We start from the raw sequence: 121,896 nt of genomic DNA on the forward strand, positions 1-121,896 counted from the left end.
ATGACAAGCTGTGTTTTCTTGTCGTATTAACTATAAGAAAGAGAATGACTGTTTATAGCTGCTATAATGTAAGTGGTAATAGGAAATGACTTGTCTTAATGATAATGAGTCTTTATTGATCACATATACATTACAGCACAGTGAAATTCTTTTCTTCGCATACCCCAGCATGTTGGGAAGCTGGGGTCAGAGCACAGGGTCAGACATGATACGGCACCCCTGGAGCAGAGAGGGTTAAGGGCCTTGCTCAAGGGCCCAACAGTGACAGCTTGGCAGTGCCGGGGCTTGAACCCCCGACCTTCTGACCAGTAACCCAGAGCCTGGCATGCTGGGGCTTGAACCCCCGGCCTTCCGACCAGTAACCCAGAGCCTCAACCGCCAAGCCACCAATGCTCCACCACTGCCCCACTGTCTTGTTAATGTTGCATAACATTAACTACAACTATAAACTGTATGGGTAATTGCAGTCCCAAGGTCATAGTAGAAACCATAGTCCAGCCGCCACAGCGAGAATGCCCAAGTGGAATTGAGGTATAAAACTTTTTCATGGTACTTCAAGGTAGGGCATCTGGATGGATCAGGCAGGTCTGGAGTCCAGAAAGGGTCAGGATCACTGGCATCTCCATAAAATTATGTGTAGCTCGACAGAAGGAGAGGGAGGTAAAGTGAGGGAGAGATTGGTATTTAGTTATGCTTACTATCCCATGATGGATAAGACTGTGTACTTTGCATAAAAGAAAGTCTACTCATGGTAAGCTTGAGCAAACAAATACATTTTCAGCCTAGACTGAAACACTGAGACTGTGTCTGAATCCCAAATACTAAGAGAAAGCTCTTCCCCCTTCTGTAGCCTTCACAATTCAAGGTACCAACAAATAGCCTGCACCTTTTGATCTAAATTGGCATGGCGGATCAGAGAATATGAGCATCAGAATTATTTCTGAATTTATTATAGTTTTAACTTGAAGTCTATTTTGTGGAATTTATCAGCTGTTCAAAGATACTTCATGAAAATTACAGCATAACTGCCAAAACCTTATATATTATGATTCCAACCATATTTGAGATTTATAATCAAAGGTTTTTATTTATTTATTTATTTATTTTAAAAACCAAAAAAACAAACCAAACATATTTACTTCTAATGAATCTGGTTATAATTATGCTAAATTAGCCAGCTGACTGACTAGCAACTTAACTAATTATTGACCTGGTTCAGGTTTTTTCCACTGTGTTAGTATATTTATATGGAGCTCCTAAGGGGACATGGTGATTGAAAAAAATGTTTTATGGGAGGAAATTTTACATTTAAATGCTTTTGTGTTCGCTCGCAAAACTGTTTTGAAGTAATTTCCAGAGCAATTTAATGACAATTTGAAATTCACAGTACATTAAAACTGGATTTTAAATAATCTAATAAAAGTTACAGCTGCGTTTCTTGAAGTGCGTAGAGTACGTGTACGATGTTCTTAAGTGTCTAAAGGCTTAAGAGATTTTTTTTTAATTATTTGTAACCACTATCTCCATTATATAAACTCATTATGCCTCTTCAAATATTTAAAACATGATTTATGGAGTGCAAAAGAAGACTGTGAAAGACAACACATAAACTCATAAGTTCTGCAACTCATCTCATAAGTTGTAATCATTTGCTTTTAGCAGTTTGAAAACTGAACACAGCATAAACAGATAGGACATTTAGAAAGTGCATAAGCTGCTCTACATTAAATGTATGATTGTGCCATTAGTCATCAAGGAGATATTCTGCTGTTCTGCGTTAGAAGGCAAGAGGGTTATTATCTAAATCAGCTGCTCCCGTCTTATCCACAATGAGCTTTTGTTTCAGATACACAACTGATTTCAATAATGCACTGTTTCCTAAACGCCCAAACTGTTAACACTTTTTCTGTATCAAGTTTGAAGTCTGATTGGTTTAGGCTGGAAGCTGTGAGAACAATTATGGTCTGCTTGGGGGGTCTCTGAGGTCTAGTTTGTAAACACCGCACAAATTTAAGGGTTTAAGGGATAGAGAATAGCTGCTAATCATTTCAGATAAAGCTGATGAGCCACAGGGACACTAAAGAAGTCAAATCTATATGTGGCAGATAACAGATACAAACTTACTGTAATGGCTACAGGGAAAACCATATGCAGTTCCTAACTAAATGATTACAAGGGTCTTTGGGGGTGATTATGGTGATCCAGTGGGTAACGCTCCAGGGTCCCTGGATCTATCCTGAGCTGGGGTTACTGTCTGTGTCATGTTTGTGTGGCATTCCTCTTGGTTCTCTGGTTTCCTTCCACCTCCCAAAAACATGCAGGTATAGTTGCAAGCAAAATTATTCAACCCCCATTGCAAATCAGGTTTATTCTCAAAATGTGCAGACTTTCAGCTGTTTGCAATGAACAAATCAAACAAAATCAACACAACGAATGCTTCACGTGCTTTCCCCAAATTCAACAGCCACCCAGGCTGTATGACCCTGCAGGATCATTAAGATCTAAATATCCCAGAATTAATTTAGAGCCATTAAACCAGCATTAAATCACAATTTATTACCACAAGGTTGCCATCAGAGCCACTACTCCTGTACTAAGCACATCTAGCATATCTGAACCCCATTAAATTAGTCACAGTTCACTTTTTTTTAATTATCTCCATTTTCCTCCATTCACACCAATAACTAGTAGAGGCTTCCCATGTGCATGAAGTCACCACCTCATGACTGTGACCCCATGTGGGTGGCCGATAATAGGTCCCTGCTATGTCATCTTCGTAATCTTTCCCATTTATATCTTGCAACAGAGTTGAGGAAGTAGATTCAGAGATGCTGAAATATAGTGGCCTAATCCTTTGTTTGTTTGTTTTCTTTTTGCTATAAGCTTAGTTTTGTTAGCATTAAATTGGCACTAATGGTAAAGGTAATTCTAGTGTTTGATGCACTACATTTCTCTCCATGGTTGAGTGTCATGACAACTGATACATGGCCTAACGTTTACCTTGGTGTGTAGCAGTGTGGATGTACCAGATGCCATAATTTTATCATTTTAGACCTTTTTTGAGTTGCTGAACTTTTTTCATCTTTCAGAAGCACTTGGACTTGGATGACAAGCTGTTTATCCTGCCAAGCCCCAATGGAGTTGGATAATGGATATGATCAATTTCCAAGCTGTTTGTTACAGTAATATCTTCAAGTATCTTACAAAGCCTTAACTGCAGCATTTCTGATTCTGATAGTGAAGTGTTAAGCTCAAAGGATATGGGAATACTGCTGACTGTTAATTATCCTTCCTGAGAGTAATATGAAGAGCAGACATCGCTGCTGAGCCTCTGAAGAAAAAGGTAAGCTCCTTTGCTGCATGGTTGCGTGCACGGATCCCTGAGTGCATGAAAGAGTTGCAATATAACAACATTTTGACAGCTCTGTGGTTGACCATGTCCACCATTTCACCTTAACATTTAAATCACACTTAAATCAATTTGTGCTTAATACAGGCACTTTGAGTTGGCTGTCACAGCCTCAGTTTGCATGTTGACTTACACCTTTAGTAATTGGAACATTGTTTTCCGGCATATTGCACCTATTTTTTTTAGTCAATCATGTTATGTTTTGTGCCGTACCTTAAGAAGTACAAAGTACATAGTTCATAGTATCACCAGCCAGACTTCAGAGTCCGGTACTTTATGCGGCCCACTTTCACAAGAAAAGGCAATTTGATTGACATGGAACTCATCTGCAAACATGTGAGACTATCAAATTTACTTGCAATTACTTCTTCAAACAAAACCCTGGAGTAGCTTTTATAGATGGAATGCTGTTAACATTTTTAAAATGCAGTGACTATATCTTACTACTAAACAGTCCCTCCAGAATTTAGCTATTTTGCAATTGCAGAAATTAATGTAAAATCAAGCAAACTCAATAGGACTTTGCAATTTAAAAAAATTTCCACGGATTTTCCACAGATTTGGGCCGAAACGCGTCCTGTGACGTCATCACAACACACATTCAGCCAAAGCCCTCTTCGATTCACGTGCATCGAACATTATTACAGATAAAAAAAAAGGTCTCATTTACCAACAAACATCACTGCAAAAAAAATTGTGCAATTGCATTTTCATAAATTTATAAATAGTTTTCTGCAAAAAAAAAAGCACAAAAAACTGCAAATTGCGCACAAGCGCACTGCAAATTTTGAAAAACGCCGCAGCAAAATCAAGCATTTTTGGCTGCAACAATCACAAAAAAAGTCCTGTATGGACTGACTAAAAGCTCATTGCGTCACAGAGCTCAAAAGTATTTTTTCTCTTGTTGGATGCTGCTGTGTGGATAACTAGAGATCCTGAAGTCTCTGTCCAGAAAAGTGCACAAAAGACATGAGGCATCTAAAGAGGCGACTATCTGACACATGACTTATTGTCTGTCAAAATAATACAATATATGTATATATATATATAATCACTTATCAAGCAGGAGGAAAGCACATTAGACCATTTCAACACATGTGCAGATACGCAAGATAATAAATAAGAGAGAGCACATGTGCAAATAATAAACTCTGACCACACACACACACACACACACACACACACAAAGAAATCTGACATAGCCTGACTGAGCTTTTGACACACATGATTCTGTTTGGTGTGCGGTGTGAGTAATGGTCTGATCTCAGTTCCACATTCATCGCCTCTCCAAATGATGATAAGGACACAAACTTGTGAGCTCTGGTCCTCCACTGGTTTTGACAGATGACCACAGGTTGATTGTTGACAGACAGGCTGCTGGGTTTCACACACAGCTATGTGTCCTGGCCCTATTTGGTTCTGAACTTTGCAAACTTTATTTGCAGGCCAGAATCCCATCATTCCCGATCTCGTCTCTGCCGGGGTCATGACCATGGCAGGAATGAAAAACCTTCCGGTTTTCTGGGTAATAACTTCCGGACATTTTGAAAACTTTAATTTTGTGTCATTTCAGTCATGGAAAAATATTCCAAATGAACTCCAGATATAAAGAGGGTGTCTGAGTGCATGTGTATAAAGTCTGTAGTGAAGTGATGGTCATTTATTAAGTGGATTAAAGGCTAAACTAAATAAAGGTGAAAACGGTAAAGAGCAGAAACACATTCAGTGTTCTCTAAACAGATCTGTTGAATGATTTATTATGACAGGCATTTGGTGTGGAAAACAATCCTTGCAACATACATACACACACACACAAGATAAAAGTACTTCTGAAATATTGACGTTTACAGGGGGGGAAAAAAATCACCTTAGGCTGTAACACTTGCAACATAGTCCAGCTCCATCATGTCTCAAGAATCTCTTAAACAAGCAAATGTTCTACCTCTTTTAAAAAAAAAATTCAAAATAAATTCAGACAAAATGAAGAAGACAAGAATTTAACTTTGTCCTCACAGCTGTTCCTTATTATGACATTCTATTAATAAGAAGATTTCCCCGTTTCTGCATGTGATATAAATTTAAACATTCTATAATATCTTGTCTTTTAATCCTCTGAAGTGCTTTTGGATTCTCACAGTAATATTGAATTATTGCAATTTCCACAACCACCAACAATATCGCAAAACACACCCACAATGATTTTTTTTTTTAACTTCCTGGAATTCTATTGGGTGACACAGTGCTCTAAATTGTCCTTAGGGATGAATGTGTGTGAATTTATATATGTTTGGAGCCTGTGATGGTCCAATCCGTGGTGTATTCCTGCCTCGCTCCCAAATTACTGAGCACAGACTCTGGGTCCACCAGTACCCTGACCAGGACAGAGTGCTTACTGAAGATGAATGAATGAATGAATGAATGAATGAATAAATGGAGTTCTGTTTGTCACAGTTAAATTGTAAAATAGAGGTACGTTGTAAATTGTTTCACCTGGAAAACACATTTTGGGGATTCACACGCCAACTTGCACACAAAGACAAGCATACTACATTTATTCATTTATTCATTTAGCAGATGCTTTTATCCAAAGTGACTTACAAATGAGAAAATACAAGCGAAATACTACAGGATCATTCAATTCAATTCAATTTTATTTGTATAGCGCTTTTAACAATGGACGTTGTCTCAAAGCAGCTTTACAGAAACATATAAACACAGGATACAGATTTTAAGTGTGTGAATTTATCCCTATTGAGCAAGCCGGTGGCGACGGTGGACAGGAAAAACGCCCACAAATAAACAAATAAAAAGTACAAAGTGATGTGCAAAAATAATTTCTTTCTTAAGACATGCAGACTTTCTTTCATTATCTGGAGCATAAATAAGGACTCTCTGATTCAATCTGGTCTGCTCTAAATCAAATAATACTGTACCACAAACTTTGGCATATATTTTTATATTTCTGGACTTGCTCACAGAACATAAGACAACAAAACCTTGATCAGCAGACTGGAAAACCAATTACACAAAGTGTATATACAATCATATTTTCCCACACTATTTATTGCCCTTGTTATGAAAGACTGCCACTTATGCCAAACATTAGCTTTGGCGGCATAGCTTGTGATTTGACTTAGATATGAGTGAGGCATTCTTTGCTCAGTCTCTCATTCTCTCACACTCAGGCATGATGATAATTCTCTGTGCAGAACCTCTCAGCGATATACTAGCCTGTAGATAGCCACAAAAAGCACACTTATCTTTAGCCTCACTTCACAAAAACAGTCAATACACACCTCATGACAATGTCCACAACATAATCCACAGTTACTGAAAGCCCATTAATATGTTAGAGGTTTTCCTAAATGAATCTGCTCCTGATAGTGGAATATCGATAGTGTTTAATTGTTTTAAATGCAGTACAGGATCACTGCATGCACATACTAAGGGCAAAATGGTAACTGAAATAAAGGAACTGCATAGCCAATCATAGCCAAAGGCATCCTATAGTGAAATGTACAATATTTCAACACATGGCTTTAATGTCAACACACTCAACTTTCTTCTCTCCATCCTCCTTCTCTCTGTCATGTTGCACCTCCTCTTGCCATTTGGAGTTTGTGTTTTTCTTTTACCAGCCAGATATTTCAGAAAGCCTCAGGCTTGAATAAAATGTTCATGGCCCTTTAGAGATTTACAAACTCTCCATTAACATCGGTCTATTTCAAAGGAACTGAGACCTAATGGAGAAATGATGTCAGCCAGGAAAAAGGTCACCTGAAGCTTTTTGGCTGAGAGAGAGAGAGAGAGAGATTGATAGGAGACAGAAGGAGAAGCATGGATATAACATTTCAGATGGCTCATGATCAAATATACATTGTGATGTATACATTTTTAAACTTTATTAAAACCATTCAGTGCCCATGTGTGCCAAACCTCTCTACTCTGATATATGACTTGGTTGTATATGTACGTACAGTAACTAACGTTATTTCATGGATACATGCAATAAAAAATACAAAATTGTAATTGTTGGCAAATTCCTGTGGTTTAAGATGGAAAAAAACCATTTCAATGTTTGCCAAAATGTTGATCTTTCTTTTAAAACTGCAGGCTCATTAGGTGCTTTTGTACGCTTTTCTTGCCACAAGCTTCAGAATCGTGAAGCTTCAGAATCTGATTGGCTCTCTGCACTTTCATGTACTGTTTTCCAAAAGGAAAACAAACTTTTAAACACTCTTACACAAATAGACTTTCGAATCAAGATGCAGTCACCGAACTGGAAAAAAGATCATGTCATTAAAAGAGTCCTGTATACCAGTGTGATATTGAAAAAGGACGGTCATCTACTGTACCGTGTCAGTCAAATGGCCTCCCCCTGTGAATATAGGAAGTTCTCGGCCTCATTTAGTGACAACATGTACCAGGCTATCTCGCAGGTCAATCTTGAATATGAATTGTGCAGTGATGGAAAAATGCGAAACAAATCAAAACCGGTTTATACTTTAGATTCTTCAACTTAGTCGTGATGACAATTTTGCCCACATTTGACATTCCTTCAGTTCAGCCTCACAAGGGACAGACTGCTAACCATATTTTTGTTTTGGAAATAAATTCATGTCAGTTTTCCTACTTATCTTTGTCATGGAAATAAATTTTAAGCACAAGTCATTGGATTCAATTGTCTTAAGAATTCCTCTGTAAACTATTAACAGTCATTTATGTAGGATAATAAACTGATGCCATGAATCCACTTGCACATTTTGTCTCAACATGTTCCTGAGCAGCCACTCTCTGATCAACAGTGCTGGGCATTTTAATGAAATCACTCTGGATTTGTTTATGTGAATTATATACCTTCCATTTTTTAATAAAGTAGCTTGTACACAAATACCACAGTATTATCAGATGTTTAGCGTTATTGACTTTGGCTTAGTAGCTGCTAATGAGTCCATTCTGACTGACACTGACCTGAGTAGGTATTAGGTACTTGGTTACGTAGTATTTGAACATTCTAGGAAATTAATGCAAATCTGTAATGAGCCCATTGTTTAATGAGAAAAGTGAAATGTGTTTTTCTCATTAAGCAGTGGGCTCATTAAGTTTAGGGATGTACCCAAATATAAAAACATTACTCAGAATGAACTGATAATGTGTTCTAAACAGTTACAAATACAGATGCAAATAGGATGTGCACTATTCATTTGAATTTTTTTACTTATTTCTTTTTTTTTTTTTAGAAAACCAGAGGTCGGTGTGTGTGTGTGTGTGTGTGTGTGTGTGTGTGTGTGTGTGTGTATATATATATATATATATATATATATATATATATATATATATATATATAAAACAGTTTTATTGAGCATCTTGCAGAACCAGTCACGGTTCTTCTGGAGACTTCTTCTGGCACTTGCTTCTTATTTTCGCAGCACAACCCAGCAGCTGTCATTATGTTTTTTGTCTGAAACATGGTCTCTTACATAATATGCTGCTTTCTTTAATGACACACAAACATTTTTCTGTAACATTTAATCTTGTGCTAGAAAACTAGAGTTTGGGAATCTAAAATGTTTTTTGTACTGACTCAATAATGTAGAAGTCATAAAATAAAAAATCTTTCTCTCTCTCTCTCTCTCTCTCTCTCTATATATATATATATATATGTACATAGAGAGAGAGAGAGAGAAGCTTAAAATGGGCCATGGTTGGATCTTCCAGCAGGACAATGATACATACATCAAAATCAACTCAAAAATGGTTTACTGACCACAAAATCAAGATCCCAGTCCCCTGACTCGAAACCCATAGAAAACCTGTGGGGTGAACTGAAAAGGAGAGTCCACCAGCATGGACCTCGAAATGTGAAGGATCTGGAGAGATTCTGTATGGAGGAATGGTCTCAGATCCCTTGCCATGTATTCCAACCCTAACCCTAACCTCATCAGGCATTATAGGAGAAGACTCAGAGCTGTTATCTTGGCAAAAGGAGGTAGCACAATATACAGCTGCTATATCACTGCATGATGCATTTACTTAGTAACTACCTGGTCAGGGTCTTAGAGCTTTAAATTAGACTAACAGTTTGTTTATATTTTGGAAAATAGTACCAAATTAATTTGGAAATTGCCAATCAAGTAACTCTGCCATTTGAGGAGTGTTTGAAGGAGGAACAGATAAGAAGTACAAGAGATTACAATTGAAGGTACTGTCAAAGGGATTGTCTGTGAACACAAGGACCCTGATGAATCAGAAATAAATACCAGCCATCTGCTTTGAGAAGTCGCATTCTGAAGTGTTAAACACACACACACACACACACACACACACACACACATTTGTGAAAGTAGAATTTATCATGTCAATATCATGTACAAATGGACTGCAAAATTTTTCACCGAATCCCCTTCCATAGCATAGTTACAGTTTATCTACAAATCAAAATTCCATGTGTGTTAAAAACAATTAGCAAATAGCCTTAATGATACAGCAAGTGAGCATGATTTATCTTTATAAGCAGAGATCTTTATCAGCGAGCACAAAAGTTAGCATTCCCTCTAGTCAGTGTGTCTCAATGTGCCTCAATGTGTCTAAAGACATAAAACAGTTGGCACAGTACTTTATTAATTCATATTTAATGCACAAAAAGTTAAACAGGCTCATACTCTCAAGGAGCCGGTAACAAAAGGCAGAGAAACAAATATGACAAACCTAAACCAGAAAATATTGGCCTTTTCTTAGTGCTGCAAAAAGCTATCAGTGCGCTTCAAGAGACTGTTTCCAACAGTGCAAACTAGAAGAAAATTGAGAATAAATAAAACTGAGAGAGAGATTCGCAAAAAACAACAACAAAGTAAACGGTAGGACACATGAAAAGGGACAAGTGGAATGATAGTCTACATTTATAATAACATTCAAAAAAATGTATATTTTTATATTGTACTAAATTTTTTGTTACTTGCGTGACTTGTTTTTATGTCTGTGAAACCAAACACATTAAATAGTTATTATTTATTATTGTTTCGCATTAAGGGCTTAGCTCTAAATTCCCGTACATAAAAATCATATACATTTCACTTGTGATCATATGTTTTTCGTATGTGGTTAGGTGATAATGTGAAAAATTTGAAAGTTCATTTCAACCTGTTATGCCTTGATACATTGAGAACTTAAGCATGTGACATTATAAGTCGGTGAGTTAAGTAATTGATTAAATCCACAATTTAAGTCAATATTTACTCAGGGAAAATGATATCTGTTTAAAGTCAGATTACACAGCTTTAAATACACATTACTTCCTGTGTAAGTATTGATTTAAATTGTGGATTTAAGTCAGATTACTCAGCCTCATAATTTGATCTCCTGGGCTCCTGTTCAGATTATTTTCATGTATTGCATGTCTGTATTTCATGCATGTGAGGTTGCCAGATTTTTCTTGAGTACACTGTAAAACCGGATAGTTCATTTAACTCAAAAAATTTGCTGAAACTAATTACCTCAAAATTGATAAAAGTTGATAAATCAATTTCTTTAAGCCAAATACACTTAAATATAACAAAAATGTATTTTAAATTACAAAGTTTGAGTTAATTTTTTGTTATATTTAAGTGTATTTGGCTTAAAGAAATTGATTTATCAACTTAAAAATTTTGAGGTAATTAGTTTCCTCAAATGTTTTAAGTTAAATGAACTTATCCGGTTTTACAGTGTAGAAGCCTCTGAGATTGAGGTTTTCAGTAGCGTCTAGACTACCACCCTTAAAACACACACTTTCACATAAAAATAAAAACGCTTAAAAAAATGGAATAGAAAATGCTTACTGAAGACTGAAATGGGGATTTGTTCTGTTTTGATATCAAGGATAACATGAAAACACATGACGATTTTAAAATGAGAAATAAAAAATACTAATATGATGCTTTATAAATGAGAAGATGGCAAGCACTGAAGTAAACATCTAATAGGAGTCTTATATACTGTATGGTCAGTATACTGCTGCATGAATAGTCCTAACTGTAATAACTCACATTAAGTTTATAGGTTCTTCCCTCATTATTTGGCAGCTTATAAAATAGCACCTGATCCAGCGCATCTTATTATTTTGTATTTTATTTTTTATATCGTGTTTCAATAGCTTCTCATACACAACTTAACGAAGCTATTACACACTAAGGTCATAAATATGTACATGGATTATAAGCTATTTTATCACACTTTTAATTCACTATTTTGAGTTGTCAAATTAATAAAACGGCGTCAATACTTTTATTAATTCACTGTGCTCTTCTGGAAAGAAAACATGCCCACGCTTTGACGAATACATTGATTGAGCACTCATTTGCTATGCTTACAGCTCACTTTAAGTTCATTCATGAGTTCATAAATTCATAAGTTTAGCCGTAAAAAGAAGCTTAAGATTCTCATCATTAAGATGAGATTCATTTTGGTATTAAATCCTCACTAAACACGCTTAACTCAACTCTGAATATGGCCCAGTGTGAGAAATATGTGATCATTTTAAAACAGCTGCATACAAAAAACTAACATGTGAAAAGAAACAAATCATGTGGGGGAAAAATCTCTACATGTGAAAAATATGTTAAAAATATGAAGTGTCTGAAAACCACGTTTAAGTGTATCATGTGATTACTCATGTGTATTTATGTATGTTTTCTGTAAAGGAATGACAAAAACCACAAAACCTGAGGTTGTCATTTCATTTTATCATTCCTACAGAAATGTATTTCAAAAAGAAAACTATGATGATGAGCATTAATTAACTCTGATGTTCTGCATAAAGTCAAAAAATGAACTCATTAATCTTACAGGCTTTTAACTGCCATGTGTACAGCACTTTCATTAAAGCATTCAGTGTAAACGTTAAATAAAGCTATTTGTATATGATTTATTTTTCCTTCCCTTGATGCTTTTGATAGGAAAGACACTTTCTGAATGATTAAATTATTCATCCTGCAGCCTGATGCATATATATTGGATATTAAATGTGCAGATGTTTGGATACAGGACAATGTTTTTTGCTTGGTCTGAAATGTAACTACAAAGTGTTCCACTTCAAATTAGGAGCTCGGGGCACAAACTTACACATCCGCTAATAATGTTTAGTACAGTATATGGAGAGAGAAGGACAGCAAGAGAGAGAGAGAGAGGGCATAACCCACAATAACTCAATTATTAGATATAAGGGATGGAGAGGCGGATGAGATAAGGGAGCCTTATTGCCTCTCCTCTCATTCTCTCTCTCTCTCTCTCTCTCTCTCTCTCTCTGTCTCTGATCATCTCCCATTAAAGACATATTTTCTCAAATTTTTTTCTTGAGGTCTTGGCACAGCCTATGCTTCTCTAACCACACTTCTCTGCTGCTATGCTTCTGTTCATTTAGGTCATATCTTACTTCGAGGCGAGGCTTCAGTGTGTGTATGCGTGTGAGTGTACTTTCCGTAGTTATGATGTAATTACATTTTCCCTTAACGAGCATGCCAGGTTAAAGTATGATTTATATGCACACACGCTGAAACAAATGTAAGTGTGATTGCACACACATGCGCACACACACACACACACACACACTGTACTGCAACCTCTAGGCAGTGTTACACTCATATTAAATTTTAAGCCAAACTTTTGATAGATTTTTTTCTAAAATCCAAAACTATCCCATACTGAACTGCACCAAACTTTGAGAACCATGAAACAGGAACACACACTGGATGAGATGCCAGTCCTTCACAGGGCACCATGCACATGCATATTTTAAACCTAGGAGCCAAAATATCATAGATAGTCCATCTACAGGCATGTTTTTTTTGGAAGGCAGGTTGAAACCAGAGAATCTGGAGGAAACCCACACAGACACTCAGAGAATATGGGTGCATCTCATTCAGCTCTCTAGTTCAGTAGATCAGACAGTCGGCCATTTTAAGGGCTGTCTCAATCACAAAATCCTTCCAGTGCACTGGAACGTTTGCTCCCACAATGTGCCGCAAAAACCACGGAGCATCGATGCTCACTGTGTTCCCTTACTGGAAATCACGTTATATTTTCTGAAGCCTCTCGGTTCGAAACAAAATGGTGGACGAACTCTCAGCTAACTTCGTCTACAAATGTAAGCAGCTTGTTATCGTTGTTGTGGCTCTCAAATGAAATGAGTTTTTACAACGCTAGAACGTAGTCATGTCCCTGGAAATTGAGTCATCAGTGTCGCAACGAGTAGCGAGCCAGGGTCCTTACCACTGCCCGAATTCGTATACATTATACTGTTGTACGAACTAGGGAGCTGATTGAGACGCACCCTAAGTCTGAGAAACTCCAGATAGACAGTAAACTGAGCTCAGGATCCCTCAGGAACCCTGGTGCTGTGATGTGACAAGACTACACCAGCTTATAGTAGGATAGTTCTCTGCACCTCCTTTTAGTAAATTACAGCACCTTAAAGTACCCCCAGGGATATGTACGTGCCCATCTGAGAACCGCTGAACTAACACAGAACTGTAGCAATTAAAACATCACTGTACAAATTCATTAACAAGAGCTCAGGACTTAACCCCAGATGTGGAGCTGTGATGCATCAACGCTATCTGTCACACATCTTGTGTATAAATCAAAACAATTGCTTAACAGTTCAATATGGCTGCCACTACAACAGACTTTCACTTGAATTTTTACAGATAGCAGCACCGTCTCTGAAACAGTATCAAATCACACAACAAATCACATAGTCTCCGGTTGTGGGAAGTGTGTAATGATTTCTAGCTAGAACTAATTGGTTGTTTATTACGTGTTAGCTATATATAGTTAAATAAAGCCAGTGCAAAACTCAACATGCAAAATTTGGACACCAAATATGTCACATTGGCGGATCATGTGAAGTAATGCAAAACTTGTGTTAACTTCTTTTTTTTCCCCCTAAACTATTTCTAATGAAATACTGAGAATCGTGCTATGATCAAGCGGTTCTAATCAGTTGTGGCAAAAAAGAATTCATGCCCTCAGAAGAACTTTGGTTGGTTTGTCACTTGTTATTATTCAAGCAGCTCGTTTATGGACGCACCCGTTTATGGATTTGATTTAAGCCTAACAACGTTTTTCCAGATGACTTATAACAAGATCAGAAATGCTTAAAAGACTAAAGAAGAGTTACTGAAAGAGTTAGGAAAGAATCTGCGAAAGAATTTTATAGCAGCATGTTGACATTTTTACATTCTGGATACATTTGTGTAACGCAGTACAATGCTATGACTTTACTCTCTTGTTACGTTCATAAAGAGCCATGGTGAGTCGCAGATCGCATCGATTGCATGTAAATAAGCTCAAAATGTGATAGCCACTTGAGCATAATAAGCAGACAAAGAGGAACAGACGTCAGACGCTGCTGAAAGGTCTCTCGTTTTAAGTCTGCGTAGCGTCAACTGACGCATTTGATTAAAACGAGTTACAAACAGGCTCTTGTTTAAAGTAAATGGGCTGTTCCTTCACCTGATTTTTTTAAGTATAGACTCCTTTTTTTGTTTAGGGATGGCATGAGAAAAGACGTTCAGGTTCTGGAGTTGCATTAGAATGACACTAGATTGAGTGAAAATTGAGAAGTCTATTGGCAAGCAATATTTACTGGCTGAAGTTGACAGACATTAGTCATTTCTTAGGTGTCTTTTGAATTTAGGGAATTTGGGGGAAAACTTGACACTTGACTTTGAACAGTGTTTGTTTCAAAACTAAAAGCTCTACCCATTTCAAGGCATTTCCTAAAAATAGACAACAACTAAGAAAAACAAGCTTTTATTCAACTCCTGATGACGTTCCCACACTTTTAAGGAAATGGTGTTCTAGGATTTTTTTCAGAACTTTTCCCACGAGTTAGATACATATACATCCTATACACAGCTGGGGTTCATCAAAGCACTCATAACCCCTAAAGGCCCCTTAATGGCAGTTACACACACGCACACACACACATCAGCATTTTATCAACCAATTGTTATGAGTTCACAGCACCGATACTAAATTTCTCAGCCGATACCGATAACCGATTATTCAGAGTGATATCAGCCAATACCGATAAGCGATAACCAATAGTTCTGCCTTTTATGCCTTATTGTAAATTAATAATGATTAATTTAAAAGAATTCTGTAAGAAATGCAAATGGGGGGATTTAGACTTGACACCAAAACTTCCGCTTCACTGCTGCTCACTTCCGGTGTAAAATTTTTAGCGGTGCAGAGATTACAGAGATTACACACTGCAGTTTTGTCATCATTTGACACAAGAGACATCATCTTTACACACAGCACCAAATCAATGTGTTGTCCCGCCCTCTTTTGATTGACAGGATATAATCGGCCCAATCATCGGATGTTTTTAAACTATCAGCCGATAGCCCATAGCGTGAAAAATTGCCTTTATTTGCCGATACCGATTATCTCTAATAAGAACTGTTTCAAACTTTAAAAAACACACACAAACACACACACACAAAACTGATGTTGCCAGCTAACTATGCTCCCTGTATGTCAGGACTCGTCGATGGGATTTTCCTGCTGTAAAATTATATATATCACACTTTTGACAATAGACATTATCACAAAGCAACGTTACAGAGGTAGATTTAGATCCCAAATGAACAAGCCGAGGTGACAGAAAGGAGGCAGTAGCAAGGCTCATATTGACAAATTCTTGTAGTTTAAGCCATTTCTACAAAGCCTATATTCATAAATCATCATAACTGTGCTTATAATTCTTTGTAAGTTGGTTAGTAACATATAATCATGTTGTAACACAACTGTGACTATTCATTATAATGCTGGGTACGTTACTGAACAAACTTCTATACTTTATAACTTCTATATCTAATAATTACCTAATTATAAAGTAAATGTAATATTTATTAACAATTATAAATACATATTTAAAATAGCATCCTCATTATAGGTGAGTTGTAAAACTGTTACGTAAATTTTGTAACAACATGATGTTGTTATAAAGGAATTACTTTAGGGTGCATTATTACAGCTTTATGATGCATTATTAGAGTTTATAAAATTGGTACAAAATTTGCACAGGATTATAAGCACAGTTATGATGATTTTCGAATAGGCGGCTTTATAGAAAGTGTTACGGAAGAGTCTTAATGATTAAAGCGGCAGGAATTAAGGTACAGATCACAGAATCTTTAGCTTGTCTGTGTGAGATGATCCAAAATAAAATTCCAAGCAGTAGTAGAGCATCGGGATAAATCAGGCAGGTCAGAAGGGTGAGACGAGCCACAGCAGTAGAAGTGTCAGGATCTAGCGCTGACTATTAGAATTAGAAATTAAATACATTTCATTTAAATAAGGTACTGGATCTATATCTGGACTGATATTTTCCAGTTCATTTGATCCATTTTCTTAGTTTCCAGGTGTTTTCTATCTATGGCTGGACAAAAGGATTTCCTGGACCCTGACTGTGTGCTACTTCTCTCTCTCTCTCTCTCTCTCTCTCTCTCTCTCCCTCTCTCTCTCTTTTTACATCGGTCATCCTCAAGAAGATCAAAAAAGATCAGTCAACACATTGATCATACACGGATACACACAGACACGTGCAAACAAGTTACAGTTTCCTAGTCCTCACTTTCATGCTGAGTGACCAAAAATAAATAGATAAGTCTATCAAACTTCATTATTTATTAAGCAAATAAATCTACAAATCTAGATGAAATTGCTTAGCAATATTTGCAATATCTGAGTTGCAAGTCGAAACTTTTATTTATCTAGAACTTTTAAAAACACCAAATGTCAGTCAGTGTGCTGCAGAACAAAATCAAGTAGTTCCAAACAGCAATGAAATAAAATACAAATAATAAATGAATAATAATAATAATAATAATAAAGATTCAAAGACAAAACCACAGAGGATAAAAATGAAGATATAAATGTTTAAGGGATGTCCTGTTAAAAGCAGCTTATTATTCCAAGCTTAATATTTACAGTAAATCCAGTGAAACTAAACATAAAGTGTTATAAGGGCATGGAATGTAAGCCTGAGAGATTCAGGATTAAACTTTTGTTTTGCTGCTCACTTGCTCGGGATGATTTATGAAACGTTCCGGCTGTGAGATTGTACAACATTATATAACAGTATATTGGAGAGAGGGAGCTGATGTTCATTGTGAGGTAGTAGAACACACACACACACACACACACACACAAACAGAGCTGTACGTCTGTACAACTGAACAGAAAAGATCCACTGATTCCACCGTTCAGCTCTAGGGAATTCCTATAGACAGTCCAGGTTGTATTTTGTCCAGCATCATGTCAAAAGTCGTCAGTTCACTTACTCTGTCCTCTTACAACGTCTCTCACACAGGCAGATTATGATCCTTATTTATTTGGATACATGCTGCCACTCTGATCACAGCAAAATCCACAGGGTCGAATGACCTACTGCAGAGTATACAACATAAATAAACACTGCAGGAGTCGAATCAACACACCTTGCATACACGAGTTTTCACTTTCCTCCCCAGTGAAATACAACTCACTAGAGCTTTATGTTTACATTACAGAACAAATCCTAGTTTGTACTGGAAAATCAGCCTCTGTGGATTACTTTGTGTAAATGTGTCCTTTAAAATCTATTTTATGTTTTTTATTGCTATGTTTCTATTTGTTGTTTTATTATTGTTATTGCAATTCATCTCATCTCATCAGTTATGCTTTGGTGCATTTTGTTAGATAAAAAAAAATCTACATAGTTTATTTTAATCCATTTATTTATTTGTTTGTTCATTTGTTTGGTTTGCATTTATTTATTATTTATATAAATATCTATTTATGAATCATTTGTTTGATTAGGCATCATTGATTAATTTATTTACTATTTGTTTGTTCCATTGTTTGTTTGTTTTGCTTGATCATACATCATTTTAAATAGTTTTTTAAAAAGATTCTTCATGAATCTATTTGTTTGTTTGTTTGTTGTTTGATCTATCTATCTATGTATCTATTAATTTACCCATTTGTTTATTTATCTAATTATTTACTTACCAACACTTTTTTAAAAAGGTTCCTTCTTTTAAGGCTTCTCTTCTAGGGCTCTGCATGAAACCCAGAGGGACAGAGAAGAGTGCAGAGTGAAATGTACCTTATTCATTTATTAATTTATATATTTATTCTTCTGAAGTTACATTGGGCCATTTCACCTGCTTGACCTGTGAAGAGTTGGTGTGCTCTCTTCTAACACACACACACACACACACACACACACACACACACTATCCTATCCATTGTCTTACTATCCTTGTGAGGATCTTTTGGCTCATGTGTTTATTTATTTATTTTAAATTATGCAAAAAACCCCAAAACATTTTCCTAAAGGGGACTCATGTCCCCACAAGGTCAAAAGCATCAGAAATTCCTGTCCTTATGCGGACATGTGGTCCGGCACACAGACAAATACACAGGCACACACACACATACACACATATACACACACACACACACACACACACACACACACACTGGTTTCACATAACTGTAACATGAATTTTATATCTTATAGCTGTTTTTGTTTAGACATGCAAACAAAACATTTTATTGCAATCTCTCTCTCGCTCTCTCTCTCTCTCTCTCTCTCTCTCTCACACACACACACACAAACACACCACACACCACACCTGTTGCTTGTGTCCTTCAGCCAGCATTTCAGAACAAACTTTTCCATTGAACAAATATAAGTATGAAAATTCATAAAGGTTAGTCCGTACTCATCCGAGAATATTCCATAGCAAAAAAAAAACAACCTGAAAGATATTCACACTATGATATACACATGCCCCAGTTCCCGATGTTAAACCTGAAACATTTTCAGCTTTCTAAGTTGTTTAAAACGCTTTTAAACGGATGTTTCCCCCCTTGTGTTCAGTGACGATTAGCGCTTGGATATCTGGGTAGGGGAGGAAGGGCGGAACTGAAACTCTTCCCCTTTTTAAACAGAGACTCGCAGGGGGTTGGATTTAGAGACTGCGATATGAGTCCGGTAGCACTGAGAAAATGACAGCGAATGTGATCTGTGTGTGCGCGCCTGTGCCTTGACTGTGCCTTTTGCGCGCGTCCAAAGCGCAGGAGACTTTAGCAGAATTCCTTCTATTCACTATTAGTCATTACGCACGAGTAACCGTATGGCGCACGCAGGACCAGGGCTCTGTGCTCCACCACCGGAATTCAGTCCACACGGAAACAGCACGCACACCAACCGGACACTGTGCTTGAACGCCTCGGATGCGCACGCAGCTGGAAACGGGAGCCTGGCGGCGAACAGCAGCGGCGATCCGTTTGGCCGTAATGAGGAAGTAGCCAGGCTGGAGATCACAGTACTGAGCTTGACCTTCCTGGCGGCGGTGGTGGGGAACATGAGCGTGCTGCTGGCCGTGCGCAACGCAGCCAAGAAGAGCTCGCGTGTGCACCTGTTCATCAAGCACCTGAGCCTCGCCGACCTGGTGGTGGCCTTCTTCCAGGTTCTGCCGCAGCTCTGCTGGGAGATCACTTTCCGCTTCTACGGACCCGACTTCCTGTGCCGCGTGGTGAAGCACCTCCAGGTGCTCGGCATGTTCGCCTCCACCTACATGCTGGTGATGCTCACGGTGGACCGCTACATCGCCATCTGCCACCCGTTACGGAGTTTGCAGGGGGCCACGCGCCGCGCGCGCCTCATGATAGCATGCACGTGGCTGTGCAGTGTGGTGCTCAGCACCCCGCAGTATTTCATCTTCTCTCTCAGCGAGATTGAAAGAGGCTCGGACGTGTACGACTGCTGGGCTCACTTCATCCAGCCGTGGGGCGTGCGCGCCTACATCACCTGGATCACCGTAGGCATCTTTCTCATCCCGGTCGCCGTGCTCGTCTTGTGTTACGGATTTATTTGCCGGAGCATCTGGAAGAACGTCAAGTGCAAGACAAAGAGCGGCGCGGCGCACGGCACGAGCGCGCTGATCGGCAAGGCGTCGGTGAGCAGCGTGAGCACCATCTCCCGTGCCAAACTCCGCACCGTCAAAATGACCTTCGTCATCGTGCTCGCCTACATCGTGTGCTGGGCTCCGTTCTTCATCGTGCAGATGTGGTCCGTGTGGGACGAGAATTTCTCCTGGGACGGTGAGTGTTCAAGTGCGCAACGAAATTACGGCGCACACCACGTAAATGGCACGCATTTGGCATTTACATTGTGTCAATTGGTATGTTTTTCAATAAACTTCAATGTAAAGTTATTGTATATGAAAACGACAATTAAATTCTAAAGATAAATTATTTAGTGGCATCAGTCTTTAAAAATGATACCTATGCTTCAGCAAATGTATCATTAAATGGTTTTCAAAACAGAAAAATAAATAGACATCAATATAGTGTATTAATTGTACTTGAATTGTTTTAAGCATTTCCTGTTTGAGTGACAATTTAGCAAAATAATTTAGGGTTGTTTTTTTGTTGTTGTTGTTGTTGTTGTTGTTTTACATTTAGGCACATTATATAAGTTTTCCCCTGTAAAAGACCTTTAAGAGACAACAGAGAATGAATTGTGTGTGCCATGGAGGACTGCTCAGTGATCACTGAGATAAAATAATTTTTGTTTTTCCTTTTTTCATCACTTTTTTCAAGACACATCCACATCTGGATTTTCACTTAACAAAAGCTGGCATTAAAAAAAAAACTATTGTGTTCAATAAAACCATTAGTTAATTTAACAGATTTTTAAAATGAAGAGTTTTTTTTTTTGTAACGCCTCCCGTAAAATAATCTTCTGTAATGGAACAGATGCTTTTCTAATAGTGTGATATTAAACCTCATAAGCCTTATGATTGACTTTCAGAGTGATCAGAATTGCTTGATGTTTAAAGGCTGACATTGGATTTAGGTTTATGTAGTAAAGTTGGCATCATCCTGAAAAAATCACTCATATACACTGTGGTGTGTTTACACACGAAACCTATTTAAAAAAAGGTATGATTGAAGTTTTTTGGTCAAAGTAGCAAATTTCCCCATTTTTGTATTACTTTCATGTATACAACACCACTGATTTGGCATTGACATTGGTGTATCATGTTATAAAATATATTGGCTTTATATTGGTATATCATGTTATATGATATATTGGCTTTATATTGGTGTATCATGTTATATAATATATTGGCTTTATATTGGTGTATCATGTTATGTAATATATTGGCTTTATATTGGTGTATCATGTTATATAATACATTGGCTTTATATTGGTGTATCATGTTATATGATGTGGTTTACAAGTAATAAACCTGTCTCCTCATTAGACACTGTCTTCTACGACATAGCATCTTAAATCAATGTGTCTTGAGGACATGCTGTACTATTAACAATACTGTTAGCGTTGTTCACAAATAGAGATGATATGTTTTAAATAAACATTTTAAATGTTTTCCTTGTAAATATGTTACAACATTTTAATCTGGCAATATGGAGATAATGAGCAGATCATATACACTTCAAGCAAATGTGCCTTTAGGCGACATGTGTAACAAAGATTCTTATTTATCTCATGTGCGTATCCTTCCTTGTATTTCATCCACATGTTCTCATTCTTCTCCTTTCTCAGATTCGGAGAATACAGCGGTGACCCTGTCGGCACTGCTTGCCAGCCTGAACAGCTGCTGCAACCCGTGGATCTACATGCTGTTCGGTGGTCACCTCCTGTACGACTTCCTGCGCTGCTTCCCATGTTGTCGGAAGCTTGGTTACGGCATCCGTAACGACTCAGACAGCAGCCTGAGGAGGAATACGCTGTTGAGCAAACTACCTGCTGCCTGCACACCCCCAAACGCCTCGGATTCATGGAAGGACTCGCAAAAAAACAGCCAGTCTGTCTCACAGGATTGTTCCGATAAAGTCAACCGTGTGGACTCTTCACACAAGAGTAATCAGACCGTAGACAATCTGAACAAACACAGTCACACCAACCAGGCTCAAGTTCTAGATACAGACAGCTGAAGACTGTTTTATGTGCCACTTTTGTCCACTGTGGTTCCATTCATTTAAATGTTTACATTCGCTTGCTGCTCATTCATGGAATTTTCCAATGAGGCAGTCACGTGACAGCAGTGCAGTGCATAAAATCATACAGATACAGGTCAAGAGCTTCAGTTAATGTTCACATCAAACATCAGAATAGGGAAAATATGTGATCTTAGTGACCGTGACTGTGGCACAGGTTCTCCTAAGCTGTATAGTTGAAGACATTGCCTGGTCTTTATTCAGTTTTCTCCAGTTTCAATGAGTCTGTGCCCAGTGTAGTCTCAGATTCCTGTTTTTGTCTCACAAGAGTGGAACACAATGTGGTCTTCTGCTGTTGTAGGCCATCCGAGTAAAAATTCAGCATGTTTTTTTAAAATATATTTTTGAGATGCTTTTCTTCTCACCACGGTTATTTGCATTACCATAGCTTTTCTGCCAGCTTTAACCAGTCAAGCCATTCTCCTCTGACCTTTCTCAACTAGTCATTTCCAGATGTTTTTTTTTGTGTGTGTGTAAACTCTAGAGACTGCTGTGCATGAAAAAACCCAGGAGATCAGCAGTTTCTGAAATACTCAATACCGCCTGGCACCATCAACCGTGCCACTGTCAAAGTCACTGAAATCACATTTCCCCCCCATTTTGAAGTTTAATGTGAGCATTAACTGAAGTTCTTGACTTGGATCTGTATGATTTTATGAATCACACTGCTACCACATGTTTGGCTTATCTGCGAACGAGCAGGGGTGCAGTTGTTCATAATAAAGTGGTTAGTGAATGTATTTTACACATAGAATTGCAGTAAGTGGTGACAGATACATTGAAACATTTGCTGAATAAATAATGTAACTACCTGAAATTACAGGAATGCCTGTCACAAATATTGTAATGCCTAACTAAACTGTTTTTTTTTTAAATGACAATGAATGTATGTTCCAGTCTATCCATATTTATCTGTCTTTTAATTGTGTTTTTAGTCGCTCCACATTTGAATATTGACATAACGGTAGCTGAAAATACAAAAAGATTCACATTGTCTTTTGAGTTCATGGAAATTCACATAATGAACACATGAAAAGCATTTGGATGTAATGTAACGCTGCCTATGACCGGCCAGTGCATTTTGCCTAATTGGGCCGAAAGAGAAATATGAGCTTTATTGTTATTGTTCACTTGTTCTTATATCTTTCCAGATGTCTTGTATTGTAAATGTTTGCACGGGTTGTTTTTAAATTTGCCTATAATTTAGGTAACTGTGACAAAGTGTAGTGTGACCCCCATATAAAGCTTATAAACACTTCTTAATATTCGACACTTTTTGCCTTGATTTTCTGTGTTGCGTATTTGCAAGCCCATTTCATGCTATAAGCAGTATAAACAGTTGCTTAAATCACTCGTTCCACAAAAGGCCTTTTAGTGAGTATTTAGTACCGGGTATTCAACTAAAAAATGTAAAGGTCCAGTTACATAAAATTCCTTGTTTACAAAGGTCCAGATAAGCAGTTAACATGACTACATGGTGACTACATGGTGACAACAGACATATAAGTTATGTTTTGTTTTATGTTTTCTTTGGCGCTTCACATTACCACTTTCGATTATTTCCGCAGACAAAGCAGTAGAGACGAGAACAAACGAGTGTTATGAATTTGATACAGGGGAGAAATTAAGCACAATAATACGTCATTCATTCTGTTCATTCTGTTTACAATGTGACTTTTTGAATCAGACAAATGAGGATAAATAAAATGCATAAAAAAATGTATGAAAGTCTGTGAAAACTCTCCTGTTTCTGACCTAATGTCTCTAGCCCTGTAGCTAGTTTCTGGTTTGATGCGCTGCCTTCAGCTAAAAACTTTACATAAATTTGTGTCATTTGGACTGCAAACAGTGAAGAAGTCTGCTACAGAAGAAGCTGTGCTGGTTCATGTTTAGAAGATTAGAGTTGCTGAACTGCAGACAATTTTTCATACATTTTTTGTCTTTGCTACACTGTTTTTTTCCAGCGATGAAATACATGATATGGCACAAGTATGTGGACACCTGACCTTCATACCTGTATGTACTTGTTGAACTATTATAACAGCCTCAGCTCTTTTGGGAAGGTTTTTCACTAGATTTTGGAGTGTGGCTGTGAGGATTTGCCCATTCAGCCACAAGAGCATTAGTGAGGTCAGGTACTGATGTTGGACAAGGAGGCCTAAGGGGCAGTCTGTGGTCCAGTTCATCCCAAATATGTTCAGTGAGGATAAGGTTATGGCTCTGTTTATGACACAAGTTCTTCCACTCCAACCTTGGCAAACCATGTCTTCACGGACCCCAGGGGCATTGTCATCCTGGAACAGGTTCCAGTGAATGGAAAGCTTAAGGCTACAGCATACAAAGACATTCTAGATCAGGGGTGGCCAATCTTATCAGGAAAGGGCCGGTGTGGATGTAGGTTCTCATTCCAACCAAGCAGAAGCCACACCTAAATCTATTGAAAGGAAAGCTCAACTAATAAAACAGGTGGAATCAGGTGTGGCTCCTGCTTGATTGCAATGAAAACCTGCACTCACACTGGCCCTTTGTGGATAAATTCGGCCACCCCTGTTCTAGACAATTGTGTGCTTTCAACTTTGTGGCAACAGTTTGGGGCAGAACCACATATGGGTGTGATGATCGGGTGTCCACATAATATGGGTCCACATCCAGACCACAATCCTCCAGTTGATGCTAATAGTAGATTTTATTTTACCTCATAAAAAAAGCACAGGTCCCTGGTTCTTGCAGTTTTAGGTTTCCACTTGTGCACCTCAAAGTACAAAGAACGTGACTTAGATGCTAACTAAGTTCAAGATTTGCTATGACAAGATCATGATGAACTGTCCAGTGCTGATAAATGGAAGGATAAATCATACAGAAGAAGAGAAATGAGCCCAAGCATGCTGGTGAGAAATTATCTTACTAGTTAGAATTAGTCTTTTTGTGGACTTCTTGACACCATTATGAAGCTGAAATTTCAATTAAATAAATGACAGTGATAATGAGTTAGTTTAACTCACATTAAGTCACTTGCCAGCTAATTAGAAGAAATCAAGTTTCTTTTAAAGTTGGTTCATATCGTAAATGACTTCATGGCTTAGGACTGAACCATCGCCAGTACACTCCGATGTGCTACAAGAGACTTCACTGCTTAGCTATTACAGTGTGTTTGACCAAATTTACAAATGTCCACATGTCTAAAATCTCATGTTATCTGACCTGTGTTTAATGAATGTGCCAAACATTTAGCAAATCAGATTGACTGCTGAACTCAGGCGAGCGACGACCTTCTGATACATATGGCTTATGTTGGTATATTGTTGTAAATATGACTGATTTAAATAGATTAATAAATAAATTGTGTATATTGAATAATAGTGATTTTTAAGTTGTGTTCAAATGGGAAATTCTTTTTTAAATACCAAGAATGTCGAAAAGATTAACAATATTTCACAATAATAAGGCCAACAGGATGGCTCTCTCTTCAGGAAGGAGGAAGTTATGTCCAAAGCATCTTTTTTATTAATAATACATGCTCACCTTAATATGCACATTTCCCAACAGTGATCATCCATGAGCAGGGGGTGCACTGTGCCTGTGGTGACAAGTGATGTAATGAAGCGCACAAACACCGAGCTCATGTGCTCGACAGATCCACCCTGGAGCTATGGGTATTGAATAAAGTGGCTCTTTGCTGCTTGGTGAAATAGCATAGCTCTTGCCCAGAGCACACAGAGATGGGAACAAGCCGAGCACATGTAAGCATTATAGTCCATGTTTGGGCCTGAGCTGGATGGAGTTTTGACCTTGTGTACCTTGGTGTAAAAATGCAGTCTTGGTTTGTGTATGAGCAAATTATCCTAATGTTCATGCTAGCACAAGAAGAAGTCTCTCATGTCACTTGGAGTTTGTCTCTTGTGGGCATGTACCGTCCGGTCGATTACAAGATTAGTAAAGCAAGCTAACTGTAATAGCTACCCACACTCGCCAGACACACCATTTGTAATGTTTCAATGAACGACACATCCTGCTTTTTAACTTTTCATAATTGCATTTAATGTTATAATAGTTCTGTACTGTTATAACTGCCTTAAACTGTCTTTCCTTCACCAGTTACTCTTTTTCTCTCTCTAAAGTTAAGAAAAAACAAAGAAATGCAGGTTGTCATATTACTGAGAAACACAAAAGCATTAACTCATCTGCCCTGAAGACTTTCCCATGGTATAAAAATGTATTCACTCTTACAAAGTGCTAACACCGAAGACTCCTTTCATAAATTTGAAATAACCATTTCATAACAGAAACCTTCAGAACATCAATGAATATACATTTTAATTTAATAATAAAAAAGTACATTTTAATTTGTGATAAAACAATGCATTCTTTTTGCAGGTCCATGTGAATGAGTTGTTACTATAGAAACGTACAGTAAATGTATTCAAATGAGTACATTAATATAAAACTATTATTTTCAAAGCTGCTGTTATAGAAAATTAATCCAAATCTTCTGACCAAAGAGACGTTGGACCGCAGGTGCTGTAAGATTGGTTCAAGGAATCATTCAAGCCAGTTGTATGGATTATAGCTAATTTGCATAGAATTGAGAAATTCTGAAATGGCAACTCTGTGTTGTACATGAATGATTGCCCGTTGTTGCTTGCTGGTGTGAACACAGGGTTGTATTCCGGTTCTTGGGCTCCAGTGCAATGATCCTGGAAATACTATACAAACTAGTACTTAGAGTAATCAAAGCAACAATACTGAACATGTACATGTGTGAGTGTGTGATCTCATTATGTTCTCCACGCTTGTACGGTCTTCATTTGAACCCTCTGATCTTTCATAAGAATTTAAACTTCACTATGCCTTTTCTTTATCTAATTATAATTAGAACAGGCTTTCCTCCCTTTTCTTTCCCAATCCTAATCTTATCACAGACTAATGTCTAACCTCACTGGGATCTAAATGTTGTTGCCATGTTTTCAGACATCTACAGATCTAAACACCTGAAAATGGGCTGTCTGTAAGTGTAACCAAACTGGTAGATAACGTCCAGCTCATCTGTTGATCTGTGTGCTCTGGACAGGTAGGCCCAAGAGTCCATTGAGAAATGTTTGCTGCCTTTATAATAGGAGAGCAGATCTAATAATGGTGAGGCCATGTGGCATATAAAAGAGATATACAGTAAGTATAAGAACCAATGTGCCAGCAGGTCTAAACACAGGTACAACAATAAGTTCTACAAATATATATGAGATAATAACCAACAAAGTCTCATAATAAAAGATCATTTAAAAAAAAAAGAACAGACAAAGCAGAGTTGAAGAAGTTGTGATTTCCATGCACTGGTTTTCTTCTGCCTAATATATATACTATTATTTTCATGCTCGTTATCAAGGCTACAGTCCAGCTTGGTTATATCAGTTCCATATATTTAAAAATTGTGATTACACTTCTGCCTCTACATTAGCGGCATTATGATCTTTGTCAAAAATATACACTATATTTTACTAAAATTTTTATAGTTTGTGTATATCATTTTACTTTGCACTTAACTTTTTTCCTTTTTTTGCCACATCACTGCTGTATCTTATTTTGGTGTTGATTTAAAAAATGGTGCTGATTAATTAATTTTCTATAATAGAGGCTCAGACAGTGGCAGCTGAAATCAAAATGATTTTTTTTATAGGTTTATATTAAAATTCGCACTCATTCTTATGTATTTGTACACACTTTATTGTTTCTATAGCAACAAGTCCTTCACCATGTATGGCTCACAATAAACAGATTAAAAATGTTATTTCATTTTTTTTTAAAAAAATCTAATAAACATTGATATAGTGAAACTGGGTGGATCAAATCTCCAGTGTCACTGCTTTGTAACAGTCCATCCATCCATCCATCAATTTTCTGTACCACTTAACCTTCACAGGGAGCCTGGAGCCTATCCCAGGGAAGGCGCACAAGGCGGGGGACACCCTGGACATTGTACTAAGCTTTGTAACAGTCACATTTTGAAGCATGGGAAAGTCTTCTTTGTGGCCGTTTCACTATATTAAATGTAACTGTAAATGAATAAAAAGTATATATTGTTCATTAATGAATCAGTTTCTAATCATTGGCATGTTACTGTAGTATAAGAGGAATAAAACACTTCAGGAAGTCCTGTTATAGGAAAATAACTACTCCAGGGTGGTAAGAGTACTCCGCTTTGTGTCAGGACGCATCACACCACCGCTCCTGGATTAGCCTATTTTTCAATAACAGCACGTCACCGAGTGCATTATTATTTTATTACTTAAGGCTGAGACTTAATCAACGGGAATTTGACAATCCAGTAATAGACTACTGAGTGGTGATAAACAGTGAATTGGTTCGACAAAAATGAGTGAGATGTCCCATAAATCAAGCAAAAGAGAAAACAGGAAGGACGGAAAGTAGAAAGGAAGGAAGCAGACGGCTAATTAGAGACAGAATAAACAGAATGTACAGATCAAGAACTACAATGCTTTCTACACCACACAACAATCATTTATTTACCTCTACATCCCGCCTACATCTCTTTTTCTCCCACTGTACATTACTCTACTATGAAAGGTTTTGGAAGATTTATTGATATTCAAACCACTTTCATTGTGCATATAACTACCAGATGTTGTGGTTTTTTTTGCTATATAGACAGATTCAAATAAGTCACACACAGCTGCACAAAACCTGCACAATTGACATCTACAGTACATGAAAACTGGGAATTTCCTGCTCCGTTCTCGTTAACAACAGGCTGCCACATGCTAACTCTCCTTTCGACAATTTCCTGATTACTTTAATGACATCTACCACACTTTGTTCCTGTTCCTCGTTCGTTTTTCCTTGAAGCCCTCTCGGATTAGTTCTGTAACTTATTTTGTTTAGACGGCATCCAACGTCTTGGTGGAATTCAGAAAAGGACAAAATACATTTAACACATTCATTCTTCAATGACATCTGGAGCTACTATAAATTCATATGTGAGCCGAGTAGGCCGCGTGCAATGTTTGTGATTTTGGAAAATATCAAGTGCTTTGAATTTAAACCAGACTTCCACTTCCTCACATTACATTGCTGTTCATCCAATATAGATTGTCTTCCTATATAAAGGAACGTCTAGAACATTATGTTTTTCTTGGAAAAACTAACAGCATGTTGTTGTTTTTTCCAATCGTTTATTCCTAGCCTTCAATTATGTGAGGTCCACCATACAAGTCCCTGTATAAGTTATTACTATAGAAACGGAAACGTATTAGAATAAGCGCATTAATCTAAGCCTTGCAGACGAAAATCTCGTCAGAGGCGCTCTTATAGAAAATGAATGACGCTTCTGATTGGAGTATGAAATATCGCTGTGGTATAAGAGAGTATAACTAATAACCAGGCCAGAATATATCATGAAATATATCATCTAACGTGAAATGTGAATCCAACCCTCACTCTCTTACTCTTACGTGTAGTTATGCATTATTTTGCTACAGACCTGCTCTCTTATGCAATATTTAGTGAACAGGGTGATGCTTTGTGTGTTTCTGTTTACAGAGGGAGTAATAACTCAGCCTGGTTAGAACGTTCCTGAACACTGAAATGAGTAAATGGCTCCACAAATCTTGCAACAAAGACTTCAGTATCTGGAGTTAGCAAGGGGTTTCATTTCAGTCAGTCCTTTTTATATAACTGCTACAGTCACATTTCTCTTTTATAGGAGAGGAGGTGCACAGAAAAGAATTCGCTTACCCTTAACTTCCCTGAAGTCATTGTGTTTTACATAGAGCACATAGTACTTATATTGAGGTCTTACTTTAACAGAAGATTGTAGTGCTAGCTTAAACTCGACTAGGACAAGAAAGTCATATAGATGTAGACTACAAAATCAGGTTTAAAAGAATTAGCAGCTTTTTAGAGAAGCCTAAATTCTGCAAAGTACCAAAGCACAAAAATCTGCTTGTGTCTGCCTGCAGGTTAAGATGCATCTTTCAACAAGATAATGACCAAACTTGTTAGACATTAGACAAAAAGGCTCAGGTATAAGGCCTACTATTATTCTCTGCAAGTGAAGCTTCAGCCAATGTTAGCTGTTTGTGTGCAGATAAATCGCAGCTTTATCTATAATGTGGGAAAAACTATTGCACTACTCTTATGTTTGAGAATTATTGCGTTAAAACTAAACTACTTAACATCTTGATAACCTGAAAACATCACTTCTTGTTCATGTTATTTATTCTATAGCAATGTGTTACTCAGCTTTATTTTCTTACACAGTGTAAGTAATGCTGGTAAATTTCACCAGCCAGAAGCAGTGCAGTACGATCAAACTCTTTCACATCTGTAGGAATCAAACTTAATAAATACTGAAAGTTAGTTAAATTTAAAATCATAATATCTTTAGGATGTTCATGTAATCATCTGTATGGATTGCAATTAAGCATAGGCTAAGCAGTAACTCTAGTCGACTGCACTGAAATTCCTGGTCTACGCTCGGACAGCAAAAGATTGCTGAAAGATCTTTGGGTCATTAATGTTTAAAGATTGTTCAGCTTGCCTTACTTGTGAACGCAGTGGTGGCTCGGAGTTCAAGCCCCAGCACCGCCAAGCTACCACTGTTGGGCCCTTGAGCAAGGCCCTTAACCCTCTACTGCTCAGCTGTATAAATAAGATAAAAGTAGCCTCTCTGGATAAGGGCATCTGCCAAATGCTGTGAATGTAAATGTAAATCTATAACACTGAGTATAGGGCAGTGGTAGTTCAGTGGTTTGACTACTGATGTTGGACTACTGATTGGAAGGTCGTGAGATCAAATCTCAATGCTGCCACTGTTAGGCCCTTGAGCAAGGCCCATAACCCTCAACTGCTCAATTGTAGAAATGAGATAAATATAAGTCGCTCTGGATAAGGGTGTCTGCCAAATGCCATGAATGTAAATGAACGCAAATCCAGGAGCCTTGTTACGACGTTTCCTTGAAACGAACAGTTCCTTATTGGAGCACTTATCATTTTAGAGTGGGATTTGCTCTATTTACTATTAGTTTCTTCTTATTAATTTTTTTATAATTTACAAGCTAATTATTATTATTATTATTATTATTATTATTGTTGTTGTTGTTGTTGTTGTTGTTGTTGATGATGATGATATTATATATTATTATTTAATATAATTAATAAAAATATTATTTTTACTATTTATTAAACTATTTTACATATTATTAATAAATAGTCCTATTTATTCCACATATTGTGCATTTCTGTTTCCTGCACTAGATACTTGTATATTATTATTATTTTTTTAATGCTTTTTAATTATTTTACAAGTGAAATATTATTATCATTATTATTATTATTATTGTTGTTGTTGTTGTTGTTGTTGTTGTTGTTATTACTATTATTGTTATAATTCTTATTATTAGTTTTAAAATGATTTTTTATTATTTCACAAACTAAATATTACTATTATTATTATTATTATTATTGTTATTATTAGTATTATTATTATTACTATTGTTATTACTATTATTGTTATAGTTATTATTATTAGTTTAAAACGATTTTTCATTATTTTACAAATGAAATATTATGGTGGTTTAGTGATTAGCATGTTTGCCTCGCACCTCTGGGGTTGGGGGTTCAAGTCCCATCTCTACCCTCCCCTCTCCCGAGTGCGTGGAGCTAACATGCTCTCCCCGTGTTTCTCGGGTTTCCTCCAGGTACTCCAGTTTCCTCCCCCAGTCCAAAGACATGTGTTGTAGGGTGATTGGCATTTCCAAATTGTGAATAGCGTCTGAATGTGTGTGTGATTGTGCCCTACAGTGGGTTGGACCTCTGTCCAGGGTGTCCCCCGCCTTGCGTCCCGAGTTCCCTGAGATAGGCTCCAAGCTCCCGATGACCCTGCATAGGATAAATGGTATGGAAAATGTATGGACATTATTATTGTTGTTTTTGTTGTTGTTGTTGTTGTTAAATACTACTATTTATTAAATATATTATTTATTAATATTGTCATCACTCTATATCATTGCTATTATTTATAACACAACACAGTTGTTCCACTCTGTTTACTGCACCCTCTAATGTAAATTACAGCTGAGCCTATCATTTCTGCTTAAGGTGCAATATTTGTATATGAGGTGCAATATTTGTGTATTAGGATGGTAATTGTGTTGTGTTGTCTGAGATGTGTGTGTCGAATACATTTTGTTGTGACCAAACATCAAGAAAAATTCCTAATACATGTAAATGCATATCCTGAATAACATGATTCGGATTCTGCTTGTGATATTCTTGGAGAAGGGTTTAAAAAAGAGGGAAGCAGTCAATTTGATTACATCTCTGTGTTCGTTTGTTGTTGTTTTTCTTTAAATTAAAGAAATATCTAAAATTACTGAAACAAATGATGTGTTAATAAACTGTTCCATTTAAAGATGATAAAACACATGGATTAGCGTACTTCATTGGAAAGATAATGTTTCAGGGACACATAGTCTGTTGTTATATGGTCGTATATTCTGTTGTTATATGGTCATATAGACTGTTGTTATATGGTCATATAGACTGTTGTTATATGGTCATATAGACTGTTATTATATGGTCATATAGACTGCTGTTATATGGTTATATAGACTGCTGTTATATGGTTATATAGACTGTTCTTATATGGTCGTATAGTTTGTTGTTTCTTATAAAGCTGGGATAAATGCGCGGTCTTTTACTGACCTCCTCAGTCTACAGCACACATTACACACCATGCTAATGAAGTCCTTGTAAGCCTCAAGTACAACATTTACTCTCACATACTTTATACACATTGTTTAACACACAAATCACCAAATACGCGGTTAGAATAAAATAACCTGTAAAAAAAATAAATAAAATAAATTTAAGTACATTACTGGCAGTAGAGCTGGTAGATAGTTACGGTAATTAACAGTGTGAAGTTTTGTTTAGAGTTGTAAACATTGTACATATTACTTTGTCGTTATAAAATGCAAAGCAATGTGCATTTTTCCAGGATTATACATACAGTATATTCACAGCAGTATATTCATGCACGCATGTAAAAACCAAATATAAATGACAAATATAAATCTTAAATAAATTTTTAAAAAATCCCAACAAAAGCTTTCCATTTTATTAAAGGAAACATTTCATTCCACATAAGAACAAACTACACAAGATGATCTTGCTAAAATGAACAGGAACAGAATCAACATATCACAATTTTGGGAAACAAATACAGTATTCATAGTTATACATGACTTTAGAAACTACTTACTTTTATACTTATTCCTAAAAATTGAATCATTGACAAATAATAAATAAATCAATTATTGGAAAATAATCCACTTTAGTGGGAACATTTTGCATCAGGCCACATCACACCTCTCCACTGTTGATTATTTTCCTATAACAGCATGTCCCAAAATGTTATTTCTTTATAGCATTTCCCTTACATATGGGCATTCTTTTTTCTTCACAGTTGATTTTTAATTGTTCTGAAAAAATGTCTGTTTAAAAAAATATATATTTGATCCCCAAATTTCTGTAATAAATGTGAATAAAACGAAAGTGTTTCTTTTTTCAGGGTTGTATTTTATGGGGAACCAAATGTTAAAGGCTCGGCACTCATTTGAGGCCATTCGGATACATTTAGATAGTGATTTATGTAAACGGTTGTAAGTTTCAGTGCAAAGTTTTGCTATGCATAATGTTTTTTGTTTTTTTAAATGACACATTGCAAATAATGTAAATACATGTTAAAAGTTAAATGTAAATAGTACACGTTAAATATCAAATTAAATGTTCAATGTTAAATGTATGTTTTAAATGTAAAGATAAATGTTATATAAATCTAAATGTTAAATATTAAATGTAAATGTTAAATTAAATATAGGCCTAAATGTTAAAGCCATACAGCCATTTTCCATAGCGCTTATCCTACAGCGGTACATCCTACAAAGAATAAATAAATATTACATGTAAATATTACATGTAAATGATAAATGTAAATATTACATGTAAAAGTTATTTGTAAATATTATATGTAAATATTAAAAGTTACTGGGTTGCCAGGTGTTGAGAGTGTAGTTGAGTAGTGTAAAGAGTTTTGGCGCGTTAGATTTGTTCTTCGGTAAGTCAGAGACTAACCACACGGGGGCGCTGAAGAGAAAAGATGCAGCGAGCACAACAGAGAACAAGAGCAAGCGAAGTGTACATCCAGTTTAATAAAACATCCTACTTTACTTCCCCTTGTTCTGACTTTCCTCTTTTTTTAACGTCTCATGATTTTATTATTTCTTCAATAGTCCCAGGCAAATTCTTAAAATGTATAAAGCTTTGCTTTAATGTTTGATAACCTCTAGTAAAACGATAAAACATCTCTGGGAAGTATTTTATAGTGCGCAAGGGAGTAAGGGGTTAAAGTAGACGGATAGTAGTTGATTTGAAACGCGTTCCTTTCACAACAGGAGCACCGCCTCCCACACAAAACTAGAGCTGTTGATGCAGCGTTCAGTGTCTGAGTAGTACAGTGGGTTTAAAATAAATAAAAACATCTATATAATTATTATTTTAATGATGAGAACCGAGGCTCCGCTGTGGCAGCGCGTGCAGGCGTTTACCGGCCCCGTTCCTCGAGCAAGACACGGGCACCGAGCGGCCGCCATACGGGAGCTGATAGTGGTATTTGGTGGTGGAAATGAAGGAATCGCGGAGGAGTTGCATGTTTATAACACAGGTATGAGAGGAGAGTAGCGCTGAATGCTAGTTTATGCGAACAGTAGCAATGCTAATAATCATTTCTTTCTTACAAGTTTGTTTGGCTCGTTACTTTGGACAAAGTCTAGCAGGCGAGTGCTTAATTCCAAATTGCACCATGCTCCCTATTGAAGTGAGTATAACATAATGGCGTCTACGCTCTACCTAGTGCACTAAGTCTCCGATGGAGAGTGTTTTTAAGACGCGGTCGTTTTCGGGGCGTAACCATGCAGTGTAAAAGTTAACACATCAATATAATTCATTTCAGGAGCTTTATTGTCATAATGAAATTCTTATTTTGTCCATTCCTCTCAAGAAAAGCAGGGTAAAAAGGGCATAAGAAACAATATAATGCAAGACAAAAATAAATAAATAAAAAATACAAGACAATACAGTACACAATTGAATCGTACACAATATGAAATAATAAGAGACAATAAGAACAATCTAGGGTCCCACTAGGGTTTCTGGGCCCCTGGCTAATTTGTACTTCGGGCCCCAAGCCCACAATTATTTTTTCTTATTGCCCTGTGTAAAAACAATCATTTATCAATAAAACCTAACAATTGTTGCATATTCAATAAGAGACTATAAAGAACTAAATTTGAACAGTTTATTAAATTTTCTGAAATTATGCATTTTTAACAGTATACAAATAACTATATATACAGTACAAGCAATTAACACCATTTTACTCTCTCTCTCTCTCTCTCTCTCTCTCTCTATCATACACAGACACTATAGAAACGCTGTCTGGATGTTTTTATAAGCTGTCGACTTGTAATTTCTTATTCCCCATATACCAAGAACAATGAACTTTACTACTACTACTACTATTATTATTATTATTAGTAGTAGTAGTAGTAGTAGTAGTAGTAGTAGTAGTAGTGGTGGTGGTGGTAATAGTAGTGGTGGCTGTGGTAGTAGTAGTGTTAGTAGTAGTAGTGGTGGCTGTGGTAGTAGTAGCGGTCGTGGCGGTGGTGGCTTAGTGGTTAAAGGCTCTGGGTTACTGATCGGAAGGTCGGGGTTCAAGCTCCGGCGCTGCCACTGTTGGGCCCTTGAGCAAGGCCCTTAACTGCCCTCTCTGCTCAAGGGGTGCTGTATCATGGCTGACCCTTGAGAAAGAGGCTGTCAGGTCTACATCTTTATCCTTTAAGACAATATAGCGACCCCGAGCGTGCAGTCAGTTCCGTTGCCTGCCAACTGGGACGTCTGCATGGCTACAGAATGACGTTTGAAAGATGCCATTTAAATGCTTTTAAGCTTTTTGTTATGTTGAGATCACGAGAAAATTAAGTTGAAATCACGAGAAAACAAGAACGAAAAAAATGATTATGCATGGTCTCTTAGGACTTCTGTAGTGAAATACATTTGTGGCTGTAATAAATATGAACACAGTTTACTCTATTGTCCTTTTCCCCCGAAGGAGGAGAAAGTAAAAGTAGATTTTAGTCATTTTAGTAATTTTATTTGTTTCTTTGGTTGAATAAAAGGGTTACAATGTTTCCGTAACATTTCGGAGGAATTCAGTGCTAATGTAGCGATCAAGAGTTGGGTCTGAGGAAATTAGGGATGTATGTAGAGTTTCCCTGTGTGTGTGTTAGTGTGTGTGATGAACTTGGTTTCAGCCTAGTGTAGAAATCTGGATTTCAGTTTGTTTAATTATTAATCATTAATGAATTCTGTTGGAAAACTGAACCTGGCAACAATAATGCACTCATACACATGTTACTTCCTTCCTTCTCTACCCCTTTAGTTTCCAGACAGTGGTTTCTTCCCGCAGTGAGAGGGGACATCCCCCCTGGCTGTGCCGCACACGGTTTTGTGTGTGAAGGCACACGCATCCTGGTGTTTGGAGGAATGGTGGAGTTTGGACAGTACAGCAACAGTCTCTACGAGCTGCAGGTTACAACGCTCGGTCATTAAGAGAAGAACATGAGCATTCCATGAACCATAAAAATGCTGAGCTTCTGCTTCATGATCTTTGTAGGCCAGTCGCTGGCTGTGGAAGAAACTGAAGCCGCGGCCACCGAAGAACGCTTTACCTCCGTGCCCTCGTCTGGGACACAGCTTCACTCTCCACGGCAACAAGTGCTACCTGTTTGGAGGGCTGGCCAATGACAGTGAAGACCCAAATGGCAACGTGCCACGGCGAGTACACTCTTGAAGGGGTACACTCTTAAAAATAAGGGTTCCTCAGAGTAGAGGAATCATTTTCGGTTCCATAATGAAACACTTTCATTCCCCGAAAGAACCTTTCCGTCTGGGATTCTTCAACCGTTCTATGTTGTTAACTTTTTTTAACATATTTTTATTTAGGCCTACACTACGCGTCAAAAGTTTGTGGACACTTGACTGAAATGTTTCTCATGATCTTAAAAAGCTTTTGATCTGAAGCTGTAGGATTAAACGTTTGAAATCGGTCTTGTAGACAAAAAATATAATCGCGCCAACATATTCATTTCTTTCATTAGAAAACTAACATTTTATGTACAAAAAATATATATATATTTTTAAACGCATGACTCAGAGCGAAATATTCCGAAAAGCAGCCAATAAGAGTCCCTCGTAGGTGGGAACTCCTTTAATACTGTTTAAAAAGCATCTCAGGGAAATTCCTCAAGAAATCGGTTGAGAAAACGCCAAGAATACATTTCTGGAAATTCTAGCTGAAAAGGATGTCTACTTTGAAGATGCTAAAATATTAAATTATTTTTATTATTTATTTTGGATTTTTTTTTATCACAACATAATTCCCATAGTTCCATTTGTGTTACTCCAGAGTTTTGATGACTTGTTAAAAGAATAAAAATAAAGAATGAGTGTTTCTAAAAGTTTGATCGGTAGATGAAAAGGAATAAAAAATGTGTCCGTGACCTGCTATGTAAATTCCTCGCATACAAAGTTTTGAAAATTGAGCAACTAATATTACTTTGTAAAAACCCTTTGTAATATAATTTGTACAAATTCATGTGATTGGCTGACCCAGAGGATCTGCAGTGGAGTCGCTGAACTAAGTCCAGGTTGTTTTCACGTCTTCAAGTTTCTCTGCTACAATGTTTTTTTCACACGCTCGGTTTCATCTGCTGAAATACTGCGCCGAGTCCGCACCCAGATTGCTCGAGAGTGTTAACAAGTGTAGTCACTCTATCTAGAGATGCCTTTATCCCATTTTTTCCATTTTCAATATGATACTAATACAAGATATGAGTGTATTCGCTTATACTTAATACCAATCCAGTGCGGAGATCCTCTCGTTAAACTGAGCTGACCATTCCGAGGTGCATTTCAAAGCAGAGTCAGCACTCAGTACTGGATTAATAGATCCCCAGTTTGATGTAGGGGTTTTATGCTCATGCTTGTCTTACTCTCTTCAACACTTGCATGCACTGATTCGTTCACGTGTGACATTCTGCAGATATTTGGATGATTTCTACGAGCTGGAGCTACAGACGCAGTCAGGAGTCAAAGGCTGGATCATCCCTGAAACAAAAGGAGGAGGTCCATCGCCCAGGGAGTCTCACACATGCGTGGCGTTCGGCGGAAAAAGTGGCAGCTGCCCAAAGCTTTTCATTTTCGGGGGCATGTGCGGGAATAGACTATCAGATCTGTGGCAATTGGATGTTGGTAAGCTTTGAGTGTAAGAGTTTTGAATGGCAAATAGCAGAAATCAGTACATTTTCAGAGTGCTATAGTTTTATTATGAGCTCCCGAGTAAAGAGCATGCGCCATAAGCAAAAAGTATTTTTCAGACGTGTATATTAGTAAGAAAAATATCTAGTATCTAGTAAGAAAAATGTACGAAAATACAGATTGTCCCACACACTCTACATATTTCTTCAGCCTTTATTTGTGACTCTTTTGATGTTTATTTCTCTTTCAGACACTATGACCTGGTCGTTACCTAAAACTGCAGGACCCTGTCCTTCACCGAGAAGTCAACACTCTTCAAATGTGATTGGAAACCAGTAATAAAGCTTTCTCATCCGTACACCGCTGGTCATGCACTTCCCCTGCTTTGCATATTTAGTTTTGTTTTGCTTTCACTGTTCTACCATATTTGGCATGAGTGTGCGGTTTTTTGGGGGTTTTTTTTATTCAAGGAAATCACTAACGTGTTTAGGGTAGGCTTGCTTATCCTGACACACTGGCTAGGTTTACATGCAAATATGTGCAGGTCTTGAACTTTCTCCTTTCTCGTTGTGTGTAGGATGTACGTGTTTGGTGGTTGGGTTCCTGCAGAGGAGAAGAACGCTGTAGGAGCAGAATGGACCTGTACTAACTCTATGTCAGTGCTAAACCTTGGTATGTATCTCACACCCCAAAATTATATGAATTGACATTATTTATCTGTTAAAAACTGTTTTTATTTTGTTATGAAATTATATATGGGCTGCCATTTTTCGGGGATGTGTGATGATTTATTATATAAATATTTTATAATCTCTGACCTCGCTTTAAGACACAATGACGTGGCGTGGTCTGAACCCTGAGAGCCAACAACAGCGGCAGTCAGGCACAGTCATGGAGGAGGAAGAGAAAGAGGAGGGTCATATCTGCTGGCCAAAAGCTCGCACTGGTCACTGCGCTGTAGCCATCGGCACGCGCCTGTACATCTGGAGTGGACGGGACGGCTATAGGAAAAGCCGGAACTACCAAGTGTGCTTCAAAGACCTGTGGTATTTGGAAACAGGTGAAATCAGCCTTTAAAGACTCTTGATTTAGTGTAAAGTACATACAGTAGATGAGCTGAGAGGTACTGAAAAAGCAAATTTGTGAATGATCTTTAATATAGTGTAAGTCCAGGAATCTGAGTCCACTACCTAGACCTGTTTTATCATTTATCAACTTAAAGTCATACTTATTTAACACAATTCTATACATTTTAAAAAATGGAAATATGTGAATGGTCTGTTTGTGCAATTTTTGACTATACTAAATCATTTTTATGTCATACAGTGTCAAAAAAACAACGACAACTGGCATTTCATGTGTTTTAGCACTGTTTAATTACTAATAATTCCAGCCATTAAACAAAAAGCTAATAGCAGTTAAGTAAATAAAATTAATAAACATGTGTACAACCAAAGACCAATAATAATAATAATAATAATAATACACTTACACTAATGTATTATAATGTATCTTATCTTTAAATGAGTACTCGTTTAAAGGTAGGTGCACTTTGGAAATTAAACCAGTTTAATTTAACAAACTCATGAACAAAAACCCAAACAAATTCATGTCGTGTAGTACAAGTGCCTATTTACAGATAATGTTCTCCAGAATTATTGGCACCCTTCATAAAAATGAGCAAATATTATTGTATAATATGAACATTACCCACAATAATTCCCTTTGTTCTAACAAAAAAATAATTCTCATTAGAACTACTGTGTCTTTTTAAATAATGTGTCTCTCCGAAATTTGTCCCAAAAATGATTGACACCCCCAAGGAAACTCCTTTTGCAGTAGTAGTAGTAGTAGTAGTAGTAATAGTAATAAAAGTAATAGTAATAATAGAAAAAAAAATAATAGTAAGTAGTAGTTGTAAGTGGCTTTGGATAAAAGCATCTGCTAAATGAGTAAATGTATTATTATTATTATTTATTTTCATAAAGGGTGCCAATAATTCTGGAGGGCACTGTATAAAATCTGGGTCTTGGAAAATATTATTCATGTATACCTTACCTTTCATGATTTAAGTATTTAATATAAACCAACAGCTTGATTTACCAAAAATATTAATAAAAATATAGGGCATTTAATACTATTACATGGTTCATTGGGTGGTAACATTTTGGAATTATTGACAAAATCATATTGATTGTTGAATGGTGAAATAAAGACAGCTAACACTTTTCTCACCGTGTGTACAGAGAAGCCAGCAACACCAGCTGCTGTGTTTTTGGTCAAGTCCACTATCAGCATGCTGCATGTAGCCTGGCACCCTTTACCTGCAGCTGAGTGCTACCTGCTTCAGTTGCAGTACATTGCTCCACCTCTCGCCTCCCAAACACATGCCTCTGATTCGCCAGACACTCTAACCCCACCCACCAGTCTGCCAGAGGGGGAGGAGCCTCTATTGGGACCTACTCATACACGTATGTGTTCAGGGTGTTGGAAAATTTACATTTGCTTAGTTTTCAGAAAGAAGACACCAGTTCCATCAGCAGACACTAACTGTAGTGTTTTTCCTCCAGAGTCTGAACCGTGTCGCGGAAATGGAAACCACGAGAGTTCAAAGCTACAGGTCAGAGCTATACAGCAAGCCACATTCGACATTTCAACAGGGATGAAAAATGTGGGAAAGTTTATTGCACCCTTTAGACCACAGTATAATACTAGGACCCCCTGAGAATTTAAATAGAAATATTATATGAGAAGTTAAACATAATTGTGATGGACACTGCAGGGTCTTAAAGGCTTTTAAAAAAGTAGATTGTAGGTTATTTGCTGTAGGTATGAAATGCAACACAACAGAGGAAAGAACGAGGCTAAAAATACCTTTGATTCTGTCATATATACTGCCGGTCAAAAGTTTGTGGACACTCGACTGAAATGTTTCTCATGATCTTAAAAACCTTTTGATCTGAAGGTGTATGATTTAAATCACTGAAATTGGTGTTGTTGACAAAAATATAATCGTGCCAACATATTCATTTCTTTCATTAGAAAACTAACATTGTATTTACAAAAATAAAACGGACGACTTAAAATTCTAAACGGACGACTCGGACCGAAATGTTGAAGACGCTAAAATATTCAATTATTTTGATTTATTTGAGATTTTTTTTATCACAACCTAATTCCCATAGTTCCATTTGTGATACTCCAGAGTTTTGATTACTTTATTATTATTATTATAAAATGTGGGGAGGGGAGAATAAAAATAAAGAATGAGTGTGTCTAAACTTTTGACCGGTAGTGTACATTTAAAGACTTTTAAAACTTCTAAGAAATGAATAAATCCACTTCCAGGGAGTCTGCACCACTTCAAGCCTCTCCAAGTGATCCTGTCAGCTCTAAGGACGCTTTCACACCTATTAGTCCATTTGCCGAGTCTGAATCAGAGCGATATTGACAATTTTGGTTCATTTGCTGTTTGCTTTGTTTTCATTTTACACTTCACATTAATTCAACAAACCGAAATACAAACCAAAACGTGGCTGATGGATGTATAAGACTGAAAGCGTGCTAATAAAACTTATTAATTGATCAGACCTACAGCAACAGGAAAATCATCTGAGCATGGAGAACATGGCACAGGAGTTCAATAAATGATTAGATTTTTTCTTTTGCTTAGTCAGTCCAAATATCCAGAACAAATGGCATTTCCGCAGCTGTATAGCACTGTCCTTGGGTTTAGATTGTGCCTCGCAGCTTAGTGTAGCAGCTTGGATCTACAGAAGAATGCTGCAACCCATCACATCGCTTTTTTGAATCGATTTCTCATCTCTCATACCTGTGCTAGAGTTCACTTAGAAATGGAAAAGACAACCTCACAGAGACGCTGTCGTTCTGTGCCCGAGTGTAAACTGTGTTCTCACCTGCACCGAGCGGGAAAATACACCGACTAAACACTGCGTATGTGAAATACACATAATTATGCTTATAAACTGAAATGTCTTGAAATTACAAAAAGTGTTTTTTAGGACATCTTTGTGATCCCACAGGAGAGGGCTGGCGGTGGTGAAGCCAGAGCAGAGAACACAGATAAACAGAACAAATTAGAGTTCAATCCTGTAGCTGGCATCATCACGGATGAGTCCGGTAACACTCCCTTCCCCATCTTCATGCTTTATATTTATTTATTTATTCTTTAATCATAGTCTACCAGAGCTCATGTGCCTGTTTGTATTTCCTTAATACTGACAGTAAATAGGCAGCAGGCGGCCTCTTTGAGACCTGTGACAGAAGAAGCAAATGAGCAGAATGGGACTGAATCTCAGCAGCTGCAAGGTAAAAGCTCTGCTCAGAGTAGACATGTGCGTTTCTTTATATCTCATTCCCTCCCGAAGGAATTCTGACTAATCTCACCCCTTCGTGCAGAACGTTTGACAAATTCCTGCCTGCTCCTGCAGTAATTGTTCGCACCGGCCTGACATATTTTCTGGTTTTCTGTTGGTTCTGTTCTCAAAATATAAACAAAATAGTAATTTACTCCATCGTGACCCTGACCAGAAAAAAAAATTGCTAAACCTGAATAAATGAAAGCATTACATGCGTCATGCAGCACAGTGCGAGCTCTATATACACTCTCAGGTTAAGGAACATGGACTTTCTTTGTCACGCAAGCTTCGTATGTAATGGCCTGCTCCCTCTCGCAAAAAATACCCATCTCTTATTGTTTGGTCCTAAGGCATCCCCGTCCCGATGCACACGTCTACCTCAGAGAATGTTGCTCACAGTTAGATCTCAGTTATTGTTCTCACTCACAGACTCGTTTTAATCTGTTCAATCCACAGAACATGAAAATCTACCCAACACTTCAGGACAGGTAAAGATTTGCACTCTGTGTGTGTATGTGAAATGTCTGTGGTTGTAATCGACAAACTTCTGATAATCTGCCCCATCCACTGCAGAGTGAAAGAGCTGAAGTCTCCACATGGTTCAATGTTGGTATATTTAAAACACTCTTCGCTGAGGTCACACACTACTATCTACCCTCTGAGAACGGGAGCACTGACCAAATCTCCAGTGACAGCGAGGTCAGTCTGTGAACACGGCACAAACACAAATTTGCACATTTTTGGAGCTATGCAACTGCTCAATATAATTCGCTCTCTCGTATCTAATGGAAGATGCCAGGACCTCACAGTTTTGAAGGACGGAAGAAGCAGGAGCTCGCATCTAATGTTACCTACCGGTTCAGAGTGGCAGGCCTAAACTGCTGTGGCCGAGGAGACTTCAGTCCCATTGGGGAATTTAAAACGTGCCATCCTGGATTCCCAGAGGCACCTCCTGCTGTCAAGATCACCAAGGTACAGCTACTCATGCAGAAATATCTACAAAAAAATAAGGTGTTCTGTTGATATTTTACAATATATTGGCAGCATATTACATTTTCAGCATATTCAATTTTTATATGCGGTGCAGCTTATAAGTGTGGTCATCTCCTGCTATTATTCTTCATGATTCAGGCATCTGATTCAGTACACATCACATGGGAATCGCCCTCCAACGCATCAGGGAAAATTCAGGAATATTCCATGTACCTGGCAGTGAAGAAGGCACGAGGGAACGCCTCGGAGAAGCCGGGAGATCTGACCTTTATACGCATTTACCGCGGTGCCAAAACCTCATGTACAGTGAACGCTGCAAATCTGAGTAACGCATACATCGACTGCTCTGCTCGTCCTGCCATCGTGTTCCGCATCGCCGCCAAGAACGAACGTGGCTACGGGCCCGCCACTCAGATCCGTTGGCTACAAGGTGCGTGGGAATATGTGTGTGTGTGTGTGTGTGTAGAAAGTAGACAAAAAAGTATTTGGCCCCATCCTGATTTCTTCTTTCTTTGTGTATCTCTTATACTAAATCGTTTCAGAGATTGAAAAAAAAATCTAAGATAAAACCAAGGTGACCTGAGTAAACACAAAATACAGTTTTTAAATGATAATGTTATTTATTGAAGCAAAAAAGTTATCCAATACCATCTGGGCCTGTGTGAAAATGTATTTGCCCCCATAGTTACTAATTCCCCAAATCTATGTAACTGCACTCATAATGGAGTTCAGCTGGACTAGACACAGCCAGGCCTGATTACTGCAAACCCTGTTCAATCAATTCAACACGTAAATAGAACTTTTACAACAACATGAAGTTGGTTAAAAGATCTTACTCAGTAACACACTATGCCAAAGGTGAAAGAAATTCCAGAAATGATGAGGAAGAAGGTGATTGAAATACATATCTGGGAAGGGTTACAAAGTTATTTACAGAGGCTCTCGATCTCCAAAGGAGCACAGTGAGAGCCGTTATCTCCAAATGGAAAAACTCGGCATAGTAGTGAATGTTCTGTGAACTGATGAGTCGAAAGTGGAACTGTTTGGAAGACAGGAGTCCCATTACATCTGGCATGAACCAAACACAGAATTCCACAAAAAGAACATCATACCTACAGTCAAGCATGGTGGTGGAAGTGTGATGGTGTGGGGATGCTTTACTGCTTCAGGGCCTGGGCAACTTGCAGTAATTGAGGGGAAACATGAATTTTGCTCGCTACCAGAAAATCCTAAAGGAGAATGTCCGGTCTTCAGTCTGTAAGTTGAAAATCAAGCGCAACTGAATTATGCAGCAAGACAATGATCCAAAGTATAGAAGTAAATTCACCTCTTAATGACAAAAAAAAGCTAAATTAAAGTTTTGAAGTGGTCAAAGTCCTGACTTGAACCAATTGAGATGCTGTGGCAGGACCTTAAATGGGCAGTTCATGCTTGAAAACACTCCAGTGCGGCTAAACTAAAGCAGTTCTGCAAAGAGTGGGCCAAAATTCCTCCACAGTGCTGTGAAAGCCTGATCTCCAGTTATCGGAAGCATTTGGTTGCAGTTGTTGCTGCTAAAGGTGGCACAACCAAGTTTTTCATATTTGTGATAAGTGTTGGATAACTGTTTTTTGCGTCAATATATATATATTTTTTTACAAAAAAAACAACTGTATTGTGTTTACTCAGGTTGACTTTGTTTTACGTTGTATTTCATTTGAAGATTTAAATCTATTTAGCATGTGATATACATAAAAACAGAACAAAACAGGATACTAGAAATCAAATACTTTTTCACTGTAACTTTATTTGTGAAGCAGTTTTTCCAATTGTATGGTAGCCAGTTACTCACATTCGCAGGAGAAATTCTTAATGTTGTGTTTATTGTCCCACAGAGAGCAATAAAATCAAATCAGCATTAAAACCAGACTCCAGCCCTACCGATCGTGAACCAGACGACATTATTAGGTAAGATAAGTAGCACACTGCCCTCCCTGTTTGATTAAGTATAACACAGATGTGGTTTTTATAGTGAAGAAATTTAATCAGCCGCTGTAATCGCTAATGACTGATCAATGGAGGAGCTAATTAAGTTGTATTTTTGTTTGAATCTTCCAGCTCATGATGGCTGCAGAGGAACCGTTCTCACTCTCAGATCAGCTCTGATACTGGGCTGATATTCACAGGACCCATCCAGTGTTTTATTATGTTATTACTAACGTTCTGTTCAGTCTCAGCTACAGATAACCTTTATGTACACAAGTGCATTTGCACTTGCTGTAAATGTATGTTTTCTAACTTATTTTTTATACTGTTGATTGTTGTACATAAACATTTCTAAGATGTTATTTTTTCATATTAGTGTTTTAGCTAGGATTAGTGTTTGTTTCCAAATCTGCCTTTTTACTGGTGTAGGCAGATACTAATTTTTTTTATATTTTTCATTTGAAACATTCCCTTCGATAATTTCCTGAAAAAACAAAGTCTGCAAAGAAATACCATTTAAACTGGTATCATGTCATAATGCCATAATGTTGGCATATATCAGTGTTTGGCCAGTTTTGTGTTAATAATGGTTCAAGAAAATTCATTTTATATTCTGTAAAAGAACTTACTGCTCAGTCTCAAGGGCTAGATGGTTTAATTTGCAGTGTTCCCCCAAAACCCCTGCACTTGAAAGTATATGCAGAAGCAGTTGGTTCATTTTCTATAATCGTTTTCTTACACAACCTCTACATAAACTGATTAAAGACATTGTTTACATGAAGTTTTCTTTTACGAGATCTTTAACAGTTATGTCTCCAGTGTCAGTGTTTATTATAGTCAGTGATAAAGCTGTACTTAAATTTTGAAAAGTCTTCAGGACAGACAGCTAGGTGCATTTTTCATCTTACTAACTTCAAAACCAAACAAAAAGAGGAAAAAACAACACTGGTTATAACCTTTAACAAGTGACAACAGGAACTAACTTTTCATATGTTCTACAATATTAAATGTGACTATAAGTCAATAAAAGTTATAGCATGTCATTCTTTCTAGGAAACCATCAATGTTAGAATGGTAACAGTATACCTTGTCTTGTTTTTTTTTTCTCCTTAGGATTTCTGTCAAAGGTAGACTTTTGGTTCAAATTTAGCACTGCAAATTCATGACCTCTGTTCAGTTACTACTCTCCATGCAAGATATGTTCATTCACTACCCATCTAAAAAAGTAAATATATCTTCCATTGGATACGATTTTCCAAACTTATGCGTTTCCTTTGTTTTATTTTAAGAATCAACATGAAATTGACAACCAACAAAGTTATTTATCTTTTATGATTCAAACAGAAATCAAATGAGAATTCATTTATTGTGTTTAAGTAAACCCAGTATTAGACACCCACCCACAAACCTTTAAAAACTAACAAATACATGGGACAGAAAACTCACAAAAATTATTAGCGGTCTTCATTCAGAGAGTGTGACCTTAGACTGTTTTAAAATTAACATATTATATAAGCATAACAAATGACTGTTGCATGAATTACAGACATCAAGAAAATTTACAAATTCAGGCTCTCTGCTAGCAGGTTCTTCTTTCCCTGCTCACAACTCCTCATTAATCTTGTTCTCCAAAACCACCAGTAAAACTTTACAAGGTGAGAGAGCAGTCCGTGGACAAGTGCTTGGTCTAAAGCTGATCCAGGTCATGAGAACTGGATTTGCTGAACACCAGGGATCTAAAGAAGACAAAAGAAAAGCAAAAGGTTAAAAAAAAAAAAAAAAAAAAAAAGGATGAAACGTTCAGATAATCATTAAAAATTCACGAGTGTTTGTGTCAGTCAGTCAAACAGTATTAAGAAGGTTCAACTAAGAGTTTAATATCTTTCAATAACAATTTGCCATTCAAACTAGTTAACATTATAAAGCTGCATTATAAGATGGCGTGTAATCCATACTCACTGACTATTTTATCAGGTATTAGCCATCATATAAGTGCACTGGTTATGTATACAATACAGACCACTGATAAAGAGCTAAAGGATGCTCGAGATATTGTGCAAGCTAAGAGAGAATCTCTATCGGTACACTTACGATGTGGCCATTGAGTGTTAGTGGGTTTTTCCTATTACATTTACACCAGCAAAAACACAATACTACTATGTCAGTGTCCCAGCTGAAAATGATTCACCACCTTCCTCAGTATCACACCGTATCATTGATGCATAGTATAAAGGAGCTGACAAATTGAGCACAGCAACACGTAGGCTATGGTTCGTAACTGCTTTTTCTACAAAGCTGACTTGATGAAACGGCTAAATGACATGGTAGGTATTCCTTTATATATATAAAAAAAAAAAAAGCACCCAGTTGCACAAACACAATGTTAGAACCTCCATAGCCTAATTTGAAGGTACATGGCAGCTACTAGAACAATGGCTGCAACAAGCAGCATTAATATAGCCTTAAGTTATAACTTAAACCATACAGATTAAATTTGTAGATGCTTCGTTACCTGTTGTTGCTATGAAGTATTACTAAAAGAGTGTTGAAAAACAAGCGCATAAAATACAGATATAAAGACGAACAATTTGAATCACCGCTTTTTGTAAAGACTAATAGGATTTTGTTAAAAATGTGTTAAAATGACTCGAGACAGACCTTGCTTGAAATAAAAGGTTATCCAGAGAGAGACATCTCTGCATCTCGAACATGGACGTAGTATTTCCTGTTTATATCGGCTGGCGTTTCTGATTGGCTGGTGATGGTGAATTACATCGGTCTGAAGGTTTTGCGCTACGACCATTTTACACACTACTAGTTACAACATACCTTAAAAGGTCTGCGGTGCAACCAACATTCTACACAGCTCAAGGTTTAAAGTAACTCCTTTTGAGCTATGATTTAGGGTTGACGTTACAACTTGACTTAGGATCAAAATTACGTTCGACCTGGTGCACTTTGTGGATCTCCAGACACACTCACCTGTTGGTACGATGTGGTGTACACCATGACGTTCTGCTGCTGGCCATCAGTTGTGATCAATCCAGCAGGTAATTGATTTGCTGCAACGCAAAAACCTCAACCCTGAGTATAAAGCACTAATGACATTTATATACTGTATATCACCATCACTGTGCTATTTTTGCAGCATTACGCAGCCTTTGGTGCCTGAGCACTTCTGTAGCTTTACACTCTGCTGTAACACCGCAGCACTTGCAACTTTAGTCAACAGCAAAAATATAACTAACAATTTATCTTAATACTGTAACACTTGCCACCAATGTAGAGAATTTGTGTGCATGTCTATTGATGTAACGTTGAAAACATGCAAGTAAGAATTTCATTGCAAATTCTATTTTTTTTTAAACCAATAAAACTTGAAGTTTTACAGTAAGTACTTTAAATGTCTGCAATTGTAAAATAAATGTTTATTTGTAAAGATTCAATACTTACTGAAACTGTCTTCTGTAAGTTCTTCGCTCAGGCCTTCTGTGACTGCCACTCCAGAAATTCCCTTCTCACCCTTCATCGCCTAAAAAACACCACATCCCTTCATCTACTCCTTTACACCAACATTAAAGAACACTTTTTGATGTGTGTGCGCACATAAACCCATACCTCTCTGAACTTCTGCAGATAAAGCTTAAGTGGCTCCACATACATATCAAAACCCAGCGTAGACATGGCAAACAGGATGTCCTCGCCATTGATGGTTTTGCGCTTCTCCTGATGACATCGCTCGCTCGCTTCTGAAGTGATGAAGCTGATGAACTCGCTCACACACTCCTGTACGCATTCTTTTGCATCTTTTGCAATCTGTGAGCAAAATAAAATTAATAATTTTTTTTTTTTAAATAATCAAATTCAGCAAAACATTCACGACTTGTGATAACTGGAGTATGTGAATGAATGAAACACAAACCTTTCCCGTCTGTGGGATGGCGTTCTTCATGATGCGAGCTACGTTAGCAATAGGCAGGTAGATATCCTGCTCTCGGAGATTGTCTTTGCAACCGTTGCCATCTTCATGGTCATGAAGACTTTCTTCGCCATCATCTAGATAGAGACGAAATACATATGAACATTTGCACCATGAACATTTTGACCCTTTATCTTAAAGGTTTTTAATAGCTCTGAATTCTGAGTTTGACTCTTATGACACTATTTCAACATGGCAGCGTGACACATGGTTGTGTGCATGACCAAAAATATGGTGGATTTCAAATATTAATCAATTCAGGTGGACAGATTTAGGAGATCCCTCAGAAATCTATAAAGATCAGTGCATTTGTGTGTAAAAATAAATAAATAAAAATCAGAAAAGTATAACTTTTTAAGCTGGACATATTTACTTTCAATTTTTGTTGTGTAATTGGACAGTTTGGCAGGCTATATTATAAAATAAAAGTTATTTTATGTACAACACTACTCATTACTTCCAAAATCTTTACAATAATATATAGACAGAGTGACTGCTAATGAATTTTAAGAGCAAATACAAGTGCTTTTTGCCAGAGGATACAAAATAGGGCAGTGTACATGTGCAAAACAAGCAACTAAACTACTCATCGCTTTTGTGTGAAGGAGAGCTCATCAAAACTTTACACTGGGATTTCAGTGAAACATAATTTAAGCCAGTGTTAGACTGTGCGATTAGATCGTTACTTGTTACAATGCACAAAACAATCCCTGTAAAATCTCAATCATGTTGTATAACCAGCTGTGCCATAACATGCGTCCTCCAAGTCAGATTATACCATGAAGATCCTCTAAGGATAGACCTACAATTAAAGAAAACAACTCCATTTTCTGGCCAAGCAAAATGAGAGTAGTTTTCTTTAATTGTAGGTCTATCCTTAGAGGATCTTCAGGGTATAATCTGACTTGGAGGACGCATGTTATGGCACAGCTGGTTATACAACTGTATATACACAACACAAACTGAAACCATCTTTAAAGTGAGCTCAGGGTAATAAAGATGTTCTTCTGTCCGTTATTGTGTTTAGTTAATGGTTTTTCATTGCTGACCATATTAGTAGCTGTGCCGTGGGTTTTGCGTAATCCTATGCAGTGCTGCTATTGATGGCTTTTAGGCAACAGATAAGCAAAGACCAACAATTTTTTTTTTTAAACACACACAAAAAAAACATAACTGGCATGGAGCCATTTGAGAGAACAAAGAGTCGACTCTTATTAGTGAGTTGAGCCAAGTGGTCTGATTCACTGGGGCTTCGGTTGTGGCGCACCTTGCATCTCCAGAAGCACACCTAAATTTATATTTCAGTCTACACTACTGATATATAACATGCTGATATCAAACACTCTGTCTGGAAACTCGGAAATTTAGACTATATCCGGAGCTCCCAGTTGCCATGAAGGCATTAACTCGTTAGTAACACGATACGACTAGAGATATGTAGCGTGAACCAACTCATTTGAAGCTTTGTTTCATTACATTACACACGAAATGTTTTTGATCCTAGCCATCGTTGGGTGGGCTTTTAAACTATAATACATTATGTTTTATATATAGTGTGTGGGCTTTTTAAGATATAATACATTATATGTTTTCTATATAATGTATAAGTCAGCTATTAACTTGCCCTCTTGCGTTTGTAACACATAGTGGCCACTGGTCATATAGTCGCTCGTTATGGCCAACTGCGAGGTATCGGTGGTGGTACTGTCTCCGTCCATCTGAAAATAAAATGCACCATAAAATTATGTCAGGATAATGAAACAAATAAAACTTGTGCAAACTGAACCGCTAAGATACCTGCATTTCTCGATTACCAACGCTAGCTAGTTAGCTAAAGCGCGCGCCTATTCCAACATAACTAGCTAGTTCACTAGAATTCAGTACACCAATTCGAAATGAGTTTATACGAAAGAAAATAAACAAAAACAATACAATTCAACAATTAGGCGTATTTATTTCCCAATTTAAATGCTTTGTGTTTCTTTGTTTGGTTTTAAAATTAGCTTGACAACAGCTAAGGACAGTTAGCCATCTAGCCAATAGGAGAAATGCCTCGCTAGCCGCGGTTCCTGCTGAAATAAGACGGTCCACCATAATTGCAAATATTTAAGATTCTTATTAAATGATCTCTACATAACTACATACCAGCAATGCACATAATTCCGAGGTTAGTCAGAGGGCTCGGCCGGGGATATGTTGGTGACATTTTGCCCGGGAGAGGAAATCTTTAGTAAGCTTTTATACGACACTGTAATTGTGCAGTGTAATGTCGGTAGCTAGCCTCCTGTCCAACAAAGAGATCCTCAGCTCAGGAGAGAGTTTGGGCCTTGTGGTTTATACCGAACTACAGTCCCAAACCTGTCCCTAATTAAGCATTATTCTCGACACTTCCTGCTTTCAATCGCACATTCAGATAGACAACAAGCAAAAAAATCTCTCCGAGACGGACATTTTCATTCGAGCTAACGAGAAATCGGTTAGCAATCATTGGCCGAAGCCAGATACAAACCTGCAATGAAGCCCTGGTTGGTTCGCGTCTGCAAACGGCCGTGTGGTTGGACAGAAAATGGCTGCGAAAGGACCAGTCCCAGCGCGGAGAGCGCCGCCATACTGCACCGCCTCCTGCTACCACTAGAGGCCGCGACATGGGGTTAACACACCACTTCACTCTTCTCTAACACTGCTTTTACTACTCATATAAACACCTGTTTCATTCAATTTCATTTATATAACACTTTTAACAATATATATTATCACAAAAGCAGCTTTACGCAAATCCTGATGTACACTCTGAGGAAAAAAAACAGTACTACACTACCTTTTCTTCTGGCTGTTGTGGTCTGCTCAAGTGTACACCTTTTTCTATCCATCCATCCATCCATCCATCTTCTATACCGCTTATCCTACAGGGTCGTAGGGAACCTGGAGCCTATCCCAGGGAGCATGGGGCACAAGGCGGGGTATACCCTGGACGGGGTGACAATCCATCGCAGGACACAATCACACACATTCATACACTACGGACACTTTGGACATGCCAATCATGGTACCTTGCATGTCTTTGGACTGGGGAGGAAACCGGAGAACCTGGAGGAAACCCCCGTATCACGGGGAGAACATGCAAACTCCGCACACACAAACACACACACAGGGACGTGGCGGGAATCGAACCCCCAACCTTGGAGGCATGAGGTGAACGTACTAAGCCACCGTGAGCCCACCTTTTGTACCTTTAGTACATATTTAACATAGATAAATGCATGAGTTTACCCTTTAAACTTTACTCTAAAACAAATTGCAGTCCATTTCTTTTTTTTTTTTATAGCTATGCATAGCCTAAAGATGGATACCTGAAAGATGGCTGTGGATTCCAAAGAATTGTATAGGATGTCTTTATATAATGTAGCATGAAGATTTCCCTTCACTGGAAGTAAGAGGCCAGCATGACAATGCCCCTGTGCACAAAAAAAATAGGTCATTAAAACAAGGTGTGCCAAGGTTGGAGTGGAAAAACTCAAGTGTCATGCACAGAGCCCTGACCTCACCCCCACTGAACATCTTTAGGATGAACTGGAATGCTGAATGCACCCCAGGCCTCCTCACCCAGCATCAGTGCATGCCTGACCTCACTAATACTCCTGGCAAATCCCCATAGCCAAGCTCCAAAGTCTTGTGAAAAGCCTGCCCAGAAGAAAAGAGGTTATTATAACAGCAAACAGGGGACTAAATCTGGAATGGGTTGTTCAACAAGCAGGTATGAGTGTGATTATCCGGTGTCCACAAAATTTTGGCCATGTAGTGTATGTGAGCTTGGGTTACTTTCTGTGTAGCATATTTCCCCACGTCTGTGTGGGATTTCTCTGGGCTCTCCAGTTTCATCCCACATCTCAAAAGTATATCTGTAGGTGAACTGGCTATGCTAAATTGAGAACATGCATACATACACAGGCAGAGGTGGGATTAGAACCCCCAACCCTGGAGGTGCACAAAAAATGTTATAACCACTAAGCAACCATGCCCCCAACTTAATTATTTAATACTTAAAAATCTTAATATACCACCATCTGTATGTAACCTCATAGATGATCCATATGTATTCACTACACACCATGGCTCTGAAGGCAAGCAGTAATAAAGCATTGTAGCATGTCAATCATCTGATTGAAGCATGTCAGTTCAGTCATCTCTGACCATGGTGATTTCTCACCAATCAAATTCCAACATGCTGAACTTGACCACTCAATGTGAAAAACACATACCGCCAGCCATAAAGGTCTGAAATGTCTTACTTGCAAGAAGTTGGGCAACTCAAATAATCGAAACAGTTAATTGTAGACTATTTTTTGCATTTTTACAAACTTTACTAAGTTATCATAGCAATAGTAGTGTTCCAAACTTGTGGCCTGTAGTATGCATGTGAAAGTGTGTATGTAAACGTGCAGAATGCAGATTGTGCAGAACTTGTGGAACCAAGCCAACGTTCTCATTCCCACTGGTTGCTATTACACTTTTAATACTTGTCTGTCATCATTCCTTTTTTCTCATCCCCTCTGTGGTGATCTCTTTCTGAGAAGAAACACATGTAGAAACTTATCATATAAATTGAATTTATGGTAATAAAATACGCAGTCCAGAGTAGCTGAGACCATTGAATATAAGACATTTTTTTATGTCTCCCCCCTCCCTCTCTAGTGCCCTTGTGTCTCATATTGGTAATGTGCTATTTGTCTCTTTTTCACAAAGGAACCTTATACAGTGAATTTTCTGAAGCTGTTGTTTCCTTGGCCCCAACAACAACTCTGTTTATAAGGATTTTGCTCTTATAATTCATATGGGGAAAATACACAGGTTCTTTTGGATTTGTTTGGGGACCCACAATTATCATTTTATCAGTTTATTGGTTTGCTTACAATGCACAAAATTCACAAGAACTTTGGTTAGCTGTTGGTAAAGTCTTAAAAGAAAAGAAAGAAAAAGTGTTTCCTAATATGTTTATACTTATCAGTACTCTTGCTTTATGTTTATGATAGACTCAAAGGTCTTACAATAAGGTTTTTCAGCAATCACTTTCACCCTCACAAACTATGTTACTGTGGTTTCTTTAAAACGTTATGCCCTTTAGATATTTCAGAGCTTTGGGAATTCTAGAGCAGCGATAAACATCTGGATGCTTGCTTGTAATTAAGCCATACAGTGTGAAACCCACAAGCCTTTCATCGTTCTAAATGACTTCCTGTTGTGCAGACTGGAAGTTTTCCCTCAGTGATAGTGAAAAATGAGTTTATTAACGGTGTTATTCTTTCACAGGTGTGTGTGTGTGTGTGTGTGTGTGGTCAGTGTGGTCAGTGTGGTTAGTCAGTTTAGTATCTCATTTAAGACATGATCAATTGCATATACAGTGATATACTCAAAACTGTGGGATATACTAGTGGTATGTTTTGTTCCACTCTGGGTTGTTTGGTTTCATTGTAGAAAAAGGGGCACTTTGGATCTTTGTATAGTTAAGGGTTCTTAGTGTGCTCAGGGGCGGTGTGATGTGGCTTGACATGAAGCAGAACTACTGTTACCAACAATTTTACAGTTTGGCCATTCACATTACCAATAAGAAGAAGAAGAAAAAAAGACTAAAAAAATAAATAGAATAAGAAAGAAAAAGAACAGGAAGAAGATCAGGAAGAAGAAAAGGAAATAGAAGAAAAGAACAAGAGGAACAAGGAGAAGAAAAATAAACAAGAATACGAAAGAAGCAGAAACAAAAATAAAAGAAAAAAGGAAAAGAAGAAGAAGAAAAAGAATTCCAAAGTTGGTGGCAAGTTGTGTTTTTATGTTGGAATGTTTCTGCTACAGTCAGGGGCGGACTTAGCACTAGGCAAAGGTGGGCAACTGCCTTGGGCCCCCAGAAGCCACGGGCCCCCTAAAAATGCAAATCATCCATCCATCCATCTTCAACCACTTACTCCTTTTCAGGGTCACGGGGAAACCTGGAGCCTATCCCAGGAAGCATCGGGCACAAGGCGGGGTACACCCTGGACAGGGTGCCAATCCATCGCAGGGCACACTCACACTCACACACCCATTCATACACGCCAATCAGCCTACCATGCATGTCTTTGGACTGGGGGAGGAAACCGGAGCACCCGGAGGAAACCCCCACAGCACGGGGAGAACATGCAAACTCCGCACACACATGTGCACATGTGTGCCCGCCCCGGCGGGAATTGAACCCCGGAGGTGTGAGGCGAACGTGCTAACCACTAAGCCACCGTGCGCCCAAAATGCAAATCATATATATATTTAATTATCAGTGCTAAATCACATATACTGAAAATGTAAATATTGATATTAAAACATTGAAATGAGGGCCCCATTCCTGTATTTTGCCTAGGGCCCCCAAATCACTAAATCTGCCCCTAATTTAAGTATGTGTTTAGGTAAATCTGTCTCATTTAGTTTAAAATTGTAACAGGAGAAGTTGTGTAGTTTTTCTATAAAGTAAAACACTACTGTCAGTTACCATAGGACAACACCATCCATCCAACAATAAGAATATTTTTTATTCTAAGGTGTTTTTTTTCTCTGTTTATTTTCAACTGTTTCAGTTTGGTTGGACTTTATTTGCTCATATCTAAATGTTTCTTCCTTCTCATAAACAGTAGTATATATTTCATAGAAGTAAAAGTCATTGCAGATTAAAATTCTTGTACATATAGTTTAATGATTCCCAGAATGAAATGTGCACCAATATGTTGGGTTGTGATCAGAATTGTATCTTACAAGTAACATTACGACTAATTTTTATTTATTTATTTATTGGGGGGGGGGGGGGGGGGGGGGGCTTTATAATGATACTACTACTACTACTACTACTACTACTACTACTACTAATAATAATAATAATAATAATAATAATAATAATAATAATAATGGGCTTACATTTTGATAACAGTGTCCCATTCTATTGGGAAAAAGGCAAAAAAAAATGTTACTTGAAGATAGCAATCTGTTTCCTCAGTGAAGCTCCCGCTGAGAAACCTGAAAGAGCTCTGCAGGATCTTAAGGGATAAAAGGGATAAATTTATATTTTGTGACAATGTCCATTGTTAAAGAAAGGAAGAAGAAGAAGAGGAAGCGGAAGAATTATTCCACATTTGGTGGCGAGTTGTGTTTTTATGTCTGACCAGCAGATGTCGCTAATTTTGCGGTGTTTTCTAACCCTGAGTTATTTTTAGCTTCGTAAAAACTTTATTCAGTACACTGTACCTATTATATTGTTTTCATACATCACAGAGGAATGAGAAAATATATTGTTTGGATGATTGTACCCTGAGTAAACTTAAATACATTTTAAAATTGCAGTGTTAAAATGATGATATAAAATTGATATTGTGATAAATATCAGCTTTTCCTTGAAGCAGATTTAAGTTTCAGGATTTCAAAAGTCTGGCTCAGATCAGCACATGCAGCTGAAACACTTCTGCCTGATTGATAGTGAAGAGAATTTGAATTCACTTTAATTCACCTGTTAAATTTAACTGGTGAAAAAAAATTGTTTTCGCCTTTTTTGTGTCTATGTTGATGTTGAGGTAGACGTCTTCTTCTTCTTCTTCTTTTTTTTAATGTACATGCTGAATAATTGTGATTATAATTCTGTTAGTGTTCGTATTGATTAAAAAGAAAATGCCATTTAAATAAATATTTGTGACCTTAATATTTTATTGTAATTTTCATGTAGTTGTTTAGTATAAATATAACATAAATTACTCACAAATTATAATTATTTATATTTTTATTTATATTTTGTATACTGGACATTATTGTTTATGGTTGTGTTACATATCTCAAGTAATATCGCAGACAAGTATTCTTATTCGTATTTATCTATATTTATTCATTTTCTCTGCTTTTTGGTTGTTGTTTTTTTGTTTTTTTTACATGTGATATTTATCGTTTCGTTGTGGTTGTAATATGTTTATGATTTTATTGTAGTTGTGTGGTTATAATATATTTTTGTGATAGTAACTGTCGCTGTTTTAGTTAGCCAAGTTCAGTAATAACGTCCCCTACCGCTGATTTTTAACTCTTTAGGTTCAGTCACTGCCCTCGTGCTGTATGGACGAGCTCATTCTCTCACCAGGGGAGGGGAGTTTTTGTGTTGTGACTGGATGCCGACCGCTTCCCCTGTGACTCAGAGATGAATAGTTCACTCCAGGGACCGTGCAAAACCTAGGGTTGCCAGATTGGCAGATTAAAAAGGCCTCTGTTTCATTTTCATGTAGTAAATCACTTTTGATTTAAAATTAGGGTTTTTAAAAAATAATATATTTACTTTAAAAAAAAAAATTAATAAAATTATTTTTAGAAAACAATTTAATGAGAAAATCCAATTTATTAGGTAAAAGTTGTTTAAAACAATAAATACAATACAATTGGTTTACTGAATAAAAACTATTTAATCTGCAACCTCCATTTATTTTTGATATTTTTTTTATATTTGTCTGGAAAAACACTTGGGATGTTAATTTTGGGCAGTTTTTGCTGATACATTTGCTGATTCACTATGTATGTATGTATAAAACTAATAATACCGTAATTAATAAAAACATTTAATTGACCAATTTTGGTCAGAATTTGGTCAGATATTGTTGCAAATTATATTGTATTAATCAGTCTTATTAAGCAACAGTTTTTTGCTAACTATAATTAAACATTTTTTTTGATGGTGTCCCCATGTATATTTAAGCAATATCGCACCAGCAAGAGTGTGGTTATATTGATTATCGGCACGGCTGTGATTCAGGGTAGGCACAACCTACAGGGTTTTTATTTGGTTGTTTGTTTGTTTTTATGGACAGTTTTTCTTTTCTAACTTAAAGTTTAAATGAAACAATTAGCTAACTAACTACCATTTTTTAGGGACTAAGTAATATTAAGTTGCTAGCAAGCTAGCTAGTTTACTGTACATTCCTTGATGAAAACAGTATCCCAAACACTATCCTGATGGTTGGCTGAACAGTAAAATATGTTTGTTTGTTTTGTATTTTGACTGTATCACGTTAATTGTTCTGATTTTCAGTGCTCCGTGGAAACTTTTCATTGAATTGGTAAATGAAGAAAGTAATTTGAAAGTAAACAATAAATTGTTGACATAGCATAGTACAGCTTTACATGACTGCATGATTGTATCTTTTGGATTTTACTCAGACCTGGTTTAAAGTGTTAAAAGTTTAAAGTCTCTTACAAATATTATAAGTTGAACTTAAATGTACAATCAATTATTCTGTTACAAATCAATTACAAATTATTCTTAAATGAACTGTACTCTACACCATGACCAGAAGATATTTTTTTAATTTGTTTGTTTTTGCCTCATTTAACACTTTTTAAACAATATTTAAATAAAGATACCATGTCAGCAAAGAATATTGATATTTCAAACCACACAGATTAACACAAGTGTCAAATATGTTTTTTTAAGCTAAGCTAGTGGTATTCATACGTTGAATTTTTCCCCTATAAGTTAAAACTGCTTCATACCACACTAGACAGACAGACAGACAGACAGACAGACAGATAGATAGATAGATAGATAGATAGATAGATAGATAGATAGATAGATAGATACTTTATTGGTGCCAATAGTAAAGCAATGTGATGTTACAGTAGTAACAGAATAGCACAGACTTATTTTTTACTTATTTTGAGGCTTAACATAACATTGTTAATAATAAAAGTAAAATAAAGAAAAAAAATCAGTGTGCATGCATTACCAATGTGCAAAATTGTAATGGTTAAGTTAATTACTAGAAAAACAGTGTACCGGTGCATAGTAGTAGTATTGAATATTAGGGTATTGGGGTATATTGGGGTATATTGGGGTATAAGGTTATTGGTGATTCTCCTTCTGGCAGTGTTATAACTATTATAACTGTTTTATAACAACAATCCTGAATCCTTTTAAACTTATTAAACAAAAACCAAGAGTGCAGTTTTAGTAGCCAAAATTTCAAGGCATCCCTAATAAATATGGTTACCTGCGGTTAACGCTATACATAGCCAAGTCAAACATACATTATTAGATTTTATTTATTTCACATTAATGCATCGGCACTCCTTTCAAGCGAGAAACTTGAAATGAGATGAGATCATTGGGCAAAAGATTACTAATGTTAGATGGAGTGAAGGGGGAGGGCTTCGAGGTGGCTCAGTTAATAGACAGAATGTTTCAAACACCTACATATAGCCTACCTTACACTCATTCCATATTCATATAACTACTGCTGTTTTTATTGGGGGAAAAGAAGATTGTGCTTTTGTGTATGTGTATGTAACCTGCACTAGGGTACTCTGATGTAAAAAAAACAACAACAAAAAAAAAACATATGAGGGTTGGTAGAACTGCAACAATTATAGAATAATGCAAGCATTTATAATGTTCATAAACTATATCGAAGCATGCATAATAAACGTTATGTATATATGTAATTGACGGCAATAATCATTTCTATTAATTTTCCCACAGTTCTGGCGACGCGATGGATCCGGACGTCCTTATTTGGGCATCACCTTTACGTCACACACGGTGGCTCTATTGGCTGGACTCAATACCAATCTGGCAACCTGGTTTCTCGCCTAGTGAGCAACGCGAACACAGCAGCATCAGCATCAGCAGATCGCGACTCAGACTCACACACACACACGTACACACACACACTGGCGCTCGTCTCTCTCTGTGTCTCCGTGTCCCTGTCTTTCTCTCCGCCGAGCCATGAAACAGATGCTGTTCGACCTGATGAGGATGAGCAGGATTTGCCGGATGGTCCTCGCCACATGTTTGGGATCTTTTATCCTGGTCATCTTTTATTTCCAAAGTATGTTCCAACCAGGTAGGACCCGCGCAGTTATGTCCTTTTTTATTTTTTTAGACGCGTCCATTAATTATTTTTTTTTATCCCTTTGTGGCAACTGATCGCGAGTATGGCCTCTGTAATATTGGGATGTTAGAAAAAGATGTTGAGGGGGAAATGAATAAAGAAACAAGATCTAAGAAAGCGGCGGCGGAGCGCGTGCACAATGACAGGGAAGCGCGAGGCACTGAGACAGCTGTGTTGGTTAGGGTTAGGTCCTTTCTTTCCTTTGTGCAACCTTTGAATAAAAAAAAAATACGACACATAGGTTGGCATCAGAGCTGTTCAGCAACATTCGTACATTCTTTGAGTTGAGTGCTCTCCGCTCCATATACACAAACAGATCATTGTTGACACACGGCGCGCGCGCCTCTGACCGGTATATTTCGGGGTGCTGTGCATGCACGCGTCTCCATTAATACGAACACAGCTCCCCGCAGAGAGCACGACAAAAAGCCGTTCAAGTGCGCGTGAACCGGTTTGTGGCTGCGTCCCAAACCGCACGGAACCTTGCATGAATAGCAGGGCAAAATAGTACGCCACTTGATGTAACTATGGTAACCTCTGGAGCCGTGCTGTTTCAACTTAATGGGAATCTTGTTTAAAGTTGTTTCACATTGCGTTAAACAAAAAAATCCAGATTGGAATCAAACAGTGGAGAAGTAAAAGAAAAAAAAAACCTGACAAAACTTTCCCCACACAGTCTCTAGGCGCGCGCTCGTGCCTTTCAATCCTTTGCGTTATTGCACGTGTAGGAGGTTGTACAGACAGACAGACAGACAGTCAGACATACCACTAATGCAAGAAGCAGACCGAGAAATAAAACGAGTAAAGTGAGCAACAGGCTCACCGACGCTGTGGAAGCGGTGAGTCATCGACAACGCCGGCTAGTGCGCGATCTCACAGCTCTTAAAGTAACCCTTGTCATGTAAAACTAAAAAATAATCAATGTAGATACACGGGTTGTTAACTCAAGTCTTGAGGACACCAAACCCCAGTTTAATACTGTTAAGTTCTTGTCCGATACCAGTCACAGAACCAGAATCTGAACCCTGCTCTGGCTGATTTCCTCTTGTGTGGTACCGGGAAGAAGTCACACCAACACCAACATTCAGTGAAAGCTTCTTAGTTTAATGATACAGAAAGCATAGAATATATACTCACAGAAATATTGATAAAGAATGATAAATATCAGTTGGAACAGGTCACAGATCAAATCAAAGCATCTGTTACATAGGTTCGAGTGATATAAGAACTAAAGGCATCTAGTCTGCCAGATAATAATAGGAGGAAGAAGAAGAACCGAGAGAGAGAGAGGGCGAAAGGTAGGTGATTAGGAATGCTCAAAACAACACATTCCACGAATACAAAACAATTTGATGACACAAATATCAATCAATACATCGTGACACAAACTAGAGACCTTCAGAATTGAGACCCAGAGATCATGGTATGAAACTCGCTAGATGCATTTCCCTACACATCTCATTCACGTGATCAGCTAATTAATGAGTTGGATCAGGTAACCTCAGACCTCATGATGCTGAATAATTAGTTGTTTAATCGGTTCCTTCAATGCTCGAAAAAAAAATCTTTAAAATGTCTCAGGAACGTCTACATCTATACCCAATTTAAAATGCAAGGCTCTATGAATAAACATGAATATGCAAACAGATCCATGCACCTCCCCAATAGCCTCATGCAGTTACAACACAATTAGCCAACTTGAACTGGATTCACAGTTAGGTTTTTTTGAATAATTTTGGTGTCACAGAAAAACATTGTATATTTTACATTGTAAAAGATTTCCTCGGGTGTGAGTCGAGATTTGTGGTCTAAAAACATATAAAGTTCCATTGCGACCAAAGACGGCTGACAACAAAGTTTTGGAAGTGTCTAAAGTTTTTTAAAAAAAAAATTAAAACCTCACTGCTGTGACACTTGTTGAAAAGTTACCAGTATGTAGCAAATTAAACGTGGGATTTAAACAAAGAGTGCATTGTTGTTGTTTTTTGGCACATCGCTAACATTGCGAGAACTTGCTTCTTTCTATGTGAGCCTGTTCTCTGCACAACCCCAGATCGAAATGGTTGATGACGTAAACAGAATGTTGTAGTTTTCTTTAATCACAGGTCTATCGTCAGAGGATCTTCATCGTATAATCTAACATGGAGAACATGTTATCGCACAGTTTGTTATAGAATTTGGCCAAGATCATCTTATACAGTGTGATACGTATTAGGAATAATAATAATAATAATAATAATAATAATAATAATAAAAGACCACAGAAATCACACAGTATAAACCCAGCTGTAGATGGATCGCTAGCGAACTACTTGTAAATTTGCTTACATTTAGCACACTTAGACACTAGTGAGATTTTATTATTATTTTATTATGGTTTGTGTCATTATATTCTCAGGGATTTATTTAACACCAGCCAGACCTGGCAAATTATACCTTGACACCAGTGAAAATGACTTAGTTCTTTGCTGACATTGGCTAAGTTAGCTAGCTAGTTTAACACAGAGATCTGGAAGTAAAAGTTTGTACTTGTCAGGTCATCTGCCAGTCACGCCGCTGAGAATATTAGGTATCACTGATTAAATTCTCATACATATTGCTGTCAGATTAATTTTACAGAAGTACTGAGAAAGACTCTTTTCTGCTGTGTTAACAACTTTACAAATACGATTTGATACGATATCATTTGCCTCAGCCATCCAACAGGAGATAATGAGATTTTGAGTTCATGGATAAGTTAATCACACATGCTAACAGGAGAGGGCAGGGTAATGTGCTCATTTACTTACATGGAATTAATATCCAAATGTACAAAGATGACAGGCAGGACCCATTTATTGGAAAAGGTTCAAGAATGTTTGTGGTATTTACCATGTTAACTCGCTTTGTATAAAAGGTCTTTGAGTCTTATCCCTTCCACTGAAGCACATGTTCAGACAACCATGCTGGTGTTGTCATTCAAGCAAAACCAGTATTAAGAAATTCTGTACATATTTTTTAAGAATTTACTTTACACTCAAGTTGCTGTTGATAATGTAATCGGGAAGGTAAAATTTAGTACGCAAATGCAAATGCAGTGGTAGTCTCAGACTTTTGAACCCCACTGCGATCCAACATGGCATGGACGAGTCCAGACACTGTCATGGCTGCTCTGCTCGACTCGAATATTCTTAGATTTGAATATTCAGATGCTTTTGTGTGGTTATTTTGTTGTCTTACACTCCTCCTTACCTTATACCCATTATTATATTTTCTGTATTGTCTGCTTATTATTTTCACCTCATCGAATTGGACACTTTTCTACCTGTTGAAACTTGTGTTTAATAAAACAATATGGGTTCATGGATCCAACCAGGCCAACGCCTTATACCTGGCAGTTAGAAGATACTAATCACTCTGACTTATTGTGGCGTGGCTTACAAGAAAAGATTTAAAAAGCCCTAAAATAGCTGCTCAGTACAGTGCGTTGTGAAAGTATTCACCTCCCTTGGTGTTTTTTCTGTTTTGGTGCATTACAACCTGGAATTAATTTTATTGGATTTTATGTAATGAGCCTCTGGTCCAACCAGTTAACTTCAGAAGTCACATAATTAGTTGATTAAGGGCCACCTGTGTGCAATCAAAGTGTCACATGATCTGTCACATGATGTCAGTATAAATACACCTGTTCTGAAAGTTCCGTGAGACTGCAACACCACTAAAGAAGCAACATGTAGACCAAGGAGCGCTCCAAACAGGTCAGAGATAAAAAATTGTGGAGAAGTGTAGATCAGGATTGGGTTATAAAAAAATATCCCAAACTTTGAACATCCCACAGAGCACCATTAAATCCGTTATTACAAAATGGAAAGAATATGGCACCATTACAGCAGACTAAAAGGTGGCACCACCTACCCATACTGTATATAGGATGAAGTTACATGAGCGAAATATCTGAATTTCCTTGGTGAAATTGAATGGCCATATAATAGCGTAAGTGTACTGGCTTCATAGAAGTGCTATAGAGAGTTGGTCAAATTACCTACAAGGTACACTATAAGGATGATTTATATTAACTAACCAAATATGAGTCATTAAAACTGAATGACCTGTCAGAGTTAGGATGGCAAGGCCTGATTTAAGGGTGGAAGCTGCCAAAAGAGCAAGAAATATACTTAATAGTTTGTGGGACCATCCACACATGAGGATAAACATTTGCTCTTCCAAAAACTTACCTGTGGATAATTTCACTTGGATACTTGAGATGACTTGAGATACTACTTTGATGATAGATACCGAAACCTTGACTATCAACTGGCAGTGTAACACACTCAGAGGAAATATGCCCATGATTGGCTAGTGTCACTGTGATTGACAGGGGAGTGAGAGTGTGCCATCCCACCCACCCAAAAAGCATGGCCAGTTTTGCTCTCACGGCTAAAGCAGGCGTCATTGGGATTTGAGCGTCACAATTTCCCGATGTTAGTGTGAACATTTTTCTGTTGTGTCACTCGGTAGCAAAATGTAATAAACTCAATCCTCACAAAGAATACAAACGTAACTCTTTATAAATAAACATTTCTGGTTACAGTTTTTTATGTGTTTAGACATGTTTTCCTTTTCAGTGTGCCGCTGCTCTGGTTCTTCCAGTGTTCTTAGGCCAGTTCAGACACTTGCCACGTGCTCTATTGCAAATGTTCACATTTCTAATTTCATACACACACACACACACACACACACACACACACACACACACAGTCACTTTAAACAATGAATGTCCAAGGCAGCTAGGGGCATGGAGTGTAGTGACCTTATTTGTTCAGCCATGTTTATATCTTCACCACTGAGCCGGGGAGACAAAGAGACGACAGGATAGCCGAGAGGCAGAGGGTGGAGGAAAAGAAGTGGTCACTGGTCAATCCAGGAATGTGTTGGTTGATCTTGAAATTCCTCAAGCTTCCGAACAGGAGCCACATACGCTATGGAGACATGTAACTGTGAAGCAGTGAAGCCATTCTGATGGGAACAAGCGATTTGTTCATACATGTTGTTTGAGCAGGGACCTGATACCAGCATGTATGAACAAGGTTAGTTTGAAGAGGAAGTGGCTTAGAAATGAGGGTTCTTTGCATGTGATTGTGGTGCTGTTTTAATGTTTGCATTCAGGATATCCTGTTTGCGTGATAATCCTCCTCTGCTGGGAGAGGTTGGCATGAGTAAGGTCTGTTTTGGCTTTTAAAACCAATCCTCTCATTGTATTTCACATTAAGAGGGACAATAGAGAGAGTGTGTGTGTGAGAGGGACGGTCCTTGTTGTACATTCGGTGTGTGTGTGTGTGTGTGTGTGTGGAGTCATGTGCAGTGGTGTTTGGGCAACAGCCAGAGGCAATCCCACTGAGGCCTGCCTGACTTATTCAGGTTGATAGACTGAGACGGCTGGAATTCATTACTGGTAGCACAAGCAGACAAACGTGCACACACACACACACACATATACACACACGCATGCATAGAGTATAGAAATCTAATTAAAGTTGATGATACAGCTGCATTGATTTGTAATGCTGGATTGATTATAATCAATGGTAGCTAAGTGTGCACTCATATTTTGGCCAAAACTAAACCTCAGACTAAAACCAGAACCTTCCGACAGACGCTGATTGATGTCTTGAAATAGCAGAGCTGAGATGTTAAGGCTACCATTTGTTCTTCAGTGTCTAGCATGGAAGATTGAATGAACGTAAAGTACACAAAGTTCCTTAAAATCTGGACATTTGGAAAATTGTATGGTTCTGAAATCAGCAACACTTTGGATGTGAATGAAAGTTTAAACATTGGTTTAATTGCTTAGGTTCTGTTGAAATATGCCAAAGCCTATAAATAAATGTTCTTCCAGTCACATTTTCAGTGTATTTAAAAAGAATTCCAAACAGTACAAAATAGTTGTGTCAAATTGAATCATGGTGAAATGTGAGATTTTGCAACAGCTTGTTTCCTAGAGACTCTCAAATTGAAACCTTGTGAGGTTTATACCCTCTTACACAAGTAGTTTCCCTCATGGGTACCAGCCAAATGTCTCCACAAGAGCGAAACTGTCAGATTTCCTATCCTTGTAGACACATTTGGTCCTTACCAACATATAAAAACAATAACCCCAGTCAACCCCCAAAATCTGCATGTGTGTTTGGAATAAAGGGTTTACAGATGTCTGGGGTTTCTTCTCAAACTCATTAGACTCATTACTTTGGACTGGTGTTGACCTCAGTATGCTGTTTCAGCGCTTAATAATGATGGAAAACCATCCATGTCATCAACCAGACAACATCTGGATATGTTTGAAAACCTTCCTAAATGACCTGGAGTATGTAGATTCAGTGAATAAGCCATTTATCAGTCATTATGTTTGTCTTCCACCATATGTGATGTAGGATTAGTATAATCAGAGCCGCCGTTTCGTTGTAATGGACCTTCAATCATATTGTTTTACAGCAGACCAGTTTTATTGGTGAATATAAACTAATAGGAGTGATGATGATCAGCATGAATGTAGTCCAGTGTTGCCGTATTTGCAGCCAGGAATTCTAGAAAGTATTAGTGATGTGAGAGAGTGATGGCACAAATATTTATCTTATAATAAAACCAGATCTACACTTCTTTACTTCTGCTGCAGTAAACCTGTAAGACTTCATAGGGTGCCATCTCGATAGCCCTGAGCTCCAAGTGTAGCTATCTGGCTTTCAGATGTAAACAGGAAAAATGCATGATTCTGATTGGTTAATCCTGTTTCTCACCATAACAGATGGTAGTCAATAAAATGTGATTAATTTAAACTAACTTGATTCATTTTGACAGTTAAATATGGAATCATAATGATGACTTCAGTGACTTTTTATGAACATCAGTATAATGCACTTACTGCACAGATCACATACATATAATCAACTAGTCAGTCGCTGTTTGTGTATGTTAACTACTGCTAGCAAATGCTGCAATACTACTATAAAGTAATAGGGGTGTAACAACACACGTAGGTCACGATTCGATTGACAATACTGGCTTCAAGAAATGATTCAATTCAATTTGATTCTGAATATATTTTGAACAAGATTTTAATGAAGAAAAATATGACTGAAAAGAGTAAACCTGTCTTTTTAAACAATGCAAAACAGTGTGCATTTTTGTCTGTATAAAACTAAATAAATAAAACATTTATTTCATTGGTTTAATAAGAAAATGTACTACAGGTTCACTATGTACTATAAGCCTTTATTTTATGGAGGGCACTGTATTTTAACTCTATGCGTTGTGCAGATTGGGATCTCTTGTGTCCAAACAGTGCAAATACATTAGATTCATAATTAACAGAATGCTTATTTCTACAATGTGAATCACACATTTTCACGATGCACCTCGTCAGAGTTTTGTGTTCACGATGCATCCTGATGCAATGCATTGTTACACTCCTACAAACTAATGTGGTTTTATGGTTTCATAATAGGAAGTTTGTGAAATAATTATTAATTTTGTAACAGTAAAACATTCCAGGAATATTCCTGCTGTTTAAAAGTCATGGGAATGTTACTGGAGCATTCTCTGAACTATACACATCAATGTATATTTCTGTAAAGAAAGCTTTCCTGAAAATTAAACAGGACCTAAAAACATTTCAGGAAAGCAAGCTGGGTGTAAAGTTACAGTTGTTTATTATTATTATTATTATTATTATTATTAATAATAATAAGAAGAATAAGAATAATAATAAAAGAAAATATAAAGCCATGTGTTATTAATTGGACTAAAAGGTATTTTTCAACATGCATGGAGCTGCACCAACGTTTCTTTTTTTGTTTTGTTTTGTAGGAAGCAGATGTGTGAACAGAATATGCATAATATCTGACCACCATACAATGATTGTTTTTAAGCACCTAAAATTATTTATATAATTCAAATGTTTAAAAGAGCTGAATAATCTATTCTTGAATCACAAATTGAGGAAAATCTGATGAAATAAGATTCAACATTTCTTCTTAGTAGCATGACTATTAAGCGCTACAGAACAAGTGTCAAAGTGTTAACACTTGATGTTCATTAGGTTCCTCCTCCTTCCTGGGTTGTTAATTAAGTTCATGAGTTCAGAGATATCATTTCAGATTGGGTTTTGGCATCAGGCCTCAGGTGTTCACTGACTCACAATCCACAGGCATCGACATCCAAGCGAATTACAACTCTAAATTGCCTTCAGAAATTTACGCTGTTCAGTTCCTTCCCCCTGCACTGGTGGTATGTATATGGCAATAATAAGCTTGCGTCTGTTGTTTGTGACTTGCTGTGTCAGCCTGATCCTGCATGTTGTGGGTTCATTATGCTGTCATTTCGGTAGCGCAGCGTGCTCAAGTGCTTATTGATAAGCATTGATTTGGCTCTCACAGTGTAGCACTGGGTTGCTAACAGATTGTTAAGGAGTTAGATTTCGGCCAAACTGTTTCCTGTTTGTTAGCTGTACGGTTCAAGGATGTCTGCTATGCATCAAATGAGGGAACATAAGCACAGATTTGAGATATTAAAATAGATTTTACATGTAACTCGTCCAATACTTGGGATCATTTGGTTTTCCACAGGAAATGATAGAAAGCAGCAAGTGCTTCCTGGAGTGCTTTATGCTGGAGAAATAGAGCAAAACCTCTCCCCACAGTTCAATCTTTACCAACATGTCAGTTCGAGAGGGGATAATGTACAGTATATTACCAGGAGTTGTTTTTATTGGTCATTTTAAAAGAGGTGAAATATGGTGTAATCTTTTTGAGCCGGGACTAAAATCCTAACAGCACTTCAGAAATAATTACATTAAAGAGGTTACCATTTCCCTGTGTTGTTGCACAGTCCATAAAGGATTTTGCAGAGTTTTTATGTGATTGTTGTGGCCAAAAAATGCTTAATTTTGCTGCGGCTTTTTTCTAAATTTGTGATGCGATTTACGGATTTTTTGGTGCTTTTTTGCTTAATTTCTAAAAATTGCAAGCTCATCCGAATATTGTGAAGTTATCTTGGAGGGACTGGTTACACTTGATATAATGAAGGTTCTTCTAAGCTGTGCCAAATTCATCGACCCAGGAGCTATGAGGTGCTATAAACACATGTACTTTCATCAATGACTATGTTTACATGCACATCAGATTCCCTTTAAGGTCTATATTCGTATTGCAGCCATATTCCGAATGCGATGTTTATATGCGTACAGGCATCGGAATATTCCTATATACATGGTTGTTGTAAGTATGCCTGAGTTACCATTCCTAAATACCTAGCCTACAGCTAAGCATCTGTTAGCACCCACAATTCGTTGTGGACTGAGCATGCGCATATATCTCTTTTCAGTGGATTTTCTGAATAAAGTATTTACATGCAACAAATTTCTGAAAAAAGCGGGCATATTCCAGGGGTGGGAATCAGAATTTTGTCTGAATTCATCTGAATCAGTCAATCCGATTTACATGACTCAATACTAATTAGAATATTGCCAAATTCCAATTAATATCTGAATATTGATGTGCATGTAAAATTAGCCATTGATACACTATCAGTTTTACTCCATACTCAATTACACGCCATCCTTTATATTGTACAAGACAATACAAAAATACAAGTTGCACTAGAACTGTTTGATCTGTGTTTGTGTAGAAAGTGCTGCTGTTAAAGTCTGAATAATTTCCTGTGTTCTGCACTTCAGCATTGCAGACCACACTGATCATCTGTTTAACACACACACACACACGCACAGTCCATTAAAAAATGAAAAATAATGAGAAATGTTTAGGAACGTGTTTATAGCGCTGACGTGAATCAGATTGAAATCAGACTTTATTAGGCGTGTTGTTGAATGGTTAATCTCCCCATGGTTCCCTCTGTTACACTCTCATTGTGTCTTGACATTTCTTATCGTGTGTGTGTGTGTGTGTGTGTGTGTGTGTGTGTGTGTGTGTGTGTGTGTTTGCGTCTGTATTTTCTGTAGGTAATCAGCTATGTTTCAATGCTAAATAAAACAGTGTAGTGGCTGTTATGTTGGAGTTTTTCAAAATAAAAATAAAAGACTGAGAGGAGACAAAAGAAAGTGAAGACAATATGAAAGAAATACGAGAGGTCTGAAAGGATCACCATGGAAACTAGGGTGTATTATGTGTCTTAGGGGGTGGGGTGTGTGTCTCAGAGCATGTGTACGTGCACTGTACATGTGTGTCTTTTCCTATAAGGGCCTATGAGTGTGTTTGTGTGAGAGAGGATAGAGATGAATTATTCTTAGAGTCTTCTGAAGAACTGCACTAAATCTTTTTTTTTTTTTTTTACTGGATTTGCTCACTCACTGTTTTATTTTCTTCTTGTTCCTTTAAATGGATGATCTATCATAATTTTCATAAAAATCTTTTGGTAACCGAAGATGACAATTCTTCAAGCCCTTTATAGCATTGTTAGCCACAATGGAAATTCTTCATGGACTAAAAAAATGAAATATGGTGTCCCACAAGGTTCTGTTTTAGGCCCGCTATTGTTCTGACTTTGTATCCAGACCCTTAAACATGCAATTTGCTGAGGATGCACAGTTTAATAGGAGCACAGTTACACAAAAAATGAAAGACAAAGGAAAAAGAAAACCGAAACGTCTGTCTTCTAAGTTCTCATTTAAAAATATGGTTGCTGATTTCATCCTAGAGCTTGATGGCTATTTAGTGAAATTAAAAACTACAGTACAATTCAGGACCTTGGTATAGCACTCATCCCTGGTCCAGTGTAAAATCTCTAAAACTGTATAGTAGATTAAGACGTATGCTTTTAGCATGGCCTCCACTAAAATTTCATTAATATGTGGTAATGAAGTGTTTACCAATGTATCTATATTATTCATCACTCTTGATGAAATTCAAAATTTTAGTGAAGCAAAATATAAAATGGCTTACTGTAATATCATAGTTTTCTTATTTAACAAAAAGTGTTTTTAGTAGACACCACCTATAGTACTCTATTGATGCATGTCTTCAATGGCATGCTATGACAGTCTCTCTCCAATTTGGTCTTGCCATCCCCTTACTCCCCTAGCACATCACATCTACCAACAATGGAGAGTGAAGGCAAACACATTCTTCCTCTGAGACACCTGAAGCCAAGCTCTGCAGCTTTTCTAAATGCTGTTTGAAAATGTTGTCACAGGACAGCATAACACACATTGAGGAAATCGCTATCTGGCCTCTTCTGCATATATGAGCTCACAAACAATTGTGATTGGGAAATGTCGTGCTGATTGACAGGGTAGAGAGAGTACAGTATACTATCCCTCCTATCCAGAGAGCATGGACAATTGTAGTTCTTTGGCTCCTGGCCACTGATGCTTTTAATACAGGATTCAAACTTGAAAATCTCCTGATGATAAGGCTTCACTGGGAGTCAGTGCAAGTACCTCACGTGGATTTTGCACAGGAAAAATATCTCAATATCTTATTGGAGGGTACACTCTTTTTAAATGTAATTGTAAGTATAATTTGTAAATATTGTATACAGATTGTAAGTATAAAGGTCAATTTGATTATTTGCATTCGTTCTGAAACCGTATTGTTTATTTTTATACAACAGTTAGTTACGATCCACTAATTTGATTGGATGAGCAGCATTGCAAGAGTACCTGTATTTAGTTTAACTGCACTGGGACATTTCACTGTTTGTGTTACTCTGCTTGTCTGTGTTCGTCATGTAAAATTCCAATTCACTGAAACTGTTACTACAGTAGAGTTAGCAACTATATCAGTGCACTTAAAATAAGAAAGCTTGACAGATGAAGGTCAAAAGGAAGAAGGGAAGCTAATTTCACTGGAAGTACCTTTTAATGGGAATGTACAAATCAATGTTAGGTAGCTAGCCAGCTAGCTGAGGAGCAAAAATAAACAAAACATTTTTATATATATTGTGTTCAAAGTGTCAGTTACTCAGTATTAATTTCTTATTTATAAAACTAGTGTATAAAAGCAATATCGCACTTGCAATCATGCCTATTTTCAGTATAACTAAACTCTTGCTTATGCAATTTTGATTAAATAGGCCTAGGTAGCTAGTTGTCACTACTTTCCTCAGAGAAATGTAGCTGTCTTAGCTAGCTGCTTTTTGGCTTGACATTTTCCAGACCCAATTATGAAGTGTTTTGATGCTTTTATTTATAAAGCATAACTGAGAAGTAAACAGAAGGTCAGACCAATGCCCAGGATTGATTTATTTGAGGATTTATGGTACAACAACAGGTTCTTTCAGCTCTCTTGGTACAGTCATGTTGTCTGGCTGACTGGTACTGCTGTGACCAAGTGTATGCAATGCTGGCCAGGCCTGCTGACAAACTTATGCTTCCCGTTTTAAAAACCACTAGCCGCCACTGCAGCAGACCATGTTTTTACTTTAAAGAAAAGTCAGATTACATTACTCCAGTCTTATTCAAGCTACACTGGCTGCCTATTAAGTTCTGCATTGCTTACAAAATCTGGTTTATGATGATTAATGCTTTAAATGATTTAACTTGGGTATATTTAACTGTCCAAGCAGTATAGCACGTCCCAACGACTTTGCTTAGTTGAAGCTGCTGTTAGTCCCAAGGATCAGTCTCAGCTCGGCCAGCGGAAGATGTTTTTGTAATGTCAAAAGAACACTACACTAGCTAGAATAATGTCATGTGATACATGGTCCTTTTCTTTATCTGTGTGAGAAAACAGGCGATCCCAAGTGATTGAAGTCATGTAGTGTCCAATAGGAAAAGGAGCTTTTTCATAGTAAATAAAGATGGCGATTATATTTGGAAAAACTAAAAGACATTTCCTTGTGGTTACTGAGAGGTTTTTTTGTGTGTGTGGGGGGGGGGGGTCTTTTGGTTATGTAAGCGTGCAAGCAGGCATAACTGCCAATTTCCTCCTTTTACTTGTTATCTGTGTCATTTTATATGTCAGGTTTTCAGACACAGAAACGTTTACAGAAACAGAAACACATTTACACCTCTCTACAACTGTAGTCGGTGCTCTGCAAAAAGTCCTCTGCATAACAAGCTGTTGTAATTTGACTTCAATGAATGTGTATGAAGTACAAGAACCATGTGCCCTTTGGCACACAGCTCTTCACATGTGGATATTTCTGTCTGTCGGTCTGTCTGTCTTGTGTAACTGCTGTCACTTCCCCCACTAGCTATTTTAAGAGCTCACTTTTGTACAGTTTGCTCTCACTCTGTAATTTTGTGGTGTGTATGTGTCCGTATGTGTGTGTATGTCTTTTTCACCATGACATTACATCTCTGACTGTAACTGTAACTATGTGTATATATCTATATGTGTTTGTTGAGGACGTGAGTTGTGGACGTAAATATAAATATAAACGCAGACGGGGTACAAAATCACATTGCTTTAAAATATGTAATGTCTGAAATGTATGTAGAAATTTTCTGGTGTTTTTTATGTCCAGTGTGTGTGTGTGTGTGTGTGTGTGTGTGTGTGTGCTTCCACTGCTTTACTGCTGTATTGTCTTGTGTGAAACCCAACCTTGATTTCGATAACCAATGAGAGCCAAGTTGAACTGTCAGCCAATATATTTGTTTTGATCTGAAGCCATGTTTGTTCACAAAAATTGTCCAAGATCCCAGATTCTAGGATTTGAGGATTCAGGAGCATAATCTCCTAATAATTTATTCTGGACAGATCTTGTAGTGTGATGACTGAATGATGATCCAGGACATGAAATCTCTCACTATATTATTGTGTATTGTCACACATTTTCAACATTGGTACACACTGTCCACCTAAACAGTTGGAGAAACTACTTCCCTCTATCTGTCAGGGATTTTTTTCTTGCCATTGTCGCTTCTGGCTTGCTCATTAGGGATCTAATCTACATCCAGATTTGTCTGTTTTGTAACAGTGTGTGTAGTTAAAGATCTGATGCAAATAAAATACAGTTGAAGGAACTAACATAAATACACTTTGGGCATGGCCATGTTCATTAGCTCGCTACCACTTTCAACTACATGTGTGTTGTTGCTGGGTTTGTCATTTTTCCTTTATTGATGCCTACAGCACTAGGTGACATTGACATCAGTTCACTTCCTCTTGAAAGTTCCCATGGCAACTGCCTCTGTGGCATTGAGGTAGGAGGGGGGATTGGGGGAAGGGTGTGGGTGTGTGTGCATGTCTCTCATTCTGCGTCTGTGTTGTTTGAGAAGGTGGTGGTTTATGATTCTCACTCTGAGTTTGTTCCAACTGAGACAGCTGGAAGCCACATCATGTGCACTAAGTTCCAGAATGCAAATGTGTACAACCCCAACTCCAAAAAAGTTGGGATGCTGTTCAAAATGTAAATAATTGTAAATAAAAACAGAATGCAATGATTTGCAAATCTCATAAACCCATATGTTATTTACAATAGAACATAGAAAACATATCAAATGTTTAAACTGAGGAAATGTACCATGTTAAGAAAAATATAAGGTCATTTTGAATGTGATGGCTGCAACACGTAAAAAAAAAGTTGGGACGGGGCAACAAAAGGCGGGAAAAGTAAGTGTTACTAAAAAGAAACAGCTGGAGGAACATTTTGCAACTAATTAGGTTAATTGGCAACAGGTCAGTAACATGATTGGGTATAAAAAGAGTATCTTAGAGAGGCAGAGTCTCTCAGGAGTAAAGATAGGAAGGAATCTGGACGGAGCATACAGTATGTTACTCTAAAACCTGTATATACCTTTCAGCATTGATAGTGCCTTTCCAGATGTGCCAGCTGCCCATTCTATAGGCACTAACGCACCCCATACCATCAGAGATGCAGGCTTTTGAATTGAGCGCTGATAAAAAGCCGAATGGTCCCTCTCCTCTTTAGTCCTCTTTAGTTTAGAGGACGCAGCGTCCATTGTTTCAAAATAGAATTTCACATTTCTATTCGTCTGACCACAGAACAGTTTTCCACTTTGCCTCGGTCCATTTTAAATGAGCTTTGGCCCAGAGAAGATGGCTGCATTTCTAGATCATGTTCACATATGGTTTCTTCTATGCATGATAGAGCTTTAACCAGCATTTGTGGGTGGCACGTCGATCTGTGTTCAGACAATGAGTTCTGGAGGTGTTTCTGAGCCCATGCAGTGATTTCCATTACAGAATCAGGCCTGTTTTTAATGCAGTGCCGCCTGAGGTCCCGAAGATCAGGCATGCGGTATTGATTTTCACCCTTGTCCCTTGCGCACAGAGATTTCTCCAGATTCTCAGAATCTGTTGATGACATTATGTACTGTAGATGATGAGATATTCAGAGTCTTCACAATTTTACATTGAGGAACATTATTCTGAAATTGTTCCACAAATTATAGACGCAGTTTTTTGCAGATTGGTGACCCTCTGTGCATCTTTACTTCTGAAAGACTCTGCCTCTCTAAGATACTCTTTTTATATCCAATCATTTTACTGACTTGTTGCTGTTAACCTCCAGCTGTTTCTTTTTAGTAACACTTACTTTTCCAGCCTTTTGATGTCCCGTCCCAACTTTTTTGAGATGTGTTGCGGCCATCAAATTCAAAATTACATTTTGGAACTGGGGTTGTATATTAAACGTTACACCACAGTGCTTCTGAATTCTCCAATCTGAAGAATTTTCTATAACAGCAGCTCGGACAGTAGTTCCGGGTGTAATTCAGATCACAGGAGAAGTTAGAGAACACCATGTGGGGAAATGTTAGAGTTAATTAATTTAAAACAATAATAATAATACTACTAATAAATTATTTTTAGAGTTAACTCTATACTCTATTTGCAAGATATCCTCTACTCTAGCAGTCCATAAATATTTGGACATTGTCAAAATTATTGTCATTTTAGCTGTCTACTATAGTATATAAAAGTTGAAATTAACTGTTGCTCAGCTGTTCCATGGCCAGGTATATATATATCATTCCCTTATTATTTCATTTACAAATAAGCAGATAAAAGGTCTAGAGTCAATTTCATGTATGGTATTTGCATTTGGAATCTGTTGCTATTAACTCTGAATATGAAGTCCAAAGAGCTGTCACTGCCAGTGACATCATGAGGCTGAAAAATCAAAACAAACCCATCAGAGAGATAATGGTATGTTCAAGTGGTAATGACCTGTATGGCTATGGATCAGTGTTAAAGAGTCTCAGGGGTTCAGGGTTACAGCTGGACAGCATGGTGTTTGGCTTGTTGTACATTTATAGCCTCACGCTCTCATGGAGAAGTATACTGTGAGCTTCCGTGTTATTCTATACACTCAGCTGTATACATAACCTCTCTGTGCATATACTACATCTCTCTTCTCTTCTTCAATTCTTTTCTTTTCTTCAGTTTTCTTCGTTATTCTCTTCTCAACTCTTCACTTCTTTTCTTCTCATTTCTTTTGTTTGGTTCTTTTTTTCTTGTTTTTCCTTTTCTTTGGTTATCTTTTATTTTTCTCTTCTCTTCTCCAGTTCTTTCATTTTATTTTCTTTCTTTTTCAGTTTTCTTCATTCTTCTCTTCTCAACTCTTCTTTTCTCTTCAGTTCTTTTCTTCTCATTCCCTTGTTTTTTCTTCTTATTTTTCTTTTCTTTGGTTATCTTTTATTTTTCTCTTCTCTTCCCATTTCTCCTCTCTTCTCTTCCATAGTTCATTTTTATCTTCAGTTCTTTTCTTTCTTTGTTTCTCCTCTCTTATCTTTGTTTATATCTTCTCTTCTCCAGTTATTTTTTTTTTCTTCTTCAGTTTTCTTCTCTCTTCTCTTCTCTTCTCTAATCTCCTCTCCTCAGGGTGTGGCAGGTACAATTAGCGGTTTGTGGTGGAAGTGAGCATGGGAGATGTAATGCAGCTTGAGCACTCGTATATAAATAATATATTAAAGATGGTTATACATACATATATATTCATCATTAAAAGTTTTTGGGCTATTTGTCTTTTATTTTCACTTTGCGAAAAGTAAGAAAATTCATTCTTATATTTGGAGTAGTCTGACAGAAATGTCTAGGGAAATGCAGGAAGGGGAGAAAGTTCACTCAGTGCTCTGAAACTCAGTGCTCAGTGTGAGGCAAACTAAACTCCCTAAAGAGCTCCTAGTGATGTTTTTCCCTTTGAGTCACTTCAGTGTATGCGTATAATTTTCACTGTAACCCACGACCTGAAACTCACTTTATCATTAGCGTTACTGAGTGATTTATACCCTGTTTAGATGCTACTTTTAAAAAATTTCCTGTGACAATTTGTGAGCACTGCCATAAATAGATAGAATGACAGAAATATAAAATAGCAGATGTGTTTTGCAGATACGTGTACAAAAATGATGAGTACGGTGAGTGCAATTAGCGGGGCTATTGTTTGAAAAATAAAAGAATGAAAGAGAATAAATGAATGCTGAAAGAAAGCGAGTCAGTTAATTGATACGACAGGAGGATTATAAGCCTGTTCATTGTCAGTGAAGGAACAGGAGAGAAAAAAAAAAAACATGTTAAAAAGAAACACTGAGCTGTGCTGTTGAGTAGGCTGGTAGGTATTGAAATGGGCTTCAAAAAGGACGTTCGGCATTATAGTTCCCAAATAATAAATCAGGATCTGTGTGTGTGTGTGTACGTGTACCCATGGCGTGGGTTTGTGTATGGATGCACACGCAAGCCGGCTTTTTTCTTTCCTTTTGCTGACTCAGGCATCTCTACAACTAGCTAATTAGCTACGTACGCTACACGTGCATTGGGATTGTCATGATGTTTTCAATGAATCATCAATTAAACTGACACTGACCTTCAGACGCACTCCTGATGGACATTACGTGCAATGAAAAGGAGAAGCAGTCTTTATTATGAATTGTGCTCACTGCAGATACTGTTAATATGGTAACACCCCCCCCCACTCTGTTCACACGCATTCATCCGCTCGTTGGGTGTGTGGTCTGTGAATGGGTTGGAGTGTGTTTTGTTTGGCCGCCACTGCTGCTTTGTTTTGATGGATGAAGCTCTTGAGTGGCAGATGGCTTTCGAGCCTGCAGACATGTTATCACACACCAGGGAGTCCACACACACACACACACACACACACACACACTATCGTCCAAGCACAGACCACAAGCATCACAACTACATAGAGAAAGAATGGTGTCTATAGGTATTTGTGTCTCTATAGGCCTACAGGTTTACAGGACCAGTGAAGACAAATGTATTAGTATTATTTTTACTTGACAGGTTTTTTTTGTTTGTTTATTTGGCTGACAGTTTAATCCAAATTGAAAAAGCCCAAAGCTTTAACCACTGAGCCAGTACTGCCACATTTTTTCATGGTAATGTCACCTGTCAGTCAACTTTGTTGGGCAGGAAACACTTTTAGCAAGAAAACTGTCTTAAGCCTAGTGCACACTACACAATGTGATTTTTTTTTTCCATCTGCAAGTAATTGCAGAGTCTCTGAATGTTTGAATTTCTCAGAGATTAATATTCTAGTATGAACCCTCTATGACTAGTAGCAAGAACAGCGATAAGAAACGGCTAGATTCATCTGCTCTCATGCACAACAGCTCCATGAACCCAGTTTATAATCCATCTATTTGTGTGGGCGTGTGAGGGCAAAATGTAAGTACGATAATAATGCTTCTGTAAGAACTTGTTTGGCATGTCTGTCCCAAATAGTTGTTACTAGGAACAGCAGCACACAGTATAAAAATAGCTACTTTTTGGCATTATATTATATCTCCAGTTCTCTTTGCAGAACAGACAATCCTCACTGGCCATTATTCCAACCATTATTTCCAACACATACTCTCATACTTCTCTTTTTTTTCTTGTTTCCCAGAATAAAAAAGCAGGAATGGCCACACCCACACATGACAGCTACCAGTAACAAGAATTTGGAAAGGAAAGGAAAGAACAAGGAATAAATAATTGAGAATAAATAAGCAGAAAAATATTTAAGATATTCTCTTTTTAGCTGGGTTCATGCGTATTTGTGGGGGTGTTTGTGTTTTTATTTCACACCGAAAGACAGGTAGACTCCATGGATTTAAAAAAATAAATATTTTTTTTTTTTTATAAAACCTTGTTTTAAAGCCAATCTCAGTGATGGCTTATTCCTTAAATCATCAGACTGTAAAAATGTGCTGCTGTATACGCCTCAGTCGATGCAGCTGCAATCTCCTGCGGGTTTCAGCCCTAAAGCACAGTGAACCAGCCATGACTTTAAGACAGTTTGTGTGAAATTTGTTTTCAGACTGGATGGAGTATGATTTTCTTTACACAAGACTTGAAACTTTAAAAAATAAATAAATAAATAAATAATACTTCACAAAATTCATCAGATAATATCAGTCACACATGCTTTTGACAGCAAGAAGTGAGGAGCCCTGCAGTCTCTTATCTGAGGAAAAGAATGAGCTTCTGGTAAACATTATAAATCAGTATCTCTTGGTATATTAGTCCTTATTATTCATCATACTCAGTGAACACTGATAGCGATCACATTTTACGTGCAAAAGCATATCTGCTTTTGGAGAATTCTGGTCCTATGACTAATGTACTGACAGTGCTACTGTAACTCGTTGGACCTTATGCACTTTATCCTGATATCTGACTACTGTTGTGTTTTCTCTTAAATTTCAGTTTGTACCAGTTCAGTGTGATAAGAACATTTGTTACAAGCGCTGCTGTCACGTGTTGAGGGTTGAGGCGGATCTTAATCACAGTTAAGAGTTTTATTGCAGAGTATAGTATCCAGAGCCCAAGGCAAAAAACAACAACTAAGACAGAGAGAAGTCAGGTGATGAGGTAAACAGGCTAGAACAGGTCAGGTGGAAATCAATGTCAATGTCAAAGCAGAATCAAAACCAGACTAGACAAAACAATGGAATGGCTTGGTAATAGACCGAGACTATGGCAACTGAGCGTAATACTTCGCGAAGAACTAATGAATGAGTAGTCTCTTTTATGTTTGGTGTGATTATGAGTGTAATTGGGAACAGGTGTGTCTGATTAGTCCTCAGGAGAAGGTGATGTGTCTGTGTGTAGCTTTGGGAGTTTTAGTCGCTGGCCATGTTTGTAGTCTGTGGTGCATTCTGGGAAATGGAGTTGCTAGTTTGCTGTGACATGACAGCTGCCTTACTGCTAACTCAGCTTTAACCTTCATGGAACTTCTGCCCTCTTTCCTTTATCTTGGGAAGTTCAGTCAACTTAGGAAATCTAATTCTTGACTTATGGAAGCTTTGAAACAATAACAGACAGTAATAGAAAGACAGTGCTTTATGTAAGGAATGGAACTCTTTGGGTTGTGGTGTTATAGGAAAAAAAATCCACGACGGGGTGATGTGATGTGGTCCGACACAAAGTGGAGTTAATATCACGCCAAGGTTAAATATTTTTTCAATAACAGCATATTCAGAAGTGTTTTGTTTCACTAAAACAAAAAAATCTGCCAGTGATTTTATTTGTACTTTTATTTGTATTTGTACATGTACTTTTTATCAATTTATAGCTACATTTAATGTTATAAAATGTTCACAATACAAGTTACATTATGGCAGTTACAGTCCATCCGGAAAGTATTTACAGCGCTTAACTTTTCCCACATTTTGTTATGTTACAGCCTTATTCCAAAATGGATTCAATTCATTATTTTCCTTAAAATTCTACAAACAATACCCCATAATGACAACATGAAAGAAGTTTGCTTGAAATCTTTGCAAATGTATTAAAAATAAAAAACAAAAAAGCACATGTACATAAGTATTCACAGCCTTTGCTCAATACTTTGTTGAAGCACCTTTGACACCAATTACAGCCTCAAGTCTTTTTGAGTATGATGCTACAAGCTTGTCACACCTATTTTTGGGCAGTTTCTCCCATTCTTCTTTGCAGGACCTCTCAAGCTCCATCAGGTTGGATGGGGAGTGTCGGTGCATAACCATTTTCAGATCTCTCCAGAGATGTGATCGGGTTCAAGTCTTGGCTCTGGCTGGGCCACTCAAGGACATTCACAGAGTTGTCCTGTAGCCACTCCTTTGTTATCTTGGCTGTGTGCTTAGGGTCGTTGTCCTGTTGGACGATGAACCTTCGCCCCAGTCTGAGGTCCAGAGCACTCTGGTGTAGGTTTTCATCAAGGATGTCTCTGTACATTTCTGCATTCATCTATTCCTCGATCCTGACTAGTCTCCCAGTTCCTGCCACTGAAAAATATCCCCACAGCATGATGCTGCCACCACCATGCTTCACTGTAGGGATGGTATTGGCCAGGTGATGACTGGTGCCTGGTTTCCTCCAGACATGACGCTTGCCATTCAGACAAAAGAGTTCAATCTGTGTTTCATCAGATCAGAGAATTTTGTTTCTCATGGTCTGAGAGTTCTTCAGGTGCCTTTTGGCAAACTCCAGGCAGGCTGTGGCTTCCGTCTGGTCACTCTACCATACAGGCCTTATTGGTGGAGTGCTGCAGAGATGGTTGTTCTTCTGGAAGGTTCTCCTCTCTCCACAGAGACACACTGGAGCTCTGTCAGAGTTACCATCGGGTTTTTGGTCACCTCCCTGACTAAGGACCTTCTCCCCCGAACGCTCAGTTTGGCCGGGCGGCCAGCTCTAGGAAGAGTCCTGCTGGTTCCAGACTTCTTCCATTTACGGATGATGGAGGCCACTGTGCTCATTGGGACCTTCAATGCTGCAGAAATGTTTCTGTACCCTTCCCCAGATCTGTGCCTTGTTACAATCCTGTCTCGGAGGTCTACAGACAATTCCTTGGACTTCATGGCTAGGTTTGTGCTCTGACATGCATTGTTAACTGTGGGACCTTATATAGACAGGTGTGTGCCTTTCCAAATCATGTCCAATCAACTGAATTTACCACAGGTGGACTCCAATCAAGTTGTAGAAACATCTCAAGGATGATCAGTGGAAACAGGATGGACCTGAGCTCAATTATGAGTGTAATGGCAAAGGATGTGAATACTTATGTACATGTGCTTTTTTTGTTTTTTATTTTTAATAAATTTGCAAAGATTTCAAACAAACTTCTTTCAAGTTGTCATTATCGGGTAATGTTGGTAGAATTTTGATGAAAATAATGAATTTAATCCATTTTGGAATAAGGCTGTAACATAACAAAATGTGGAAAAAGTGAAGTGCTGTGAATACTTGAGTAAAAAAAAAAACAAAAACAGTGAAGTGCTGTGATGTGCTGTGAATGCACTGTATAAACAGTGGTTCCCTCTCTAGCTCTGTTGTGGTTTCATACAGAACATTCAAAAGTTCCCCAAGAGGGACAAACCAAAGAACCCTTTAGGGTCCGTCCATTCATTCATTCCTCTTCATTAAACGCTCTATCCTGGTCAGGGTCTTGGTGGATCTGGAGCCAATCTCAGTAACACTGGGCGCAAGGTGGGAATACACACTGAATGGGACATCAGTCCATCCTAGGACAATTTAGCATACCCAATTCACCTACCCTCAGGTTTTTGGACAGTGGGAGGAAACCGGAGAACTCGGAGGAAACCCACATGGACATGTGAAGAACATAAGCTGTGAGGAAGCAGTGCTATATTAAGCATTTAAGAGTGTAGTAGACATCCACAAAAACAACGAAGGACTGGGGCAAGACTTTTAGTGTCTCCTTGGGTGGTATCACAAGTGTAGTTTTAGACCTCAAAAATCCCACTACGATTTATATCGCCACAAAATTGGGCTCAAGCCCAGCTTAATTAGCAATATACCAGCATTATACCACTAATTTATGCAAATTATATTTGCTACAGCACAGAAATAGATCCCATAATCTTACAGGAACATTCCTGTTGGGTTTTTAGTTAAGACGGAGTCACTTTTTTTGTGAGTTATTTTAGATAAGCTCACATCCTAAGTGGCTTTCAAGCTTCATGTAATATCTTATGGAGTTCCTCATGGCTTGACTATGGGCCCTTTATAATTTAAGATAGATATGCGTCACTAGCATGTATAATTGATAATTATTTTGTGTGTGTGTGTGTGTGTGTGTGTGTGTGTGTCTTGTCAGTGTGAATGTGATTTGAGAGCACTACGGGATGCCAAATTGAGGGTAAAAAAGACGAGATGAGCAGTGACAGCCGTTGTCACGGCCACCTTGTGTGTGTGTGAGTGTGACAGATTTTTGGGTTTCAGGTTGATTTATACGGCAGAGCCAGAGGGAAAGAGGACATAAGGGAGAAACAGAGGGCTGTAGTTTTGATAAAGGATCTTTCAAAAAACACCTGGCATGAAGAAACAGCAGTGTTTGTGTGTGTGTGTGTGTGTGTGTGTGTGTGTGTGTGTATGTATATACATAGTAAGCAAAAAAAACCCAAATCTGGCTTCAGGTCACAAGAGAGTGTGGCTGTTTCCTTTATCAATTGCTGTTAGATAAAGTACAAAATAATTTGTCATAAAATAGGAGAAATATTAGAAAATCCAGAAAAGTTTAGTCCAATGTTATATGAGCAGCATGCTGCATGACATGTGGTTTACTGCCATAGAATAGCCTTCAGGACAGAACGAGAAGAAAGAGAAGCTGTTGATGGAATAACTTGCTTTGTGGATGTTCCACAACACTGAACATAACTATAAATGAAAAAAAGAACGAAGTGTCGTTCTTTAATAAATCAAAATTCGTAATCCTTTGCAAATTGCTGTGGTATAAGGGGAATAAAACACTTCGGATCATGGAAATGAATCATCTTTGCCATGATAACATTAACCCGGGCCACATCACACCATTCCAGCTTTGATTGTTTACCTTTTCTTTAAGCCACTTTGTATGTCCAAGTCTCCAGCATTTCATTTCATTATTCAAGTAAGAAAACTAATTCTCTGAAGTAATTCAGTCTATTATTATCACATTCAAGACACACAACTATATAATGTGTTGTTCTCTTACTCTACAATATATTAAAATGTGAATTGGAGGTGAGAGTGTTTATTTGCCCCTTCAGTACCCTCCCTTAGCTATGGCCATGACGCAAAACTTCTAAAGTTCTTTCAGACTTTCTGATTGTATAGACACAAAAAATATGAGTGAATGTAGACACACATGAATGCTCAGTTTCTCAGCACAATAGTCTCCCTCAAACAGTGTGTGTGTGTGTGTGTGTTCTGTCTGGCAGTCTGTCTAAGAGTAAGACGGCTGATTGGTGCTGACTCAGCAGCCTAACTAGCCTCAGTCTGACCCCTGACATATGATTTAATGAGACATACATGAAGCTCTGAGTCAAACCTGCATACTGTGGAAGCCGTGTGTCTACGTTTAGTCTGTCCATTTTAGGTCATATCGTGGTCCCCATGATGGGAATTCCATTTGTGGTGTGTGTAAAGAGTTTTCAGGAAATGAGAGTCAGACACACATGGAAATCACGGTCAGCCAATATGTCGCATGAATGAGATATTTAACAGCGGAGGTAAAGCAGTGGGAATTTGTCTGTTTGCAATTTGTCTGTTTACTAGGGTTGGGCAATATGACAAAATATCATATTACGATACTTGACATTTGTACACAAAACATTACTGTTGCATTTAAAACGTTAAGTTAAATTTTACGTTTTAAAAGTTCGTAACGATCTAAAATATAAAATAAGTTCAAAAATATCTGTGATATCTTAGAAAAGTGTATCTCAGTTGCAGTATTAATTTATCACAATATTGATCTTATATTGTCATATTGCCCAGCCCTATTGTTCACTCTATTTTTCTCGAGCCTATCAATTATTATAGATAATTATTATTGTCTCTGCTACTAAAGTACTTCGTTCTCATCCTGTACATTTCTTTCTATTAAACACACACACACACCCCATTATCAGCTGCCACCCTACCGTTCATTCTATGATGTTGCAAGTGTCGTAATATGTTGTAATAATTTGCCATTGAAAGATTCCAGACCTGAAAAGAAAATGTACGTTGGAAAATAAATAAATAAATAAGTAAAAAGCACTAATCAAAAGCCAGACAGTGTCACATCTTCACACTGTGTCCTCTCTTGTCGTCCCCACCGGGATCACACACTTTCCCTCATGCCCACACACATTCAATTAATTCTTATCTAAAGTCTCCCAAACACATCTTAATTAAGAAATGTTCTCTAGAGCGTTCCTTTAAATATTAATGAAGTTGTATCTTTGCTTCATACGACAGTTTTGGCAAAAATGGACGAGCAGGAAGTGACTGTAAAAACAGACTCAAAAACAGAATGCAGAAGTTTGGAACCGGAGGACTAGATACATAAAAGGTTACTTTTTATGTATTATAATGGGATATTATTATTTTAGATTTAGGAAAGTGTACAGTATTCAGCCATCATTGCTTTTACAGCATGTTCTGCCCAACCCTTTTAAATAGTGTGTGTGTGTGTGTGTGTGTGTGTGTGTGTGTTTTCCTTGACCTATATTTTGCCAATGGGAAATCTGTAATCATCAGAAATGACTTCAACAAGAAATCCCAGAGCACACACACATACACACTTCTTTCCCTGTGTTTTCTTCTTCACATTAGAGTTCAAGTTGCATTTACATGTGAAAAGTTTTCACATGCACTATGGGATGATAAATTATGCTTTCTGTGGGTTTGTGTGGCAGGTTTAGGGTGTGTGTGTGTGTGTGTGTGTGTGTGTGTGTGCATGAGTGTTTCTGCCACGATTGTTGCCTTATTTTCAACAGTGTAATGGAAGTAATCTGTTCTTGTGTGCATCTGTGTGAAGGATAAATAGTGATGAACTAATTCCCCTGTATACCATAATCTGTTGTTGATGGATGGCTGGAGATAGTGTGTTATTACAGCCTGGGAGGAAACAGTCTGCTAACCATGTGCAGGGTGAGGGTATGTTTTTAACCGTGTTGTGGTGTAATCAAATATACTGAGTGTATTCTAGGCTCGGGCGGATGATATACCAGGAATACTATAATTACAGGGTTTTTTTTTTAAATTCCACCATCCAGTTTGAATTAATGTCCATACTGTTAAGTATGTGTGCTAGTTAGTGTAGCATTATGTGATGCAGTGTCCACAAATGGCATACTCAGATACGTGTATTAACATTACCACTAACACTATTACAGTTGGTGTTTTCTCACATAGCCTACAAACCTAACCAAATTCTGCATAAAAAGATCAAGTGTTAACCTTCTCGATCTTCCAGATTAGTAAATACTTTTAATCGTCGCATGTAATTGATGGAATGATACTAAGTTCAGGACAACATCCACAACAATGACAAGTTTTAAATGTTTAATATATAACATCTCCGTGCTGTTGAATATCTGTCTGGTGTGAAGTTGCTAAACATTTCACAGGTAAAGATGGGAACATGTTGAATATATAGTATTTCATCTCTGTTGTGCCCCCTTGTGGATACGTAATGAATAAAATACTTTGGGCTGTGTTTTATTCCTCTTAAACCACACCAATTTGACAACGCTTACAAGTTTTATATTTATTGAAGAATAACACACTTTTTTCCTGAAGTTAAGACCAAAAAAAAATGCAGTTTATTACTAAGAAAAAAGCAAACTTCCATTCTGAAAACTTTTCTGTGTCGGAAAACGTAAATGTATAGATTTACCCCCGGCTGTTACAAAAGTCTGACACTGGAGACTTCTTCCATGAATGTTAAATTAAAAAACTTCACCTTATGAACAATTACACATGGTTTTTAATCCATTTACTGTATGTGGAGTGTCATACAAGGCTCTGTGTTAGTTGTTACCATAGTAATGCTAACATATTAAAATGAATGCATAAATAATTATGCATTTATAAACTTGTGATTTGCTGACACTGAACAATCAGCATCAAGAATTCAAAAGTGCTTAGGTATAAAGCTTTTTTCATCAGATGTTTGTTACTAGCTACCGCTTAGAAACGCGCACACATGTCAGGTATAACTCAGGCCTAAGAGAGCAGAATCAATTGGCCCTGCACTCTGGGTAAGAAGGATGACTTTCCTCTTTCCCCTGTCGATCAGAGCAAAGCTGAGGAATAGTGGATGTCTGTTAGCTCATTAGTTAGCACTCTTCTGTGCCATTCCAAGAGCAGCAGGTTATAAAGAACTGTGTGTCTGACGAAGCATGTATTTGCTTTAATGCTAACTGTTGCAGGTTGGTAACTGCCATACGATAATGGAGACACAGCTAGACGGAGAGAATTGGTAGGTAATTATAACTAAATTTGGAGGACGTGTACACAACGGCACTGTGATCAATAATCATTATGAGTTCTGTCAATATTTTGAGAAAGGGGAAGAAGGAAATCCCAATTTCTGGAGGTTTATAACAAGTTTTAGATACAGTGGCGGAAATAAGTATTGGACAGTAAATATATTTCCAATGAGGCTATTCACATGAAATTTTCACCAGACATCAGTATTAACTCAAGAAATCCGGAAATATAAAGAATTCACATTAAAGTCCATAAATAAAGTTATGTGTAATTGGGGCCATCAAACATCACTCTGTCACCACACACAGGAGCTCCTCACAAGATTTCTGACCAGGGAGTTAGAAGAATAGTCAGAAGAGTATCCCAAGAGCCAAGGACCACTCAGAAAGAGCTCCAGAAACACATAGAGGCAGCAGGTACCATCGTCACAGAGAAAACAATAGGCAATGCACTCCACTGCTCACACTCACCCCACAAGACTGCATTACTAAAGAAAAGGCATGTCGAAGCTCGTTTACAGTTTGCTACAACTCATTTGGACAAGCCTATGAAATACTGGGAGAGTGTAGTCTGGTCAGACGAGAGCAAAATTGAACTTTTTGGCTGTCATACTACACACCATGTTTGGAGAAGAAATGTCACTGCACATCACCCTAAAAACACTACAACAGTGAAGTTTGGAGGTGGAAGCATCATGGTGTGGGGCTGCTTTTCATCGCATGTTACTGGCAGACTTCATATAATTGAAGGAACGATGAATGGAGCCCTTTACCGGGAGATTCTTGAGAAGAATCCGCTGCCATCCACCAGGATGATGATGATGAGACATGGGCGGACCTTCCAGCAGGACAACGATCCAAAGCTTACAGCAAAGGAAACTCTCAATTGGTTTCAGAGAAAAAAAATCAAGGTGTTAGAATGACCCAGTCAATCACCTGACTCGAATCCAATTGAACAAGATTTAAAGACAATATGTTTAGAAGAACGGGCCAAAATCACACCTGAATACTGCGGACCATCAATTTCTTCATACAAGCCTTGAAGCTGTCATTACAAACAAAGGCTTCTGCACTAAGTATTAAATAAATTTCAGTTAGCGTGTTCAATACTTTTTTCCCCGTGTCATTCTGCTTTATTACACATAACTTTATTTATGGACTTTATGGACTGTTTGGATTTCTTTATATGTGCGGATTTCTTGAGTTAATACCAACATCTGTTGAAAATTTCATGTGAATAACCTCATTGGAAATATATTTCCTGAAAAAAATGTTGACACGTTCAATACTTATTTCCCCTACTGTATTTAGACTAGCCAAGTTTATTGTACCCATTGCAGTTCTCCATATAATTCCAGTAACATATTTATCCTCAGTACTATTTCTCCTTTATAGCTCTGGCTTAGCAATTACACTGTTTTCTGCAGTGCTTGCAATCTTTCTATCTGTTGTTTAGAATGTAATTTTTCATGTACATAGAGTTACGTGTTTATTAGACACACATTTAGTGCCTAATAAACTGGAATCTGTATTTGCAGATTTTATTCTGAGATTCAGGACTTGGCAAGTTAGAATAAATATTAGAATAAATATAGACCTCTAACTGTCACCGTGAGCTGTTTCATTTGCACAAGCAAATTACAGCAAATAAGCTCTGTACAAAATAACCCCAAAATACTTCTTTCTGTCATTGCTTTTCACTAGGGCAGGGAAATGTTGGAAGATTTAAAGCATAATACGTTGCAAAAATACTGCAGTCATAATAAGAAATGGGAATAGTGTTTAAAATATCCCCTATTCTCCAGTAAATGGGTGATGATGATACTAGTTCTTTGTTTTGCAGTTCTGGAATAGCATTTTAATCTATTGCAAAATAATTGCTATTGGCATGATGGCTTAGTGGTTAGCACATTTGCCTCACACCTCTGGGGTTGGGGTTCTTGCCTCTGCCCCGTGTGCACGGAGTTTACATGTTCTCTCTGTGCTTTGGGGGTTTCCGCCGGGTACTCCGGTTTCCTCCCCCAGTCCAAAAAACATGTAGGCTGATTGGCGTTTCCAAATTATCTGTAGTGTGTGAATGTGTGTGCGATTGTGCAATGCGATGGGTTGGCACCCCATCCAGGGAGACCCCGTCTCCTGCCCTGGGTTTCCTGGGATAGGCTCCAGGCTCCCTATGACCCTGTGTACAGACGATGGATGAATGGTAGTTTTCCAATTCTAAGTATAAATGCAAAGCAGTTTAAGTCATTTTAATATCATTTTCTACTGTAAGCAAATTAAGAAAGCAAATTCATTTGAAATAGATACCCCATTTAAAATTTCCTGGCCAGTCTGTCGCGATTTTGGTTTCAGCCAAGAATGTTCATTTTGGTGGAATAATGGTGTCTCTTACTTCTGAGGTGCTTTCTCAGGTGGAACGGCCTCACATTGAACTTCACACACGCACACACACACACACACACACAGAGGGCCTTGCTTTTTTGAGTATCCTTTATTGTTTCTAGCCTTAATGAGCTGTAAACTGTTCTGTGTGTAATGGCTACAGAAAACCCATTTCTCTTCTCTCACTTTCCCTCTTTCCTCTCCATCATTGTGTTCATTCCTCCCTCTTCTTCTATCATCAACCTTTCTTCTCATTTAGCCTGTCCTGCATTCCTAGACATAACAAATGGTGTAGAATAAAAAGCTAGGAACAGTATAGCAACAGGGATATGCACATGCTCTAACAGTGTGTGGAAGAAATCTCACTTGGGGGTGTGCTGTTATAGGAAAATAATCAATGATTGTGTGGTGTGATGCGGTCAATGCAAAGCAGAGTTACTGTTACTACCTTGAAGTGTTTTATTCCTCTTATACCACAGCCATTTACCAAGGTTTCGTTTTTTTATTATTAATTAAAGAATGACACTTCATACTTTTTATCAATTCATAGTTACATTTAATTTAAGTTAGTTCCTGTTATCACTTGAATTATAGCTGCTTTAAACAATCTGTGTGTTACAGAGTTAGAGAGAGAGACAGAGAGAATGAGAGAGAGAGACAGAGGCAAGAGAGAGAGAGATGATTGATGAAACGTAGCCAGGTTCATGGTGTACCAGTGTGACACAAAGGCAGCTTTCACAGGACATCATTTTTTTCTTTGCCGGACATTAGCTCTGTTACGCAGTGATTGCCACTGTCTGTGGACCAAATTGCAAACCCATTACGACCAGTTATTTCATGGCACGTTTAAAATGCTTCAATTGTTCATGATGTCTGAATCTGATACACAAATACACACACAAATCCATTTCCACACTTGTGTGTGGGTTAGTGAGTGAATTCGAAAGAGCGCAGAGGATTTCAGATGACGTCCTCAGCCACTTCTGCGTTGCACTAGAAGACTGAAGAACATCGTAGAGAACTGTAGTGGTGAATAGGGAATATCGCTCAAAAGGTTACGGCATGGTATATTTTCCCAATATCAACTCCGTAACTTAATTTTAATATTGAAAGCCATGGAATGGCTTGGAATGTCATGAATTATTAAAGCCCATTCACAGGAGGCTTACACAAAAGTAGGTATTTGTGTGTGAGGACAGAATGTTCTTAACATACGACTTGTGTGTTAGGCTTTGTGTTTTGGTTTGTAGTTTAACAAAGCTGTAAGTAAAAGTTGTGGGTTTATTATAAGTGCCAGTATGTAAGCCTAACAAAGCAACAGGCAGCCATGCATGTTCTATATTTGTGCAATTCTGCACACATGCTGTAAAGCGTCAAAACCCAAACCATTACCTTGAATGATTCCTCGGACCAATCCTATGATGCATGCGATCTGACATTTCTTTAGTTCCCGTACTCACGACTCCTGTACTCACTCCTACCAGCCATTAGTTCCCATTTTCAGACTGCAGAAATGGAAGAAAAACATATGACTGTGGTTTTCTTATCCATCTTATCCTGCTATTAAATGTGTATAGCGACATTAGAAAATGAAGTTTGGAAGGAAGTAGCAGAGATCATTGGTGCCTCTCTGTGCGTTCAAGTTCTCCTGGGAAGTTTGTATGTACGAGTTGGGAAGTCGCAATTATGACGTCATATGCGTTCAAGTCACTTTGGCCAGAGCAAGATGGCGGTGTACCTTCTCTTAATTAACTACAAAAAAATACAGCAAGGTTTTTGAACTCTACTTCTAGAAAATGAAGAACAAAGAATGCGCATCAGGTGTGTTTTGCCTTTTTGTGTTTTTAATCAATTTATGAAGCCACTGTAAACTTTAACGTTATATATTATATCGTGAATTGTACAACGATATCGTATTTTGTGCAGGGATGAGCTTATTTTATTGTAAACATTCAATTTCAACAAATTTACCTTCAAGTACAGACATTGCATTCATTGATTCCACCATGTTTTCTTACTGACACGCCCCCAACTCTGCGCTCAAACTAAATCCAGAGTTTCCAACTTGTAATTTCGACCTTGTAGTGGTGTTCATGTGCATTCAACTCATAAATACGATCTTTCAGACATGACTTGAACGCACCATCTGTTGAGTTTACGTAGCTAGTACAGTTTGCCCGCTTTGCTAATCTGCAAATCTGCTATAACCGCACATGCACGCATGTGACAAAAGCAGCGATTGCTACACACCAATAAGAGGCAAAATAAGAGTGAAAAGAGTGACTTGTCACCTGCTAGTGTGAAAAATGTTGGTCTACTTTAAGTGGTCGACAACCACTATTTAAGTAGTGTGAGGGAAATTACTCATTTTTACTTTGTAATATTTTTGTTCTTGTTCTATTTCATTCTCATCAGAGGATAACGCCTAAGAAGGCCATGTCATGTCACTGAGATCAGTACAGAATGTTTATCTGCTAACAGAGACACAAACATGTTCTTCTGTTCAAGGTTCGTCTAAACATCTTCCAAGATCCTAAAACAAAGCCTGTTTGAACTGCCTCAAACTGCTTCTTATCGGTACACAGAATTATGTCATGCTCTGCGTTTCATATATATATAGTAGTGGTTTAGTCCAAGGGCTTCAGAGCGCTCTCATTATTCTATCCTGTATTAACCGTCTTCCTGTAATAAAACTTTTTACCTTCAGAGGACGAGTCTGCGAGTGTTGTCTAATTTCCAGGACAGTAGTTAATATTGTGAGAATGTTCAAGTTGTGAGGCAACTGGGAAATCTAAACACAGAGCATGACCGCTAGCTATTAGCTGAGGCAGTTTAGATAGCTAGCATATAGCCAGGTATTTCAGGTCTTTTATACAGAAAATGTAAAAGCATGGTGATGGTAGAAACAAGACACAACAATCAGAAATATCAACATTTTCCTCAGCTGTGTTTTGTAAATTATTTGGAAAAGTCTCAGCATGGCTAAAATGACGTAGTAATTATAGTTAGCAATAATTGCTAATGAAGACGTCCATCACAGTTCCAATTTTATGATGCACAAAAAAACAAGAAACCCACACGAAGGAAGCTTGTAAAGTGAAAGAACCACGATGAAGAATTGTTTATGGTCTCACTAAATCCTGAATAATAGAAGCCTTCTTTGTAATATTGAAGAAGAAAAAAAAACACCTCTAGAGCATGAAGACTTTCACTTCAAACTGAACAATGATTTCACGTCTGCTCAGTACGTTAGTTGGTAGATATGCATATATATCCATTACACTTGATTATAGAAAACTGAAGCTTTGCTTTGCCTCAAACTTTGTAGCACAAAGAATCATTGTTAAATGTTATGGAGGCATAATGACTACCATACTATTCATTTACTATGTTCCTGAGAAAAACTGGCTTACAGGAAAATCTCAGGAGAATGAAACGTGAAACAAAGGCATTCAGAGGCTTTTAAAGAAAAATGGTCCATTTTAGAGAAATTTGCAGACAAATAGCTGACTAGGCAGTGAATATTTTGCAATTGCAAACATACATTATTCGTCTGTATATTTTGCTTTAAAGTCATATGGCTTTGGGACATTCTAGAAATAATACACCTCCTCAACGTGCTTGTACTCTGTGTTTTTCTGTGTACACCTGAGTAAGATGGTCTACTGTATACAAACAAGGACTACTTCATTAGGAGCACCTGCACTCCTGCAAATTCATACAGTTATCAGCCAATCATCAAACATTAGAATGGGCAAAATGTGATCTCAGTGGCTTTGACTGTGTTGTAGTTGTTGGTGGCTGACAAGCAGTCGTTTGAGTATTTCAGAAACTGCTGATCTCCTGGGATTTTCACATACAGTGGTCTCTAGAGTTTGTATAGAATGGTGCAGAAGAAAAAAAAATACAGTGAGCAACAGTTCTGTGGGTGGAAATGCCTTGTTCATGGGAAAGGTCAGAGGAGAATGGTCAAACTGGATCAAATTGACAAGAAGGTTATGGTAACTCAAATAACTACTCATGAAAACTGTGCTGAGCAGTAAAGCATCTCAGAACACGCGGTATGTCGAACCTTGAGGTGGGTGGATTACAACAGCAGAAGACCACATCGGGTTCCACTCTTGTCAGCCAAAAACAGGAATCTAAGGATACAACGTACACATTCTCAACCAAACTGGACAACTGAAGAAAAATAAAACAGGCAATGTTTTTTTCGAGTCTTCAGTTGTGCAGTTTCTGTTAATCTGACTGAATAATTGCAAGATAGAGCATGTGTACAGCTGTTCCTAATAAAGTGAATGATGAATGTATGTAAACATGAATAGACACCAAATACAATAATAATCGTACAACAGTCTCGGAGCAACAAGCAGACCATTTGTAACCATTTTACAGAATAACTATCTGGTAAAGCAGCTTTTTCACTCTTAAAACTCTGGTTCCTAAAATCATGACTTGTTAAATTCCTCTAGAACAGTGCGTTTTTCATCAAGACAGCTTCAATGACTTTGTTTACTTCTCAATAAATGATTCATTCATTTTGAAAAATCAGTGGTGTTTCCATTTGAAGCAAAGGTTACTTGTTCCTGAGTCACTGAATAATTTTGATTTCATAGCTCTTATTTGTTCAGTTTGTCAGTGAATAAGGTTTCACATTATTCTACCACTTAAACGATTTTTTTTTTTGTGTGCCATTTCATGTGATGGACTTGTTGGGTTTTTATTAAGTAATCACCTTTAATGTTCATCAGACTGAGACAGTTGTGTGTTCATCAGCTGTGATTTGTAAATAGCAGAACAGAGAATTATTTATGATGTCAAGCTCTGGCTTGGTTTTTCACAAACTGTATCACTGCAGGCTTTTCATAAAATGCATATGAGATGGCAATGACATTGAAAAGCATAATGATGGCACGAAAGCAAGAGGGACAGCTTAGATTTGTTTTTTGCTATTGATGAAATATTCATGACACACGTCCTTTAGAAACCCAGAATGTAGGTTCTAATATACGCTTGGACATAGAGGATTTTCAATATTTTACACTCTGAAGCTAATAATGCATGAGGCCAGTGGCGCTAACTGTCACAAGAAGAAACAAAATGGATTTGTAGTTGAACTTTTTTTTTTGTCAAACCGCATGAATTCTCAATTCTGATTGGACAGAAGGTGCAAGACAAATCTCAGGTTTATATTGATACTAATTGGTGATATGACTTTTTTCTGTGAATGCTTTGTATCAGTCAGAGGTAAGTCAGGAAAGCCTTCAAGATGGAAGACATTGTACTCTGTGGTTTTTCCCTAGCATGACAAGCTGCATTTTTTTTTTTTTTTTGTCTTTTTAACTTCACCAGAAAGAGAAAGAAGAGAGGCTGGTGAGGGAGCAAGGTGTTGATTCCTGTTAACAGGAATTAACTTGTGTTGTGGAGGTACCACAACAATTAACACAACATTGGTTCATTATATTCCTTATATAATGCATACACAAGTTTTATTACTCAAATTACTTTAAATATATGTAGGTCTATACAATTACTGCCACATTTAGGAGAGATCCATGATAATCAAGGGACTTAACAGAGACCTAAGACAGGAAAAGTTATCAACACTTGCTGCCAGTTAGTGGTAATGGAGATGTTCTGTTATTTTGTCATTTGTGTCAAATATTTGCATTGTGTTTGATGTGTTATTTGTTGGGGTGCATGTGGAAATTTACCCGATATGAGGGGTTCTGCCAAATAAACATTTAATAACACTGCTTGAGGATTTTGGTCTGAGACACATCCCCTTTGTTTAAGAAGCTATAAATGTGTATGTGTTTACTGCTTTTACCCACTTTTTAGCTCTGGTCTGTGTCTGAGTTAACCGTCTGTCTCTGTCTCTGTTTGTTTTGCAGTAATGAGACGAAACCCGTTTGCAGCAGAGGGCTGCTGTAGGAGCGGCTCGAGAAATGCACTGCAGGAGCTTTATAACCCCACACAGGTACCTCTGCAACAGGCTACAAATATCAGCCTGTCTGATAAATGTCTGATTTCACACTGGCTTTGTCTGACTAAATATTTATATATATAAAAAAATTATATATATTTATATATACAGTATCTCACAAAAGTGAGTACACCCCTCACATTTTTGTAAATATTTGATTATTGCTTTTCATGTGACAACACTGAAGAAATGACACTTTGCTACAAGGTAAAGTAGTGAGTGTACAGCTGTGTAACAGTGTAAATTTGCTGTCCCCTCAAAATAACTCAACACACAGCCATTAATGTCTAAACCCCTGGCAACAAAAGTGAGTACACCCCTAAGTGAAAATGTCCAAATTGAGCCCAATTAGCCATTTTTCCTCTCCGGTGTCATGTGACTTGTTAGTGTTACAAGGTCTCAGGTGTGAATGGGGAGCAGGTGTGTTAAATTTGGTGTCATCGCTCTCACACTCCCTCATACTGGTCACTGGAAGTTCAACATGGCACCTCATGGCAAAGAACTCTCTGAGGATGTGAAAAAAAGAATTGTTGCTCTACATAAAGATGGCCTAGGCTATAAGAAGATTGCCAAGACCCTGATACTGAGCTGCAGCATGGTGGCCAAGACCATACAGCGGTTTAACAGGACGGGTTCCACGCGGAACAGGCCTCGCCATGGTCGACCAAAGAAGTTGAATGCACGTGCTCAGCGTCATATCCAGAGGTTGTGTTTGGGAAATAGACGTATGAGTGCTGCCAGCATTGCTGCAGAGGTTGAAGGGGTGGGGGGTCAGCCTGTCAGTGCTCAGACCATACGCCGCACACTGCATCAAATTGGTCTGCATGGCTGTCATCCCAGAAGGAAGCCTCTTCTAAAGATGACGCACAAGAAAGCCCGCAAACAGTTTGCTGAAGACAAGCAGACTAAGGACATGGATTACTGGAACCATGTCCTGTGGTCTGACGAGACCAAGATAAACTTATTTGGTTCAGATGATGTCAAGCGTGTGTGGTGGCAGCCAGGTGAGGAGTACAAAGACAAGTGTGTCTTGCCTACAGTCAAGCATGGTGGTGGGAGTGTCATGGTCTGGGGCTGCATGAGTGCTGCCAGCACTGGGGAGCTACAGTTCATTGTGGGAACCATGAATGCCAACATGTACTGTGACATACTGAAGCAGAGCATGATCCCCTCCCTTTGGAGACTGGGCCGCAGGGCAGTATTCCACCATGATGACGACCCCAAACACACCTCCAAGACGACCACTGCCTTGATAAAGAAGCTGAGGGTGAAGGTGATGGACTGGCCAAGCATGTCTCCAGACCTAAACCCTATTGAGCATCTGTGGGGCATCCTCAAACGGAACGTGGAGGAGCACAAGGTCTCTAACATCCACCAGCTTCGTGATGTCGTCATGGAGGAGTGGAAGAGGACTCCAGTGGCAACCTGTGAAGCTCTGGTGAACTCTATGCCCAAGAGGGTTAAGGCAGTGCTGGAAAATAATGATGGCCACACAAAATATTGACACTTTGGGCCCAGTTTTGACATTTTCACTTAGGGGTATACTCACTAGCTGCATTTACATGGACAACAATAATCCACTCTTAATCCGATTAAGACCATACTCTAATTAAGAAACTACCATGTAAACAGCAATATAATATATATATATATATATATATATATATATATATATATATATACATATATATATATATATATATATATATATATATATATATATATTGCTATATTGAAAAATATCATATCGAGACACCACCATATTGTATCACATGGAATTTTCAATAATGTATATTGTTCTTATATGTGTCAGGTTTTTATTTTCAATTTAGTAAAACATTCAACATTATAAATGTACATTATAAATTGACATTTCATAGTAACAGTGATGTTTTGCCTATTCCATTCAATCTGGAGAAGTGTTTTTAACCCCTGATTTGAGATTGGAGAGGAGGATATAGTATGTGTAACCCCTTAAGCCACAATTTATGACTTTTAGAGAGTACTTTATTGATCCGCAAGGGGAAATTTGGGGTGTAGATTATAGTTACATGCTTTAATGTTTTCCAATAATTTCACTGTAGTTACTCTATTTATTATTAGGTTGTTACAACAGCATTCAGACTATTGAATTTTGTAAAAGGAAGTGTGCTCTGAAAACTCACAGTAACCTTTCGACCCTGACTTCAGTGCTTGACCATGTTGCTATGGAAACTCAAAATGGCACTCAACTCCCAATTTCTTTCTTTTACAAAATACATGTATGCACCACTCTGCATAAAGGAACCGTCCTCTAAGCACGTTTTGCATATACTAAGCTCATCCCTATACATGTCTGTCTCTCTGTCTCTCTCTCTCTCTCTCTCTCCCTGTCTCACTCACTCAAATACACACATACACACACACACACACACACACACACACACACTCTGTCCACCTCTGCGTCTTTTGGAGACAAATGAGCATTGTTGCCATGCCAACTGTCCTCCTCTGGATAAGAGGAAAGAGATGGACTTGGAGCTATAATCACATCTGGCATTATTTTATTCTGAAACATTTTTAAAGTTTTAAAGAAGCTTCATTTGTCATTACTACCAGTGCATATGTGATATTTTTAATGAATCTATAGTCTCTTCATACCTGCTAATAGCAGTACATCATGCATCACTTGTGATCATCTGCATGTCTTCACGGTACAATCTGGAAATGCTATTCTGATTGCTTCCAGAAAGAGACTACTAGAGCAGGCATGAATTTCCTGAAACATTTTTGCAATGCAAAATGCCATCTATGAGAGCAGTTTCATACTGAATATAGCAGTTTAAAGAGCAATGGCATAATAACAAGGGCTCATTGGGCTAGCTCTTCAAGTGAATTTACAGAAGAACCTGGGATGCTTGACATTAAGCAGGCAGTATTGGAGGACGTGGGCTCTGGTTCCTGCTGTGAAATGACTGGCTTCCATTTCAGTGCAGTTTCACATTACAGTATAAAGCAATACAGGATTTCTGAAACATTTCCGTTCAGGAATTTGTACTACCAGGTGCCGTATCATCCTCTTTTTAGGACACACACACTCCCACTCGTTCTTCACTCCCACAGTTCATGAGTTATTTAATAACATTAGTAGGAGAAAAGGAACAATACCAAACTTCCCAACAAGCAAGAGCATATACAGTATTTGCCTGTATACAGTATTTGCCTATATCTAAATCTTATTATAGGTCCTAAGAATAAATCTTATGATGTCTTCTGATAAATAAATAAAGCACTATAAAGTACAGATAATTTTCCCTCCAGTGTTATAGTTGCCTCTGCAGATGGATTAAAAGCTCTACTTGTAAAGAGTCATGTTCAGATTTCTATAGCTAAACATATGGACCGTCTCTGCAAGCCTAAACGGAGAAAGAAAGTGTGTGTCCATTTCATGGTTCAGTGGACGACAAGGTGATGTGAGGCATTTGAAGTTGAATTCAGTCCTTAGATGACTTGCTGAAGCTATTATGGGAAATGCCACAAAGATGGAGCACAGGGTTCTACTTTAGTGAAACCACTGAATGCGGTAGAAACAACCACAAGTGTAATACAACGCGACAAATAACAGAATATATCAATATTAACATATTGCTAAGATTAGATTTTCTTTCCACACTTTTGTAACTTATAACTGCACACATTTCCTCTTAGCGCTTAGTTCGTCTAGGTACTGAATGATATGCGTTACAATAAATCACTGAATAATTATACAGAAATTTAAGGGTATATTGTATCACTGAACTGTTACAAATACAATGCTACACTCTACTGTAATGCAATGTGATTTAGTGTACTGTCCTTCCTGTCCTTCATGTCCTTCCTGAACTGTCTAAAGGACATTTCGCATGTATTAAGTTTATTACATTTATTTCTCTGAATAATAAACTTTACATTAAGGGAGTCAATGTTATTTTGTAAGATCCTGCTACTTTGCAAAGTACGTTGATATTAATCATGATACTGTAAGTTGCAGTATATTGATCCATACCAACATACAGTGGTTGATGTCCATAGATTGTTAGTTATAATTAATTATTAGTTAGCTGTATAAAATGATTGTATTATTATTAATTGTAATGAAGGTAAAGAGTCTACAATCAATGTTCCATTAAATAAGTAGAATTAAATGAAAATATAGTTATAAAATATATATCTTATAAGTTATAAGTATCTTAGTGAACTGTCACAATTCTAAAATTTGGATAACTGTCAAACAATTGATTAATTTATTATTTAATTGTCTTTGTTGTTGTGTTTACGCCACTTCTATAGTATAAGCATACTATTTTTATATAACATGGTAAATAATAGTTTATAAATCAAAATGCTTGATTGAGAATAATGATTAAAATGTGACTCTACAACGGATTATACCATGTGTCACGATATTGGATTTAGAGGTGGATACAAATGCAGAATACAGTTGAAACGTTTTAATAAGGTGCAAACAAAACAAGACTTACATGAAACCAGGACTAGAATAACGTGATACAGATGGACATACCAAACAACGCAAGACAACCCGTGCAGTGCAGAACGTGACTATTTATACACAAGTGCTAATGAGCCAAACGTGACTCAGGTGAAACAGACATATGACTATGTGCAGTGGCTGATGGGAATCGTAATCTTAGTCTTTCTCCGCTATTTACATGACATCATGGTGCTGTTGAATATGAATCGGATCTAAATCTAATAATAAATGGATCGGGAGGAAAAAAAACAATTATTTAACAAGAAAAAATGTGTTGATTTAGTGGAGATTTCTGTAAGATATTTTTATTTAACATTTATAGAACGAGTCACCACTTGGTAACATTCAGAAGGGAAGCTGTTCCTTTAGGTTTTCGTTCACAGGACAACGTAAGGATAGAGGATGATGCATTTTGGGGTTTCTCAGTAATTTTTTTCTAATTCTGATCGTGCTGTAATTGGGAAATGGTCGTCTTTGGGGTGATAACACATACACACATTCATTTAACACAGTATTAACACAGTCAATGCTCAATAAATTGACAATGAACTTCAGACACCTTTTTCTAACATTGCTGAGGCCTTCTGCTTGACTGATGATACATTTTTATGGAAACATGCAATTGCACAAGACATTACATTGACTAGCTAAATTCATCCTTCCAGTTTCAGTATATTTTTATTCATGAACAGAGAAATTAAAAAAAGGATTCTCACTGAAACTGTCTATAATTAATGCTAATTACAGGTTGTGTGTGTATACAGATGGGTATGCTGACTCAGCCTGACCTTCTCTAAATCATACGCAAATGTGGGAAGTCCACAGGCCCTCGCTGTATACACTCAACAGCATTTTTGGTGGTTTAGATGCAGTTCGCAGTTTTATACAGCAATGTTAATATCCTCCTGGGAAAAGTCACAGCTGGTAAAAACCATTACGGCTGCACTTTTACACCTGTTAGCACACGCACACACACACGCACACACACACACACACAAACACAAACACAAACACATATACATACCCACTCTATCGTTCTTACATTCCATATACTTTTATAGCTGCAGTTAATCCCTTTATGGCTACCTAGATGCAATAATGTCTTCTTGATTCTCACTGAACTGAGTTAAAATAAGGTGTAATGAAGCAAGCAGAACGATGAGCAGTGTATTGCCGACTGCAAACAGGAAGCACGGCAAGCCAAAGACCGCAATCCAGTGAGCACAATAATAATTTAAAGAAATAATCACATCTTGGTGTATATTAATAGTTCAATGAGATTTTGACTATAGAGAAAAGTTTTAATAGGCCCTTTGACACTAAAATGACCAATGTGGTCATACACAGTACTGTGTAAAAGTCTTAGGTGCCCTATTTTCTACATAATCAAGTTAGTACAAAAAATTAGATTTCCAAACATCAGTTTTCCAGCACAAAATTGAATGTTACAGAAAAATATTTGTACGCCAGTAAAGATTACGTATTATGTAAAAGACCACTTTTAAGACACAGGGTTTTGGGATTTTTTAAGCAATGGGTCATCAAACCAATATTGACTGTTTCATTTACTGCTCTTTATATATATATATATATATATATATATATATATATATATATATATATATATATATATATATATATATATATATTAATGTAAAAGCAATAAATTTTATTATTTTTGAAGGCATCTTTGCTCTACAGCATTTCTTTGCATACATGTGCCTAAGACTTTTGCACAGTACTGTACAAGACCCAAAAGGGATATATTTATGAGCCAGATCAAGACGAACCAGGACCAATTTAAAGTAGACAAAAAACATCTTTTTATGGTCCAGTTTAACATTGGATAGTTGTCTCAGGTCAGTCTTGTGCTCAATTTCCGAGTTTTCCTGAAAGATACAATCTGTACTCATTAATAATAAATCCGTAAATATTACTGTTGAATAATTAATATGTACTAAAGTGAACTGAAACGTGCAAAATCTATTGAATGGCGTGTTGTTTGTTTCTTCACTGAAGCCAAAATAGCATTTATGTCCATTAAATGTACAAAACATGGGATTTGACACCAATTAATGGTGGAACTGTATGAAAAATTCATGAAAAAAGGCTTCCACTTAACTCGCTAAACAGTTCTTTAGCGTTTACAACCAGGGGTTTTAGATAGGCTTCCAAGTAGGACCTCTTTAAGATGCTAAAATGCTTAACTATTTAAAAAACCCTTTTAGAAATCCTCAAAGTGAATGAAAGTATTAGAAATACAAAATACTATTTGGCATTGCAATTAATTGTTTAAAAATATTTCATAATCAAAAGTGTCTTTAATTATTCATCATACTTTTTGTCAGCTATTAAACTGGATGCTAACTAGCAAGCTGGATGCTAGCAGGCAGAGCCGCTGTGCTTTTGTTCATCTCTTGAGATTCGGCTTTACTTTCATTATGATGTGTTTATGGTCTAATACTGCAGCATGTGTGTGCTTGTTAACCCCACTCTGTAATTCCCGCCTTCTCGCACACCAATTGGTCGATTATAAGGTTCTGTGTACACTAGTGAGTTTTCGTTTTAAAATGAAAACGATCCTTGTCCACACTGGCGTTTCCATTGTGTTTCCGAAACGATCTCTGTCTACACTACACGACCAAAAACGAATGTCACATGACCATTCATGCACACTGGGCATGCGCATACAAGTGTAAATAGGAGGTTGGTTGCTAGACACTGGCAGGTACAACAATGCTAGTTACCGGCAGGTACAACAAACCAGCATTCCATGCAGGGCTTAAACCGCTTGAACTGAGATTTGTTGCTGATTGCTCTAATCATAGCTCGCCTCTTGCGCATGTAGGCATCTGCAGTATTATAAAATACAGAATTTAACTGCACAATGGCTGCTAAGAATGACAACAAAGCCAGCAAAGCTTGCGGTTCAGTCTCCATGTTGTTGTGTATATGATCAAGGTAGCGTAATGGTCATATGGTAGGGGCTTGACGAATCGGGGAAGGATATGCAATGATCCAGAAGACCCAATCAGGGGGCGAATGTGGGCGAAGCCACGCCTTCGTTTTCAAAAGTCTTCCTTTTGGTCTGTTTACACTGAAACGGCAGGAGTAACTGTAGCAAAAGTTATGCATTTTAAAACGAAAACGCACTAGTGTAAACAGGGCCTCAAAGGCTTGCAGGAACTATTGGCCAAATTCATGAATCTCAACCTACTCTCAGCAAACACGTGAAGATGAAGCACTGTTGTGTACGGCATCAAACAGTTGCTGGACAATAGCAGCAAGTGAAGCTGTCCTGAGTCGAAACAATGCCCTTGGCCATATAAGGTCATGTTATCATATTGCTTCGTATTGCATGTCCATTCAAATGTGTACATGATGGCAGAATGTGTACATGATGGCAGAAGGTTCAGATATTTTATTTTGTTCCATGGACATTCAAATAATGTATGAAAAAATGTCAAATGTGGGCAGAGTGAAACCAATTTTATATATATATATATATATATATATATATATATATATATATATATATATATATATATATGTATTTGGGATGCTAATAGTGTGTCTTTTTCAGTGTATTAAAGTCTGCATTCATAGTAACACTGTTTTGAATACTATTAAGACAGCACTACCACTGGAGACTTCATCCATACAGTAAATGATAAATAATGTGTTTCTTAGTCCGCTTTGTATTATATTTAGATAATATTGCATGTCCGATATACAAGTTAGTTAGTTGGAAGTGAATTAGTTGTTACTATAGAAACTATAACGTATTAGAACAAGTGCATTAATATAAACCTGTGATTTGCTGTTATAGAAAATGAATCCATACGTTTTAACCAATCAGATTTGAGAATTAGAGAACAGTGCTGTGGTATAATGGTATTTATACATCACACCACCTTTGCATTGATTACTTTCCTATACCAGCACACCCCAAAGTGTTTTATTCCTTACATATACCTGAATGTCCAGTGGGTACATGGTCAATTTTGTTGAACAAATATTAACCTGTTCTCAAGCTGAAACATAAAACACATACATATACTGTACACGTCTGACATAAAAATAGCCGTTACAGCCTACTGCTGCTTCTTCTTTTCTGAGCTGTAGGCTTTATAATTGTACCTCATTTTGGACAAGACACAGTGGGCTGGTTTACTGGACACAGATGAAGCAACCGTTCAAGCTAAAATGCGCCATCATTGTTAATTCAACTTTGAACATCCTTTGCTTTAGGACGAGGCTTAATTGTGTTCGGTACTGCAGTGGTGTGTGTGTGTGTGTGTGGACCGTTTGATATACCAAAGAAAGTTAGTCTAGCCTTTCATTATGTTTCAGCTCATCAAAGTCCTGCTATAATCATAGCTTCACATGGCGACTATTTCTTTCCCACACACACACATACACATACACACACACACACACACATACACACACCACTTGATCATGGGTATGAACTCGCTGAACTGTAAGGATGTGTCAGTAGCTTGATGTAAGAAACTTTTCAAGCGCAAAAGGTGGAAAATCACTGGCTAGCTTTCCTGAGACCTCTCTCTCTCTCTCTCTCTCTCTCTCTCTCTCTCTCTCTTACTTGTCTGCTTGTCCTTCTCGCTTTTTCCTTCATACTGAGTGCTTGTGTTTGTTTATTTGAAGCCAGTTTTCCCCTCAGAGCAACCCATGTGTGGGTGTGTGCATCGCAGAATTGCCTCTTACCTCAGATGGACACACACACACACACACACACAAACAGTGGCTCACACGGCAGATCAGGTATCCCACATCATAGCCTTCCAGCTCAGGTGGCAAGTTTACCTGGGCACCTTTGCATAACCTCTTGATATAAAACCCTTTGTGAGTGAGTGTGTGTGTGTGCGAACGTATGTGCTCTGGTGTGGCTGTGTGCGTTTGTGTTCTGGTGTGTGTGTGCGTGCGTGCGTGCGTGCGTGTGTGTGTGTGTGTGTGTGTGTGTGTGTGTGTGTGAGTTGTGTAAAGGGCATTCTGACAGCACCTAGGCAGAGCCAGTGGAAACTTCCTGAGGTGCAGGACACGGCCCTGTATCCATTCTCGACAGAATGAAAGAGACACTGCGCTCATAATCACAAGACTTAACAAAAAGTCATTTGCATTTGGCTCTAACTTTGCATGAAAATCATCCCAGAAAGTGATATGGCAGATAATCTGCCATATATGACGTTGATGATGAATCGCCTTTATTTTATGCAGTCTTATGCTTCTAGTTCAATCGAATAAGGAGCTGAATGAGACTGAACAAGATTGTGAAATCACAGGCTGATGCAATCGTGGAAACAAGGAGTGATAAAATACTGCTGTTTTTCTTTCATAATTTGAAATTGGCTTAAGAATTATGGGCTTTGTAAATAGTGAATTGGGTGTATAAATGCACAAAAGCAAAATCCGATGTGGGCAGTTAACTGGATCATGGAAAAATTTGTAAGGTTTTATTGGGTGGAAAAGCTGATTTAGTGTCATAAAGAACTCACTTGGGAAACGAGTTTACATAAGAGCAGGCAGATGATAGTACATTGTAGGGCTTAAAGACATGAACAAAAATATCCTACTGCGATATTGCTACGCATTGAGATTGTGATATGCCCAGAAATACATTAAACAAACTGGAGAGACTGTGATGCAAATCACAAGCTTTGAAGTCAAGTTCTGATTCATGAGCGTTTGAATCCAAGTCAAGTTGGGAGTCATAAGCTTTGTAGTATGAGTTGAATTGGGAGAAGCTTTGAAGTCAGAAGTGAATTGTGAGTCATAGCCTTTGAAGTCTGAGTCATGTTTTGTAGTTGGAGTTGATAGTTTTATGCTCTGAAGTCCAAGTCAAGTTATGAGTCAAAAGCTTTAAATTCTAGTCGAGTTATGTATTATAAGCTTTGAATTCTAGTCAAGTAACAAGTCAAAAGCTTTAAATTCTAGTCGTCTTGAGAGTCATAAGCTTAAAGTGAGAGTTGAATTGGGAATCAGTCATAAGTTTTGAGGTCTTTGAGTTAACTTGAGAGTCGCTTTTAATTCTAGTTGAGCTGCGAGTCATAAAGTTTGAAGTTGAGTTGCGAGTTATAGGCTTTGAAATCCGAGGTGAGTTGTGAGTCATAGGCTTGAAGTCTAATTAAGTTGTGAGTCATAGGCATTAAAGGCTCAGTTGAGTTGTGAGTCACAGGCATTAAAGTCTCAGTTGAGTTGTGAATCATAGGCATTAAAGTCTCAGTTGAGTTGTGAGTCATAGGCTTTAAAGTTGAGTTTGGAGAAGCTTTGAAGTTTGAATTGCGAGTCATAAGCTCATAGGTCAAGTTAAAACTTATGGGCTTTGAAGTGAGTCAAATAGTGAGCCATATATTTTGAATTCTGAGTCAAGATTGTGTAAGTCTGTACAGTTAAACAAAAAAAAACAAACAAACTCAAATATAACTCAAGTGGCAAGTCTAAGACATGAGTCCTCATCTCTCTGCTTCTGCAATGTCAGTAATGCAAAGGCCAATGTTGCAATAACAATAATGAAAACAAATTATTAGCCCTGATAGCTTGCTTTGGTATTACTAAACTAATTACTTTAATGACTATTGTGAGGTGATAGGTGTCTGAATCAAGTGATTCAGTAAACATGTAGACCATCACTATTAATCTGTTAATATTCTTACTGATAGCTCAATCCGATTAAAAAAAACAACAACCATTCATGTGGAAATAGTGTAAACCAACTGAGAACAACCAGAATGACATTTCTATCCAATAAAACAGTGAGAAATCCATATAATCTATTGAAAGATATTCATGAGATAGATTTGGCATCAAACTAACATTATGATGATGGTGTGGGATGTAAATTGACCTCAGGAAAGTTGACTCAGTATTTAACATTCAGTGCAGATACAGAACACGCCCATGGTAAGAAAAAAAAGTAAAAACCTTTAATAAAACCTATACTTCTTATTGGTAATGTTACAAGATGAGTAAAGGCGATAGAGTACAGTATCTGCTTTACCAATGGATAGTGTGTGCATTTCAACAACTAGAGCTGCTTGCTCCAGAATGTTGGGCAAATATAAAATGCTGAGCAGCTTTTGGATGACGTTTTGCTTAGATGGAAATAATTTAAACCTTGTTAAACATACAAGCAGCCTGATTAAAACCGGACTCACACTGACCCACACTCCTTGTTGTTATGATTACGCCGACACTAAACCACATTATCCCACATGCACATAACTTTGGATTGGATTAAATATAAAGTGCATATAAACAGAGTTCGTCTACAGACTGTCCAGTTTAGTATACATATAAACAGCTCATTCAGAATCTGCACTCACAATGAATTATTTTAGATTGGTGAAAATCGTTGTGTGTGTGTGTGTGTGTGTGTTTGTGTGTGTCTGAGCAAGAGACCTATTTTGTGTTTACTGAACTAATTGAAAAGGAGGGACATCCACTCAGTCTTTCATTCAGTCTTTCTCGCACCCAAATTACGAACACATAGACACACACATACACACACAGGCGTGCATCTACAGTTCAGCTGTCATGAATCATCATCATTGCCACGGCAACAGCGCGAGCTGCCTGCTCTTCGCTGCTGAAAAGCACGAGCACAGGCTGCATTAAAGCATGATATGTCCTTTATAACATAATCACTGCCTTATTTTCATGAACGAAGCTTAACGTTAGAATTTGGCATGTGAGTTTGTGTCTCAGCATAGCCGAGGCAGGAGAAATTTCTCCATTCAAAATCCATCTGTGCCTCTTCTTCACCATAATAAAGTGCATTGTGTTCCTTGCATCGTGTTCCTTGTAGAAATACGCTCACACTTTGAGAGTCCAAACAGGACGCGATCATGCTTCAATAATTCAGTGTATGCCACCGTGTGTTAATAATTCAGCCCTGGTTCTGTAGACGGAGACGTCTGAAAGGAGAACTGCGAGTTCACCGCAGTCAGGGGGTCACGTCATGACCGTCAATCAGAGAGACAGAGAAGGTGAAAGAAAGAAAAATGGAAATGAGATGCAGTGCCGTTGATGTTGAGCTCTGAAATATGGAATATTTTATTCTCAGTTTTGTTTGAACTTTCTAATTTTGACCTGTTATTTGAAGACAAATAAGCTGCATGAAATAAGTAAGGGATAAAACCACTGAAGGTTTGCTATTATAGGAAAATAATAACTGAAGGAATGGTGTGATGCAGCGTTACTGTTACCATTCTGAAGTTTTATTTTCCAATAACATCACATCGTGAAGTGTTTTATTCCTCTTATACCACAGAAATTAGGCAAGGACTACAATTTTTATTTTGGTAACAAACATGTCATCATTTTAACCGTTTATAGTTCTGATTATTGTTAGTGCACATCCACAAATGAAGTTATCAGTCACGTTATAGCAGCTATAAAAAAAGTCATTCCCTAATGCATCCTCTCTTTTTTCTCCCTCTCTCTCTTGAAGTTAATAAGACACAAATAAACACAGCCAGTCATGTCACAGAGAAACCGATAAGCACAAAGTCCCTCCAGGATTTTGCGATCGCAGAAACGAACACAAAATCAAAGAGGAGGTTGCAATTTTTCAAAACTACCACAGATTTTCTGCAGATTTGATCCAAGACATGTCATGTATGTGACAACGTACATTCAGCCAAAGCCCTCTTCGATTCATGCGCGTCCAACATGAGTACAGCTAAAAGGTTTCATTTACCAACAAACATCACTGCGAAAGACAGTTTGTGCAAATTTTGTGCTACTGCAATTTCGCCAATACAAGTATTTTTCTGCAGGAAAAAAAGCACGAAGGAACTCTTTCAAATTCTGAAAAAAGCCACAGCAAAATCAAGCATTTTTGGCCCCAACAATTGCAAAAAAATGCAGCGAAATTTTATATGGACTGTATTGAAAACAGGATTATTTATTACATTATCATTAAGCTCATCATTAAAATGGGAGTAATTGAGAAGTCCTAGACATACAGTGGTAGAGTGGTGGTAGCTCAGTGGTTAAGACATTGGACTACTGATCAGAAGGTCGTTGCGCGTTTTCTGCATTCATTCAAACACACTTTCACTAAAAATGCCCTCATATAACTTTCTATCTTCTGACACACACTGCCTGACTAACACACTGCCTGACTGTTCAGTTCGGTATCTCACGTTTCCTTTCTCTCAGCAGTTCAGTACTGAGCTTATCTCGCTTTTTCTGCGTATTCTAAACCAGCACATATCAGGCATCAGCCACACATTTTATTTATACTGTTTAATAGGGTTTCCTGGAGCAAACACACGCTGGACCATGTTTTAAGCACAGAGGATTGTAGGCAGTAAATGAGGAACCCTACTGACTTCAAATGCTGGCAAAGCTGCATTTAAGCTCTTTGATTCCTCAGGACACGATTATCATCATGTGCAGCCCCAACAACACAAACGACTTTTCTCTCTTGCCAACGTAAGCCACAGTCTCATTAATAATAAAAGATTTAAGGTAATTTTAAGCCCCGGGTCACTGTTCTGTTGGCAACTGGGTCTGTTTTTGCTAATCTCGCTCTCAGCTGGAGAACAGAGTACAAAATTTCAACAAAGCAGAACATTAAGGATCAAAAAGTTTCTTTTATGAATGATTTCTTTTATGGCGGGTGCATTTTTTTTTTGTTTGTTTCTAGAAAACTGTATCTGCTATATCTGTCATGTTTGGTAAGAGGTCATGGTTTTCTCAAAATTCTAGTTTACCAGTTCTGATTTTGATTAAGTTTGAGGTTCATTTACCAAGCCAGTTCTTTTAAACTGGTGTAGGACACCACCACCTCCAACAACAACCTCATTATTATTGTTCTTATTCTTATTATTTATTTATTTTTATGTTTAGACCGAATCCATTTTTAAAATCTAAAAGTGCCTCATATACAAAAAAATAAATTATTAATAAAATAATGAGAACTCTACAGTTTACATTATATTAATAAAATAACTATAAATCAATAATAATTACTAAAACTTTAACAATGTTTTAATGTTTTAAGGTGTTTTAAGCAAAAAAAAGAAAGAAGAAATTAAATAAAATCAATTAACCAAAAACAGCTAAATTTAGAGGAAAGGGAATGTATTGAGAGTGTTTTTTTATGTTGAATTTTTATTATTATGGGGTTTATTCCCAAAATTTCTTTTTAGACCTTGATGTGTAATATTTCACTTGCAGATTTCTTAAAGGTTTATAGCATAATTTCGACTCCATATCTGACAGCTCCGAGCATTCTTACTACAATTAGTAGGAAGTGTGTATCATCTGCATTTTGTCAAGCTAACAAATCATTTTTGTTTCTGTTAATATGAATAATTTGTTGAACCGACAGGAGATGATGTCCATACTAATCTGAAAAAAAAATTCAGATGTAATGGCTAAGATAAACATGACTGTGTGTATAGAAGAGACCACATCTAGGGGGGGTGAAGCGAGGGTATTTACATGCTGTGAATGTTTACTCTGATCTTCGTGTATAAATGAGTATAAATGTGTGAAATGGAAGCCGTGTTAATGGAAGTGAAAAAGCTTTTAATGAACTAGCAGTTGCGCCCACAGTCTATTACAGTTGCATAACTATATTCATTAAATTTTCTCTCGTTTGAGAGAAAATGAGCGAGAGAGAGAGAGAGAGTCTTTTCTTTTAATCTTTCTTTTTCCAGGCCAATGTATTGACGCGTTGCCACTAATTTCGAGGCAACTCCCGATGCACAAATCTCTCTTATCAGCATGCTAGTTGTTGGTGTAAACATGTGTTGTGTGAGACTCTTGTTCACGCCTCACTGCTTATGCGCGTGATGGAGAGATGAGAAACGAGTGTGAAGAGTGGAGGTTATTCCTCCACCATCTGTGCAACACGACGAGATGCAAAACAGTTCTTAATCCAGATTGGGATGCTTTGGAAGGGATTTTCCTAATGTGGCATTAAAAAATCACATACACATGCTTTTTTTTTTTTTTTAAAGGTCTGTACCATTAAGCCTGCAACTTATCAGCTCCTGCTGAATGTACATGCTGATGGGTGACAAATTAAAGGAAAAACTGTGACTCAGTTATGCAGTGCTCAATACAAAGATTGCTACTCAATACAAAGATACTCTGACTGATCACCTTTATCCTATGATGAAACATTTCTCTCCTGATGGGCATGGTCTTCCAGGATGACCCCACACTCCTTCCACAGGACACAAGTGCTCATTGAATGGTTTGATAATAAGAATGAAAATTATGTAAAACATATGCTATGACCTTCACATTCACCAGAGCTTAACCCAGCTGAACACCTGTGGGGGATTTTGGAGTAACGTGGTCGATAGAGCTCCCCAGCTCCATCATTAAAACACCAACTGAGGGAAAATCTGTGTTTATCGTTTAAGTACAGAACCAGATCTAGAATTGATTCCAAGGCTCTCTGAAGCTGTTCTGGTGGCTCACACACACAATTAATACGCTTTATGTTGAGTTGTTCCTTTAGTTTGTCACCTATCTGTATAAGAAACAATTAGACGACGTATCAGATTAGATGATTGCAGGTTCTGTCCATGGACCTAGAGTTGGTTATGTGCATAGTGTAATCTTCATTTTTCCTCATTCTCTTTATTGCTTTGACCTTTACCTGGCAATAGCTAATCCAAATAGCCAGAGTCTTATCATTATGTATTTGAATGGTCTTATAAAGTAAGAGGGTGTAAGGCCTCAGGACTCTCTGTGCTGTATTGTAGTCTTCTTCTTGAGTGAACTAATGAAATACTTCCTGTTCATTTAGTTCTCTAGTTTTCACTTCATTAAAAAGAATGACCATTCATGCTTCTGAGCTTTATTTTAAGTAAATCCAAGTCCATAGTGGTTATCAAAACACAGGCAGGCAAAGTTAAACAGGGATAATCCATAATCAGAGACTAAGAAAGCATGCAAGGATCTAAACCTGGAGAATACAAAACAAGGAAACAAATGCATAATAAGACTTTGTGATGATACACTAACACAACGGGGTATAAATGAACAAACTTAGCAGAATTGAACACAGAACAGGTGAACACAATCAAGCAACAAACCAATAACAGGACAGAGGCAGAGACAGGACAGCACATGGAATCCTTTGCCTTTGGGAACTACTAGTGTGAAAGGGAAAACTGTGGCATCAAGTTCAATCCCAAAAGCAAGTGTTTTTATTTTGAACCAAATGATGAATTGCAGAATAAGCAACTGGCTAAGGTTTTCCTCTGAAGTTTAAAACCTGATAATGCTAGAGAGATAGGAAATGTGAGCATTTTCAGTCTCGTGTTGAGATGGTGGACCTCTGTTTGTTCATGTATATAGAATTAGCTAATTTGTTGCATGCTGCATTTATTCTACTTGGTTAAGTCTGTCCTTGCCTTTACAACTCCTCCAATCCTGTCAGTACAGGACACCACTCTTCCACTCACTGGGTGAAAAATTCAGCCTATTTCACTTGCTGTTCCAAATAATAAAGTGAGGTTCAGTGTCTTTTTTTCAGGCTAGTCAACATGTCCCAGTGCTCGATCAAGCTTGTTAAAAAGTCACACACAGAATTGGCCTTGATGCACCCTGTAGTCATCATCCTCAAACAGCTCAGTGTCCCGATTGGACATGATCCACAGAATCTGTACAACAAACTGACCATCCATTTTTATACTAAATTACATTTGTCCAGTAGCAAAACCTATTGACATTGTAAAATTCAGTGCTGATAGTGGGGGTTGTGACTCTTTTTTTTTTTTTTTTTTTGTCCGGGGAACTTCTTTTAACTGTCCTGCATGAGCAGCAATTATGGTTTCATGTATTTCTGAGGAAACATGTGTCAGGCCTTGTCCACACTAGTAGGGATATACCATATTCTACACAGTTATGTGCAACTGTAAAAGATAAACAAAAAGAATCTTCAGTGACAGTTGAATTAATTATTACATTTTCATGGCATATGTGAACCTAGCCGGTTTCCCCAATCTTCAGTAACCACCCTAGTCTGGTTAGGATCATTGTGGATCTGGGAATACACCCCGGATGGGACGCCAGTCTGTCCCAGGGCACCATACATATGCTCATTCACACACTAACTCACACCCAGCCACAATTAAGAGTAACCCATCCACCTACAATACATGCTTGTTCGTGGGAGGAAACCAGAGGACTCAGAGAAATTTGGAGAAAACCTACATGGACCCAGGGAGAAACTCCCTGCAGGCAGCAACCTGAGATCAGGATTGAACTGGAGACCTTGGTGCTGTGAAATGGCAAGCTATCCGCTGAGCCACCATACCGCCCACAATTCACCACAAACGGAAAAAAGGCACTGTAAAAGTTATCTGTTTATATTGGGGCATTTTCAAAAATGTGTGTTTTTCAAGTGGTTGAGAAAACTGTTTAACTTTGGACTGGGTAATTAGGATGAACAGAAATTGGCTGTGAGTAAATTGCTTGAAAACTGGGTAAAACAATAATCTAAAACTAAAAAGAAAAGCTGATTCAAAATGTAAAGATAAGTCAGTTACTGCACCACAGTGGAGTTCATACTGATGAGCTGTGTCCTGATGACTAAAGATGACGAACATCTACTCTAAGAGGGAGTCCATAGATGAAGACACAAAATGAAGTATGTGGGAGTTTTGATAGCTTTTTCCCTAATATTAGAATGACCATACTCCAGGCATCAAGGCTTGAGGTGTTTTGATCTGTGCCATCCACGCAAACATGATTACATCTCTCTCTTTGTTCTCCTGTCATTTTATCCACTGCTTTCTGCACACAGGCTCTGTATTTCATGATCTGATAAACAGGACTACTGAAACACTGAGGAAGGGTTGTGAGCTCTGGGGAAATTCCACTGTAACAAAGAGCTCATACTGTGGAGAAAGTGTGTGTGTGTGTGTGTGTGTGTGTGTGTGTGTGTGTGTGAGAGAGAAAGAGAGAGAGTGAGAGAGACTATAAAGAACTAAGGATTGAAAATAATCAACATTCTTGATTGGATCACTTGTAAACCCATTTAAAAATTAATTGTCTGCACTAAATGAACTGTGCCCTTCCGACTTTGTGCGTCTTTGTTTTAGGGAACTTACACTAAAGTTTGCATTGTTGTCTAATGGGAAAATTCTCAGATGGTTTGTGAGACAGAACCTTGACAGCTGACCCTTGCTGAGGTTTGGATGGAATCATTAGAGTGCAACTGGCAGACACTTTATAGAGATTGTATACCTCAACTAAAGTTTAATTTGCACTCATCGGGGGAAAACTGAATGAGGTATGAGATGGCCTATAAGTCTTATTGAATATAAGATCTTGGACAAAAGTGAAGGATTGGTAATGCTAAGTATGTAGTCAATAAGTGGCACTTGAGAAGGAAGACCTGATTTGTGGTGAAATGTGTGGTTTTTGTATACACTCTGTAGTTAGTCTGTAGACTATTACAATTTTATTTACCTAATTTTTGATATGATACCAGTATCAAAGCTTTGAATATTGACTTATACACAACACTGATCCAATACTGCTATTCTCACAATAATTGAGACAGACATGATATCACAGACATGATGCCAATGTACTTTAAGAATCTGACTAAGACCTAAAACGTTTCCTTTCTTTGACCATCTAATAGTTTGACCCTTCATATCAGTGGGTGTCCTCAGACATCACTAGTGTTTTGAAGGCATTTGTTTGTTCCTTCTGAAAGTTACTTTATGTGCGTGTTGTTTAAAGTTTCAGTACAGGATTTGAATGGAACCATACATTATCTATAATCTTGAAACATTTTAGCTAACAGTTATTTGATTCTCTCTCTCTCTCTCTCTCTCTCTCTCTCACTCAGGTGGAGTTCTCAAGATCAGCGCTTCTCCATCAGACTCGGCGAGACCAGGTGGCCCAGACATGTCGTGCCCACAGTGGCTCGAGCCGCAAGCGACACGTCCTGACGCCCAGCGACCTAAAACACTTAGTAGTGGATGAAGAACATGAGCTGATCTACTGCTACGTGCCCAAGGTGGCATGCACCAACTGGAAGCGGGTGATGATGGTCCTAAGTGGGCGTGGCAAGTACAGCGATCCCATGGATATCCTTCCCAACGAGGCACACGTGCCCTCTAACCTGAAAACACTCAACCAGTACAGCATCACTGACATCAACCACCGCTTGAAGAACTACCTCAAGTTCTTGTTTGTTCGCGAACCCTTCGAGCGCCTAGTGTCGGCATACCGTAACAAGTTCACACTGCGCTACAACACGTCCTTCCACAAGCGCTACGGCACGCGTATTGTCCGGCGGTACCGCAAGAATGCTACGGCCGAAGCGCTCCAGAATGGCAGCGACGTCAAGTTCACAGAGTTCGCAGAGTACCTTGTAGATCCAGCCACGCAACGTGATGCGCCGCTGAACGAGCACTGGCAGACAGTGTACGCGCTGTGCCACCCCTGCCACATCCACTACGACCTGGTGGGCAAGTACGAGACACTGGAGGAGGATGCCGACTACGTGCTCAAGCTGGCAGGTGTGCCCGACTCGCTACATTTTCCATCCTACGCCAAGTCTACCCGCACCACCGACCAGATGGCGGCCATGTTTTTCAACAACATCAGTGCGCAGCAACAGAGCCAGCTCTATCAGCTTTACAAGATGGACTTCCTGATGTTTAACTACTCCTCTCCAAGCTACCTGAAGGATCAGTAGGAACGGTTGACGCACAACGCACGCACGTTTTTAAACGCACATCTGCGCGAACACATACACAAAGCTGAGCTTAACTTAATCAGAACATTGACGTGAGGAGAAATGGTCAATGAGGTGCTTGATGAATTGGCACCAGTGGAAGCAGAGCAAAAAACTCTGAACTTCTGCAGACTTTGGAACTGTATAATCCACGGGTAGTCAGTCTGCTGTATTGTGAAGAGGTACAATTGAACAGAGGAAGAATTGTACTGTTTTTGGTCAAGATATCATGTTTGATGAGTATTCAGGTAAACCTGGCATCTCCGTGTTAATACACCCATCCATCAGATTGTAAGATAAAGATCATGTTACTGTTTATATTCCCATCATTAAGCAATATGACTCTGGGCCGCAGGCTCATTTTACTGTAACATGTAAAGATCTCACCCGCCTACCTTCAGTTTTAAACACTTGATGAGCGAAAGACTCTTGTGGACTTCTACAATGATACTGAAACCTCAGTCGACTTCTATTACACCCCAATACCGGACTAAAGTCGTGGGCTGCACTTAAGCAGGCTCATTTTAGTGTTATTTATGGTTGTCGCCCTAATCACAGCCGTCTTCTGTGTGAAGACTGTGTGTGTGTGTACAGTAATTATATGATGCATATGTAAAGGAGGACCTTTGTGTTCACACAGGAAGAAGTGAAAACGGCATTGAGATGTGGGTATATCCTGCTGCTCTTAGGAGCCAGTAGCCGACCTGCATTCAGAAGTCAGAGGTCGGCAAGAGGTCATTATTCATTAAGGGGTTCTTTCAAGAACTATCAGCCATCTTTAAAAAAAAATAAGGGAATATTTCTTTGTTTTTGCTTTGTTTTTTTTTTGTTTGTTTTAGGGTTTTTGTGACTTATGAAAGATAGCTGCAAGCAGCTGAACAAAACGCTATTTAAAATACTTTGTAAAAAGAAACAAAAGAAGCCCGATTTAATTTTTGTCTCTTCAGTGATGGATTTTATAAATGGCAGTACTGATTTTGATAGGTATTACACGGTACAATTTTGCTCAGCTCTTGAGTGGATCATGGTTTTTTTTTTTTTAAAGGAAAGCAAAGCTTTTGCTTTCTGAGCTGTTCTCATAGGAACGATTTATTTAGACAGACTGAGAGTCAGAGCGAGAGAGAGAGCAATGAGAGGAGATGAGATGAGAGAAAATGCTAGACGGTATCTGTTTCCTGCATTAAACCCATGTTTGTTCTGTTGTAACGTCTCTATCCCAGTTTAAGCTCTTCAAAGGAACACATGCTTTCATTTGTAGAAGTGTCTTTTTATGGCCCCTTTTTTTGTTATGACTGTGAATTAGAAGAGTCTGAAAATGATGAAAATGCCTATTTATGTGTCTGAGAGCCACAGGCGGGTGTGTCTGTCTCACCCGCGTCTAGAAGACTGTACAAAAATCCTACACTGGTAAAAGGTGACTCAGTCTAACACCAACTCTCTCTTTCATCCGGACGGCCGGACGGATTAGTGTGCCTGGATAAATAAACGCCCGTTAGCATTTTTTTTTTCTTTCAGAGATTGAGCCCCTGTGGAGCAGGGACTTTATAGGACATGTGCACACACACACATACACACACATGCACAAAACAGATTGTTAGCCCTCTAGTGATGTAGTGAATAAAATGTGGCAAAGAGGAAAGAAACGTAATGCATACTGTGTGTTCTGCCTTGTTCTCCACTTCTCTCTCTCTCTCTCTCTCAGTCTTAAACCAATTCTCAAATTTCATTGGTATCAGTTTGCAGAAAGGTTACCTTAACTAAAATTATTAACATTATTAACACATAGAAACCATGAACTACCGTATTAACTCCAGGACCTATTCGACACCCACAGTCCACACTATTTAGTAACTACTAGAACAAAAATGTACGTAAATATGGAATAAAACACACAGGGGTGTGCTCTTGTAGGAAAATAATCAGCAGTGCGGTTGTCTGATTTGGCCCAATGCCCGATAGCACGCGCGAAGTTATTCCTCTTATACCAGAGGAAATTGCCAATTTTTATTCATTTCTAGGTACATTAACTGTCTGTGAGAAAAGTTAGCTCCTGTTCTCACTTATATTATAGCAGCTATAAACAGTCGGGTCATCTTTTTCTCTCTCCTAATGTTAATAAGACAAAAAAATAAAATAAAAATACAGCCTCGCTAATGTTTCTGAGAGACCATAAACTCCTCCATCCTGCAAACATTCCTGTGTCTGAAAAAAATAAAGTTACAGTTTTACTTAAATGCTAAGCAAAAACGTTAAATAAAACATCTCCGAAAACTTTGCTTGAAATCTGGAAATACCGTCAGAGCTGCTGTTCTAGAAAATTAATCAACACCTTCTGACTAAACAGAATCAAGAATTGGGAAGGGCTGTGGTATAAATTCTTTTATTTCTTTTGTTTCTAAATGAATGTCACTTAAGTAATGTTAACTAATTAAGCCAAATAAGTCAAATAATGAATAAAATGGCTAACCAATATTCCACAAGTGCTACAAATAAAAGATCATTCACAAACACCAATGTGAGGTAATGCCTTAAGTAATGTGTTTGCAGTGGTTAATGGGCAAGATTCATAATTGAAGCTGAGGGTCATGGAGTCCTGAGTTCAGTTGATTATGAACATCACCACTGGCAAACTTAAAGGTCAAATATTTTCCACAGAACAAATACAGGCCAAACAAATACAATTTCTGCTTCATCAGAAATACTGAAACAATGAATAATGAGTGAAAATAAGCCCACAACAACCAACATGAACTGAAGCTTAAATTAATGTTTGCAGTAGTTGATTGGCAAAATTAATAACTGAATTGTAGGTGCCAATATTTACACCCAGAGACCTGAGCTGGTTTGATTCTCAACATTTAGTCACATGATCCGATTGAACTTATTCTCATTTATGTGGACTTATTTTCAGTCATGGATAGAAACATCATTGGAAACATTTGTGCACTATGTTTATTTCACCAAACATGAATTAATGTGTGTTAACTTCCTTTGCTATTTTGTTAACATGTTTTGCTTTGTCTTATTAATGCTGAACTTTAAAGTTTTTTTATGTTAAGTAAAGCAGTGAATAATGTTAGTTAAGGGAACCTTCATATAAAGTGGTACTGATGACTGTTGAGCAATAAATACAACCAATCATTGAGACAAATCTGATGAAGGAGCAAGGTCTGTGCAGTTCTTTAGATGCTTTTGTGTTTGAATGCTTTTGTTGTCTTTGTTCACTCGGTATGTTCATTTCTGCACGCACACACACATTTGTAGTACTATCAATGCAAGGACCTTCTACTGACATAGTTATTAATGAAGCTAATTAATACTATACCTACCCATAATCTTAACCTCAGTAACCAAAAGGAAACTTTTGACTCTTTTAGTTATTTATTCATTTTTTTGTTTGTTAATAATAGCAGTTTTAAATGTCCCACAAGACCAAAACTGTCAGATATCCATTCGGTCCTCACCAAGATATAAAAACATGTACACAAAAAATACAGGCAACACATTAGATGCACTGCCCTTCAGTCTTTCAGTAACATTCTCCTCTCTCGTCCTCTCTCACACACACACACACACATACACACACACACAGGCAGCTCATTCTGAGTGCCTTCATGCACGCATTTCTGGAAATTGAGCTAACAGAAAGTGCAGATCTACAATCAGTTCTTATATGTAATCACTTATATGGACCACTGATTGGAGATCAGCACTGTAAAGCTTAGATGCTGCATCTGAATCTCATTTTTTTGGCTCTACATGATGATTTGATGCCTTTCAGCATTATATTCACATAGACTTCTTGTTTGTATGTGTGTGTACAAATTTTCACTCCGGCTACTCTGCCTCAGTTGAGCTTGATTATCCAACATTCTCACAACAGCTACTATCTTATTTATTTATTTCTTCCTTGTATCCATGTAAACTCTAAAGAGTCTTGTTTTTTGCACTCCTTCTCATTTGGGATGGATCCTACCGGCTCATCGTGACTGACTCTGCTCCCCAAAAAGGAACATATTTAAAAATGTGCAGGACTCGGTATCATCCTGAACTCTGAACAGTTTGTCTCCTGCAAAGCGTGCTTCATGAATCACACATGCACACGCACACACACATACACACACTCTCTCTCTTTCACTGTTTCTGCTGTTTTCAAAATCATAAAAGGAAGTGTCTGTATGAATGTTCTAGTGATGTGCCGTGTTATGCGAACGGCTTTGAGCCGACTCGCATGTGTGAGCCTTATTTTTTCTAATTGTAGGCAATACTCTTGCCGATTCATTCATTTACAGTTTGTAATCTAAATGATTCATCCCCCATTGCAGATCAGGTTTATTGTTAAAATGTACAGACTTTCAGCTGTTTGTAATGAACAAATTAAACAAAAGCAATTGAAATAGTTCAACAGAACGAATGCTTCAAGTGGTTTCCCCAAATTCAACTGAAAATGCAACTTATAATGATTTCTCCAGTTTCAAAAATATTCAACCCCTTCATGGTAAGCATCTTTAGTACTTAGTAGAGCACCCTTCTGCTGTTATGACCTGCTGCAAACGAGATGCAGAGCTTCTGGCAGTGTTCCTGAGGAATCTTAGCACATTCCTCATGAGCAATGGCCTCCAGTTCAGTAATAATCTTGGGTTTGTGTGCTATAACCGCCTTCTTCAAATCCCACCAGAGATTTTCTATTGGGTTCAAGTCAGGTGACTGTGATGACCCTGTAGAATCTTCCAGAACTTCTTCTGCAACCAAGCCTTGGTGGAATTTGAGGTATGCTTGCGATCATTGTCCTGTTGGAAGTGCAATGACGCCCAAGCTTCAGCTTCCTCACAGACGTCATGACGTTTTCTCCTAGGACTTAGTGACACTTCAATGAATCCACCTTGCCTTCCACACGCTGCAGGTTTCCAGTGCCAGAAGATGTAAAGCAGCCCCAGAGCATCACCGAGCCACCACCATGCTCGACTGTGGACAGAGTGTTCTTTCTTCATTCTTCTTCCTCCAGATATACCGCTGATCCA

General features: G+C 37.8%; 4 protein-coding genes across 7 annotated transcripts; 3 read left to right on the plus strand and 1 right to left on the minus strand.

Annotated features, from left to right (window-relative positions):
* The first annotated feature begins 19,470 nt into the window (after window positions 1-19,470).
* On the plus strand, window positions 19,471-24,013 carry avpr1ab (arginine vasopressin receptor 1Ab). The gene is made up of 2 exons (XM_053650832.1): window positions 19,471-20,551; window positions 22,023-24,013. The coding sequence occupies exons 1-2, from the start codon at window positions 19,582-19,584 to the stop codon at window positions 22,412-22,414; spliced, it is 1,362 nt and encodes a 453-aa protein (XP_053506807.1). The 5' UTR covers window positions 19,471-19,581; the 3' UTR covers window positions 22,415-24,013.
* A 10,511-nt stretch (window positions 24,014-34,524) lies between these two features.
* hcfc2 (host cell factor C2) lies at window positions 34,525-47,361 on the plus strand. 3 transcript variants are annotated; one of them, XM_053650514.1, is made up of 18 exons: window positions 35,167-35,213; window positions 35,290-35,366; window positions 36,990-37,138; window positions 37,224-37,384; window positions 38,652-38,860; window positions 39,117-39,201; window positions 39,444-39,538; window positions 39,696-39,926; window positions 41,113-41,337; window positions 41,437-41,486; window positions 42,910-43,006; window positions 43,112-43,195; window positions 43,702-43,733; window positions 43,819-43,944; window positions 44,038-44,217; window positions 44,377-44,668; window positions 46,113-46,185; window positions 46,336-47,361. In XM_053650514.1, the coding sequence occupies exons 3-18, from the start codon at window positions 37,094-37,096 to the stop codon at window positions 46,340-46,342; spliced, it is 1,992 nt and encodes a 663-aa protein (XP_053506489.1). In that variant the 5' UTR covers window positions 35,167-35,213; window positions 35,290-35,366; window positions 36,990-37,093; the 3' UTR covers window positions 46,343-47,361. The 3 variants fall into 3 exon arrangements, with proteins under 3 accessions (XP_053506487.1, XP_053506488.1, XP_053506489.1); XM_053650512.1 differs by lacking the exon at window positions 35,290-35,366 and having other exon boundaries at window positions 34,525-35,213; XM_053650513.1 differs by lacking the exons at window positions 35,290-35,366; window positions 46,336-47,361 and having other exon boundaries at window positions 34,525-35,213; window positions 46,113-46,189.
* A 91-nt stretch (window positions 47,362-47,452) lies between these two features.
* nfyba (nuclear transcription factor Y, beta a) lies at window positions 47,453-52,818 on the minus strand. The gene is made up of 7 exons (XM_053650515.1): window positions 52,692-52,818; window positions 51,807-51,900; window positions 50,126-50,259; window positions 49,822-50,019; window positions 49,657-49,735; window positions 49,186-49,265; window positions 47,453-47,939 (listed from the first exon to the last, which is right to left on the minus strand). The coding sequence occupies exons 2-7, from the start codon at window positions 51,898-51,900 to the stop codon at window positions 47,907-47,909; spliced, it is 618 nt and encodes a 205-aa protein (XP_053506490.1). The 5' UTR covers window positions 52,692-52,818; the 3' UTR covers window positions 47,453-47,906.
* A 7,759-nt stretch (window positions 52,819-60,577) lies between these two features.
* Window positions 60,578-120,031, plus strand: chst11 (carbohydrate (chondroitin 4) sulfotransferase 11). Of its 2 annotated transcripts, none has more exons than XM_053650900.1 (3): window positions 60,578-61,065; window positions 96,526-96,611; window positions 115,982-120,031. In XM_053650900.1, the coding sequence occupies exons 1-3, from the start codon at window positions 60,948-60,950 to the stop codon at window positions 116,834-116,836; spliced, it is 1,059 nt and encodes a 352-aa protein (XP_053506875.1). In that variant the 5' UTR covers window positions 60,578-60,947; the 3' UTR covers window positions 116,837-120,031. The 2 variants fall into 2 exon arrangements, with proteins under 2 accessions (XP_053506875.1, XP_053506876.1); XM_053650901.1 differs by having other exon boundaries at window positions 60,578-61,050.
* Window positions 120,032-121,896: the final 1,865 nt, after the last annotated feature.

This window comes from Ictalurus furcatus, chromosome 19, assembly GCF_023375685.1.
Source record: "Ictalurus furcatus strain D&B chromosome 19, Billie_1.0, whole genome shotgun sequence".
NCBI classification, from domain to species: domain Eukaryota; kingdom Metazoa; phylum Chordata; class Actinopteri; order Siluriformes; family Ictaluridae; genus Ictalurus; species Ictalurus furcatus.

Bases quoted from the DNA above. Each gene is read 5' to 3' on its own strand.
- avpr1ab (XM_053650832.1), top strand. From the start codon at position 19,582: ATGGCGCACGCAGGACCAGGGCTCTGTGCTCCACCACCGGAATTCAGT. The intron at 20,552-22,022 runs GTGAGTGTTCAA...CTCCTTTCTCAG, and splicing joins CGAGAATTTCTCCTGGGACG to ATTCGGAGAATACAGCGGTG.
- hcfc2 (XM_053650512.1), top strand. From the start codon at position 35,051: ATGATGAGAACCGAGGCTCCGCTGTGGCAGCGCGTGCAGGCGTTTACC. The intron at 39,202-39,443 runs GTAATAAAGCTT...CGTTGTGTGTAG, and splicing joins TCAAATGTGATTGGAAACCA to GATGTACGTGTTTGGTGGTT. The intron at 43,734-43,818 runs GTAAAGATTTGC...CATCCACTGCAG, and splicing joins TACCCAACACTTCAGGACAG to AGTGAAAGAGCTGAAGTCTC.
- nfyba (XM_053650515.1), bottom strand. From the start codon at position 51,900: ATGGACGGAGACAGTACCACCACCGATACCTCGCAGTTGGCCATAACG. The intron at 50,260-51,806 runs GCAAGTTAATAG...GTCTCTATCTAG, and splicing joins TGTGTTACAAACGCAAGAGG to ATGATGGCGAAGAAAGTCTT. The intron at 49,736-49,821 runs GTATGGGTTTAT...GGTGTTTTTTAG, and splicing joins ATCTGCAGAAGTTCAGAGAG to GCGATGAAGGGTGAGAAGGG.
- chst11 (XM_053650900.1), top strand. From the start codon at position 60,948: ATGAAACAGATGCTGTTCGACCTGATGAGGATGAGCAGGATTTGCCGG. The intron at 61,066-96,525 runs GTAGGACCCGCG...TTTGTTTTGCAG, and splicing joins CCAAAGTATGTTCCAACCAG to TAATGAGACGAAACCCGTTT. The intron at 96,612-115,981 runs GTACCTCTGCAA...TCTCTCACTCAG, and splicing joins AGCTTTATAACCCCACACAG to GTGGAGTTCTCAAGATCAGC.